Source organism: Lygodium microphyllum, chromosome 27 (assembly GCF_053477565.2).
Source record: "Lygodium microphyllum isolate KBCC chromosome 27, Lygodium_microphyllum_v1.1.10, whole genome shotgun sequence".
Taxonomy (NCBI): domain Eukaryota; kingdom Viridiplantae; phylum Streptophyta; class Polypodiopsida; order Schizaeales; family Lygodiaceae; genus Lygodium; species Lygodium microphyllum.
In genome coordinates, this window is record NC_141161.1 from 116206490 (window position 1) to 116350668 (window position 144179).

Sequence of the window (144179 nt, forward strand, 5' to 3'; positions counted from 1 at the left end):
TACATCGGTCCTGCTGCGACTATGATTCGTAGATATGCCGATGCCACTGCTTCTTCGTCCTGATCTGTAAGGTTGGTTATAGTAGCCATGTAGACGTTCATTGGGGGTTCTAGCATGGGTGGCTCATGTAATGGATGGGAAGGAGGATAGTACTTCTTTAAGCGGCTGCCGTTAAAAAAGCCTATTCCTTCACCTTCAAGTGTCTCCAACTCAACATTCCGTGTTCTACCAATCATGCATACTATGAAAGGCCCTAGCCCCCGAAACTTCATCTTCTGTTTATGTCCTTTTATAGAGTATAGCAGAACAAGGTCCCCTTGTTCAAGGTCTCGTTGTTTGACATGCTTGTCAAACCACATCTTTCGTCGAGCCTTCTCACAAATCAAAGAGTGAGTGGCGAGGATTCGGGTCTCCGTTAGGCGCTCTAGCTCCACTAAGCGATTGGTCCAAGCCTCTCTTTCCTCCCAACGCTCCTAGACTGTTAGCCTTAAGCTAGGGATGAAGAATTCTAAGGGTAAAATGGCTTCAGTTTTGTACGTCAGCCTAAAAGGCATCTGTCCTACAGTTGTTTTATAAGCAGTGCGATAGGCCCACAAGGCGGCCATTAGCTTGTTGTCCCAGTCACTTCTTGAAGTAGACACGACCTTTGTAAGCACGTTGACTAAGATTTTATTTGTGGATTCGGCTTGGCCATTAGCCTGAGGGTAATAGGGAGAGGACTTCCGATGAATTATTAGGAAGGTAGAGAGCAAGTGGGAAATCACCTCATTAATGAAGTGCGTGCCTTGGTCACTTACAAGTTCGATTGGACAGCCAAACCGTAAAATGACCTGCTCCCGCAAGAACTTTGCAGTGGTTCTAGCATTATTCTTCCTCATAGCTCGTGCCTCTGGCCACTTCGTTAGATAATCGATTGCCACTATGATGTAGTGAGCTTGGAAATATTGTGTCGTAGGACTGATAGGTCCAATAAAATCGATGCCCCATTTTTCAAAGGGTTGTCGGGCTATGATTGAGGTCAACTCCATCTTGTCTTTCCGCACTGACACTTTGGTCCTTTGGCACTCATCACAGTGCTTTACGAATTTAGTTGCATCACGGAAAAGGGTGGGCCACCATAGTTGGGATTGTAGCACCTTTCGGGCTGTTGTGTCCCTGCTAAAGTGTCCTCCAGCAATTCCGCCATGTACTTCTTTCAATGCATCGTGCATCTCGTGCTCACATACGCATCTGCGCAATAAACTGTCTTGTCCCAACCTGTAGAGTTGGCCGGCTATCAGTTGGTATGGCTAAAATTTCAAGATAAGTCTTCTCAGCTTGGCCTTCTCAATGGGTCGCTCAGGTAGTCCGTTTTCTAGCACTTGCACTATGTCATCGGCCCAATACAGCGTCAGATCAGCTTTAAACAATTCTCTGTCGCTAGATAGGTTAAAGAGATGAGCATTCGGTAAATCGTCTGGTATGCCTTATCCAACGGCTTCTCCTGTGGGTATGCGGGACACGTGGTCAGCCATGTAATGCTGCTTTCCTTTGCGTACAACCGCAGAGAAGTCAAACTCCAGCAGAAGGAGTAACCATCTAGCTATGTGTCCCGTAGCGCAAGTCTTCTTTACAAGATATAGCAAGGCTTGATGTTCAACAAAGAAGACAAAGGGAGTGGCCAATAGGTCATGCCTAAATTTCTTTATCGCAAATACCATGGCCAACCCCTCCCTTTCTGTCGTGGAATAGTTCATCTCGGTCTCTGTAAGCTGCCTGCTGGCAAAACTCACCGGGTAATCTAAGTTATGTTCACTAGGCTGGCATAGCACGGCTCCAATAGAGAACTTAGAGGCATCTATGTGTACATGAAACGTTATGTTCCAGTCTGGGGCTCGTAAGATTGGTGCAATTGTAAGAGCCTTTTTCAACTCCTCATATGCGCGCTGGCATTCCTCCGTCCACTCGAACACTATCAACAGCTTGTACAATGGTCTAGCAATTAGTGTGTAGTTTAGTACAAAGCATCGATAATATCTAGTGTGTCCTAAGAAGCACTGAACTCCCTTGTAGTTATCGAGTGGCGGCAAGTCAACCATGACTCTGACTTTGGAAAGGTCAGTGGCAATGCCGTTACTTGATACTACATGCCCTAAGATGCATCCGTGTTTCATCCAGAACTAGCACTTTAAGGGGTTCAACGAGAGGTGGTACAACCTACAGCTTTCAAAGACAGCTCTCAATTTCTCTAAGTGTTCGCTCCAACTAGAGTGTAAGCATAAGTCGTCTACAAACACTTCCAGTTTGCACCTAAGCATGTCCTTAAAGATAGTGCACATTAGGCGTTGAAAAGTTACAGGTGCATTCATTAGCCCAAAAGGCATGAGAATGTAGGTGAATACACCCCATTCTCTAGCAAAGGCAGTCTTGTGCTTGTCGTCGGGGTGCACTTGCACTTGATTATAGCCCGAGAAACCATCCAAAAAATTGTAGGCTTCTTACCCTCTCAAGCATGTGCTCGGTGTAAGGTAAAGGATAGTTATCTGTCTTCGTAACGACATTCAATTTCTTGTAGTTCACGCACACTCGGATTTTTCCATTTTTCTTCATGACAATCACAATAGGTGATACCCAGTCCGTGTGCTCGATCTCATATATGAATCTTGCCCTCATGAGTTTATCAATCTCCTCTTTTGGGTGTGTTTGGGATTCATGGGGTAAGGTCATTATTTCGTTGGCACTACATCAGGGACCATTGGGATATTATGAGTCACAACCCTAGGGTCGACTCCCTTAAGTTCGTCCAATGTCCAGGCAAACACGTCAATGTACTCTTGCAAGAGCGCAACGAGTTTGGTCTCCTCATCCTCCGTCAAGTCATCTCCAATGCACACCGGTCTTGGCTTTTCACCTTCCCCAGCCAAGTTAACTTCCTTGACTTTGGCAGGTCCCTCGATTGGTTCACTAGTTTGGCCTTGTCTTTTTGCACCTAGCATAATCACCACTCTGTCGCCCTTTTTAAATTTTGTAAATCGTTTGGGTAGATCCTGCGGTTTCTTTTGCCTTTCTGCTTCTGAGTCCCTTGCTTGCTTCCTGGCCTCCTCTTTTAGCCTCTTGCGCCTCAGGTGGATTGGCAAGTCTCCCTTGGTGCATTTGACCTTAGAAGGTTGCGGTATCTCAGGATCACTCTCAGTGCTCACTTCCGACTCTGAGTTAAACTCGCATCCCTCACTTGAGGAAGGTGTTTCCCCAGGGGGTCGTAGTTCAGCAGGTGTATCCGTCTTGAGCACTGGGATTACCCATGGTCGTGTCACTCCGACTTGCTCATAATCCATGGCTCCTATGCATTCTAGCTAGGATCTGTCGCACTCCATTCGCATGACTCCTTTTTCGTTTTGACTGGTCCTTCCTTTCCTAGGCCTTGTGTCTACCCTGATTTTTTCTATCGCTTTTCCTTCTGTGTCATACTCTATTGTATCTATCTCTTCTTCACTCTCCTCTCCAGTAGAGCAACAGTCCTTATACTCCTCATCATTAGAGTACTGTCCTTCTGAATGCTCATCATCACCCAAATTTTCATCTCCAGTCTCCGTGTCATCAGTAACTAAAGCCCAGTTATATAACAAATTTAGGTCGTGGACCTTGGTCCATTTCCATTCTGGCTTAGTTAATAGATCACGTAGAGGTTTTAAGTTAGCAGCCAGCTTGCCTTTTAGTTTATTGGTTAGATACTCTATGATTTCCTGAAGCTCTAGTTTGTTGCAAGGGATATGGAATGAGGCTGGTTTGCCCAGGTTGAGTGAGCTTCCTGCCATCATGCAAAGTGGCACCACTGGCTCCTCAATTGGCATGGTTGCGACTTTAGCAGCCTACCGATATAATTATTCCTCGTCTGAGAATGGTAGGTCAATGGTTGCCAAAACGTGTATCCAATCCCTCTCATCCTCAGGGCAAGGAATATATTTAGTGAGTGATCCATAGGGTTTGGCCGTTTGAGTACCGCCTTTCAGCATAGCTGAGATGGCATCTAGGTCAACAGAGGTCCTCTTCCAAGTGTCCATCTCTACCCTTACTGCACTAGTTCTGTTCCCTAGGAAAATCAAACCATTGCCCCAGTCCTCAATGACACGTGCATTCCTCATCCAAGGTCGGCCTAATTGTATGTCGTAATCCACTCCCTTCATGACAATGAAGTTTACCGAAAATTGCACATCGGCAATCTTTACTGTCCAATTCTTTAAGACCCCGAATGGTTTTACCTTCATTCCATTTGCTAACGTGAGGTTAAACCTGGTAGTCTCTACAGGAGGGTTTCCCCATGCCTCTAAGACTGCATGGTTTAGTACGCTCACACCTGCGCATGTGTATACAATTCCTTTTCGCATCATATCTCCTAAGGCTAGGATAGGCAAAACTGCGTGCATTTCAGTGCCTTCCCAAAAAGCATTGATGTGCAAAGACTTAGGATTTGAGTGTAGAGTTAGACTTGGGATCTGTGTAATTGCATCATGATCTTGCAGATAAGAACCCCCAAATCCTGTGTCTCCCTCCATCAAGTCTTTTAACTCCTGCCACAAGGAATGATTTTGCCTAAGCAGATCTTCCAAGCTTAGAGTTACTGGAGTAGACAACAAGGTTGTGAGGAGGTTACTGGGCTCTTGTCTTCCCCTGAGGCTAGCATTTCTAGGCCATGCGTTCTGTCTGCCTTGGCAAGTTTTCCCCTGGCCTTGCTATTGAGTTGCTCCCAATGATGCAGGTATGCTCGCAGCTCGTGGTTTTGAAGGTGAGACTAGTGTGCTCACGCTGGGAAAATTGTCAATAGGATCTTCTAATATGGGTTCAGTATCCTTGAGGTGCTTTTGAGCGTCCTTGACCCACTCCTTGACCTTAGCTATAGCCTCGAGCTGCCGTTTGAGGTGGGGATATTCCCCTACCTTGGCACTCCCTAGCTCAACTATCTTAGGAGCTGAGGTCTCCGCCTCTTCGTCTGTGACTTCTTTCATGTTACTAACGTAGTCGCTTCCTCGGTTTCAAGAGTTATCTTTGCCTCGGTTCTCTTTTTCCATCTCCTCTGGCTTTTCTTTCCTATTGAGGTTGCGTCAAGGTTACTTGGCCCTGGCAAGGAGATGCTTGCCTGCTTTGTTTGAGCTCGCATCATAGCATGTAGTGGGATGGGCGTATCCTCACTACCAAAGGTTTCCACTCCAAAGAGCCTTAAAGGCACCGATGGCATGTTGGTAGAGCTGGTTGATGGCTTCCGCCTAGGACAGTTATGAAACAGATGTGTGATTCCACACTCTGTGCATCGGAGATCCGCTTTGTCCTTGTTAGCTTGTTCTCGTTTTGGACAGCGTGATGAAATGTGGCCTGGGTGGCCACAAGTCCAACATGTGACTAGATCCTGGCTGGGCCCTCCAAAGCCTCTACCTCTTCCTCTTCCTAAATCCATCACTGGAACTGGCTGATAGTCCATTAGGACTAGGTTGCCCTCCTCGTCATAGGATATGTACGGGTTGACATATATTTCTTCCTCATTAGGCTCCTCCACAAAGTGAACAGGAGCATCGCTAGATGGGTGGGTTACAAAAGGCCCTAGTGGCCTTGGTATACCAGTTGGGTTCATTTCCAGCCTAGGCATGGCAGGTCTTGAGTCAGTCGGTGCTGGAAGAGCTAATTGGGCTCCCCTCCCAAAGAAATTAGGTGGCATATTACCTAAGTATAGAGGGTTGTACTGCTATGCATATGCGAATCTCCTCGGCATTTTGCAATGCACTACATCATGCTCGAATCTACTGCAATTTGAGCATGACCCAGATCTAGGATCTTGGCACTCGACTGGGAGGTGATTGCCGCCACAGTATATACATTGTACATGCGATCTCACAGGCTTCCTCACGAGATCTTGCAATCGTGCAATCTCCATTCTCATCTCTGCCATCCCTTGGTCGTGGTCTGGTAGCCCTCATGCTGCGTTCCCTGAGTTGATCATCTACGCGTATTGCCTCCTCGAAAACTCTAGCTAGCACGTCTCGTTGCAAGGTGGAGTTAATGGCCAATTTTGGCAGGGATTCTCTTGTAGAGGCTATGCACTTGAGTGACGTAAACCCTAACGTCTTCCTTCTCCCTTTGATTGATATTCATGAATCTAATGATGAGGTTATCCGAATACCCAGCCTCCGAAAACCTCTTGATGAATAGGCCCTTAAGGCGAGCAAAGTTCGTACGTTCTACGTCATCCTGACTAGAATACCAGGTCCTCCCCTTATCACCTAAGCACAAGCCGAAAGCTTGAGCTCGCTGTGCAAATTCAGTAAGACCATTTGCCTCACATACTTGCTCGAACTGCTCCATGAAGCTGTATGGGTCACTGTTATGTTCGTATCTAGCTAGTTGTTTTGCTACTATGGGGATTCTAGCCTGCCCCTTAGCCCCTTGTGTGACTCCCAATCCCGATAGTAGCTCGGTAGCTAGGGCAATAGCGCTCTGTTCAATGGACGTGTTGTCCAAGAGTCGCTTTGCTACCAATTTTCTCAATGTCATGTTAGCCTTTGCTACCTGTTCCCGCTCTACATTCGGTCTAGATTTGGTTGCTCTAGCTAGGTCTAGCACTCGTCTAGCCTCGTACATATCTACGTCTTACTGCAGCCATCTAGCCCTTTGCTCAGGGTTGTAGGCAATTATGCCTTCCAGCACTCTCTTGATAGCTCTTCTCTCTTCTTCCAAGTTAGCTACCACTTCCTCTACAAGTCTGCCCTGGATCACGGTCCTAGTGAGTAGATCGTAGTTGTGGACCAATTCCTGGACTGAGGTTTGAAATTCTCCTAAGTCTAATTGGTCCTCTCCTCGTTCGCCTCTTGATTCCGACATTGTTTCTGCTTCCAAATCCACGAGGTTGTCAATAAATCCAAGAAGCTCCAGCAGCGTTCAATCCTCTATCTTGTTGCTTTCCGTGTCTTCATGTCTTCTCCAGGTCCTAATAGTAGGGCACTCAGGCACTTGTCTAAGTCTTGGGGTCTTCTCCTACTAGTGGGTTCCTTAAGCGATTTATTTGAGTGAGTTCCTTTGATTATTGAATACAAGCCTCAATTTATGGTCACTCGGTGAGTATGTTGTTTCTTATGCACTTGTGCCCAATCAGGCTTTCAGCTTTCTTAAGTATACTTCAAGTGTAGAAATTCAATGTGAGTGCCGCAAGCAATTCCTTGGCGTCTTACTCACTCTCGCTCATTTTGGGCCTGATAGGCTTGTAGGTCCATTTTTTGGCCATTTAGTCAGGGTTTAGGGTTTCCTTGTACATTGCCTTGTCACTTTCAGTCGATCAGGTTTTACGGTTCAAGGGCTCGCGTCTGAGTCCTTGGGTCCCTCAACTGTCTATGCTACCCCCTAAGCGGCTATGTACTACAATTTCTCTTATCACATGTGCCAGAATCAAGTTCTGAGCGCCCAAAGGGTTTCGACAAGTTGCGCTAATGCATATTTGCCAGGTCGGGTCAAATTTTTGATAGATTTGACAAAAAGTTGCACTCGGACCAATTGGTCCGAATTGCAAGGTCCGATTGGGTCACTCGGACGGGCCGAGGCGCGGGGTCAAGGGCCGAATCTCCGGATTTGACTCGGACGGTTTTTATTCGGACAGGCCGAATGGAAGATTCAGACAGGGTAATTTGGACGGGCCGAACGACGCTTTGGCCGAGGTCCGAATCCTGGTGTGGCCTAGTTCCGAATTTAGGACTCAGATGGGTCACTCGGATGGGCCGAATGGCGGATGTGCCACGTGGCAAAGAGCTTTGACTCGGACGGCTGAGTGGGTTGACTCGGATAGTTGCCTTGGACGCAGTCCGAGGGCCGACTAGGGTTTCGATCCGAGTGGCCGAATAGTAAGGGGTGGAGGGCCGATTCTGGGACTCGGCCCACAAGTGACCGCTCGGACGGGCGGAACGTGGCACGACGGAAACAACGCAATGTCGATATCATTCGATTCTTGGGATTTACACAATCATACCAAGCACAATCCTCTAGATCCTATCTAGGGGGATAGAGGAAGGATTCATATACTTGAATGGGTCGGTAAGTGCATTGGTGATGCGATCGAATCACACGGGTTGAGGAGGTCCTTTGCTATAGGTTAGACGAGGAGTTCCTTGGGATAAGTTCAATGAGGAAACATCAACTCTTGGATCGTTCGATAAATCAAAGAGTGGAGCTTGTACACTTGTTCTTTATGTTGAACCAGTGTATCTTGGGGCCAATCCTCGAGATGTAGGAGAGCTGCAGTGAGGCTGTAGCGTTTCAACCAAGAGGTTGCCTCTTGTGTATGTGATGCGAGGTATTATACATGTATGTTATGGGATCTCCCTCTAAGGAGAAGGGACGGTAAATGTTGGACTATGTCCTATTACATATACAAAATCAATATTAGAGTTTGTGTAGTGTTAGCCTTAGACGCTCCTGGCCGTGAGGCCATGTGGGGTGTCTTGCGTGTCTTAGAGGTTCGGCTAGTGCTAGAGAGCCAGTGTTGGGCCATTTTAGGTCCTAAAAATACACCAAGTGTTTTGATAGACAAAATCTCAAACTCCTCATCTAAGCTTTTCTTGGAGCCATCTAAATAGCATCAACATGAGAGAAACCTGATGATACATTTGTCATAATAGGTGAGGCTCTAATTTTATCTTTACCTTTTGTTAACATCTGTGATGCACTTGGAGAGTAAGTTGTGACCTCAATTTTCCACTCCAAGGCCTATCAATAGAACCATGACTAGGAGACTCTTGTGATCCACTCAATGTCTATGATTGCTGACCTATTTTCTACATAGCCAAACTCTCATACTCATCAACCACCTGTAACGTGTCTGCTAGAATCATTCCAGACACGTCTTAGCAGTCCATCGGGAAGGATGTTTAGAAAGCTCCGCTCGGCACTCTCATGGAATGTTACGGGACTTGCGATCTAGGTCTTCCCGCGTCTGCCACGTAGCGGAAGTATCCTGGCCGTTCCCACTTAGGATCGACCTGAATTTGGGTTTTCCTGTTTGGTCATTAGCTAGCAACAACTAGCGTCAGACCCGAGCGAACTACTTTACGCAGAAGCGCCCGGTCCGAAGCGGATTCACGCTGCACTTGGTTCAAGGAGAATGGGAAACGAGAGGGATGCAAGGCTCGACCTCTCTACCATAAGGCATAGTCCCATTCCGTTCCCCTAAAACAGCGTAAATCGGGTAGGATGTAACTCTAGGTCATCGCCTTCGTTATTCTCTTTGATGCTGAAGATCAACCTGCTGTTCATCGAAGACTTTGAGAAAAGTTCCCGGCTAACCGGGACCACCCATCCGTAGGACGGACCCATGGTCCATCCTCCGCACTTTCCTCGGTTTGTTTTAGTTATGTAATTACCTACCACATTAGTTTGACATATAACAAACAGCTTCTTTGATTAACCCTGTTATGCACCGGTTCCTTCACGTAATCTTATCACAGGACATAAAGAAAACAATGCCTAACAACTTCTTTATTATCATTTTATCATTTTATCTTTGAAATACAAGGAGTTCCCGCCCGTAGGCGTATTCATAATCCGTCCGAAGGCTATCCAGTAATCCACCAGGGATCACTAATCCAAGTTTCCGCTCGTAGACTAGTATGCGGGCCTCGAGATCCAATCTCGAGTCACGTTAGTCTCTTGTGCAGGGCCCGGAAGGCGAGGGATTTACGGCCAGAGCCCCCCCCCTCGCACCCAAGCGTCCTCCTGCTCCAAGTAGAACTCAACGGAGAGACCTCTCGCGGCGGGTTCGGTCCACGTTCCCGGCGCGGCTAACAACCCCCTTGGTTAGGGTCAGGCAGGCAGTCGGGGGTAACTGAAGCTGCCTCTCCCTTCAGGCTTCAACCTGAAGCTTTAGATATATTTTCATCCTTTAGTTCATTGAGCAAACAATGCAAACAGTGCTTTCTAAACTGTTACAAGCACAATCAATTTCCAGTGGTCGTTTTATTTGGCCAACTGTTAAAAAAGTGAATCATTCTCTCCGAATGCATCCAGCATTTGACCTGGGATCAAATTGCGACTTTGGCAAGATCCCCAAGGGTTTGTTTGTTCACCCTTTTATCCTTGGGTTAGGGCCATACCCTGTTAACCCAACTTAATCAATACCTTAGGTAATAGTAAATCCTGGCGACCATGTCGCTTCAATTTATTGATTGGTCATTTGCTTTCAGCCAAATACCTAACTCTCCCTTTTCTTGGCAATTATTCCTCAAGAAAGGTGAAGTAACAGGATGATTACTCATCCTCCTGTAAGTTAAATTCTTTCAATAACTTGCCAACCTCATTTCGAGAAATGACAAAACTCTCTTGTGGACAAATCTCAAGTCTATACGATGTTGCAACCTTTTTCACATGTGTTGCATCTATTCCTCGGGATCATTTCACTCATTGAATGGCGTTTTCTGGTCACGGAATTACCTCCAGCCGAGTAGCAGGGTTTAGGGTGTCTTTTTACCCAACTCATTCCTAATTATATTAGGCCGACCACGTTCGGTCCTAGGAATTCCAACTCAATCGCGAGTTTCATCATATGAACGAGTGGTCCTTAGGGTAGAAACCTTAGATCGTTTTATGCATGAGTATCCCATTGACTCGACATTTAGTGAATGTGTGTAAGATCTTTGGGTTTGCGGGTTTTGACTTGGCAACAAGTGTGAAACTAGGTCGAATTCTTATCGCACTAAACCCTAGTTAGCACTTGGGATACTTATCATATCGACTGAACCATGCCCATATGAATCCCGTGTGGTTTATGTGATTTAGACAACACAATATACTTGTCCTGCGACAAGGATGAAACCTTTCCTAAAGGTAATAAACTAGATCTAAAGGAGAACAATAGATACAACTTCACCAATACGTGTAAACATGCGATTCACTGCTTCTACGCATCACATGGTTCACAATAACCCTGTCTTTCCTTGGCAAAGTAAAAATGCCTGATAATCTGAACACTAACTTTCCTAGGTCCTACTAGGACTTACATCAAATAATCATGCCACTTGCAAGTCCATAGATCATGTTTGTGCCCTTCTATTCCTCTTCGAATAACATCTTATGGGTGTTAACTTTCCCCCCCCATGAATCATTACAAGGAGGATTTATCTAAAAAGGTGACATGCCATTAATCTTTCCATGCCTAGTAAAAAGGTGTACCTCAATAATTTCAACCTTGTACTGAGGCAACAGTTGTCCTAGGCTTGTCACTTTTGAATACACAAAAGGAAACTTGCTAATAAGGTCCTACAAATGCATGGACACCTTATGCTCTTTTCATTCATTCCTTGAACGTACCAATGATCAATTTTCATATCTTGAGCTATTTCTAATAAATGTTCAAATAGCCAATTCATTTTTCCAATTGCATTTAACTTGACTAGTTGAATTCGAACATGCATGAGTGCTTCCTAATTCGTGAAGTTATCGTAATTAATTTCAATACTTTTGTGTGGAATCCAAATAGATAAAACCTGGACTTGCGGACTCCGGGAAATATCCACGTATGCTCGGGGTGAACCTCCCGCATCGCACCTTCTGATCTTTCTAGAGGCCATCGCGATTTCGATCTCCAGTTAGCCTTTGTGGATTTCAACTTTTTGCCTTGGCTTGCAGTTTTTATGACCTTGGCCCGTCTCCCTTGTATGCGCAATTTCCTTTGAGATATGGCTTCCTTGACCGAAGTTCCGACTTGCGGACTTTGACTTGGGAAGGCCTTAGGGTTCTTATGAGGTCCTTTGGACAATGGAGGTTTGAGAACTTTAATCCACCTTGAAATTCCGGGTTTAGGAAGGATTTTGTATGCCTTACGATGATGTTCGCGGAAAAGGGCTCTTGCGAATGGGCCTTGCAAGAATGGAGGCTTTAGAGTTCTTCTTCTCCTTCCCTAAAATCCAAGGACCGGCCTTGTAAGTGATTAGTGGGAGGGGCCTTTATGGGCTTCCTCTCTTATTCTTCAAAATCCCGGCCCATGGATGACTGGTGGGAAGGGGTTTTGTAGCCTCCTCTTCCTCAAAGTCCCGGGATGGACTTATTGGGTGATTGGTGAGAAGGCTCGTAGCTTCCTTCCCTTCAAAGTCTCGGGGGGGGGGGGGGGGGGGGGTATGAATGGACTAGTGGGAAGGGGGGCTTAAGAAGCCCCCTTAGAAGCTTCCTAGAGAAGCTTTTAGAAGCTTCTCTCAGCACGTGGCCACGTTGGGGGGGTCCCAATGATCATGGGAGGAAAAGGGCGTGGTCTAGGCGAGGACGGCGGCGGCCTGGTGGTTCCATGCGAGGTGGCAGCTCCCTGTCGGTGGCTCCCCAGCGGCCAGCGACCTTCTCGCATAGCGTCCTCTCCTCTACGGTGACCTCCCTCCACAAGGCGACCTTCCCTCCCCTTCACACAGCCCGTCCCCTCCTTCTCACAGCCCGACCACCTCCCTTCACGTCCGGTTCCTCCTTCACGTCCGGCCTCCTCTCTTCACCCCTTCCTTCACGGCATTCCTCCACACGACAGCCTTCTGCCGCAATCTTTCCTATTCCCCCCTCTCCAAAAGGGGGTGTTTATATAGGCATGGGGGAAAAAGAGGGCCTCCACACACGTGGAGGACTCCTCCTCATGCAATCTGACCTTCTCCTTTCTTGGCCATTCCTCCCCACACTCCCTCTCCTCCAGCCATGCATCGGCTGGGGGAAGGGATAATAATTTTAAAAAAAATTGCCTTGATTTATCCAAATTGCCCCTTCAAAAAGGGTGTTCCCTTGCGGCTTTTACGGTCTCCAATCTCGGCCTCTAATTCTCAACGTGGAGACCTCATTTTGAACGTGCATGGTGTGGATTAGGTTACAAATAATTACGAAGTAGGGAATACCCTTGCACAGGGTTTACACGGCGTGCGGGAAGGCAATATTTACGGTACGCAGTGTGCGGAAATATTACACCACCCCAATTGAATTTGTATACTATTGTATTAGCTACTCATTTCATAAAAAACAACATCCCTTCTAACACTTAGCTCATGCGTAACAGGATTATAATATCTATATCCCTTCTGCTCAAGAGAATATCCAACAAACACACATTGTTTTGCTTTGTGATCCAATTTATTATGCAACTCAATAGGAATGTGCACATAAGCAATACATCCAAATACTTTTAAATGGGAAAAATTTGGCTTTCTACCTATAAACTTCTCTTTAGGTGTCATATCATGTATATCAAGAGTGGATGTCTTGTTCATGATGTATACATTAGTAGCAACTACTTTAGCCCAATACTAATGAGGAAAGTTTCTTTGTCACATCAATGGATGAGCCACCTTCATAAATATGCTTGTTTTTTTAATTTAACAACTCCATTTTACTATGGCATATATCTACACTTATATTGCCTTTGTATGCCATTTTTTTGCAAAAAATTCGAAAACTCATTTGAGAGATATTCTCCCCCTCCATTTGACCTTAGGTAGTATTTAATATGTAACCATGTCTCCTTCTCAATCAAAGTCTTAAAGCTTTTAAAGTGAATGAGCACCTCACTTATCTCATGCATAAAGTAAACCCATAATTTGTAAGTGTAATCATCAATGAAGAAAACATAATACTTACAACTACTCAAAGTTGCACTCTTTGTAGAACCCCACACATCAGAATGTATCAATTCAAGTGGCTTCTTGTATACACTTTTTTCATGTGGAAATGCATGTCTTTCTTGCTTTCCAAATTGACATACTTCACATACTTTATGCATCCCATCAACTCTAAAATTAAACAAGCCATCCACAATTTGTTTTGATTGCATGTTTTTTAACTGCTGCACATTCACATGACCACTTCTCTTATGCCAAATTTCAATATTATCCACAACACTTGAACTGTGTGCAAACATGGGAGCATCCATTTCAAGAAACTCATATCAAGAGTAAACAAACAACTACCACATTTTCCTATTGCAATCATTTTTTAGATCTTCTATATAACAACCATTAGATGTGAACCAAACCTACAATCTCTGTTCTACCATCTGACGATAGAAACTAAATTTTTTATAATATTTGGTAAATGCAACACATCAACTAAGTACTTAGTTTTTTCATTCTTCTTATTCAAAGGTATATTTTCGACATGAGTAATGGGGTGAGTTATATCATCCCCTATCTCCACATAGCCTAGCTCTCTCTCTCTCTCTCTCACTGAAATGGCACAAATGAGCTCTCTTTTGGCCTCCTGGCACTTATATGCCTTCCCAAATGTGGCGTTGACGCCCCCAATCACTCTCTTGTTGATCTTAGACCTCATTAGCAAGCATTTTGTGCATTTTGCACGATTTTTTCGATGTTTTGCCGTGTTTTGAAACAGTAAACCCTACCCTTTTCCGGTTCGATTTCCTAACTCTAACCTACGCTAAATGCAACGAAAATCAAAGGCAAAAAACTGAAATAGATCCTCCATGCTTTCCAATCATCAACCAACCAAAATATCCTGAAATACTTACTTGTTTCGAAGATTAAAAACACCCAACTTCCTACCTATGTCAAGCTCCGTTTCGGGGATGAGTACCCTACTTCGATGCTCGATGTGAGGCGCGCAAGTGCTCAAGCTTCAATCCGTAGTCCCGGCAACGGAACCAAAATGTGGGAGCTTTCACTCGACCACCAAGACCCACGGACTGCTTATTGTTTCAAGCGTTCCAAGTGAGCTCTAATGGCTATCTCTTGCCTAGCTAACGCACCGTCGATCCTACGAGTGTAATGAGCTTACCTTGATGCTCGATCGAGTACCCTCCTCTCTCTTGCACTCCAGTAGCTCCACGATTCTTGATGCTAGCTCAAGCATCCTCAAACCTCCTCCATCTCCAAGCTCCATCCTCCATAGCCGCGTGCGCAAGAGAAGAGAAGAGAAGAAGAGAAGAGGAGATGGTGAAGAGCTTCACCCTCTTGATCCCTCACTCTCACACACACTCACTCCCTCTCACACTCCCTCTCTTAAGAGCACACACAAGCAAGAAGGAGAGGAGAAGAGAGGAAGAAGAAGACTCTTTTTTCCACACACCAAAAGAATGAGCTTCTCATTCACTTTTTAACTTTATATACAAAGCCCTAAATCCTTTTTGGGCAGTCATCCCCTTTTCCCTCTTTTACATGGCCGGCCGTAGCCTAGGCCATTTTTCCCATTTCCCACCATTCTAATTTATCCTATTCCCAACTAATGCATATACTTTGCACAGGAGCGAGCTTGACACTCTTTTACAAAGATTCGGGGGGCGCTTCCGCATTTTAATTCTTTTGTTGCCTCGGGCCAACACTGAAGCTTCCTACTGAAGCTTCCTGAGGGTCGTGCCCGAACATTTGAATTTTTCAGGGACTGGCTCTCGGTTAAGGCACCTTTTTTTGCTTTTATCTTGCACCTTTTTTGCTATTTCCATTTTTTCAATTTTCTACTCCTCTATGCTGCAAAAACACGGTAACAGAGTCAAGAAAGTTTTGATATTTTTGATGAGGGAAGGTGTGATGAAAATTCCGATAAGTCATGACAGTGTTGAAGAGAGTAAAGACAATTTAGAGAGTGAGCTTGTTGCCTTGGTGATAGTATAGATGGATCTGATTGCTTGAAAGATGAAGAGAGAATAGAGGATGAATTTTTTGAGTCTTTTGGAAAACTATGAGGGGGAGGGTTTAGAAATTGTAAGTTTTCAAGATGAAGTTAAGGGTTCGAATTTGTTGCCTAATGAGTTTGTGGATATTTGTTGTGTGTTTGGTTATGTGTTTGTTGATCAAGAGAGTATGGAGGTTTTAGATTATGACTCATGTTGTGATTTTGGTGTTGGTGTTGTTGACTCAGTTGAGTCTTGTGAGTTGGTTGGTCATGTTTTAAGTAGCCCTGGAGAGGCTTTTGTTTGTGGTGTTGATGATGTGGTTTTGAGTAGACCTAATCTCTTACTCCTTGATAGTTATGTAGATAATTGTTTGGTTGATTTAGGCAACAATGATGAAGAGAAAACTTCATTTGATAGTCTTTTAGTTTCTTTGAGTTCTCCTAAAGGTTTTGATGTTGTCTGTGATGATTTTGATTGGGGTTTTGAGGATCTTGAGAGTGACATTGATGAGGATGTGAGAGAGAATTTGAGTAAGGCTTTAAAAAGGATTGAGAATTTGAGGGAAGAGTGGTTTAAAATCAAGAAAATAGAGTTGGAAGAGGTTTGTGAGGAGATAGTTGGGGATTTGGTAGTTAACGAGTCCTTGGTTGAGGTTTTAGACCCAAAATTGCTGTATTATGAAGATGTTATTTGTGATGATGTAGAGGTGAAAGTTTCTTCAGTTTCTTGTGAGGTTTCTTGTAAAGATACTATGGAAGGTGTTTACCACTCTTTGTGTGTGAAAGACTCGATGGAGTCTTGTATTGTTGATTATGAAGTGACCTCATTTGTGGATGTTGATGGTTCTTGTGGTGTTATGAGTCCGAAGTTGACTCCTTTTGATGTTGTGTTTCGTTTGGATATTGAGTTAGGAGATCCTTACATAGTATCTTAGGAGAAGTTGTAGATGAATCAATGGATGAATTTGACTTTGGTAACATAAAAAGAGTTCAAACCTTGTTTCAAAACCCTAGCTTTGCCATGTTTTTCTTTTGGGAGGATGGGAAGGGTATGTGGATTGTCATTGTGGGTGATGAGATGTTTCTTGTAACATGTCCACTAGTATCATCCAGGACACGTCTTAGCAGTCCATTGGAAAGGATGTTTAGAAAGCTCCGCCCGACACTCCTGTGGAATGTTACGGGATTTGCGATCTAGATCTTCCCGCGTCTGCCACGCAGCGGAAGTATCCTGGCCGTTCCCACTTAGGATCAACCGAAATTAGGGTTTTCCTGATTGGTCATTACCTAGCAGCAACTAGCGTCGGACCCAAGCGAACTACTTTACGCAGAAACGCCAGGTCCGAAGTGGATTCACGCTGCACTTGGTTCAAGGAGAATGGGAAACGAGAGGGATACAAAGCTCAACCTCTCTACCATAAGGCATAGTCCCATTCCGTTCCCCTAAAACAATGTAAATCGGTTAAGACATAACTCTAGGTCATCGCTTTCGTTATTCGTTTCCTTTGATGATCATTCCGCTGTTCTTCAAGATTTTGAGAAAAGTTCTCGGCTAACCGGGACCACCCAACTGTAGGACGGACCCATGGCCCATCCTCCACACTTTCCTCGGTTTGTTTTAGTTTTGTAATTATCTAACACATTAATTTGACATGTAACAATCAGCTTCTTTAATTAATCCGTTAGGGCACTGGTTTCTTCACGTAATCTTATCACGTGACATAGAAAAACAATATCAAACAAGTTCTTTATTAACATATCATCATTTTTATCTTTGAAATACAAGGAGTTCCGCCCGTAGGCTTGTCCATAATCCGCCCAAAGGCTATCCAGTAATCCACAGGGATCACTATTCTAAGCTTCCACCCGTAAACTAGTATGCGGGCCTCGAGATCCAATCCCGAGTCACGTTAGCCTTTTGTGCAGGACCTGGAAGGCGAGGGATTTACGGCCAGAGCCCCCCTGGCACCCAAGCGTCCTCCTACTCCAAGTAGAGCTCAACAAAGAGACCTCACGCGGGGGTTCGGTCCACGTTTCCGGCGCGGTCAACAACCCCCTTGGTTAGGGTCAGGCAGGCAGTCGAGGGTAACTAAAACTGCCTCTCCCTTCAGGCCTTCAACCTGAAGTATATATATTCATTTAATTTGTAATTCATAAATCAAACAATGCTCTAAAATCTCTAGCAAGCATGAAAATTTCCATTAATTGACCTTGTTGTTTGGAAAACTGCTAAGGAATGATTCTTTCCTTTCGAATGCATCAGCACTCATTCCAAGGTGTCTTGCAACTTGGCAAGATCCCTTATATTCTGGGTTAGGGCGTACCTTATTAACCCAACTTGGTCAACCCTAAGGTTCATTGGATACTTTAGTTTCTGGTTTTTAACTTTTCTTATTTAGAAGGATATCAAAGAATACATCCTTTTGCAAGATAACTTGCGTAAGGATCCACCATCCTTGTTGAGGGTATTTAACCTTTCTTCTTGTGAATCAATCACAAGACTATATGACTTCGTACTTGCTGCGCAAGTCCTGCATCGTAATATATGATGAAATAATCCGTTTTAGTTTCTTTAAGTTGACGTTTGTCGGACTTAGGGTCTCTTTTTAAGAACCTCAGGGACAAACCCTAGTTCTTTTACATTTACGAATATATTGACCCTACAATCAGGGAAGATAGTCAAGTGTTTAATGTATAAACGTTTCTTGGTCTTTAAATCATTCCCAAGGTATATTTCGCAGCATAGGTATTTCTAAGTTTATATTAATTCGGTTATCTTTTAGAAGGTAATATTGAGATCACCTCGGCACGATTTGTTATCCTTGTGACAATGGGTTTTTCAGTCCTAAACTTTAATGCTTTGAGGTTAGGTAAATTCAATTAATCTTCCTTTTTCCTTGCAAATGAAACTCATGCCAAATAACAATCTTTTCCTTGCTAAGATATGCAATTAGCAATGATAACTTCCTAGAATTCAATCAACATAAGAAACCTTTCATGAATTCCATCTTCTATGATAATTCATTGCAAAAAGGAATAGGGGCTAATGGTGCAAGATACAGTTTTTAAACCTTCAAGATTTAATCAAAATATACTACTATAGTAGGTAGATCATCTTGCTCGTAATTCGTTTCAATGCATGATGCTATTCGAAGGAACTATGTTTTATACATTATCATGTTTGCATGTTCAATTAAACTACACTCTTTCATCATAAATAACTCGAAAAAAAAATATATCTTATTCCTAACAATTCAGCTTTGCGTGATTGACTTAAAACCGATATAAAACCAAGAAGGAAAAACCTGGTTTTGGGGTGAGATATCCACATGGATACCAGGGGATGACCTTCTCGTAGCTACTCCTTGGACTTTCTTAGGCGGCATTGTAGTTGTATTCCTTCGAACGTGAATGCAGCTTTTACTCTCCTTTTCGGATTTCCACCACTACTTCAATACTCTTCTTCTTTGTGGAACTTACGAGGGAATGGGTGCTTAAATCTCGGGTGGGAGTATAAACCCACTTAGAGGAGGCTTGTGGAAGCCCACAAGGAAGGATTAAGGGCTTGCAATATGAAAAGGGATTATAGGACCATAAGGTATTTCATGGGGGAAAAACCACGGAGAAGATTTTTAAATCCCGGGGAGGGTGGAAAAATAGGTTATAAAACCCTACAAGAGGAAGGCCTATTAAAACCACGGAGAGGCTTAATGGATTTTGAGGCCAAGGGGAGAGGACTTAAACACGAGTTGGGGTTTAGTGGCTCTACGGAAAGGGGGTTAAGGGTTCAAAAAAAACACGGGGAGGAAAAGGGTGAGGGAAAGAAAAAAGAAAGAATAATGGGGACACAAGGGTAAATAAAAAGGGGCTTAAGGGGTGTGATAAAAGGAGTATGGGGGGTGAAAGGGAAAAAGGATTATGAGGGGGGTGAAAGGGTAAAATGAATATGAGTATAGGAAGGGGGCTTGAGGGTTTTAAAAAACCAGAAGGGGGGGGGGGGGGGAGGGGGAATGAAAGAGTAGAAGGGATATGGGTATAGGAAGGGGGCTTACAGGAGCCCCCCTTAGAAGCTTCTTGAAGCTTTTGTGGGGGGGTTAGGAGCCACGTGCGGGGGGGGGGGGGGGATTTTGACGCGTCGACACGGGGGTAATTTGCAGGTGGTGATGATGGCGCACGACGGCAGCGGCACCTCGGCAGCAATTAGGCGGTGACCTCCTTCCACAGATATTTGTAGGGTGGCAGCAACATGAACGATGACTTCGTTCCCCCACCTCCTCTCTCGTGTAGCTCCCTTCTACCTGCGGCCCTCCCTCTTTATATAGGGGAGGGGAGGGAATCCTCCCCCCCTTGACGTGTCTGCCTGCATGGCAATGTAGCTGAGCAAGCTCCAGTGAGGAGCTTGTTGGCTCCCTACCCCCATCCCCCTTCCAGCACAACGCGCCACCGCGTGAGGAGGTGAAATTTTTTAAAAAATAAATATTTGATATATTACATTTCTCTTTGACAATGTGAGTTATTTTGAGAAATTTGGATTTGAAACTTTTGAGGATTTCAAAGAGAAATTTGTTGATGATTTTTGTGTGCCCGTTCAGAAGTGGTTTGAGAATGATGTGTCATGGATTTTTTTGATTTATGAATTTGAAGAACTCAGAGATAGATCATTGGATTTGATTTTTGATTGGCTCATAAATGTTGCATCGTTTTATGAAAACAACTGCTGCACATGAACGTTTGCAGAGTAGGGGGAGGGCTAAATATGTTAAGTGTTTTTTTGAAAACTAAAAAGCCCTAGTCAAACGAAGTTATGATCCAAAAAAGTTGCAAACATGCATAGGACAGAAAAAATGAAAATAGTGAAAAGCAGTAGAAAAGCAAAAGCCAAAAGCTGAAAGCAAAAAGCCTAATGTGTGTGAGTGTGGATAGAAAACTATATAAGGAAATGAGAATGGAGAGTTAAGGGCCTTCCCCCTTGATTACAATTGTATTTTGTGAGAGAGGAGAGTGGAGGGTCGCATGCTAGAGTAAGCTCTTGTCATGTCAATTTGGAGGTTGGAGCTTTTGGGTGTCAAAGCACTGAGCATCAGCTCAAGGTTGTTAAGGTACAGGAATATATTTCTCTTGGTTGTTTTTCGAATTATTGGTATTTCCATTGTGTGGCTGTGTCATGCTCTACCCGCACACGAGTTTTAATTTTTTTTGAGCTATAAGAGGCATTGTGGGTTATCTTGTTTTCGTGTATGGTTCGTGGTGTATTGTGGAATATTTGAATTTTTCAAGTTGTGTTGTGCATCTAACAAAGTCAATTATCCCAACCGGCACTCCTTAACATCTCATTATCGGGTTGTGAGTGAGGCTTGTTCTTGATCACTGCTCGCATAACATCGTAAAATAAACAAGGTCTCCCTTGAAACTAACTACAGAGCCAAAAATAAAGTTCCTCTTGACATTTGAAGAGATGATGGTAAGCAAAAATCCCCAACAAATAATTTTTTACTCCATAAGAGACACTCTAGACAGAAGGTAGACTCAAACAACCTTGTGAAATCATCTTCCATGAGTGGTTTATCCATGAAATACAAATAGATCCCACATAATGCATATTATGCATAGCATCGACAAATCCAATAAATAGAAAAAGATATAGAAGCTTGCAACACAATCTTACTAGTCTCAATGGATTCCTTCCTCTTCTCATTGTGGAATGTGTGATCTTCTCACATCTTATTCTTGATTTTTATAGGAACATCACCAACAACAACTATAGCTAAAACATAATCCATGTCCCTCCTCTCTTCATGCCTTTGTTGCTTGTTAATGCTTAATCAATGAGACTGAATGCACTTTAATGCATTCAATTCCAAGTCGACTAGTAACTTTTCATCCTATGTAAGAGTATTGTATGTTCGCTATGCTCTTGGAGAGGATCTTGCATATGAGTTGGAGAAACTCCACCATATCAGTGCTAGGTCCCACATAATTTGTAACATGTGGGATGGATTAGTGTACTACACTTTTAATAACTTTTGCAATGCACCATGCTAGTGTACTATAAATCCTATATATTTCTCTTGCATGGGGTTAGTCTAATATGCTTTTAATACCTTTTGCAATGCACCATGCTAGGGTATTGAATAAATCTCAAAACGATAAAACTTGAAAGAACTATCTATTGTATGTTCAACTAACTAGATATATAAGATTACCAATAATATGTTCATGGGGGTGGGAGAAAATCCACAAGGTAACGTAAGTGTAGAAGAGTTAAGAGTAGCATGGACTACTTTGGCTTTATGGATAAGAGTAGGTGTTGCATGAATATTACAAGTTGAAGGACAAGGAAATACTAAAAATATATGTTATCCATGTGGGAAATTGAAGATCAAGTTTAACTTTAGTGGACTAAATGAGATTAAGAATGCTTCGTTTGATCTGTGTACGAAATAGTCAAAATGAAAGGGTCATCCTAGTTTTAATACATAAAGTTGGAAACATTCAAAAATTTTAAAATGTCATTTAAAAATGCATGCAATAATAAGAGGACCTTGTTATTTTCTTTAAGTCTAAACTTCCATTCGGCACTACATGTATCTAGCTATAATGAGAGAATATATAAAATTGTTAGAGGTAGAAATATTGGCTAGAGGAAGTTGACCTTCTCTAACAGATTTTGAAACACAATGATATCAAATATCAAAATGATTGGACTTTTGACTAACATGGGTATTACAGGAGAGTTGAAAATGAGATGTAGTATTTAACCAAACAAGAAGTTGACGTGCCAAAGGAAATACCTAAAGTTGTTGGAGAAGCGTTGAAGAAAAATGATTTCTTTGGGCTACCAATGATCATGTCATGCATTAGGCTTCCATAAGAGATAAGGAAATTTTCCTCATGGATCAATTCTGCTAGCCAAAACATGTGTGGCTTGGAGTAAGCCTTATATTCTCCTAGCATAATTGTGTGTTTTTTACACTAAGTCTTATTTTCAATAGCACAATAAGTATATTGGTGCATAGGTGGGTTGGTTCAGTCCTTCGTCTTGGTAATGTAACTAAAATTTTGCTGTTAATTCTAAATAATTGGATATTGGATGAAACACTTACTCTTTCAAGATCTCAAACCTTTCATGGCTCATACTCTGGGTTCAAGCCAACTGAGTGCACCTATCTCTATTCTTGGAAAGAAAAGAATAGAAGAATGGCTTTGAAGTGTAGTGGACTCACCTACTTAACTTCCTAGATTGCAATTCAAAAGCATGAAGGCTTAAAGTTTGCCCCACATACATCGGATATGCTCATTGAGCTACCACCTCAACTTGTTCACATCCACTTTGAGAAAATCAAGTAGCAAGAGAACAAGATACAAAAAAGGAAGGATAAAAAGAAGGAGAAGAGCTTCTTCTCAACTGGTCTCTGACTCTCACTCACAATCAATCTCTCACACACAAGTCTTCACTCAAAGGGATAGAAATGAGTTTCAACGTCCCTAGTCCCTCATTGAAGCCTACTCTCACTCTCTCTTTACTCACTCTCAAGCTATGACAGTAGAAGATGACAAACAAGAAGCAAGAAGACTGGAATCTCAAAGATGGCATAGATAAGTATGATATGCCCCATTTATTTTTTTCCTTTTATACATTAAGATTATGATTTTCACATAAAAAATTGGCAACCTACCTAGATTTGTAGCTCGTGAGACAAATCCTCTTTCCATCCATGCAAACACCTTAGGTTAGTTAGATTTCCTAATTTACATCTCAACATACATAACATGTTACTATATACCCATATAATACATATCACTATGTAACATATGAATATAACCCTTAGTTTTATGATTAATTGCTACCAAAGTAGCTATGTCCCATATCACAATCTCTATAAATAAGTACACATACATATTGTAAGAAAAAACTCACACACATTATAATTTAGATATTCATAAATCACCCCTTACTGGGAAGTATTGCATTCAATCATATGGGGGAGACTCCTTAGAACAAACTCAAAAAAGAAGACCGAGTGATTCATCAAGTACAATTACTAGTATCTACTAGACGTCCTAGTCTAGAAAAAAGTGAATAGAGTTCATATTTGCAAGCCTCACATTTGTTCTAGATCATCTAATCTATCTCAAAGATATTAGATATAACATAGAGTGAGCTGAGCTCTTACAAAGTACTATAAAGAATTGAAATTTCTCATTCATAAGGAATAAATTACACTTACACAATTACAAAACATTATGGATGGAGAGTTAATAAGATACATTGAAGCCCTTTTCTTTTTTTTTTTTGAAAATGTGGGACACTTTGACTTGTCGGCCTTGACTTGGGCTTTGATTCCATTGCCTTTTAAGGTTAAGAACCCAATTTTGCTCTAACAAACTATCAACGTTGTGCATATGAAGTTTTCCAATCCTAAGCTTATGAGATTCATAGATCATTGCATTGGAAAAGAGATCCCAAAAATTCTATAGTACAAGAGGGTATTATTTAAACAAAGAGTAGTAAAAACTAGAGAGAGACATGACAAGACTTGAGTCTAGCACAAATGCAAAGTAGTACCCATCCTAAAGAGTCGAGAGAAGTGTTAAGAAAGGTGGAACATGGATCCTTCGCCCATAGTAGAGGGAGAACTGTCGAATCCAAATGAAGTGATATAGATCATCACATTTTTAATTAGGAGCTAATGAGGTATGTGAGACTAAGTTTGTAATAAGTATGTAAATCTCTTCTTAGGTTAATTTTTACTTGATGTTGTGATTGATTGATTCTAACACTCCTCATATTTTGATTTTATAGCTTAATATTGTGGGTTAGTATTCCACTAGCTATATAAAAAAACTTTTAAAAACCATCATATTAGATTTGATGCATGGATACACATATATTAGGAGAGCATAATTACAAAGTAGATGTGGTATCACATCATGGTAATTTGATTAAGTCCTCTGGTTCATCATACACACAGAAACTACTTTATTGTTTCTAAATTTCTTTCTCACATTTATAGGCATAGCAAGATGATGATTCATGCAAGAGAAGAAGGCAAAAGGGAGGCCAAAGATAAGATAAGAAGGTCATTGAAGTGAGGTGATGATGATGATACTTATGACTAAGGTATCTGGTATACAGTAGGTAGCTTATTCAACACTACTAGCCCCAATAGGAGGATTTGAGCTCATGTAAACATACTAGTTATACATTTCTTTTTATATAAAAAAAGCTAGAAATGACAGGTTATATTTTATATAGACAATCACGAATGTATTTTACATACATACATATATAACTAAGGAGCAACTAGTTGTAAAAATACATACTATTTTATAGGTAATTGTGTAACTACAAATTCTTTGTTTTTCTCAAATTGGGGTGTTTACTTTTATTAGCCTAGTTATATTGGTAAATCTACATATAGAACTAAATTTAAAACAACATTTCAGAACATGCTTCAAGTGTCAAAAGACCCAAGTCTAAAATGGCATTTATATTCTTGTGTGTAATAGAAACATGATTTTAAAGTGAATCATTTGATGCATATAAGCCACGGGGGATTCACTAGTAGTAATAAGGAGACGTCACTTGCGTGCAAGGAATATAGGAAAATACCCCTTATCTACCCCCTATTTATGGGACCTTGCCTTATAAAATGTACCTTCCTTCCCTTAAATAACCCCCCCCCCCCCCCCCCCTTACACTCACATGGTACCATATGGTAAACCCTAGTGGATCCCTCGGGATTTAAGCAAATCAATAGATGCACTCATAAGTTTTTTTTGTTGAAGTTTATAAATTACAATCTATAAGGTTGATCCTTTGTAGTGATACACCTTTTTTTTTCCAACTATGCCTAATAACCAAGGATAGGTGACCATCTAAACTCTCAAGTGAAGACTTTAGTCGGCTGGAGATGTAGATCAATGCTTGTATACTATCAAAAAAGGATTATGAAGCCAATTGAAGAAGATTAATAAAAATATAAGGCGATTATAGAGTAGTGTCAAACGCAAGAACTATCAAAGAAGATAAGGGACCCAATTTGACTTGTATGTCATGACTTGCATGTCATGATCTAGGTCTCCTCCATTCATGTTAGAAGCTAGATTATCAAATACTTAGTCCATTAGAGATTAGTTGTATTAATCTTTGAGCCATATTATACATTGGGTATTTTAGGGAGAACTTTGATACTACCACCATCATTTGAAATAGAAGATCATCCAAAAGATAAAGTTGGGATAATTATGGGTTCCATTATTTTGTGAGGTTGCTTATGATATACTACAACAAATTCGGTCTATACATGGCAACATTGACACATTTCTTGAGGTGTTAAAAAATTTTATGAGTGCATCTAAGATCATTCTTAACATCACATTACAAGACCAACATCTATGCTTGTGTAGATATTGTAAAGAATAATTGTGATCTTTAATGCATTTTTTAAATGAGCTATGGCTATAATCTTTCTAATAATTCTAAAAGTTTTAAAAACATGATCCATCTACAATTTTCATGCATTATAAACACAAATATAAGCATGCTTTGTGTAGATGAAAAAAAAGGCAATTATTGGTTAGAGAAGTATGGCTCTATCACTTATGATCTGCGCAGGATTTTGGCCCACAATATTAAACTCCAAAATTGAATACCATGATTATCAATAAGATTAATAAAAAATTTCAGCACAACAAATCTTGTGACAAAATATAGATACTTACAAACTCCATCTTAAATTTACAAATATCATGCTCCAAAATCTAACCATTCATATCACTCATCTCAATTTGCTACACCTTCCTTTGTTGTGGAATAAAAATCCCATGCTCTATCTTGTGTTTCTCTTGAGTCCACTTTCGACCATGTCCACTAATGGACATTGGTACATGATCCAAACTTGGCTCTGATGTCCTCTTTTTCCACTACTCTTACTTTCAGTAAGAATCTCTTGTTAGCAAACCACTTTGTATATCCTTTCTCATGTGTTTGGAGAGAGAGAAAGAGAGAGAGAGAGAGAGAGAGAGAGAGAGAGAGAGAGAATTAACGAACCTCGTACAAACAACACTTGACAAACAGGCTGATAATTGACAACATATGTAACCCCGATGATACGTTAGTACGGGAAAAAAAGATTTGTGAGAAGAGAAAGATGACCTCGTTTCACAAATTGTTTGAAATAACAATATCGAATGTCAATATGGTTGGAAGAGAGCCGAAGAGAGGCGCGAAAGAAAATACGTGAAGAGCCTCTGAGAGTGAGGCTGATGGCAAGCATAGAGCTTTAGAACTTAGCTAGCGCTGTACAAAACACCTTGAAAGAGCTATTACATCTCTTTAGGCTCCTAAGCACCACCAAAATTTCAGCATTAAACTTAGACCACGTGTCTTTGGGAACAAGTGGACGCTGAAGTTGTCCAAATAGCATGTCATTCCTCAACTTCCAATTTTCTTGCATAGAGACAGCTCTAAACACATTGGATAGACCCAAAGTTTGTACATCAAACTTACCCATGTTTCCAAATAAAACAAGCTTGCAATCGGTGGTCTCATTAAAACCTACCTTCCTCACCCACTGTTGGTGTTACTTCTCCAAAGCTTTCACCTCTTTGCATTCCCAAAACAAATGTCTCACTATTTCTATTTTTAAATGACTAGAATGGTCCCAAATCTCTTCCCAGAGGCACACAACTTTCTTCATTATGTTTTTGGCTAGCCTAAATTGCTTCAACCCAAGTATATCTCAAGGATTGAAAGCATGCTTTAAGAACGAGATGGCTTGCTTTAAAGATGAGTCTCCTCTTTTGTCCTATGAGCCTCTTCGTGAGGCATCTCCTAATATTGATTGCCATGCTTGGGAAAAATTTTTAGCAACTTGAGAATGCTGATCTTTCTCCTAGTGAGAAGAGTATTATACCAAACATAGCTAGGGAGGCCAAGATTCTTTTTGTCAAACTCCTCCAGCGACACCTTAAGAGTGAATGTCCAGGATTGAGAAGCATCAAACCTTTTAAGCACACCAAAGATAAGTGAAATAGCTTTAGTGCTAAGTTTAGGGACCCCCGCTCCACCTTCCTATTCATTGCTAGTAACATGATCGCAAGGAATAGACCTCCATCCTTTTGTTCCCTCTTTCTTATTTTTGAGAAAGCTAGAAAACAACCTCTCAAGTTGACACCATGTTCGTTGACTAAAGTTTAGTATCATTGCAAGAAAGGTGGTAGAAGAAGCCATCATGACCTTTATAATTGATATTTTACCAAGAAAGGAGTAGGCTTTTCCTCTATAAGCATCAACCTTGCTCTTAACCTTTGAGATCATCCACTTTGTGCTTTGCTTCTTCATAGTGATACCAATCCCCAAAGGGTAGCCCAAGTACCTAAATGGTTGTCCCTACTTGATTATCTTGAAGCCAAGATCTAATATCCACTTGGGAGGCTCATCAAAGCTCAAGGGCACTAATTCTATTTTGGCAGTGTTGATAATATACTTGGATAGTTCACAAAAATTATCATCTGCAAAGAGTTTAGTGATAAACTGATCCCTCCTATGGATAGGGAGGCCTTTAATAAGCCCTTGTTTAATCTTTAAGTTCAAATTTCTCAAGTCAAGATCAGTGTTAATTGAAAATAATAGGGGGCCAAGGGGCACCCCTTCTTGTTGATAGATCTCCTTATCCTCACAAAGTGATTTGAGCAAACCGCATTCACCCGTAGAACAATAGAAGCATTTGCAAATATACATCTCACCATCTTTCTAAATTCTAGACCAAATCCCATAGATTCCATTACCTCCACAATGAACTGTCATTGGATCCTATCATATGCTTTATCAAAGTCCATATTTATCAAGATGAGAACTCCGACTTGGATGATAGTGCAAAATTGATGGATAGCATCAAGCTTAGAACATCATCATGAATCTTGTGACCCTATGCAAAACTATGTTGTTGAGCATGCAACACTATGCTCTTGTTCATGCAACACTCTAGAAAGATTAAACTTCATCCTCTTAGCAAGACCCTTGGCATAAATATTATAAGCCACATTGAGCATAGTTAGGGATCTTGAGTTATCCAACGTGACCATGTAAGTAACTTAGAAACGAGCTTTACAAGTCCCTATTTGAGCTCTGTAGCATGAATTCACCGACCCTTCTAATATGATTGAAAAGATAGTATGTGCCATTTGCATATTCATTCCAGAGATCCTGAAAAACTTCAGCTTGTATTCCAAAAATCTCTAGTGACTTGGCTTTAGCCATTTTATTTATCGTAGACTTCAACTTCTCCACTGAAAATGGACTACTCATAAGAGTAGCTTCAGCAATGTTGATTAAATTATCACTTCCCTTCAAAAACTCTCTTATCTTTCTTTGATCATTCTTAGGCCACTAATGCTTTACACCAACAATCACAAGACTATATCTCGTGAATGATCATGCAATGTCCATGTCATTTCTTAGCCTTTGTCTTTTACCATCATCAATCGTAGTGGATCTCTCTTTCTATTTCTTGACACTCAAAGCCTTAGGAAACACACTAGTTTGTGCATCCCCAACAAGATATGAGGACCCTTATCTAAAGCTTGGCAGCCTACAAGTGATAGTAGAGGAGGCCTTCCAAGAAGACTTCAATAAATTTAAAAAGCTATTGTAGTATGGTTTGTCTTAAGGGGCCACTTTGAGTGCTTGTAGGATTTCATATTTAAATGCTTTTGAAGCATTAACATTACTCCTTCTTTCCTATGCTTGAGAGTGGTCAAAGACTTTTGCTATATCAACAATAGCATTCATGCAGTCAAGCCAACACCTAATTGGGTGAACTAATGCTTTGTTGCAACTTGAACATGCCTCCTTCAATATCTAACATAAGCTTTCTTTCCTAAAAAATGAGAAATTAAATCTGAACAAAGGAGAGCCATTGCCAATAGCCAAAACAACATTAGGCTTGAAAGACCGAAGGACATGAACATGGCTAGAGATGGATACTAAGAAAGACGAGTGATACACTACTGTGTACAATGCACTTGAAAACAAAAACAATGTATACTGAAATCATAAAACTGATACATGAAATAAATACATGATTGCATAAAAAGCGATTGGTACAATCATGAAAGGATATCACTAATACATAGAACATGTCTACATAGATCAGGCGACTCAAAAATAAAGGTGTGTGAGCTCTAGGGATCCAAGGGTGAGCTACGCATCCTCGTCCCCCGAAAGCTCATCCCGCCACAAAGGAGCATCAAATGGACTCTGCAGAAAAAGAAACAACACATCAGTCCACCATACAATAATGAATTCAAATATCTCACGGTAACTACGGAAAGAAATATGAGTGACTTATAGGGCCGCTTCGTCTATACAATCGGTCGATCAATGCAGTGAGACCGTGCCTCTCTACATATCGAGTCTCAAGGCCAGTCGGATCGTGATTTGTAATGGAGTGCTGCAAAGATAACAAAATGCTAACTGCTAGAAACATGATTGTCAGTACAAAGAATATTTCAAAAAAATAAACTAGCAAAACAAAAGAGAAACTTACAAAGTCCTCCAAATATGTCCTGACTGCCACTCCCAAGATGATGGACCACTTCAGCCTCGAGTCGTGCCCTTGCCGCCTCGCGCTGCTAACTCCAACGTCCTGGAGAATCTGTAGCCTCCTCCCTCAGTCGGCACCAGTCGTCTGCATCTAACCACTCGGGCTTTGCAGCCCCACTCTTGATTGCCTTACGTGCGTCAGATCGTCTATGTGACATGTATGCACGCATGCAATCCATCATCCAGCCTGTAGAGAATCTATCTACTTTGGCTGGCACCAGAAACTCCTCGTGCAAGGATGCTACTATGTAGTCCTTGCTCCCTTCTGGTATGTTCTTCCAATGATCCAAGACGTTGTGCCGAAAAACTTGTTGGCACAACTCTCTCATGCGAGCCATCACCCTCCTCCCCTCATCATTCATGATGATGGCTCCTGATCTACTATCGACTAGATATCCATAACCCCTAGAAGTCTGCCTAAGATGGGTCCTCTCCCATATGCGTCCACACTCCTAGGAATATCTACGAGACCCCTCTACATTCGGTGTACCGACGGGGGTAATCTCTCTCGAAGTGGCACCCACAAGGATGCCACTTGACGGCTGCGCAAAAGCCGGAGTGACTGGAGTAGACGTCTCCACAGGTGTGACAAATCCTGGAGATGATGCAGCTCTAGCTGAACGATGAGACGAAGACACCGCGTCCATGGCTCCACAGCATCCACCTGAGCCACGAGAGTGAGGAGTCGCACCTGTATCCCGTGTTGACCGTGGACTCACTGCCTCTGTATCTCTGCAGCATTCCCTTGATCCCGATGCACTCCCTCCCTCTGGCCCAAGTCGTGAGCGTCGAGATCTTCTGCTTGAAGCCGAAGCATCCGATCGCACTGAAGCAGATCTAGCAGAGCTCCCTGACAAAGAACGAGACAGCTCCTCGTCTGCCATCTCTCTGAATCTAGCAATCTAGTCTAGAGACATGCGTACAAAGATATCCTGTAACTCCTCATCGCTCATCCCTCAACTCATCGTGAAAATGTCACTTGCACAGACAAAAAATGATGTTAGAATAATCAATTTGAATCATATAAAACACAGTAATATAAATCATTTAAAAAAAATCTCACTTAAAATGCATATCTTATGTACCCTTATAAGCGATTGGTCAACGAATTGAGTAAGTGGATGCTCCAAGTATGAAGTATCCTATGGTCCCATGTTAATTTCCTAACACAACTCCGCATACACTGGAAGGTCGATAGGCATGTCACCACAAAAGAATGAGTCCGCCTCATTCTCAAAGAATTCTTGGACTCCTGTATTTCCATCATTGTTAGCCGATGCTGGCTCCAAGCGTTCAACGGCCTCCACCCCTTGCAATATCGACCCCCCTATTTGCATATTATCTTCATCTATGCTCGGAACATCGCTTTGAGCATATACTCTCGCACTTTGGGGAGTTGAAGGTATAACATACCACCATCGAGGTTGTCGGGGGTTTGGATAGAAGATTACTTGTTCACAAACACGTACAAGAGGATTCAAACCATTGTGACATAAACCATGTCGTAATACAATTAGCAAGCAAATGACTCCATGCACGTGTTCACAATGGGACGGCAACACAAAGGTGCCGCACAAATCCATCCATTTTTTTTTTGGAATCTATTTCGAGAAATCCAGATGGACCTCGTCGAACTATTGCTCCATCTCCTCCAAGTACCACTTTGAACCACTGCACATGGAATAGTATCATGGAGAAGCCATTAGGGCCAAAAACGCTTCAAAAATGGCACTTGTAAGAAAGTGATTAAGTTGCTAATTAGTTGAGATTTAGGAAGAATAAAACCTCTAAATTTGGTTGTCCAGATGTGATTAATGAGAGAATATTTGGTTCATTGAGGGGGTCGGCCATTAATTGCCCTCATCTTTTAATCCAGGTCAGGGGTCACCTTATCGACTGTTTATTGTCTTGGAACTCGAGAGATTTTGTATTTTTGAGATTTTCGTACGAACTTCACATTTGTTTGCTCCCGCGTTTTCTTTCTACACACTATTCTCTTTTACCATTCCTTTTGTTGCACTTGCTTCCTATCACTGTGAGATTCTTGCTCGGTTCATTTGCTAGAATGTCTAGCAATACTACTTCAAATAACACAGGCGCAAGCACACGTAAATATAAGCTATCTATTTAGCTAGATCCGACTTACACATCTTGGAGAAGTATACATCATCGAGTATTGATAGATGAGATTGAAGCCAACAGGTTGCGAACACAAGGAATGAAGCATATAGATTTGTGGGTGGATGGAAATATCTATCCCAGGGATCCTTCTACAGGTAAACCACCTCCTTTTTTGAATGTCCATGACTATATAAGATATGCTAGAGAAGGTTACAATGGAATGCTTGGCTACTATATGAGGTTATACTCTGCATTTTACACATATATAGCTCAAATGCACGAAATGAAAAAAGCACTAGAAGCTACACAAACAAATATTTTAGAGTTGACAAGTCAGATTGATATTTTGAAAAATGTTAACAAGTCATTGCAGGATAAGCTAACACGCTTGAGAGAAACTCCAGTAGGATTTAGAGAGAGGAAGAGACCATTAAAAAATATAACCAGCTTGTGTGAGAGAGGAAAGAAAAGGAGACTAAATCTTACAAAGAAATATGTCTCTAACATACTAGGCATAAATATCCGAGAGAATGAGGAAAGAATCAAACTTTTGAAGGAAACCATGAATAAGAAAGATATTTTGAGGATTCTTAAGTCACCAGAAAATGTGGATTTGAGAGGTCCAACTCTCAGAGAGTTAGTGAAGGATTTAAAAGGCACAGTGAAAGCAAATGAAATCGTAGAGACATGTGATACTGTGGGTATAAGTCGAAAAGGTTATCGTGCTATCTCTGGATTATGGTTTAAAAATCTTAAATGCAATAGGGTAACTATATTTGGATTGCCCCGAGCCCTTGCAGTTTCGACTGCAAGAATTTCCATGAATCGCAAGATTCCACATGTTTTTGGAGATTACATTCACATTGAAAGGTCTATTTCCTATGAAAAACAAAAAAAACAGGCAATTTTTTATTACAATGAGTTTAACAATATATGGGTTGATCTAAAAAAGGTGCAAATTGCAATGGTTCACATATATAAAATCACAGTAGAAGAAAGTTATGGTGTTCTAAAGTTTGCCTTGAAGTTGGATGAAGCACAAATTCAAAAGGGACAGAAGATGGAAAGAATTAGCATTTGCCTCATGAACATGGCATTGGACCATGGCAATGGTGAGGGCAAAGCTCCATTGCATAAGATCCAATCCGAGATGGAGATTTGGTGGATTGGTGCAGCCCAGGTACCAATTGAAAATCATCAAACGTTGAAATGGTTGTTCAACCATACAGGTATTCCAAATATCATTAAGTCTCAAAGTGAAGGCGAAATGTTGGTAGTTGATGGGGTTGGTAAATTTAATGTGGAATGGCATATGAGTGTTGATTTCAAAACTATCAAATATATGCTTAGAATATGTAATGGTGCAAATGCAAAATATCCTTGCATTTATTGCATGGAAAGTATTGGATCCAAAGATTGGAGTAGTTTGCGACCAATAAGAAGAGCCCCAAATAGAGACTCTATAGATTTGAGTAAATTTAAAAACATAGAAGATATCTGGGATCCCATTCTTTCCATCTCTCTTAAGAATGTTCATATTTGTACTTTGCATGCAGAGATTAGAATAATCGATAAGCTTCTCAGGTTGCATCTTGACTACGCATATTCCATTAAGCCATTATCTTTATCAGATGAGTGTATTGATAAATGCGAGGCATTGCTATCGAAAATGGGATTTCATGGGGGCCAAGTTCACTTGAGAAAGGATCCAATACTTTCAGGAAAAACAAGAGATATCTTGGCCCATGTCTCTATGGGAGGCTCAAAAGCTAGACGATTCTTAGGAAACCATTCAGGAAGGCAGGTGAATGCGGCTTGGGCGTGTTGGAGAGAGCTATGTGAGATCACAACAAATGTTGCAAGCACGCCGAGGCTTGTGTTTCTTAGAATGGAGGTCTGGATACACCTTGATGTTTTTCTGAAACTCCTCAGGCAACATAAGACAACATATACATATGCGGAAGAGTTCAAAAGATCAATCACAAAGCTTGTTTAGGCGATAAAAGAGACATGGGGAGAAAAAGATATCACTTTTTATCTGGTAAAGTAATAATTATTTAATATGGGCTTATTTTGATAGGTTTTTTAATTGGTATAAAATTAGTGTTACTTTGTATTGCAGCATATTCTTCATATTCATGGACCTTTCTTTGTGGAGGAGCATGGCCCCTTAGCAACTTATAGTAACCAAGGCATGGAAAAATCCCACTATCAAGCACACACAAGTTATTTTCGAAGCACAAGGCATGGGGAAGGAGTTACAAAAAGCAATGCTTTGGAGGAGCTATTCAACTGGTTTTTTTGACGACAACTTTAAAGAATGCAGATAAAAGATGAAAATGACACATGAGCAATCGCACTTTTATATATAAGAAAGAATATATACAAAACTAGTTTTCCAAAACTCTCACATTCTCTTCCTCCTCAGGAATCTTTCCTCTTTAACGTAGAAATTTTTTTCTTTTGTAGCCAGCTGTAGATTTTACATCAGTTCGGTCTGCAGCTAAGGCGTAGGATGAAAACGCCAAAAAGTATCCTGCTCTAGAAGCAGAGTAACCTGGACCGTAGCCAAAAATCCTAATTGCTGCAGTCTTTTCCAAAAACATTACTTTGTGGGCATTATATTGTAATCCTGAGAAACCTAGAAGCCTTGTAAGAGCTTTAATACAAAGTATGGGCCATGCTGCATCCTCTGAGAAACTACTATGAAGTGCAAAAAAGGAATCAGGGTCAATCCTAGCCAAGTAGTGGCCGAGTGCAATGTCTTTGAATGTGTTACTAGCAGCTCTTAATCCTTTGCCACGCCCCAAGAAGTTATCTATATCAGCAATCTCCAACTGCAAATAAAACCCATACTGAATGAGCATGAAATGTAAACCTACCAATGTGTAAAAGCAAATTCAAAATTATCTTACCACTTGATTTTCATCGTACTCCAACTTAAATGGATTCCATAAATTAATTGATGATGCTATCTCATTGGTGTTAGTCAATTCTTTAACATATTCAAACTCCTCTCTTCCAAAATTGGAAATCCCGAGTTCGCTTTGAATGCAATCGAAGTCCTCATCAGTAATACTCAACTCTTTATTAGCTTCTTTGGCCTTTTCAAAACAAAGAGAGAGGGCCTCACCAGCATCAATAAACTTATCGTCTAGAGTTTCTTTATCAAGTTTGAGAATCTCTTCCTTTGATTCATTTTCTGTGTCAATTATCCCATTTGCAGCATCAGAAGCCTCTGCAATAATTGCTAGACAATAATCTTCCCTGAGATTAAAAAGTTTTTGAATATCTGATAGTAAAATGTACTCCTTATCCTTGAAAGGTATAGATGGTAGGGAAGGAACAATATGGTGAGAACTCTCATCAGGTTGAGGGTTTGTATCTCCTTGGCTCTCCTCAATGATAGTCTCAGCTTTGAAGTGAGCAACATCCAAATTCTCAGCAATAGAAGCCTCAAAATCTGTATCTACAACCTCCTTTGTTTCCTTTTCATCTACCAGATCATCTAACATGCAAAAGCTGGCAGACTTTGCTCCTTCCAACTGTTGCTTCTCAGCTTTCACAGGGTATTTGACAAGGGTGAAAACAATAAAAGTAGCACATTTTCTCATCATCTTGCAGTTTTTGGAATGAGTGGAGCAAAATATGTCTCTTGAATAAAACCTCTCCAGAGAGTGGGCACCACACTTTTTAGTAAATACTGACTTTTCATTTCCTGTTGACCCAATGGGAACATGGACATATTCAATTGTGCCAACTTCAACAGAAGGACCTGCAAGATTTTCAAACTCCAAAAAGTTCTCCAAAATATATTTTTCACAAGATTTCAGAACTTTGTCAAGGTCCCAATCAGGATTAAATACATTTTTAACAACTCCATAGAATGAGAGATCCATTCCATTCTGAAGGATAAAATCAAGTAGCCTCTCTGATGGAGTGATATTAGTGAGCTCTGATACTCCTTGATCTCTCATTACTGACATTCGCTTCCCTGGAGATGAACTTGGCATTCTCACACTAGTGGCAGAGGATGGAAAAGAAAAAGAATGCACAGGCTCATCACATGTTGATGCCCTTGAGCCTTTTGAAAGCCTTCTTCTTTTACCAGTTCTTGGAGGAACCTTGGATCCTAGGAATTCTATGGGTTCAGACATGTTTACAACTTCTGTCGATACGGCGCGATAAGAGAGAAATGATTCAGACGGATGTGCCCCCTCGCGCCGTATCGATGATTCCAGCAAGAAACGAGAGAGCCACAATGGTGGTCACACGAGCTTGGGCACTATGAGCTTGGGAGGAAAGCTGAAAGAAGACTCTGCAGAACCTCCAAAACGACGCGAAGAGAGGAAAGCGAAGAAGGCAAATAGTCGCTCTCGCGCCGTATTAGGATAAGAAACAGAGCTCCCGAAAAAACCGAAAAAAGCCGTAGGGATTAGAAACACACCCTTATGTAGGCGCGGAATTATGCCACCTGGCACTATCCGTTGGTCTTTGACACGTGGCAGTAGCCATTGGCCCACATGTGGCCGATAACCACGGGCAAACACGTGGACCGGTCGTTAGTTGACACGTAGCATACGGACCATATATGCAGACACGTGGCACAATCAGCGTCGTACACGTATCCGACACGTGTCATGATTGACGTGGGTATATAAGGGGTTATTTTTCCTACGTGTACACTTTTGATTTCTCAAGCTCTCCCGCCTTGCTTGCCGATACGGTGCGATACTTGTCTTGCATCTTCTCCGTTTCTAATCTCTCGCGTTGTATCGGTGGTCTTTTGGCTGAGTCCTTGCTTCGCTGGTCAAACAAAGGTGTGCCGATACGGAGCGAATACCATCGTTCTAGTCTTTCGTAACCTCCCCCTTGCATCATATCGGCCAATACGGAGCGAGGGCGTCCATACGCTGCCATCGTTTCCTCCATATCACGTCGTATCAGCATTGTGGTCTCCCCCTTGTGTCATTGCCAATACGGAGCGAGGGTGTCCATACGCTGTCTTCGTTTCCTCCATATCGCGCCGTATCAGCATTGGGGTCTCCAATACGGAGCGAGAGAGTGGTTCCTCCGTCTACGCATTCCTCCTATCGCACCATTTCGGCATCTCCCCTCTTGTAATCTCAAATACGGAGCGAGGGCGCTGTTCCATTGTCATCGTTTTGTTCATATCGCGCCGTATCGGAATTGCTCATTTCATTCCTTTTCGCGCCAATTAGCCTGTTGGATTTACAGATTTTTGCTATTTCAGTTATTGTCCTTCTGGTTGTTATTTTTTCTTTTCTAGATGGCAAGGACAAAGCAAACTGCAAGAAGAGTGTATCTGGATGGGAAGGACAGTGGGGGTAGAAGAAAGTTAAAATTTGATGAATCTGAGAAGGAGCCCTCTTCCAAGTTTCCTGAAGCTGGGCCATCACAGGCCCCAGAGCATTTTACCACAGAAATCCCCCCTACACCAGGTGTTGGCCTAACATCTTCCATGAATGTTTCTTCTCCTGAAGTTGAGGAAGCAAAGGAAGAGGCTTGCCCTGTGAAAGATTCATCCCCTACAATTGCACCTGAGCCTACATCTGCTGAAGCCACTGAACCTCCCAAGCCACAAAAGAGAAAGAGAAAATCCAGGTTCTTCTATATGCAGAGATGTTTTAGTGAGATCAGGAAATCCCAGAGAGCTACACAGCATGTCATTCCAAAAGCTGCTTTTATAAGGGTCGTTAAAGAGATCTCTAATAGATTGTCTCAAGTGGCAACTATCTCTGGTCTAAATAAGAAGTGGCAACTCTCAGCCATTCTTGCCCTGTAAGAGGCCGCAGAAGATTTTGTTATTGATTTCATGAACGATGCTTACATTGCTGCCGCCCATGCTCATAGGATCACCCTTATGAATAAAGATTTCAGCATCATCAGGAGAGTCAGGTATAGGTTTGACAAAGTGCTGAGGCCCTTGCCTTCCAACGATCAAAAAGCCCTTGAAATCCTTAACATTCCCCCAAAATTGTCCAAGAAAGAGAAAAAGCTAAATGTTGAGGATGTTACTCACCTTTACTCTACAAGGGGTGCCACCCAGCAGGAGTCTTTCTTGAGTGAAAAAAATCAGGAGGTGTTTGAAACTGAAGACGATGTTTACAAGAGGAAAGCCGCATCACTTGCTCTCGTCAACAGCGAGAGGATGGGCAAAGTGTATGGGCAGATTCTTGTGAATGTTTCTACGGAACCTAAGGAGGAATATCTTAGTATATCTCCCGAGGACAAGCCCATGTTGGAAAAAAGGGATGTCCAACTATCTGACTCCGTGGTTTTTTATTGCATAAGGTAAGGCTTATATATATATATTTTTTGCGTAAGTTAAGTCTTATAGGTTCAAGTATATTTTGGATAAAATTTGTATTGAATAGCTTTTGCTATTGACTGCAGGGCATTGGTCTCCTCTCTTACTCTCAATATCCGAAGAACCATATATATTGTTGATCCACTTCTCTCTGTTGAACTATTTGCAAAATCTGGTTCTAATATTTCACCGTTTTTTCATAGCTTCGATAGTGTGACAAATTACCACATCTTTTTCCCTTATGTAGAAATGTATTTTTCTTTTTCTATAGAGGAAAATTTATATTCATTTGCTTTCACCCTTCTACTCACCTCTTTTATGAATTTACAGAGGGCATTGGAGTCTCATCTACATTAATTGTCTTTTAAGAGAAATTATCTTTATGAATTCTCTCAGCGGTGTTCATGGTCAGGCACGAATGTATGTTGAAAGAAAATTACTTACTTTGATTTTATTTATAAAAAATATTTTGAACTTACAAAGCTTCCTTTTGCAGTGCTGGTAGACTCGTTTCTACATTTTTGGATACGACATACGAGGATCTTGCTGATTCTCAAAGGCCTTATACTTTTCTTCTACAAGAAGTTCCATTGCAAAGCAATGCGCATTCTTGTGGATGGAGAGTTATCTCAAACATTTGCAGAACAGTGGATTCAAAGTTGTTACAAATAGAAGGAGTGAATGTAAGTTAATTTCATTTGATGTTTGTGTAACCCTTATCATGATTTCTTTTCACTAACTTATAACATTTATTCTTACAGTGTAGAGACTATCCTGAATCATATGTTTGGTGGATAAGGGAGAGATGCATTGAGCTGATTCTGGACAAGGCAATCACACCATATGATTATGACTCCCCTCTTCCTCCCAAAACTTCAATGGCCAAGGGCACAAGCAAGGGAAAGGGCAAGGGAATGGGTAAGGACAATGGCAATGGTAAAGGCAAGGGCAAGGGCAAAGGCAATGGGACCACTGCAGCAGAGTCTAAGAAAAAAGGAATGCCAATGCTCTCTCCTCTGAAATTTGATCCATCCCCTCTTAAGCCCCAAGAAAAGAGACTACCCGTAAATGTGAAATTTTTTCAACAATCAAAGAAAGGCCCTGTGAGAAAAAATATCTTTGAAGAAATCGATAAAGAATCAAAATAGCAAACATAAGCATACACGAGCCTTATTATTTTAGCTTTGTACATTTATATGAAATTTTTGTACCTCATTGTGTAATGAAAATTTTCACTTATAAATCGAATGTAATGTACATTTTATTTATACACATTCGAAAGGCAACTTGCTTCATGATAGCTTATGAGTTCCCATTTAAAAAAAATTTAAGAACAGTCTATTAAGATAAATTCCTACCAAGTTTCCATTCTCAAGGCTCACAATTGTGGGAGACAAACAACTCGTACAAAAGAAAGAGCGCTCGGCTCTTTTACCAATTGTTACACCATTCACTTTAAACTTATATCTAGGGGATGTATTGTCTAGCAATTCCAAGGTATCCCTCACATCTTTTAGACTCCAATTGGAAGTAACATTCACCTTCTTTACTTCTTCATGCGGCAAAACGTGCGCCGCAAGTTTATATGGTATGTAATCTGTATCGGAATCCAAGGGAACCCAAATACCCAATCTTAGTTTGTATCTCCTATAATTAAAGCCCAAAGCAAGAGTTTGGCGAGGGATACTGTAAGCTAAAGCCAAGGATTGAGGGCATGCACTGCACCTCAAGATATCACCCTTATGGTCGCACTCTCTAGATTTCCAATGCGTCCCTATAGTGTTGTCCAAATCCTCTTCTCAAAGGTTTCTAATTAGCCAGGATACCTTCGTTCTTTGTAAATTTGTTGTTTTGAAGCAAGCCACGAAGATATGGAGGGGTACAAACCACGTATTCTTCTTGAGATCCTTCCAGCTGTCATGGACTTTTTAATATCCTGAGATATTTTGAATTTGAAACTCTGCACCGTTACCTTGTCAGGAATCTCCCAGTTTAGAGATGAAAGACTTGGCAATGGCAAATCTTCGATATTCCCATATCTATCCACTTTAGAGGGAACCACATACTGTGCATAATATATAAAAACCTTGCATTCACTAAAAAAAGACACAGTTTGATCGGCATAAATAATGTCTGTCAATACCTTATGAATGGCATGGAAAGTCCCACTTAGGCTTTCCATAGGTTTCCATTCAATACTTGTTGACGGAAAGATATCTACAATGACGAACCGTTGTTAGAACTTGCATAAATGGAAAAAAATTATATACGTTATTCAACTTATAACTTACAATGTGTTTGTTGGGGAACACGTTCGTTTGGAGGCAAGTGCATATCCTTGGCCATGTAAACATGTTGCACCTTGACAAACCAGCCTTCGGGCATAATTTTGAAGGCAATGATACGCCCCTTCCAGTGATGTTTTATATCATCTCATTTTCTTCTTTTCACCTTATGAGAGCCCTTGCAAGATGGCAGTATGGTAACCCAATCGTTTACAGCAAAGGTTTTGGGCTCAAAATTTCCATCTACTCCCTGGCTATAGACTATGCAAGAGTGTATTAAACGAGAAGGGCGCCTGGAGGAAGCCATGAAAAGAATGAAAGCGCAGAGAAAGAAGCTCAAAGAGGGGTGAATGAACTAAAAAGTAGCGCCAAGAATCCAAATGAGTATGTATTGGGCACCAAAAACAATATTGAAAGATCTCTCGACTTTCAAAAAACTCATTATTAATTTCATCACATCTCTGTCACGTATTTTGTCAGATTTGTAAGTAAATAACGTCTTTAGGACTCCAAAACATGTCAGACTTTAGGGGTTTTGGCTAAAATAGAAGAGAGAATCACGAAATGGACTCCACTATCTCTAAAAAAGAGGAGACAATAATACCATATTCTTGCACACGTGGCGAACTCTCTTTGGCCCTTTCCTTAATCCCGTGATTAACAAAAGTGCATTTTTGGAAGCGTTTTTGGTCCTAATGCTACGGTAATCCACCATAATAATACTTTGCAAGTTCCCAAAATACTCCATCTCATCCACAACCGTATTTGGATCCGTTGCTCGTCACCGGCTCTCTTGCTCGAACCTTGCCATGACACCACAATCCATTGTGGAGCGCATTTTGTCAATACGCTCCACACGAAAATGTTGTCCGCGCGACCAGGTTGCACTATATATTTTGTACTGTACATTGAAACACTCAAATTAGATGTCACATATAAAATTTAGATACGACGGATTCTAAACCCCTCATCACCTTTGGACTACATCCCCTCAAGAATTCCCACTCCTCCATTGAGACCTCTGTCCCTTCGCGAGACGTTGCGGTCAAGGCTCCATGCAACCATCGCGTTGACATAAACCGCGGCATCTCCTCCATGCCTTCAAGATATCGAATTGGTCGATGACGCATACTACGTCGGAATTCAGCTCGTGCTTCCTCTCGATCTTGCCTAGCGATCTGGTACTTGGCGAGCCATGTCTCCATAGAGGCATGGTGCAACATACAAAAGCGATTCACCTTCTCTTCCATTGAGGCATCCATTCTTTTTTCTATCCCATTTCCAACCACCACATCTCCAGTCAATCTATCATCATCCTTCAGCGACCATATCATCTCATTGTCTAGTTCCCACCGTTGGTAGCCATTGTGAAATATGCACTAGCGCCTCAGACACCAACCAACCTTCGGGCATGCTACCTTCTGGCTGAGCTCGTTGTCGCACAAAGCCTTTCAGGGTTTTCATGAAGTACTCCAAGAAGAATATCCATCGTGTATGGACAGGTCCAGGAATCTTCACTTTATCCACAAGATGCACAAGAATGTGAATTTGTATCGTGAGCATGCTGGTAGGCAGGTATTTCTCAAAGAGACAAACTGTCTCCACTACTCCCCACCTCGTGGATTCAATAGAGGACGTCTTAATCTCCTTTTGTGAGATCCATTGCACCAAAGTCGAGAACTTGTAAATGGCCATGCGTATTTCTAGAGTAAGACATCCTACGATCGCGATCGGTAGTACAAACTGCCACAAATGAGAAAGCATTATGAATAATGGCCACATTCCAAATAGCAAAAATCCCATGCTAATTACAATCCATTTGCAGTACAAACCTGACATATCTTATGGCAGTCATGGGATTTTAGCCCTGATAATTGGCCGTCTTTAGAAAATGCGGACCTGAGAGACGTCGGAGTGCAGATAAACTTGATTACTTGCTTCACAATGTGCTCTTCTTTAGTGGACCCAAGGAGCGCGAGGAAGCTGCATGCGACCATCACCACTCGACTGCGGCCAAAGCGCCTTCATCTTACCTACCTCCTTCAAATCCATTTGTGCCCCTATAGTGTCTCTCTTTCCTGTGATGTGGTCCCATAATAAGCTGCCCACATTCTTGAAAATATGCATGGGATCCAACAAGTGGTAGACCTGTAAGTGGGTCCAATATGGCAACTTGTAGAAAACAGAGAACCGCCGCATTCCATTTGGATGTGATTCTGTGTGAACCATTTTTAGCTCGTACTAGCTTGCAGCATTTATACGTGTTGGAGGTCGTCCAAGGAAACCTTCTATGAGTTCATGATCCTCTGGTAAGAAAGCAGCGTGTCCTTGATATACCATCTTCTTCATGGTTCGTGACCTTCGAGAGTCTAATTGTGGCCCGCACAATGGACATGTACGATAACCTGAGGTAACCAAACCTGTTCCAACACCACGACCTAGTGAATACTTGATTGAAGGAGATAAAAATAGATATTACTAGCGAGAACGGAGGCATGCTCACCTGAGTACTCTCCCAATCCCGGAAAGTCATGCATCGTCCACATGAGAATGGCTCGAATATTGGTTGACCACTGACCATCGCGCCTACTCATATCTTGCACAGTGACCCCCTCCTCCCACAAAATCTTAAGCTCATCGACTATTGGACGAAGATACACACCCATATTTTTTACTTTGTAGCGGCCTGGGACGAGCAAGCTAAAGATGAGATGTCCTTTCTTCATAGAAAGCCATGGAGGGATGTTGTAGTTGACAAGGACTATAGGCCACACACTGTAAGAAGTTGAGCGCAGACCAAATGGGTTCACACCATCCATTGCGAGATCGAGCCAAAGATTCCTTGGCTCTTGGGCAAAGCCCGAGAAGGTAGAGTCAATGTGGCTCCATGCACGTGAATCTGCTGATATTTGTTGAACTCCATCCGTGGACCTATTCTGCACATGCCACGTTGTCAAACTCGCCATGCCGAACGTACGAAACATGTGGTTTATGCAGGGGATGAGCGGAAAGTGTTTGAGAACTTTTTGAGGGATGGTTTTTCCTTGCAAGTCCTATCGATACCTATGAGCACCACACTTTGGACATGTCTCCATAGTCTCATATTCTCCTCGAAACAGATAGCAATCGTTGATACATGCATGGATGTTATTGTAGTCCATGCCAAGCTTCCGTAAAACATGTCATGCATCATCATGAGACTCAGGCATGGTATTTGCAGGTGGTAATATATGATATTTCAATAACCTGAAGAAAATCATAAAACACCTTAAAAAAGCACAAATGTTTGTAATAATAGTGCCGAAAAAAAAAATCAATGAAGCATATGTACAAGGTAACTAAATAACTCGATCACACTCGTATCACTCCACCCGTATTTTGCTTGCACACTTAAGAGTGCAAGCAGTGTCTTTAGCCGAGATACTCGGCACCCATCATATAATGGTATGGATGCTTCCTCTCTAAGCAGATCAGAAGTCTCGACATCCATGGGAATCAATGCATCGATCATTGCCTCCATCTCAGGCTCCAAGATTGTAGGTAGGTCTCAAAGGTTGCCTGTCTCCGCTGGCATTGACGGTATAGATTGGCCTTGTGAGTGGTGGATTGGCTCCTGCACTCCATCCATCGCACGCCCACGTACTCTTTTAATTGGCCGCAAAGGGTGCACTCCCCCTTGGGACGAGATATCACCTCCTTGGATAGTAAATTTTCCAACAAGACCCAATCTTATTATATATGGTATTCAATTAGCTTACAAGTACAATGCATGATTGATATTAACTTCAAATTATGGTTTGCTGAAAATCCTCAACCGCCTCATCAATGATCTCAGATTGAAACTCGCCAAATCGTCGTACGTGTTCTATAGACAATCCGCGTTTTCGTCTAATTTCCAACTTGCATTGAGAGCAAGGACATGGGACATGCTGATTAAGATACGCCTCACAATCTTGAACAACAGGATCTTCTTCGTTTTCCATCTTATCTACATTACAACAAACAATTTAATGACTTGTAATGCAATTTGGGAAAACCCTTCACTCATTGTTTATTGAAGGTTCTAACATGCACTTGGATTGAGATTGAAGCTTAGTCTCATTGAGTTTGACTGTCACTTCTCACATCAAGCATTAATTTAAGACACTTCATGTCTCTTATCATTGGATGATACATGAGTCATTTGTTAGATATATTATAGTGAGACAATAGGACTAACTCTGAGATGTACATGCTCTCTTGATACTCATTGGATGCTCTACCCTTATCGTAGAATGGTTTGATGTTTTGTCTTGATGTTTTGTCTTGGATCTATTAGCACCTTCCCCATCAAGTAGAAAAAAATTCAATAGTGCATAAAGCTTCCATTGACATAGAATTCTTGCTTTAGATTACCTAAAAATTTTATGTCTTTCTTCTTGGTTCCTATCAAAGAAGAGGGCCTTACAAATAGTTTTGACATCAATACTCTTTTCCTTTACCTATGTGGCATATGACTATGCTTCGATTTCCCACCATCCTAAGTGACTTGGAATTTGAAGTGTTGAGGGAGGTCACCTCCTACCCTTTTTCCCTACATTCATCCATAAGGAGAGGACAAATGCAAAGATGGAGGAGTAGTCTTTCTTGTCAACACTCATCTTATGCCATTTTTTGTGGACAAACTCAAAAACTCATTTAGTGCCCTTGAAATTTTTAGTGACAAAGGTACTTGCCATTATATAAACATAATAATGGGTATACGTATATGATACAAACACACTAGATAATCTTCTAGTAGCACTTGTTGGGGCTACTTGTATTATTGTGAAGTTGTGAGTCTACATCTTGCTCATGCATTATCATGCATCTACTTCTCTTTGTTCATAAAAGAAGAACATACAATAATTTTTGTTTGGTACAAATGATGCATAGAGGATCAATAGTGAACCTTTGGAAGACAAAGATGATGGTGGTTAATAGTACATTCAAGTCATAAAAATAGATCTTGCTCAATTAGATGTCAAGACATGGATAGCACTGATATAGAAAGTAGAGACAAATATGGCCTTTTATTGAGAGCATCTCCTTCATACCACAAAGGTTTTGCCCACAATCTCTTCCATTTCCTCCCTCTCCCTCCCTCTCCCTCTCTATCTCTCTCATTTCCTCTCCCTCTAACAATATATCCTAACACTCTCCAAAAGCAAAAGGGAGAGGGAGAGAGAGAATGCACTCTGCCTCCCTCTGCCTCTCTCTCTCTTTCTCTTTCTCTCCCTCTCTCATTTCCTTCCCCTCCCTCTCCCTCTCCCTCTCTTTCTCTCTCATTTCCTCTCCCTCTCACAATATATCCTAACACTCTCCAAAAGCGAAAGGGAGACGGAGAGAGAGAATGCACTCTCCCTCCCTCTCCCTCTCCCTCTCCCTCTCCCTCTCTTTCTCTTTCTCTCCCTCTCTCATTTCCTCCCCCTCCCTCTCCCTCTCTTTCTCTTTCTCTTTCTCTTTCTCTCCCTCTCTCTTTCTCTTTCTCTCCCTCCCTCTCCCTCTCCCTCTGTTTCTCTCTCATTTCCTCTCCTAAACAAGCAAAAGAGAAAGTGATTTAAACCCTAAACAAGTAAAAGAATGAGAGAATAGACTCACCGATGCGATATGGCGAATGTGGGGCGGCTCCTCTTCGCGATGAAGGCTCCTCCTCTCCTTCACGAACAACAGTAGTGGTGGCGGCGACAAGCCTTCTTCCACTCCCTCTCTCACAACGGTTGCTCTCTCTCTCGCTCTCGCTCTCAAAACATAAGACGCAAAAACGCGAAATAAACATGCGCTCGATTTCGGCCTATTTTTTTCCCTGTGGAGCATCGTTATTTGCGTCCCTATTTGCGTCGCTATTTTTTGCGTCGCTATTTGCGTCGCAAATAGCGTTGTCGGTACCTGCATCACTACCCGCCGTCGTTGTAGGATTAAATCCTTGTAGTGAAATAAAGTTTGTATCTAGGAAAGAAGAAAATTTGACCTTGACCACTAGTTCTAGGCCATTAGGGTTGTCAACCTCCAAACACATCAAGGATTTTCTTCTGCTTGTCCCAAAGTATTGATGCATGCCTCTTGGCCTTCATAGCTCCATTACTAGATGCAACAGATGCAACATTAAGTGTTGTTGAGTGAGAAGTAATCAAAGAAAAGCCTCTTTCACAACCCAAAAATAAGACGTCAAGGAGTGCTAGTTAGGGAATTGACTTTGTTGAAAGATGACTCACAATGAAAAATTTCAACATTTCTGAAACACAACACAATTCATAGATGAACACAAACCAATAACTATGTCTCTTGTAACCTAAATAAAACTTAAGGTAACGCATTGACAAGATCAAAACATTTAAACTTGATTTTGAAATAACAATCACATTCATACATCTTTTAAATTTGTTACAACACCTTCTGCATCTGACTTTTCCACAAAGTTGATTCAAAACAAATAAGTCCCCAAAGATTTGTTTGCGACCCTCACTCACTTCTCTCACAAGACACAAAGTTGAGTAACAAGGAAAGAGCAAGGGCCCCTCCTTCGTCACTCTCATACAATTATATAGGATTGTTTTCAAGCACATTTAATTGTGCTTTAAACGTTTTTCTCTCTTATAAAGCTTGTGACACTTTTAACGCTGAGAAAAAACAAATAGCTCTATGGCTTCTTTAGGCTTAGAGATTTTCAAAAGCTTTTATTTAAGGTTTTCACATTTCGACATCGCCACCTTTCATCCTCATTTCCTTTCATGTTAATGACTCAGCATATCAATTCAAGGTTATCACGTCCCCCAACTCTCTTCTGAACTACGCACACAATTCTTGAATATAACACCCTCTCTCCACATAGATTGTCTTCACTTGAGCTACTTTCAACTCAATATACCTCTTCTTCACATTTGGAGGCACTTGCTATGTGTTGCTACCATTTGTGGCAAAAAGGTAGAGATATTGATTTGCACATATCGAAGATAAAGCTTACATATTGCTATAGAGTCATGGCAAGTTACAATTAGATTCACAATACTCTTGCACATACTCTCTTCAAAATAGGTCTTATTCCCTTTTTTATTGCATCTTTAAGCTCCCTATATTTAGCGCAAGCTCACTTAATCCGTTGAGAGACCTCTCTTTCATTATCCTCACCTTGTCTTCCCATCCATTTGGAAATAATATCTTATCTCACTAAAACAAACTTTAATCCGCTTCAATTGCATTTATTGAATCCTAGGAAGTGAATAGCAAGCTACCATATCTCCTCTTCGTCTCCTTTTAAATCTTTGCCACCATGATCCTTAATATGACCATGTGTTCACTTCTGATCCTTTGATTTCATCATTTTTCAAACCATCACAACAGTAAACATACTCAATTGGAATGTTCATCACTTTTTGCTCCATTTAATGCCTTCGACTTAGTATTGTAGAAAATGTAAACTATCATGGTTGCTTCTCATGCTCTCGTTCAAAAACTGCTCTCTCCTCTAGTGTCCATTGTTTGGAAAATTGAAATTTTTCCACTATAGCTTGGCTAATGCCATCCAAGCACACAGTAACGACAATGACATTGACCAGATCTAGTTGGCCACTCTGATCCTTATTGTGTTTTTGCTATTACTAAATCCTATTGGTCTCATCAGTGCTAAGTATGACGAAGCGATCTCCCTCATAGTTTCGAGAAAGGACTAAGGTAACTATATCTACAACATCATGAATTTGCTTGGTAACCACACTCTCTAGTGGCTGTGAAACATGTGGTCGTAGCTTATTTACCCCTTATCCAATAACATAGTAAACACTTTCGTGAAGATGCTGATCAAAACTCTCCAACATCCTCACAGCACCATTGTAATTGAATGATCCACCAAATTTTTTACTAACTAAAAGATTAAACTTTGCTTGGGTCTTAGCACTTGTATAAAGCTATTAAAACAACCTGGCAAGCTCCAACAATGCAACAACACCACTTGTATTGTTGTCACTACCATCTGAAAGCATCTAAAATTATGTGAACAGCATGGCCTTGTTGTTCATTTGCCAATGCTGATACTCTAGTCTTTTGTCCCTCAGCTGACTCACCATTTTTTTCTTGAAACTCTACAAAGGCTGGTTCTTTGCTAATTATTCTCATCACCATTGTCATTGCCTTTTTTGTCATCTTCATCATCATATTCTTCTTTCTCTTTCTTCGCATTATAATAATCATCCACCTCAAAAAGAGCTTTCCATAAATCACACAAAGTCAACTTCGAATATGGTAACTAATGTCACTAGCACTAGCCTTTACTTCACGATCAATAGCTATAGCTGATGGTAATTGCCTCCTTTTGAGTCTTCAAACACTGATATTTTCTTTATATGTACTTGATTTTGTTCATGCAACATGTCCTAAAGAACATGCTTTAGAAAACGTACCTCATACTCAATCAAACATGATTTGAAAATAGATGCAGCATTGGATCCATGCTATGCAATCAAACAAATGATGTTCCACACAAAAAGATGAATGCACTAGAGAAATAATGCCTAGCCTATGTACATGTGCTCGTGCATCATGCAAAATGCAAACAATGCTTGTTGATTTAAATTACAATCCTTAACCTCACCTCTCAATACTTGATAAGGAATTATTGAGTAGCCTCCCTCAATATCTCACAATCACTCGAAAAAATATGGTCCTTGATATGTTGACTAAGAAAACAACCCATCTCACAAGTGGTAGCATCCTACACGATCCTCAAACTCACCCAACCACCTTTCTCACTCAACCAGAGATTACTTACTCGGTGATGAACAATCCAACTCTCATGCATGCAAGAAACAGTGTGTACTCAATGAAGGTGCTCTCTCAAGTGCATGTGTATCTAAATTTTATTGCATATAGCTGGAGCGGGCCTCATGATGTGCTAGAGCTCAATGATGGTACAAAACATGCATCAATCCGACCCATGGCATGTAAGTATTTGATAAGATCAAGAGACTATCACTGAGTACAGTATAATCAACAAGTGCAACATGAATTATTTGTGAATCAACAATCCTTGTTGTGTGCAAGAGTCTAGGGAAGAAAATATACATGTTTTAATATGTTCCACAGCTATTAAATAAATTCTAACTCCAATATATCTACAAAACTCCAATCCCAACCAAGGCTATTAAGTTTTTACACTCAAAAAATCTTTTAAAAATAACAAAAAAATTTCTAAGCTAGACAAACTCAGAAAATCTAACTACAAAATGTCAAAAAAAACAACCACACAAACAATTAAGCTAACAAAAATCTAGCATATCTATAGTTTTTCTAGGGGTTTCTAGTTTTCATAAAAAGCGCTTGACAACTTCCTACCAAGCATACCCACCAGAGTAATAATCTCACCATCAAGCAATATTTGAAGGCCATGCTAACCCATACTAGGCACTCAGAGTGGAGAACCTCATCAAGGTTAAACTTTTCCTTCCATGGCATAAAATAAACAAGGTCTCCATTGAAACTCACTAGAGATCCAAAAATAATGTCCTTTTTGACATTTGAAGAGATGATGGTAAGTAGAAAACCCCAACAAACAATTATGTACTCCATAAGAGACACCCTAGACCGAAGATAGACTCAAACCACCTTGCAAACTCATCTTCCATGAGTAGCTTATTCATGAAATACAAATAGATCCCACATAATGCATATTATGCATATCATTGACAAATCTGATAAATAGAAAAATGTATACAAGCTTGCAACACATTCTTACAAGTCTCAATGGATTCCTTCCTCTTCTCATTGGGGAATGTGTGATCTTCTCACATCTCATTCTTGATTTTTGTAGCATCATCACCAACAGATATAGCTATGACATATCCATGTCCATCCTCTCATCATGCTTTTGCTGCTTGTTAAGGCTTACTCAATGAGGTTGAATGCACTTTAATGCATTTAATTCCAAGTTGACTAGTAACTTTTCATCCTGTATAAAAGTATTGTATGTTGGCTATGCTCTATCCCTTCAACATACTTGATGGTTGTTGACCTTGTGGTGTCATTCTAAGATGCCTAGTTGGGAAGTTCAAATGGGGATAGAGTTAGAGTTTGCCACCATATTGGTGGTAGGTCCCACATAATTTGTGACATGTGGGATGCATTAGTTTACTACACTTTTAATACCTTTTGCAATGCACCATGATAGTGTATTGCAGATCCAAAATATTTCTCTTGCATGGGGTTAGTCTAATACACTTTTAATACCTTTTGCAAAGCACCATCGTAGGGTATTGCATAATTCTCAAAAGAATGTGACTTGAAAGAACTATCTCTTGTATCTTCAACTAACTAGATATATAATATTACCAATAATATGTTCATATGGGGATGGGAGAAAATCCACAAGTTGACATAAGTGTAGAACAGTGAAGACTAACATGGACTACTTTGGCTTGATTGATAAGGATAGGTGTTGCATGAATATTACAAGTTGAAGGACAAGGCAATAATAAAAATATTTGTTATCCATGTTGGGAATTTAGGATCATGTTTAACTTTAGTGGACTAAATGAGATTAAGAATGCTTCGTTTGATCTGTGTACTAAATAGTCAAAATGAAAGAGTCATCTTAGTTTTAATACATAAATTTGGAAACATTCAAAAATTTGATAGAGTCATTTAAAAATGCAAGCAATAATAAGAGGACCTTGTTATATTTGCTTTAAGTCTAAACTTCCATTAGATAGTACATGCATCTAGTTATAATGAGAGAATATATAGGATTGTTAGAGGTAGAAATATTGGCTACACCAAGTCAACCTTATCTCACAGATTTTGAAACAAAATGATATCAAAATATCAAAATGATTGGACTTTTGACTAACATGGGTAGTAGAGGAGAGTTGAAAACAAGACATAGTATTTAACTAGACAAGAAATTGGCATGCCAAAGGAAATACCTAAAGTTGTTGGAGAAGCCTTGAAGGCAAATGATTTCTTTGGGATACCAATGATCATGTCATGCATTAGGCTTCTATACTTTCAATTTCATCTATTCAAAAAGTTTCAATGCTTGCTTACCATACCCATTGTGTACATCTTCTATATGAATATTCCATGAGACTAGACTCCAAACTATGCTTCTCAAATGCCTCTTACACTTTTGCAAGCAATCTACTTTTTGTATACATGTCTAACAATGCATTGCTAGCTAAGTTACATTTTTCTTGAAACCATTGTTTACCAATCTCAAAATGTGTTTATTGTCTCTCAACTATAGCTCATACACTATCATTATTTGGAAAGATGCCCTCATTTCACATTCTTTCATGACAATTTAGTACTTTCTTATCATGTTCATGTGGCACATATCTTGGTATTAGGGAGCTCCACAAAAAAACCTCTTGCACTAGAAGTTGGTCAAAAACTTATTGTGCCACTAAAAGAAAAGCACATTTCTCATATCTATCAACTAATGCAATGCCATCAAAAATATCATTTTCCTAGCACCACAAGATTTTAAGGCACAAGCAAAGGTGAATAAACCCTAAAGCTGCATCTATTCATAATACGTGTTTTACATGTCAATTCTCTGGTAATGAATTCGTAGCAAAAAGTGTTCTTCACTGAAATATTTCAGGAAGAAGATTTACAGAGTGTTGATTTACAGCACTAGGCAGACAAAGGATTTACAACTGAAGTGTTGGGTTGTTTATATGTAGTGTGAAAAAGATATGGATGATTTTTGTCAGTCAAAAGAGTTGGGTACTATTAATACACATCAAAATTTGTGTTTACCAAGGTATTGATCAACAAAAGCGGAAATTTGCAGATTGTAGCAAAGAAGCTAGAGTACAATGAAAATATAAAACAATTGACAAAAATGTTGAATTACCTTTAAACAGTGATAAGGATTTACCAATGTTTATGCCATTTATGGAGATTGATATGGATATAAACGTCAATGTGGACAAAGCACAAAAAAGACCTACTGCATGGAAGGAGGCAAGAGAGTTTGGAGTCTTAGGATTGTACGATGATCAATCAGTTAAACAAGATCTGGATGCGGTGATGATCTACGAAAACTTACCTTCTCTGATTCGTCCATATGATCCAAGAGGATGCTGTGATAACCTATGTCAACTTACTTACTTCTCATATTATCTAGATGATTTTCCATATGTTCCAAGTGGGAACAATGTTGCAAGTGGTAAACAAGTTGGCACATGCAAAAGGATGTGTAGGTTTGGAGGGGTGGATGTCGTGACAGTGTGCCTCCACCACTATGAATCTGAAGAGGAGTTTTCACGAAGAATTTGAACACATTAGTCGAATTCATTAGAAATTTATTTATGTTGTGTGTGTCTTTTTGCATGACACACGAGTACAAGTAGCTAGGCTAGGCACATTTTATTCAGTGAGTTCATAATTTTTTGTGTGGAAGCATCGTTTGAATGATTGTATCACATGGTCTTCATTTGCAAACTACATGAATGATTGGGCACAAAATTTTCTTTCAAAGCATATTTTTTGTTAGGGCATGATACATGGAAAGATAGGCTCATATGAAGGAATCCATTTTAAAGACTCAAGGACTCAAGGAAAAGGTCGTAATGTTGATCAGCTTCTAAACATCAACCGGACACTTCTCTGGTTCTGAATAAGAATGCTGAGAAACTAGATCACTCCTCCTAGTCACCCTCTTTGAACCTTCAGATTGATCATAATCTCTTCTCTGCTTCTCCTCAACAAGCACTTAGACTCCTTAAGATTTCACCATCCTAAAAGAATTTGCAAGGGTAGATGAAGATGGAACTGAAATCGGAGCTAGCTCTTGCTCCCTTCTAGTCATCTTGTTTTGTAGGTATTTTAAGTTCTTTGAAATTCCCTCCATCATATATTCGACGATCGGTATTACAGTTGGTCTAGCAATGGCAGTAGGAATAGGCATAAACATAGACTGAGCAATAAGAGAAGTAGCGGATGGTCCAATAGGAGAAAAAGTTCTTTGAAATCCCCTCCATCATATATTCGACGATCGGTATTACAGTTGGTCTAGCAATGGCAGTAGGAATAGGCATAAGCATAGGCATAAACATAGACTGAGCAATAAGAGAAGTAGCGGATGGTCCAATAGGAGAAAAAGGAGAAGTCATGGTAGGAGAAGACATTGTTGTTGAGAGTGGAAAAAGACTGAATTTTTGTTATTTTTAAGGTCTGAATGATTGATTTTTTATGGATTTAGAGTGATGTATGGTTGTTAATGGAAGTGTTTGAGAGTGTTTTGGATGATATTGATTATGTTTTGGAAGCTCATTATGATTTTTAGTGGATATCTGAAGCTCTATGATGTTCTGATAGGTTCTATTGAGGTTCTAATTGGTTCTGATACCTTCTATATAGCTTTTGTTTTGTTCTGATTTTCTTCTGTATGAAGCATGGATTGATGATTCATGAAGATTGAAATATTTTGGAAGCTTATTCATCAGTTTTTGATTGTTTGGAATGGTTTTATTATGAATTATGAGGATTTGATGTTCTCTGATGACCTTCTATAATCCTCTGTAAACCTTCTGTAGCGCCTCTGTATCTGTTTTGTATCTGCTCTGGTCCTATTCTGTACTGTTCTGTAGATCTTCTGTAAGTGTTCTATAGAATGTATGTGTGACTTTAGGAAATTTTTCTAACTTTTGGAAAGGATGAATCTAAGTTCAAAAGAGCTAAAACAAATTGAAGAAGCAGCTGCTGAAGACTGAAGAGAAGACTGGAGTGACAGTGACAGTAGTGAGCTGTGAAGAGACACTGTAGTGGCTCTAGTGCCTCTTCACATCAGACATACCTCTTGGGAGGTGCATCCACGATCTAAGAAGGATTATTGAGAGTCATTATGAGAGTATTGTAGTGAGGACATGATGTGCTATTGAGAGAGAGAGAGAGAGAGAGCCAAAGATAGCCAAATTCTATCAAAACAGTGTATCTTTCTATGAGAGATTAAGAGAGAGAACTATGAAGACATTGAAGATGAATACTATGTGATTGATTTTCATTCAAAAATGGTGTATTCTTTTATGTTATTTGTTCTATTGATGGATTCTATGAAGATGTTGAAGACTATGGTTGATTCTATCAAATCCGTGGGAGATATCTACTATGATGCTGCGTGAAGAATTGTTGTTTTCTTTGTTTTGGTCATCAAAAGAATGAAATAAAAGCTTGTTGATGTTACAAGATAGATTTTCTTGCAGTAGAATCCCCTTTTCCTTGGTGTTCCTCTTGCGGCTCCAATTGCTGGTGGTGACTACATGTCATTTTGCAAGCGAGCCTTCCATCTTTGCCTCTTTGTTAGTGTAGAGACCGCATTGATAGTATCCTGCCAATCCATCTTCCATCCCATAGTTTGCGTACGGTCTTCAAGAAACTCTCCCAACTCATCCTAAAGTGTAATATTAGCTGCATGGAAGAAAAATTCCACTTTCTCTAAGTTTAGAGATCTTTTCTCTAGAGCATCCAACTGGTTGTATCACTCTTCAAATTTCCACAACAACTCAGAAGCAAGAAGTTTTTTGTTGACTTGATAGACTCATTCTCTAAATGTATTTCCCCTTGCAATACCATAATCCTCCAGAAAATATTCATCTTTGAGTGCTTTCTTGAAAACATTCTAGTTAGAGACTTGCACAAAAAAATCTGTCACTCCAACCCACAAAGCAGGCATGACAAGCTGTAAGAAATGGTTGCTCTAGTTCATGGGAACTCCAAAGAAGTACATTTGGTTTTCAAAGAATTTAAGGTAGGCTAAAAAAATTTGGCCTCACTAACCACAACCTCAATTGCCTTGGTTGCACCATGCATATGCTCTTGTTCTTGATGAAATAGTCATTGTTCATCCAATTGTTGCTAATGCAACTATTGTTGTGCTGCATAGATAACTGCATCTGCTAATTCTGCATCATAATGGCTGAAGAAAGAGTTTATAATAAGATCTGCATATCAAGAGTCAAAAAATGAAGAAGTAGTCAATGAAGAAGATGGATTCATAAAAGATTGGCCAATCTCTATGATCAGTGATACTTCCACGTTGAGATCTCACCAATTGTCGCACAGTATTTGCACCAGTGATTCTAAAAGTTACTCGCCACAAGGATACTTTGAGATGGAAGAACTCAACATAAAAGAATTATCCAAAAGAGTTTAGATTAAAGTGGAATGAGAAAACAAATACTTCAATAAATATATAGGAAAGATGCATGTTCAAAAGACTTTCACATATGATCAAAAAAATTTTGAGAAAGAGGAGAAGAAGGTGGAACTCGAGAAAGGCGAGGAGCACTGAGCTCCAAACTCAAAAGCCACTTCATGGAACTCAATGACGATCTTCAAAAGTAGGCAAAAGAAGCTCAAAGCTCAACTCAAGCCAATCTACATAGCGACTCCAATGACGGAAACTTCGATGTAGACAAGGAGCTTTAAGCTCGACCTCAAACTTTCTCTCCAAAATTCAATGGCGGTCTTCAAAGAATGTGAGGGATACAAGCTCAACCTCTAGCCTTACACACTTGATTTTGATGGCCCTTCTCTTGAACTTGTTGGCAAAGATTCAAAGAGGCGAGGAGCATTAAGCTAGACTCAAGAGACTATCTTCATGGTCTTCTTGGAGAGATCAAGGAGTGTGTGTCCCAAAAACCCCTCATACTCATCCTCTTATATAGATTTTTCTTCCCCACATTGAGAGGCTTCTTCTTACTTTAGCTTGTTTCAAAGCAAGTGTTCTTAGCAGAAATGATGGGATTTTTAGCATAAAGATTTTAAGCTTTGAATGATTAAAGCTAGCTTTAATTGAATGGTTTTTGCCACGTTTACACATCTTCAATAGCTGCCAAATCTGCGTCATGTCGGAGGCGATGAGGCGGATCACAGTTGAGGCTCCTTTCGTAGCACCACATCTGCTCCCACCATCTTAATTTGAGTCTTGTTGATGATCATGCCAGAATTAGCAGCACGAGTGCTTGTCTCTCCACCATTCTCTATTTCCATCAGAACCAACCAACATATGGATATAAACGTCAATGTGGACAAAGCAAAAATAAGACTTGTTCCATTGAAGGGCACAAGAGAGTTTTGAGTCACGGGATTGTCTGATTATCAATAAGCCAAATAAGATCTAAATGCGTTGATGATTTACGAAATTTTACCTTCTTTGATTCAACCATATGATCCAGGAGGATGTTGTGATAACCTGTGTCAACTTACTTACTTATCACATTATCGATGATTTCCCGTATGAACCTGTGGGAAGAATGTTGCAAGTGGTAAAGAAGTTGGCACATGCCAGAGGATGTGCAGGTTTGATGGGGCGGATGTCGTGACGTTGCACATTAACCACAGTGAATCTGAAGGCAGAGTTTTTCGCAAAGAATTTGAACACATTAGTCAATGTCATTAGGAATTTATTTTTTGTTGTGTATGTCTTTATGCGTGACACATGAGTACAACTACTTAGGCTAGGCACATTTTCTTTAGTGCGTTCATAAATTTTTGTGTGGAAGCATCATTTGAATGATTGCATTACATGGTTTTCATTTGCAAACTACATGAATGATTGGGCACGAAATTCTCTTTCAAAGTAAATTTTTTGTTAGGGCATGATGCATAGAAAAATAGGTTCATATGAAGGAATCTGTTTTGAAGACTCAAGGACTAAAGGAAAAGGTCATAATGTTGATCCTTTGCTTAGGACTTTCCCCATGTGACTTGTAATTCGGATGTTGCTACTGCAGATGATATGTCTCTTTATATGCAAAATTGGTTCAACATTTAGCAGCCTACAAAAGCTAAAAGATTTGCGTTCATATCATGGACATTTAAGTGGATTATTGGTACATTCGACACTTGTATTCTTTGTGAAGATGGTGGAGTCTTGCTATGATGTGACCAGTGTCCCTCGACCTATTATACCTCTAGAGCAACAACATGAAGTCTTTGAGAGAAGTATGAACCTCATATCCTTACAACCCACAAGTGTGTGTATTGTTCAATGAAATAATATTCAGATGGAAAATACTGCAATTGATGCTCCTCTACTCAATATTTTACAAGCCAATCCATTCTTTGCACCATAAACCAGCCATTGCAATGAGCTTCATCAACTTTGAATAGTGGATATGATCCCTAGAACTACCTAGATGATGAAAGAGGGAGAGGGCACATACTCCAAGGAAATTCGATGGTGAATCATGCTAATTACAATGTAGGAGATGATCAAAGCCAATATAATGATGGACCATTTTGGATAAGGACGTCTGTGAGCATCGAGTACTTCAAGGAATGTGGCACCCACAAGAACAATTTGCTCAGATTCTTTGGGATCTGGGAGGAGGGCTATGCAAAAGATGTCTCGACAAAAGGCCAGAAGATGATCCTTCCTTAGTGAAGTTCCATGTCTTGCAAGTGCAAAGAGCAACATTCCAAAGTGTTTTCAAAACAAGCGACATATTAGATCACATTGACACGAGAGGCATTTTAACCTAGAAAATCGATGATAGTTGTATCTACTACCTTTGCAATCCCTCTATCAAAAAATCACAAAAGAGGGTGAAGCTATCTTGTCTTACCTATCCAAAGATGTTGAAGGAGCTACGCACGGATGAAGTCATTTGCTTGATTAAGTTCATGCTGATTGTAGTTCAATAAAGATGCATGCTCTATAAGTGAACTCTCTGAAGAGGACATTGATCACCTCATTCAAACTCTGGAAGAACAAGGATTCCACCCTCGAAACTTCCTCAAAAGATGGATTCTCAAGTTACAACTGAGATTAGATGGATATTTTTCTAACATGAGAGAGAGAGAGAGAGGGATGGTCGATGAGGATGTTGAGTGTATGAAGGCTCGCTATATAGTTGGTTGGTTATGATGGAGATTGAGAAAGGCGGAGAGGCAAAAACTGGTGCTGCTAATTCTGGGGGGATCATCAGCAAGACTCAAACTAAGATGGTGGGAGTAGATGTGGTGATGGGAGCAGCCTCAATCATCCTCACCCTCATTTGCCACCTCATCACCTCCGACATGATGCAGATTTGGCGATTGTTGAAGACTTATAAATGTGGCGAAAATCATTCGATTAAAGCTAGCTTTAATCATTCAAAGCTTAAAATCTTTATGCTAAAAATCCCATCATGTTTTCTAAGAACGCTTGCTTTAAAACAAGCTAAAGTAACTAAAAGCCTAAATAAGAAAAAGCCTCTCAACGTGGGGAAGAAAAATCTATATAAGAGGATGAGTATGGGGGGTTTTGGGGACACACACTCCTTGATCTCTCCAAGAAGACCATGAAGAGAGGCTCTTGAGTCAAGCTTGATGCTCCTCGCCTCTTCAAAGCTTTTCCAAGAAGTTTGAGAGAAGGGCCATCAAAATCAAGTGTGTAAGGCTAGAGGTTGAGCGTGTATCCCTTGCCTTCTTCGAAGATCACAATCAAATTTTGGAGAGAAGGTTTGAGGTCGAGAGCTTAAAGCTCCATGTCTACATCAAAGTTTTTGTCATCGCGAGTCGCTATGAAGATTGGCTTGACTTGAGCTTTAAGCTTCTTGCCTTTTTTTGAAGATCATCATCGAGTTCCATGAAATGGCTTTTGAGATTGAGCTTAGTGCTCCTCGCCTTCCTTGAGTTTCAACTTCTTCTCTTCTTTCTCAAATTAGTTTTGATCATATCCGAAACTCTTTTCAACATGTATCTTGCCTATATCCTTATTCAAGAATTTGTTTTCTCATTCCACTTGAATCTAAACTCTTCTAGATAATTATTTTATGTTTAGTTCTTCTATCTCAAAGTGTCCCAATAGTGAGTGAGCTTCAGAATCACTCATGTGAATCTTGTGTGACAATTGGTGAGAACCCGATGTGAAAGCGTCACTTGTGATAATCGAGATGGAAGAGTCTTCAATGAATCCGACTTCTTCATCGACTACTTCTTCCTTTTTGACTGTTGAGATGAACACCTTATTAGAAACTCTTTCTTCAGTCATTATGATGTAAAATCAGTTGATGTATTCATGTATGCAACAACAGCAATAGTTGCATCAGCAACAATTGGATGAATAATGACTATTGCATCAAGAACAAGAGCATACAAATGGTGCAACCAAGGCGATTGAGGTTGTGGTTAGTGAGCGCAAATTATTTGATGGACATAAATTTTTAGCCTACCTTAAAGCCTCTAAAAGCTAGATGCGCTTCTTCGAAGTTCCAATCAACTAGAGCAACTATTTCTTATGGCTTTTCATGCCTGCTTTGCAGTTTAGAGTGATAGCTTTTTTTGTGCAAGACTTTAACTGGAATGTTTTCAAGAAAGCACTTAAAGATGAATATTTTCTAGAGGATTATAGTATTGCTACATGAAAGACATTCAGAGAATGGGTCTATCAAGTCAACAAAAGATTTCTTACTTCTAAGTTGTTGCACGAGTTTAAAGACTGATACAACCAATTGGATGCACTAGACCAAAGAGCTCTAAACTCAGAGAAAGTGGAGTTATTCTTGCAAGTAGCTAATCCTACACTTTAGGACGAGTTGGGAGAGTTACTCAAAGACCGTATGGAGCCTATGGGATTGAAGATGGAATGGCAAGATAGTGTCAATGCAGTCTCTACACTGACAAAGAGGCGGAGATGGAAGGCTCCCTTGTAGAATGGCATGCACTCACCACCAGCGATGTCTTCTCCTACCATGACTTCTCCTACTTCTCCTATTGGACCATCTACTACTTCTCTTATTTCTCAGGACGTGTTTATGCTTATGCCTATGCTATTCCTACTGCCATTGTGAGACCAACTATAATACCGATTGTCGAATATATGATGGAGGGGATTTTAAAGAACTTAAAAGACTCACAAAACAGGATGAGTAGAAGTGAAAAACAACCAGCTCCATTTTCAGCCCCATCTTTATCTATCCCTACAAATTCTTTCAGGATGGTGAAATCTCAAGGAGTCGAAGTGCTTGTTGAGAAGAAGCGGAGAAGAGATTATGATTAAGTTGAAGGTTCCAAGAGGGTGACTAGGACGCGTTATCTATTTTCTTAGCCTTCTTATTCAGAACCAGAGTACAGTCCGATTGATGTTCAGAAGCCGAAAGTACAAGAATATCAAAAAACCCGGAAGGCAAAAGATCCAAGCCAAAAAAGCAATCTAGATTCAAGCTACTTCCCGACATTGAGATTACTACAGACTTGAAGAAGAATGAGAAGATTGATTCTGATGATGGAGGTTATTTGTGGTCTTTATGATGGGCTATTATACTGGGATACTATGTAGGATATTTCAGCATTATTGAAAACATAAAATGAGGAGTTGTCATATGTCTTACATGTCAATTCTCTGGCGATGAATTATGAAATTACTGATTTCATGCTACAAGAAAACTTGGGTGCTAAGAATTGTTAGCAAAAAGTGTTCTTCGCATAAATATTTTAAGAAAAAGATTTACAGAGTGTTGATTTACAGCAACAAACATAATTTACAACTGAAGTAAGTTGTGAGCCTCAATGTTGGGCTCTTTATATGCAGTTTGAAAAATATATGACTGATGTTTGTTAGTCAAAAGAGTTGGGTACTATTCATACACATTAAAATTTGTGTTTACCAGGGTATTTATAACAAAAGCGAAAATTTGCAGGTTGTAGCAAAGAAGCCAGAGTAAATATAAAATAGTTGACAAAACTGTTGAATTACCTTTGGACAGTGATAAGGATTTGGAAATGTTTATGCCATTTATGGAGATGGATATGGATATAATCGTCAATGTGAACGAAGCACACAAACAAGACTTCTTCCTTTAAAGGAGGCAAGAGAGTTTGGAGTCACGGGATTGCCTAATGATCAATCAACTAAAGAAGATTTGGATGCTGTGATGGTCTACGAAAACTTACATTCTTTGATTTGTCCATATGATCTAGGACGATGCTGTGATAACCTATGTGAACTTACATACTTATCATATTATCAAGATGATTTTCCATATGATCTTGGTGGGAACAATGTTGCAAGTGGTAAACAAGTTGGCACATGTCGAAGGATGTGTAGGTTTGGAGAGGCCTTCGTAACGTTGCGCATCCACCACTACGAATCTCAAGGCAGAGTTTTTCACCAAGAATTTTAACACATTAGTCAATGTCATTAGGAATTTATTTTCTATTGTGTGTGTCTTTTTGCATGACACACGAGTACAAATAGTTAGGCTAGGCACATTTTAGTCAGTGCATTTATAATTTTTTGTGTGGAAGCATGGTTTAAATGATTGCATTACATGGTTTTCATTTGCAAACTGCATGAATGATTGGGCATAAAATTCTCTTTCAAAGCATATTTTTTGTTAGGACACAATGCATGGAAATACAGGTTCATATGAAGAAATCCATTTTGAAGACTCAATGACTAAATGAAAAGTTTGTAATGTTGATCCTTTGCTTTGGAATTCCCCCATGTGACTTGTAATTCGGATGTTTTCAATGCAGAAGATATGTCACTTCATATGCTAAAATTGGTTCAACATTTACCAACCTACAAAAGCTAAAAGTTTTGCGCTCATATCATGGACATTTAAGTGGATTATTTCTCCATTTGACATTTTTATTCTTTGTGAAGATGGTGGAGACTTGCTATGCTCTAAGCATTGTCCCTCTACCTATTACACCTCCTAAGCAACAACACTCAAGTCTTCGAGAGAAGTATGAAGCTCCTATCATTACAACACACAAGTGTGTGTATCATTCAATGAAATAATATTTAGATGGAAGATATTGCAGTTGATGCTCCTCTGCTTGATATTTTACAAGCCAATCCATTTGTTGTGCCAGAAACCAGCTATTGCAATGAGATTTGTCAAATTTGAATAGTGGGTAGCATCCCTAGAACTCCCAGATGATGAAAGAGGGAGAGGGCACATAATCCAAGGGAATTCGATGGTGAATCATGCTAATTACAATGCAAGAGATGATCAAGGCTAATGTAATGATGAACCCTTTTGGATAAGGACATTTGTGAGCATCGAGTACTACAAGTAATGTGCCACCCATAAGAGCAAGTTGCTCAAATTCTTTGTTCAAGGGAGCTCTGACGAGAGCTATGCAAAAGATGTCTTGAAGAAAGGCCAAAATACGATCCTTTCTCAGAGAAGTCCCATGTCTTGCAAGTGCGGAGCAACATTTCAAAGTGTATTTAAAAAAAATGACATATCAGATTACATTGACACAAGAGGTATTTTCACCTACAAAATCGACAATAGCTGTATCTACTACCTTTGCAATCCCTTTGTCAAAAATCCATAAAAGAGGGTGAAGCTATCTTGCCTTACCTGTCCAAAGATATTGAAGAAGCCATGAACGGATGAAGTTATCTGCTTGATTAAGTGCAAGATGACTACAGTTTAACAAAGATGCATGCTTTATAAGCAAACTCTTTGAAGAGGCCATCGCTCACCTCATTCAAATTCTGGAAGAACAAGGATTGGACCCTCGAAACCTCCTCACAAAAGATGGATTCTCAAATTACAACTGAGATCAAAAGGATATTTTTTTGACATGAGAGAGAGAGAGAGAGAGAGGGGTGTTCGATGAGGATATCAAGTGTATGAAGGCTTGCTATCTAGTTTGTAGGTTGGTCAAGCCAACCTAACCATCTTCGCGGGCTATAAAAGCTAAACCCCTTCACAACTATTGATGATCTATCTTTTACACAATTAGAGTTGTTCTAGCTAGCCTTAAGCTCTTCACCTATCTTCTGTCTAGATTGCCATCTTAGCTTCAGAGTGGAAGCACATGGGTGGATAGAGCCATGTTTGTATCATTTGTTTGGAGCCAAAGGTTTTTTTAAAATTTCTCCTCTTATCTGTTGTGTACTCTCTATTTCTTTCTCAGATTCTGTTCACTGAGCCGTGTAATTTTTTTACATTGATGACATTCCATATGTTTAATATCTTTTCATCCAATACACCTTTGTCCCCAACCAATGCCATTTTCATCATAACCTCTACATTAAGGCCTACAATTTCAATCCACCTTATCACATTCTTTAAGAGATGACAAAGCCTACATTGCAAGGCAGCGCCAAAGAACATGGAGGATTGACTGCTAAGCTCGATGGCACATGACTCACCATGCATGGATTTTGATAAACTTATTGAGCCTCTCCTTCTTGCTTAGCTTTTTCATATACACCTTACATATAGAAGGGTGCTCAATTTGTTGATGGATTACTAGACCACACTTTTTTAGTGCATTTCTACCATATCTTCCAATGTTCCCTAGGGAAGATGGATCTCCACTCCAGTTACTGCTTGAGGAAGACATCATTCTTCCTTAATTTCAAATATTTCATGGATTTAACTTAAATCACATTTTTACCTCTAGTTCTGATGTCCCCTTGAATTCCTCTTTTGATGAGTTTAAAATTTCTAACCATCTTCTCAAACCTTTCTTCTCAATGGCTTTGGAATTCTCTATCATATTTTCTTGGGCCTACCCAATGCTCCTTATGACAATTTTTTCTTAGCAGTTAAAATAAGAAAAATAGAGAATAAGGTGTCTTAAATTTATTGTTTTGATCCGTTGTACCGCTTGACTAATTCCTTTTTTAGTCTTATAATGCTTGAATATATCTTCTTTGAGTCTTAATATCAAGGTGCTCCTAATTTCCCATCAAGCAGAGTACTTTATGGATGCATGAGGGATGGAAGCAAATGAAGATAGACATTAAAGAAGATGAAGCCTGACAAATTGGTACCATATAAGCTAATGTCAAATTACTACCATATAAACTAATGTCAAAATACACAAAATATTGTTTATCTCAATTAATGTCAAATTCCATAGTAAAACATTTAGGCATCATGATTTCCTAATGTAAATCATGATTTTTCAAACTTGCTATGTGTTCGAATGAAAGATGTACCATGTACCCTCTTAAATGTTCATGCAACATCACAATGGATCACCTATAGGGGTTTCAAGTTTAAATCTTGCATCGATGAATAGATAAAGGCTTTGGGAAATTTTCAAATGAAAAATTCCACAAGAGTATATCATCTTGGTAGGGGGCTTCAACAAAAACTTAAGGAAGTGATTTCAACTTCTAGAAGGTGAGCATAGAAAACATCACTACCCAAGCACTAGTGTTATTCTTTGAATGCGAATAAAGAAACCCTTTTGTAGGCTTGGATTTAGACACAAAATGGATTAAAATATTAAGAAATAAAGCTATTTAAAAATTACTAGGCCTATCTAAGGGCCTTTCCTAGTTTGCAAGACATCCATTGGAGAATTTGTTTGCTCATCATTTGTCATCCAAAGGAGTGGCTTGATGTAACCATTGAAGTGAAGATTAATATAAAAAATTTCCATATTTCCTAAACTATCAGCACCCAGTATCTTATTTTTTCTTCACGAGGAAGTACCACCTCTATCTCCTTCTCAAATCATGGCATATTAAGGAACGCATTGGCTCAAGAAAGCCATACAACATCTTTGTTATGACTTCTTTCTTATTGTGTTGCAACATGTGTATATGAGGTTGAAATCTAGCACACTATATGAGATTGAACTCTAGCATGTGAAGTGTTCTATCGTCCTGCTACTTTTGTAAGAACTCTAGCATTCATTATTTTCTCTCTCTAGATTGGAACATGCGAGGAGTGCATGCAACCATGGATATGGAAACGCTTCCAATAGGGGTTCCCCTCAAACATCTCTAGGCAGCTCCTATGCTGCCATAACAAATTGTAAGCAATCAAAGGCCTTAACCTTATGTGTAGATTGATTGACCCTTAGAGAGGGAGAGGGAGAGGGAGAGGGAGAGAGAGAGAGAGAGAGAGAATCTTGGTAGATTGCTCACCTTCACTAACATTGAAATAGCAAGAAACCTATGTGGTGATACCATATTAAAAGGGTAGTGCAAAGGTTGTTGCAAGCTATTTACTTTGGTTATAAAAGGGTTGAAATAAAGGATATTGCATTATATCCTACCAATAATCATGAATGCAAGCGACAACCAAATAGAAAGTGTAGATTAGATTGGAGAGCATTCTTAGGGGAGGATTTGAAGAAGGACATATGATAAATTCCATTTTGTTAATGTGTAACCTATGTAAGAAAATTGTGAAAGACTCCATACCATATCTATGTATGATAAGCATGCCAAGAATGTCAAAGAAATTGGTCAAACATGAATCAAGAAGATATGCCATTTTCATTTGAGTGATTCAGGCTATGCTTGATGAACCATCAATCCTTTTGTTGAATTTTCTCCTATAACTATTGGGACAAGAATGTGAAAAGGAGGAAACTTACAAAGCTAGATGCTCATCACACTCAAACAAACATGTACACAAAAAATCATAGGGAATGTGAGATTTGACATAGAAACTAGTGATTAAGGGGACCCAACAATTAGTGCCTTCTCATGAAATATTTCACATTCACCTTGAGGATTTTTTTTGATTGGTGCTTCTCAAGTGCATATTTTTTTCATTTAATTTCATAAAGTCAACTTCATGTTCTTCGTTGATTGGTGCTTCTCAAGTGTATATATATTGTGTTGGATTTCATGAAGTGAGTGCATGTTCTTGGGGATAATTTTCGAGTCTAGTTGTTGCTATTATCAGTAGCTTGAGGCTTGAATCTTCTTTGATATTATGCGGCCTTTTCAATGCTCAAATTATCAAACATTCCTCTTGGATCTTTGAGAAACTACTGGACATTAGTGAGCTACCACATGTAGGGAGTTTTTTTTCTTAATCCCGGCTTCATCATTGATGAGTCTTCTTTGTGTTGTCTTTGAGGCACATCTAGTATATGTGCAAGACTTTAGCATTCATGGTTCTAGCATCAATCACTTGTTACTATAGAGTTTATTAAGTATCAAGAGGGGGTGCTGGAAATATCCATGCCAATATATCAAGTGTATTGTGGTTTCTATCATGAGGGTCTTCATTTATATTATTTATAGTTGACATTGTGTTGATACCAAACAACTAAGTGCATGAACTTATGATATTGTAAGCACACACTATTTTCCTCGAGAGAAGAGCTTACTAACCAAGGAAGATAGTGGACTCGCTCTCTCTAAACCCAACCAAACATGATTAAAGTCCTTCCTAATAAATTCATATTTGACCCATCATGGAGCCTCCTTCTTAGAGGGTATTTGCCTATGACAAACATGGAAATCCATTATCATGGATTTGCATAAAGAAAGAAAGGAAAAAGGGCTTTGTTTCAAGTGTGGGGAGAGTACACAACTGATCAGGCCTCAACATGAGTCCCAAGCATTCTGTATATCATAACAAAAATGCCTCAAGTAATTTTCCAGCCACTTGTTAACCCTCTCTGTCTGGCCATTGGTCTGTGGATGGTAAGCAGTGGAAGGGGCTAACTGAGTGCTCATAGAGCTCAAAACTACTTGCCAAAAGTTGCTCATGAACTTAGCATTCGAGTCATGCACAATGATCTGTGGTAAGCCATGTAATCTAAAAACATGTTCCATGAATTGGTTGGCTACTTGAGAAGCATTATATTGAGTCTTTGTAGGAATGAAATGGGCTGCCTTGGTGAGTCTGTCTACAGCTACATAGATGTTGTTCAATCCCTTCTTGGTCACCAGTGGGCCGGTTATGGAGTCCATAGTAATGTGTGTCCATTTTCCTTCGGGCATAGGCAATGGCTGCAGTAAACTAGCTGGTTTTCAGGTGTTGTCCTTGTTTTTTTGACATGGCATGCATCTCAAGACAAATTCTTTTACATCCTTCCATAGGCCCTTCCAATGAAAGCTTTTAGTAATCTTGTCATAGGTTTTAAATATGCCCAAGTGACTATTTGTACGTGAGGAATGCATCTCTTGCATGATCTTTTGCTTGAATGGAGAAGTGTATGGGATGAAAATCCTTCCCTGGAACCATAAGAGACCGTTCTTAAGCTGATATGGAGATTTTTCTTCCACATGCCCTTACTATAATTTTTTGAAAATGTGGTTGAAATCAGCATCTAACAAATAGGCCTCTTGAAGCTCTTCTATCCAATCATTATGAAGTTCCATGATGGCCGAAACTTTACAAGCCCACATTCTAGATAATGAGAAACAACTACATTGTCTTTTCCCCGCATATGTGTAATGTCAAAGTCATAGTTCTGCAATGTAGCTACCCATCTGCATTGTTTGGGGGTAAGATTAGACTGAGAGAGGAAATACTTTAGGATCCTATAGTCGCTCTTAACCCTAAATTTTATGCCATATAAGTAGTGGTGCCATTTCTTAATGGCATGAAGGATAGCCAACATTTCTTGGTCATATACATTCATGGTCATCTCATTTTTAGCAAGTTTGCAGCTCTCAAACGCTATAACCCCATGCCCCTGTAACAATACAACCCTTATGCCTCTACTACTGGCATCACACTGAATGGTGAATTCTTTCGAAAAATCTGGGCAAGCCAAAATGGGTGCTAAGGTAAGCGATTCCTTGAGCTAATTAAAGCTCTTATCAGCTATGGCATCCCAGAAAAAGGCCTCTTTCTTAAGTCTATCCGTCAAGCGAGCTGCAATAGTGGCATAATGCCTAATGAATTATCAATAGAATGATGAGAGACCAAGAGATCCTCTAAGTGAAGTGGTATTTGCATGTGTGGGCCAGTCTTTTATACACTCCACTTTCGTAGGATCAGCCCTAATTCCATCTTCACTAATAATGTGCCCTAAGTATTCCACTTCCATCTGCATGAAATAACATTTTGTCTCCTTGGCAAACAGTCTATGCTGCCTCAATACATCAAACACCTGCCTCATATGCCAAAGATGATCCTTCAGTGATCTACTATAGATGAGGATGTCATCGAAGAAAACCAACACAAATCTGAAAAAGAAAGGGCTGAAGCATTTTGTTCATTAAGCTCTGAAATGTGGCCAATGCATTAGTTAACCCGAAAGGCATAACCAAGAAATGATTAAGCCCCCAATCAGTCCAAAATGTTGTTTTATCCTTCTTTTTGACCAACAACACAGGGGAAGCATATGGTAAAGAAATGGGCTCAATAAATCCCATGTCTAGTAATTCTTTGACTTGTTTGGCAACTTCTTCCCTTTCACACCTAGAAAATTTGTAAGGTGGCTTGTTCACAGGCTTTCACTGAGGCTCCAAATCTATGGGATGATGAACCGCCCTATTAGGGGGTAGTGTTGTAGGTACTTGGAAGAGGTCCTTGTACTCTTCTAAAAAATTCTCAATGTTGAATTCTTTACTATGTTAGTGGACTGATCTGAATTTTCTTTATTTAACTGCAATACAAAGATTTGGGACCGTTTCTTGAACTCTTTCTTGTGTGTTTGCTGGTAATGAGCTGAAATGCACTGTTATTTTGAATTCCCTACAAGTGAATGAGTTGTCCCACACTGACAAACTCCATATACGGCAATGAAAATTCCATAGTTATAGTGCCCAAAATTTTCAGCTAATCACAGCCCAAGACAACATCTATAGGCCCCATTTCCAAATGCAAATAAATCCAATTGCTGTCCAAAATTTTCAGCAAGCTGAATATGAAAAACAGGGCATAGTTGCGTGCTAATTTCTTCATCCCCATTGGCAACTTGCACCTTTAATGGCTATTGTAAATCAGTGGGAAAACACTTCCGCTTGTCCATGATTGCTCTATTAATGAAACTATGAGTGCTACCACTATCTACAAGTATAAACACATCCTTCCCATGAATTTGGCCCTTAATACGCAATGCATTAGGGCTTCTAGATCCTATCCAAGCATCTATAGATTTGGTATAAATAGTGGCAGCATGTATTTCAACATGTGGTTCATTCTTTCTACCCATATCTCGTGATACATAACCACTGGGGTCAAAACTAAAAGAGTCAGCAGGGTCAAAGAACTCTTCTTGACCAAACTCTTCATCAGCATCATTCGTTTCAATAGTCATTATAAAAGGCTTGTGTATTCTCAAGGTCCTCCTTTGAGTCCTCAAATACCAACATGTTGTAAACCCGTGCCTTAGCATTTCTAAAAGCACATTTGGCTGAGTTTGCCTATAATAACTCTACACACTCTAGCATTAGAGTTTCACCCTTTGAGGCATTATACGACTATAAGGTGTGCCTTTCCATGGTTATCTTTAATGATAAAATAAACCCACAAAGCAAGAAGGAATTGGATAGAATGCAGGCCTTGCTTCAGCTATGTAAAGTCAACTTGAAGAAAGCTCGGGATCAAATGAAGCTTTATGCTGATGAAAAAATAAGGGATATTGAGTTTCAAGAAGGGGATTTTGTGCTTTTGAAGGTGCCCAAGTCCAGATATGCCACCCTTAAGGATGGGTCCAGCAATAAGTTAGCTCACAAGTTCTATGGGCCATACTTGATTGTCAAAAGAGTGGGAGACTTGGCATATCGCCTAGCATTGCCCCCATCCACGACGATTCATAATGTCTTCCATGTGAGTCAATTGAAGTCCTTCATTGGATCATCAATGGATTATGTTGAGGAGTTACCACCAATAGATAAAGAAGGCATCATTCAATACATACCCGAGCAAGTCATGGGAAAAAGGGAAAAGAAGCTTTGCTCTCGCACCATCATGGAATACTTGATTAAGTAGGAAGGTTTACCACTTGAGGAAGCTTCTTGGAGGCCAGCTTCAGTTTTGGAAGAGTTTCAATACCTATTAGAAGTAGATTTGGCTTAAATCTAGCTAACTATGGCCCTGTTTTCTCTCAGATTGACTGCAAATAGCTCTCTGTTTCAAAGCAAATTTTATTCTACACTCTGATCAACAATGGACATCATACATGAGCTGAAAGTACTACTCGAGAGCTCCGTTTTGATGTAAGGCACACCCCGATCAGGTCTCCTACAGAAAGCTATGACAGATTTACTACAGTAGGGCCTTGTAGTAAATAGTTTGTTGTCCACTGTCTGCAGCTTGCATTTACTCAAGAGACTTGGGTCAAATTTCATTTTTTAAATTCCCCAATAAGGCCCATGTATCATACATACCCCAATGACCTATCATACGCGATAATAACTCTTCATTCATTTATATACCCCTGTAATAATGGAGCAGAGTAGTACTCTGATCTAGTCCTGCCTAGTTATCATAACTGCCCAAATTGTTTTTGAGGGCGAAAACCTTCGGGTGGGGATGGAATGTAAGAGAGGGGGATTTAATAATGGGAAAATACTAGCTACACTTGCTGGTATATAAGGTGTTACGAACTTGATTTTTGGGCATTAGATAATAATACAAGTCTCCTTTCATCTTCACTTCTCTCTCCAAGCTTTCATGGCTTCTTCCTCTCACTTTCTGTCTTTCTATCTCATTTTCTAGTCTTTCTCTCTTCTCGTCACTCTCTTTCTCTCTCTTCTTGCAGTCTTCCTCTCTCTTCTGCACTCTCTCTCTCTCTCTTTTGTCCTCTTCATGACATCCTCGACTCGACTACCCCCCTTGGGGGGCCCTTGGTCATGCGTATTTCTACGTGCCATGGTTTCTTCCTGTTTCTTTAGACATTGTTCACACACGAATTTTCTTGGACACGCAAGTGTTGCTTTAGCTATCATTCATGTGCAAGGATATGCATGGGGTCTCAACCCTACAAAGGTGTTGCGGTTGTTCACTCGCAATGTAGCGTATCCTGATACACGTATTTTTTGTAATTTTAAATTTCTCAAAAAAACTAAACAAAAACATAATTTTTTAAAATAAAAATTTTAGAAAATAAGAAAACAGTCCAAACATTCAATGGAATTTTTGTTGACTAATTTATTCTAAAAATTACAAATAAAAAAGAAAATAACTAAAAATGCTAATAAAACTCTAAAGAGTCCATTAAAAATCAATAAAATTTGATAAAAATAATTAAAAATTTCCTTAGAAATTTAAAGTTGGAATAAATCAATAAAATTTAAAAAATAAAAAATTTTCTCTAAATTTTGAAAGAAGAAGAAAAATAAATAAAATTACATGTCATATATTTGGTATTTTTCTCTCATGGTGTAAATTTTCAGCTTGGTGGGATTGTCCTTGGGATTGCTTCAAGACGATGGTTTTCTCTTTACTTGTTGATTTTCTTGTGCCAATTCAGACTAGGGTGCATTCACACACCCTACATGTATGAACATTTTGTTTTCTTTTTTATACACCACAACCACATTTTGTATTAACATTTAGCGCACGTGCTCCATGTGCTAAATACACACAATTATTAATTTATGTAATGAAGGGGACCTAAAAGAGAGAGAGAGAAGAAAGACGACTGCAGAAGAGAGAGAAGAAGAGAGCAGAGGAGAGAGAAAGACTAGGAGAAGAGATAGAAAGACAGGAAAAGAGAGAGAAAGAGGGAAGCCATGGGAGAAGAACGTGAAGGCAAGGAGACAGATTTGTAATTATCAAATGGTGCCCTAATTAGGTCCTTGTACACCTTAAATACCCCATCAATGTAACTAAGTATTTGCATGTGCTAATCTTGTGTAAGATCCTCTAATCCGCATTCTTTACATTCCATCCTAACCCGTAAGGTTTTTGCCCTCAAAAACAAAAAGAGGACGTAATGGTATGGCTGCGTGGGAAGGGGGGGATGAAATCTTGTGAAACGGTGGCCTACAAGCATGTATGCAGTGTGAGCATAAGGAAAGAAGGTAACTCAATACAAGGATAGGCACCAATTCCAAACAAGAAGGGCTGGACAACACTGGACAGCATGCTTGTCTTGAACAGACCTGTAGTGGAAAACTGATCATAACTTACCATGGGCAACTCCAAACGAGAGGTTCTTCATGTCCAAACAAAGCTCGTTGAGCGCACTTTCAGCCCAAGTAAGTCATGCATGGGTGCAATTAATGCAGGCCTAAAACTGTTCGAAAATAGATTATTGTCTACTACAAAAAAGGCCCAATCATGATGTCCCGAATAGGCTTGTAGTGGAAAACTGATCAAAACTTACCATGGGAAACTCCAAATGAGATGTTTCACATGTCAAAACGAAGCTTGTTGAGCGTACTTTCTGTCCAGGTAGGTCATGCATGGGTGCAATTAATGCATGCCCAAAATTCTTCAAAAGCATATGGTTGTCTATTACAAAACAGGCCCAAATTGAGTTGTCCTTCAGCCAAGGTTGCCGCGTCAAGGTGAGGGGACTCCACAGTGGGAGTGCTCATGTAGATAGAGCTTTTTTTAACCCTCGGGATCAAATGGATACACTGCATGGTAAGCATCACCAACATACAGGTCATCCATGCAAGCGTGGTTCTCTGCACTACCATCGGGGTCAAATGGAAAGTGGTTATCGTTTCCATGCATTGGGTTACCATCCACAAGTAAAGCTAGAATGGTCAGTACCACTAGCTATTGCATTGAGTCTGCCATAATCATCATATGATTAAGCTCGTTCTACGCTTGGATGCTGTCAATAACACATGGGGTTGCATAAACTGAAAAGTGTATTGCATCAACCCTTAAATGTGACATGTGTACAGACTGAAGGGTCTCCTAAAAGAACATGTTTTCTTGATCCGTAATATGAGCATGATCTTTAAGATCTACATGATCTTCTTTCTTGAATTAAAGTTTTTTTTGCTTTGGACCCACATCAAAATGGTCTTCAGCAAGATCTATCCTATCCTTAGCATAATGATATTCGAATACAAATAGGAGTTTTGCATTCTATGCTCTACATTTGACTTGATGATCACAAGATATTGGCTTAGCACATCGATAGCATAAGCCTGCAGGATACAGTTCCCCTATCGTATCACTAGTAAGGTGTCTAATGCGTTTAGCCTTAGATAGCAATCTACACACATGCTCATCATCATTGGTCAGCTCAATAATAGTTCTGACATGTTGCTCATAGTCATCTTGCTGCTTATGTAGAACAGATCGCTGCCCATGACCATGATGCTCATCCTGTCCATATGGAGGGTCATACCAATGTGGCTGCTACTCATAATGATACTCATGTTGTCCTTACTGCATATGGTGATAATAGCCCTACTGCTCATGTACATCTATTTGCTGCTGACTATTACCAAAAGTTTGGTCATATTTTTGCCCATAAACATATTGCCCAAGATTTCATGATGACTGTCCAACATAACTACAATGGGGTCCTTGCATCCTAGACTGACACCATAAATATGATGAATGGCAAGTCCATGAGCATAGGTATCGGCATGGTGCTGCTCATAATCAATGGCTTGCTGCTCCTACATTGCATAAGAATCCCTGTATGCATGCTGTTGAAAATATTCACAATCATCATATGCATGTTGACCATAAGTAGGCGTATGGAAATAGTCATGGTACTCATAATGTCCGTGAGAATGCCCATACATGCCTTGTTGACCAAAATGTCCATGGGTGCCATACTACCCATGCATTACATGTGGGCAAAATTGATTATTAGGGCCTTGCTGCCCAAAATTCCCATGCTACCCATGCAATACATGCATACCAAACTTAACATTGGGGCATTGTTTCCCAAAACTGCCATGTACATGCTGCCTATTACCATGTGCATGTTGCCCATGTGCACCTGTATTAGGGCCTTGCTGCCCAAAATTCGCATTTCTCTCTTGCATATAGCTTCCACTATGGGAGAGGTGTTGTCCCAAGGATGGGCTAGAAGGGTTTGCGTCAAGGGTGACGGGAGGATGAGCTCATCATGTCGCATAGAGGGATCACCTAGCTCATAGGTGCTATGGGTAAAACCATGGGTGCAACCGAAACCTTGCTGGCAACATGCCATCTCCAAGGGGGGAAGGCGGTTGGTCTCATGGGGAGGACCATGTGCCTTGGGCTGAGCTAAGGAGGGTGAGAGGGTGGAGATGAGGGTGCTCATGCGCTTTATGAGCAAGTCCATCTTAGCCATCATCTCACTATGACACTGATCTTGGCAGTTTTCCACCTCCCTATGGTGGTGTTCCAGCTCTCGATGTCGCTCATCATGATGGGTCTCATGTTGACATAGTGTGTCATTAAGCATAGCAAAATGGTTCGTCTTGCGGGCCCCTTCTTCAACCATGTCTTCACAATCCTCTTGGGTGGAGCTAGGATCATTCATAGAGGCATGGGAGTCCATTATTTCACACTTGAAGTCCTCTTGGGCCTTCGTTTTTCCCTTGTGGCCTTCAATCCAAAGTGCACTCCACTAGCCCCCCTGCTACAGAAATGGCAATACCTTGAGCTAGGAAGCTCCGATCGCCAAAATTTCTAATTCAAACTAAAGCTCTCAATCCCCTCTACGAGGCTATGTGAAAATATCTCTGGCACTAAATGATCAGGGCTTTGTTGTAATTGACTTTTGTAGGCTGAGTGTGTAGGGCTACTGCCTGTCCCAGAGTACCTCAGCACAAAATTGGGCGTATGTCCCAAAACATAGGGCAAAATGGGGATATTTTTGGCTCAGATTGAAGGGGATGATGTCCTCTTCGAATCAAGCTATGGGATCTGTGCTTAGTCACACAAGAAGTCTTTGTTGTAATTGACTTTTGTTAGGAGTTCCCTGAGTGTGCATCCTTGCAATACTTTGCAACTTCCATGCATCACTATGCATGGGAACCATTGCCAATATGAACCAAATCCTTGCTGATTAGGGATAATACATTGGCAAAAAGAGCATAACCTTACCAGACATGACATCTCAAGACCAATCATAAGCATCATTACCAATATTACCAATCAAAGGCATAGGCATACCCCATGAGTACCATTGCCACTTGCATAAACATCTTCATACCAACATAAGCATATAAGTGCCACTATCAAGAAAATCAAAGTGCCAAGCCTTAGCTTTACAACTAAATCACTACATTTTAGGCATACACCCCATGATTTCTCACACATCTAATGCATTCCATTACTTCAAAACCCCCTGAATCTATAGCTGGTAGCGCTTTTCCAATTTCATTTTCGTTGGGTAGATCAATAAGCTTATGTGAAGCTTTGGTTTTTAGAGAGACCCAGAGATTGTTGGGAATGCTTCTAAAGAATACAGATTGCTTTAGACAACAAAAGTTCTGTGATCTAGAATTGCCCACCTAACATAATTGTGATGATACCCTCAATACATGTCATTGAGGGCATATGCCAAAGAATATGATGATACCCTTAATAAACCAATCTTGATGCCATTGCCACAGACACAACTAGTGCAACAACAACCATCCACAAGGGCTGGATATGGAGAGAGTGACCCAGATCCACACCATAGTATCAAGAGTGAAGCATATGACATAGAACAATTAGCAGACAAGCTTGGGGAAAAGTTCTATGTTGTAGGCCAATCTATTAGAGGCTATGTTGCATGGGGATGTATCAAATACATTCCACACATGCTATCTGGAGTGGGAGTGTTAGTCCCAGTCACAAATTACTGGTGATCTGGTGTGAGTCCTGAAGAGTTCAAGCAGGCAATGTCCACACAAGTGCCTAGAGACCGCTGGTTCTTAATAGTGACCCACTTCTTGCCATGGCTTTCATATTGGTGGATGACACAGCGCCTCTTCCCAACATCCACTACTGTGCAACTACGAATTGATGTGTTTGGTGCATCAGATTGTGAAGCATTGCAATCTTACAAGAGCTTCATGACAGAGATTGGGAAGAAGGTAACTCAACAAGGCATTGCTGAGTGACTAGTCAGGGATGTGGTGATCATGTTTGGAAAGTGGGAGTTTTGATCCAGGTGATCTATAGGACCCAACTGACTTCTCTATGCATATTTGACAAGGGGATGAAGACTACCTGGTCTTGGTCCTCCTTCTGGCCCATTGGGACTTGTACCTATAGCTTCTATGATGGCTTCTCAAGGGCATGGTGCTCTTCCTGGAGGCATTGAGAATGTCCGTCTTAAGGTACAACAAGCGCCACCATAAGGCTTCGGGGGTCACAATCAGCAATATCAAAGAACATCTCTAAAAGTGCCACATCAGTCAGAGATGATACTTTTGTAGCTGGTAGTGGAAATTTGGCCAAATACACTGGCTTGCCGTCTATGTCATTGTGTTTCTGCCTCTCTTGGAAGATGCATTTCGTGCAACTCTGAACTCAGGAAGCAATCCTTTTGAAGTAATAACTGATGCTGTGGAGGCTCTTGAGGAGAATTTGCAGACATTCTAGCACCGAGAAGAGAAAAAGATGCCAAGTTTCCTCGATTGGTTTGGATGGTGCACATGGGATGCATTTTATAATGATGTCACCATAGTAGACAGTTTAACTACAGGTGGAGCACCACCACGCTTCCTGATAATTGATGATGGATGGTTGTCTGTGGTGGCCACTTATCAGCAGCAGCAACCTAAAATTACTTCAGTCACCACGGGATCGATCTTTGCAAGTCATCTAACACATATTAAGGAGAATTTTAAATTCGAGAAGGATGGAAGGGAGAGAGATGGGAGCACGGGAGGCTAAAGGAGTATTTCTTGGCTTTAGATGATCCATAGGAAGGTGTGCCTCACTTTCCTACTGCACATCTCCAACCCTGATTCTTCAATATGATTCGAGCCTTAATCTTGTTTTGAGTAAAGAAGGGGGCCTAGCTGATGTTTCCTTTGTGGAAAGGCTTGCCTACATGATGCAGCATGAATGGATCAATGATGGCATTAGGAAGCACTTGATGTGCGGCAACCATCTCCATCTTGCAAGCATTGGGTGCATTAGAACAAAGATCATGAAGAAGGCCTCCATGCAAATGATCGAGAAGTATTACTCCTGGATGACCCTTGGATTTCAAGACCAACAAGAAGATTGCCGTGGAATTGGCCATTATCCCATCCAAGCCCCTGCGAAACAAGATTGTGGGGTTCGCAACACACTTGATTCAACGAATTCAATGAGGCCCTGTCAGAGGCATCTCATTGAATCTTTAAGAGGAGGAGCCTGGAAGGTGCACATGGACTTTGTCCCTGAGTAATCTCCAATTAAGAATCTTCTCTTGCTCCTGCTTCATGCCATTCAGAGGATGCATGTAGATCTCATAGCTTTGAAGAGTTGTGCTGTGGGGAAATTTGTAAATCATATTAGGAGTCACAAGCATCAAGAGGTACAACAGAGGGCAAAGAAGGTTGTGGAGATGTGGAAGAAGAAGTGAGTCTCTGTCGAGATGAAAGAATCTTCTAATACTGCCATGGAACCTCACAACAGCTTGTGCCTACAAGGATCTTTGAAGAAGCAAGCATCAAGGAGCCCGTATTTGAAGATGGAAGCAAGAATGGAGGCCTGACATTTGGGGCAGCCATAGCCATAGATGAAGAACCTTGAAATTCTTCAAGTTCTCTTCAAGATCGGGTCCCGGGGCTTAAAGATTGGAGTATTTGCTATCAATGGAGCTTGCCTACCAATTTGAAAGCGGTTTGGAGCATGGGAAGGCATTATGGGGTTAAATTTTGGGAGATTCTTCTTCTACGGTCTTCAAGCATGCATGGAGCTACTAAAGTTCAACCCCTCCTTCTTCCATTGAATAATCATGCTTGAAGACTCAATTCTTGGCTGAAGCTTGTCATCATGAAGCTAATTGGAGCATTGGAGAACAACCTTGGGACATTGGCCACTGATTCTCAACCCTTCTTCATTATCAAAGAGGTAACTGACTCTTGAACTCTCTTTTAGTTCTATCATATTGCTGAGCCAAAAAAGCCTATTGTTGGGAGAGATTCAAGTAGTCAATCATGAATTTTATTGAAGATTTCAATGCTTATATGCTGCCAATTTAATTTCACTCGTCTCTTAGCCTTCCTTGCATTGATAAATGGTCCATTCTATGCTGAAAATTCTCACTACTGTTTAGTGATTGCCTCACCCTAATCTCTTGACTTGTGATGATTGTTTGAGCATAAACTAATCTCTAAAATCCATTGTAAATGAGGTAAAATGGTAGTGAGTCACTGCTTGGTAATCCCTCTCCCTATTCTCAAATCAATTCCATGCACTTCATGAAAAGAATTACTTCCAATCTCCCATGCATAGCATGCTGATTGTTTAATTAATAAATGTCTACCATGTATACTCCGGGTGAGGAAAAAACCTGATGCTAGGCGAGGTTGCAAGACAAAAGAGGGGTGACCCTCCCTTGCCATCAAAGACCTTGAAGGGGTGCACAACCGAGCTCTAAGGTCACTTTGCCTACCTCCCGATGATACGGAGCCCGAACTTGTTTGCAGGTGCAGGGATATTTTGGGGACAATGAGAATTCGCATGTCATGATGATGCCATTGATGTCTATGACATATTTATGTACTTGGGATTATGACAATGATGTATATGGCATATTGATGTACCACTGATGTACTTGCAATGATGTATGATTGAGAATCAATGCCACATGCAGTCATGTATGCAGTATGACAGTGAATGCAACAAACTGTGCATGTATGATGCTCATATGTGAGTGATACAGTCATGGGAATGCTCATTTTCATGCTTAAAAATGATATTATGGTGTAGACCAAGTGTATGCATGCTGAAGCAATGTATGGTGCTATGGGAGAAGTGGTTGCAGTCATATAATAGATGGGGGATCATATTTGAGCTCACTTGAATTCCTACAAGGTACTGTAGGCATTTTCAGTCATTTATAGAGGTAAAGAGTGAGTACCAGCAATGAAGAGTAGGCCCCAAAGAGTGTTTTCAGACCTCAGCAACCCCCCTAATCGGTTTGACACTTTAGCTGGGCACTACCCATCCCTTACAGGCCAAAACAGTCCCCTACTGCTCTCAAACCGGGTGCAAGACTGCATAATACAGCCACAGATTTGCTATTACAGAATATTATGTATTAAGCCTGTAGTAGTGTTCTTATGCTTACTTTGAAGAGGGCATCCTTGGCTCTGACTTGAACAAAAAATTAGGTCAATCGGAGCTTTCTAGCTCAACTTACGGGAAAAATAGTGACATGTAATCTAACGGGACTGCATCTAACCATGGCAGGGAATAAGGAAAAAACTAAGGCAAATGATGACCTCCAACAACAAATAAGAGATGTACAAAGCTTGAGGGCTGAAAATAACACTGAGGTGGAAGATGAAGATTACTCTCATGACATGGGGAGCCTCAGTGTGCTCAATAACACCCTCAGTTCACATGAGACAAGGCATGCTGAGAGGCATAGAGAATTGATGGAAGGCATTGGTTAAATGAAGACCACTATGGACACCCTTGCTGCCCAGCTCACTAAGTGGATGGAATTCCAAATGAAAGGGAAGGAACATGAGGATAGATTGGGTATGCATGTTAAACGAGTGACGGGCCCATGAGTGAATGCAGCAAATATGAACTCCAAGGGATTCTGGGGAGAGTGGGCATCCCTAAGAGCACTTTTGAACAAGGAGAGCCTTCACATAGACAAGAGGAGCCCATAAACAATGCAATGAGGGGCAATTCTAAGTCATCACAAGGGCCCATGCCATCTATGCAAGTTCAACCATCTTTTGGTAGAAATTGCTCTAACAATGGTTTATTTTTGGGCAGCCACATGGATCAGCCTCAGTTTGGATATATGGGACAGCCACCTAATCATGATAGAGAGCTGAGAGACAAGATTATTTTCTCAAAATTCAATGGTCAGTCGTCATCTCCAGCTGGATTCAAAGAGTGGCTCTCTAAGCGTGAGGATTATTTTGACATCTTGCCTCGTAGCGATGACCAAAAGATCCATTTTGCAACAATCCACTTGGAAGGATTTGCACATACATGGTGGAGGTACATGAAAAGATAAAATCAATGAGTGAACTCATGGGAAGCATTCAAGGCACTCATGGTGCAAGTACTTGTCTTGCCAGTGGAGAAAGAAAAGCTTGCCTGCCAATGGTATGGCCTTGAACAGGATGGTCTTGCTGTTATTAGAGAATACACAAATCAGTTCCTCAACCTTTCCATGTATGTTGAGTCGATTAATGATGATGCCAAGTTACAAAAGTATGTGTTCGGGACTGGATCCCCAACTCTCGGCTGATGTTTTAGCTCAAAATCCATTGGCCTTGTGCAAAGCTATTGAATTGGATGAGAGGTACTCTTGCAAGTATGGCCGGGATGCTTCATTTTAGCATGGACAGCAAAAAGGGGCATCTCAGCAAGTGTTTGGGCAACAAAGAGGACCTATGCATTCATATTTTGGATAGCAAAGAGGTGTTGTAAGGTCACGATAGTTTGGGGCAAGTTAAGGTGGTGGTAACATGCCATTTAGCAATCGAAAGATCCCCACATACCCCACTTTTAATGCCTCAAGACCACAAAGTAATTTAACGACAACAAACAGCCCAAGAATGGATAATAGGCAAGGGGACAACAAAAATAAAAATGCTTCGTCCACCCATGGATTTGCATAAAGAAAGAAAGGAAAAAGGGCTTTATTTCAAGTGCGGGGAGAGTACACAGCTGATCTGGCCTCAACATGAGTCCCAAGCATTCTGTACATCATAACAAAAATGCCTCAAGTAATTTTCCAGCCACTTGTTAACCCTCTCTGTCTGGCCATTGGTCTGTGGATGGTAAGCAGTGGAAGGGGCTAACTGAGTGCCCATAGAGCTCAAAACTACTTGCCAAAAGTTGCTCATGAACTTAGCATTCGAGTCATGCACGATGATCTGTAATAAGCCATGTAATCTGAAAACATGTTCCATGAATTGGTTGGCTACTTGAGAAGCATTATATTGAGTCTTTGTAGGAATGAAATGGGCTGCCTTGGTGAGTCTGCCTACAACTACATAGATGTTGTTCAATCCCTTCTTGGTCACCAGTGGGCCGGTTATGAAGTCCATAGTAATGTGTGTCCATTTTCCTTTGGGCATAGGCAATGGCTGCAGTAAACTAGCTGGTTTTAAGGTGTTGTCCTTGTTTTGTTGACATGACATGCAGCTCAAGACAAAATCTTTTACATCCTTCCATAGGCCCTTCCAATGAAAGCTTTTAGAAATCTTGTCATAGGTTTTAAATATGCCCAAGTGACTAGTTGTACATGAGGAATGTATCTCTTGCATGATCTTTTGCTTGAATGGAGAAGTGTATGGGATGGCAATCCTGCACTGGAACCATAAGAGACTGTTTTAAAGTTGATATGGAGATTTTTCTTCCACATGCCCTTGCTGTAACTTTTGGAAAATGTGGTTGAAATCAACATCTAAGAAATAGGCCTCTTGAAGCTCTTCTATCCAATCATTATGAACTTCCATGATGGCCGAAACTTTACAAGCCCATTTTCTAGATAATGAATCAACAACTACATTGTCTTTTCCCCGCGTATGTGTAATGTCAAAGTCATAGTTCTGCAATGTAGCTACCCATCTGCATTGTTTGGGGGTAAGATTAGACTGAGAGAGGAAATACTTTAGGACACTATGGTCGCTCTTAACCATAAATTTGATGCCATACAAGTAGTGGTGCCATTTCTTAATGGCATGAAGGATAGCCAGCATTTCTTGGTCATATACATTCATGGTCATCTCATTTTTAGCAAGTTTGCGGCTCTCAAACGCTATAACCTCATGCTCCTGTAACAATACAACCCCTATGCCTCTACCATTGGCATCACACTGAATGGTGAATTCTTTCGAAAAATCTGGGCAAGCCAAAATGGGTGCTGAGGTAAGCAATTCCTTAAGCTAATTAAAGCTCTTATCAGCTATGGCATCCCAGAAAAAGTCCTCTTTCTTAAGCCTATCCATCAAGGGAGCTGCAATAGTGGCATAATGCCTAATGAATATGCGATAGAATGATGAGAGACCAAGAGATCCTCTAAGTGAAGTGGTATTTGCACGTGTGCGCTAGTCTTCTATACACTCCACTTTCTTAGGATCAGCCCTAATTCCATCTTCACTAATAATGTGCCCCAAGTATTCCACTTCCATCTACATGAAAGAACATTTTGTCTCCTTGGCAAACAGTCTATGCTGCCTCAATACATCAAACACCTGCCTCATATGCCAAAGATGATCCTTCAGTGATCTACTATAGATGAGGATGTCATCGAAGAAAACCAACACAAATCTGAAAAGAAAGGGCTGAAGCATTTTGCTCATTAAGCTTTGAAATGTGGCGGGTGCATTAGTTAACCCGAAAGGCATAACCAAGAAATGATAAAGCCCCCAATCAGTCCGAAATATTGTTTTATCCTTCTTTTTTACCAATAACACAAGGGAAGCATATGGTGAAGAACTGGGCTCAATAAATCCCATGTCCAGTAATTCTTTGACTTGTTTGGCAACTTCTTCCCTTTCACACCTAGACAATCTGTAAGGTGGCTTGTTCATGGGCTTTGATTGAGGCTCCAGATCTATGGGATGATGAACCGCCCTATTAGGGGGTAGTGTTGTAGGTACTTGGAAGAGGTCCTTGTACTCTTCTAAAAAATTCTCAATGTTGAATTCTTTACTGTGTTAGTGGACTAATCTGAATTTTCTTTATTTAACTACAATACAAAGATTTGGGACCGTTTCTTGAACTCTTTCTTGTGTTGTTTACTGGTAATGAGCTGAAATGCACTGTTATTTTGAATTCCTGCAAGTGAATGAGTTGTCCCACACTAACAAACTCCATATACGGCAAGGAAAATTCCATAGTTATAGTGCCCAAAATTTTCAGCTAATCACAACCCAAGACAACATCTATAGGCCCCATTTCCAAATGCAAATAAATCCAATTGCTGTCCAAAATTTTCAGCAAGCTGAATATGAAAAACAGGGCATAGTTGCGTGCTAATTTCTTCATCCCCATTGGCAACTTGCACCTTTAATGGCTGTTGTAAATCAGTGGGAAAACACTTCCGCTTGTCCATGATTGCTCTATTAATGAAACTATGAGTGCTACCACTATCTACAAGTATAAACACATCCTTCCCATGAATTTGGCCCTTAATACGCAATGCATTAGGGCTTCTAGATCCTATCCAAGCATCTATAGATTTGGTATAAATAGTGGCAGCATGTATTTCAACATGTGGTTCATTCTTTCTACCCATATCTCGTGATACATAACCACTGGGGTCAAAACTAAAAGAGTCAGCAGGGTCAAAGAACTCTTCTTGACCAAACTCTTCATCAGCATCATCCGTTTCAATAGTCATTATAAAAGGCTTGTGTATTCTCAAGGTCCTCCTTTGAGTCCTCAAATACCAACATGTTGTAAACCCGTGCCTTAGCATTTCTAAAAGCACATTTGGCTGAGTTTGCCTATAATAACTCTACACACTCTAGCATTGGAGTTTCACCCTTTGAGGCATTGTACGGCTATAAGGTGCACCTTCCCATGGTTATCTTCAATGATAAAATAAACCCACAAAGCAAGGAGGAATTCGATAGCATGCAGGCCTTACTTTAGCTGTGTAAAGGCAACTTGAAGAAAACTCAGGATCAAATGATGCTTTATGCTGATGACAAAATAAGGGATATTGAGTTTCAAGAAGGGGATTTTGTGCTTTTGAAGGTGCCCAAGTCTAGATATGCCACCCTTAAGGATGGGTCCAACAATAAGTTAGCTTACAAGTTCTATGGGCCATGCCTGATTGTCAAAAGAGTGGGAGACTTGGCATATCTCCTAGCATTGCCCCCATTACTTAAGGTGGATTAGCAAGAACCTCATGCAACTATTGATTATATCAACGAAGCTAAATAGAAATATACTATTGGCAATCTAGTCAAGGATCCACATCAATAGTCCCCCTTAACAGCTGTTAATTCAAATTCTAATAAGTATATACATAGAACTTCCAATGCTACAAACACATCTACCCACACCTCCTATAAGATAAAGACTTTTACACCTCGATAAAATCAAGTGCAAAACCTAATTTAGAAAGCACAACCAACATTTCTAATCTGAAACCTCATGATATGTACTTTTCTTGACCGTCACCACAACCAAGTCTAAAACCTAATTTGATCAAGAGATCACTTGTGGAAACAAAAAAATAAATTGGAAGGAAAGCCAAATTTTGACCAAATGCCTAACACGTCGAGACTCCACCGCGGCCATTTCATTGCTTGATAGCTTGCCCATTGTAAGCACTATCTATTAGACTGAACTGAACAAAATTCTAGAAAGTGTAAGTAAGTTGTACGCACTGACGTTGATGATCGAGTAAAGCAGATAGTCCGTACCCAAGACGTACTCAGGAAGCTTTCCCATTTCTTACTAAATTTTCAAAGAAACAATAGCATCAATAAAACAATAGCATCGTGTGCCGGACAGAACAATGTCTCATTGTTGCTTCAGAGTATGATCAGTCGGAACTGCACCACTCGCCCAGGAGCAACAAATTATCAAACTGGGTGTGGATTATTCCGTATCAAATCAAGATCTATTTAAGTATCAGTACCAGTATTCAGCACGGTGGGCCGAGCAATCAATTCGGTAAGTGCACATACCAATCGATCAGTCACTTGTGGAAGGGGCTCTGGAGCATGGAGACGGTGGAGTAGGAGATCTGGAAGGCCTGCTCGAGAATGGAGGAGGGAATGCCGGAGCCGAAGAGGATGCCGGGGAGGGAGTTGGTGACAGGGTTAGCAGAACTGAAGGAAGCCAGGGCATGGGCGGAGGGGCCGTAGCTGGCAGGGTTCATCTGGAAGTGGACGAGGCCTTTGGGGAACACGAACAGGTCGCCCTTCTGCAAAGTCTGGTTGTACATCTTGTTGGAGGTGTCCACCAGGCCCACCAGCAGAGTGCCGTCTAGCACGAACAGGAGCTCCGTGGCGCGTGGGTGCGTATGCGGCGGGTTTAGGGAGCCTGCCGGGAACTCCAGGAAGGCGGCGGAGATGCCCAGCCCCGTCACTGCCGGGAACTGGTCCTGGAAGGCCTTCACCGGCTTAAACATGCCCGCCGACGCGTTGGCACCACCTCGGAAGCCTTTGAACGTGAACAAGCTGCCATCTATGTCGGGTTGGCTGGTGCCAGCTGGCAACACGAAGTCCGTCGTGGCCTCTGGATCGGAGCCTACCGCCAACCCCACCCATGTTGTCGATACGCAGATCGTGAGCATCAGCAAACTGATTCTACAGCTGGCCATAACATACAGCGATAACAGCCGCGGAGCAGCAGTCTAGTCTAGCTTTGTTATATTAATTGTGTGATGATCGATGCTGATGGCGTGCAGGACGCGCGGCCAATTGTTACTGCTTGCTGAAAATGTCTTTCAGCAGCTGCAGGTCCTGCCACAGAGGGATAGGAACTATCTTCTTTCATCGACAATATATACTACGCGAAGGGCACCTCCCCTGCCGTGATGCCCTGAACCTCTCAGCGCGCCGGACGAATAGGTTAACCGGACTAAGGAGTTAACGGGATGCCACTTGGCAGCCTGATAGGAACCACGCGTTTTTCCGGACCTAATCGTAATAATATTTATATGATCAGCCTACCTTTGTACTATTTTTCCTAGAAAATTGCATACGAATGATGGTCTAATCATCTGGCTACCATCGATTATAGTCAGTTTTATTGTCAATCAAAGCTGATATCGATTAGAGTTAGTGTTCGTTAGATTAGTTTGATTGTCAATTAGAGCTAGTATGGATTAGAGTTAGTGTTCGTTAGATTATTTATAGTGATTTATTGATAACTAGTATATAGTCAATATAGTTTATAGTTAGTTATCGAGTATTAGTTTAGTTAGTTAGTTACATTATCAATTATCCTGAAGTATTGATTTATATTTAGTTAGGTTCATATTGAGTTGGATTATAGATTATAGTTAGTTAGTTATCGATTATTAGTTCAATCAGTTACTTCAAGTAGATCTGTCGATTATAGCAGTTAGTTCAACTAATTGTAGTTAGTTTAATTGCAGTTGAATTAATTCATATGATGAGTGATTATTCATATAATGCTTGAATTAATTTGATTAGTCGATTACTCAAGTATAGTAAGTACTTAATTATTTAAATTAGTATTAATTTGATTGTTTAGTAATCTAGTAGTTAGCTAATTCCATTAGGAGTTGATTAGTTAGTTAATATTGATTCAATTAATTAATGATAGGCGTTAGTATATTAATTTGATTAGTATTATTTAGCCAAATTTTGATTAATACGGATTAGAATTTCAGGGAAGTATATTTATCAAGGCATTTTACTAAAACTTACTATGGAAATAAGTTGATGTTATTTATTATGGACTTTTCTTATTTCTTGCTTGATTTGCATTATGCCTAGCAAATAGACATGAGGATACTAATGTGTTTTGTATTGTGGTGAGCAGATAATGAGGTCGAGTTAGACACAATTATTATTTTAAAATGCACAATTAAATACATGAAATTTATGTACTTCGTAGCATGGAAAAATATTATAGAAAGTGGTTAATAAATTGTTGTTGCATGGTGAAGGCCCTCAACATTTGTATCAAAGCAAGGTTGGTGGATATGTCAATATCAAAGTGAAGGCATACGTTGTTACGCAAGCGGTGATCGAGAGCAAGCCTCACTCACAACCCGATAACGAGACGTTAAGGAGTGCCGGTTGGGGTAATCGACTTTGTCGAATGCACAACACAACTTGAAAATTTCAAATATTCGATAATACACCACAAGCCACATATAAAAACAAGACAAAACACAATGCCTCTTGAAGCTCAAAACAACTAAAAACCCGAATGTGGGTAGAGCATCACACAATCACAACACAACGAAAATACCCGAATGTGAGTGAGATATATTGTCATACCTTAACAACCTTGAGCCGATGCTCGGCACTTTGACACCCAAAAGCTCCAACTTCCAAATTGGCATAACAAGAGCTCACTCTAGCATGCGACCCTCCACTCTCCTCTCTCACAAAATACAATTATAATCAAGGGGGAAGGCCCTTAACTCTCCTCTCTCATATCCTTATATAGTTTTCTATCTACACTCACACACATTAGGCTTTATGCTTTCAGCTTTTGGCTTTTGCTTTTCTACTGCTTTTCACTATTTTTGTTTTTTCTACCCTATGCCTGTTTGCAACTTGTTTGGATCATAACTTCGTCATTTGAACTCTGAATATAGTTGTTCTGATGCCAAGAGGCATATTTCACGGTGGATTCCGTGAGATTTTACGGTAGATTCTGTAAGATTTTATTACCGAGGCTCATACACAAAGTGGATTCTTTGTGCGAGAAGTCGATGGGGACGCCTATCCTTTTCAAGCGTTTTGTTAATTTTATGTGTACATAGATGATTCCATAGCGGGTGATTCCACAAAATACATATTTAATTAATAAAATTTTATGAGTTTAGAGTGCGCACTCGTGATAAATTAAGGTTATGAATGATTTCTAACCAATTTATTTATGTAGTTGAAGACTGCTACATATTCACTTTTGTCGGTTTAATTGTATTATTTTACTAACGATTGTGAATGCTTCAGTTGATGTGTAGAGATAGCAGAGGTGGCAGTGGAAAGCATTGGAAGATAGCGTGTATTCAAATTTATCGTCAATATTTTGATGGGCGCATACCTTAGGCATGGCGCCTATATTTTGTCGCGCTTGTTTATCAAGGCGCTTGATATTTATTTATTATTTTTCCATGTGCATGGGCGCACGATTTAGATATTTGTATTTGGACATTGTATTTGGGTACGCCTGACTTCTTGCCATTAGCTTTAATTCTCTATTTGGCACAAAAGCAAACTCAAAAGCTAAAGCATGATATTTTGTAATTTGGGCTATTATTTGAGCTTGAAGATGATTAATATATGAAATGCATACTTTGTGGAGCGCTGACATAAGGCATGATATGGTCAGAAGCCTGTTATGCCGACTGAGACTTGTGCTTTGACTTGGTCAGTTTTACCTTGGCAGGAGGATTTGACGAGAGAGGAGCTCTTAGCTCTTCGGATTCGATAGTTGGAGAGAAGACCTGAGGATATTCAGCTAGCTATTGACAGGTTGAAGGTTGCTAGACTAAGGAATAAGGACATGCTTGACAGCAGGCATCACTTGCGGCCTAGAGCAATAGAAGAGGGAGATTGGGTATTGGTCTTTGATAGCAGCCTTGAAAATCAGCATATTGCACTTCGGAAGATGGTGAAAAGATGGTTTGGGCCATACATAGTCAGACATGTCTTTGATAATGCAACATATGAGCTGACAGAATTGGATGGGACAGTGCTTAGAGTGCCTATTGCTAGAAAAAGAATCAAGATTTTCAAGAAAAGAGATGATGAAGATTATGCATTGGAAGAATTTGCAAGAGAACAACGAGAAGAAACTCCAATGGAAGAGACAGATGATATGATAGATAATCTTGTTGATATACCAGAAATGCATAATGAAGAGATTGATCTGTTGTGGAACTTGATGATAATGATCATGGGTAGTTGGCCCATCCGGAGGATGCGCAGGATTAGAGGGGGTGGATGTCGTATTGCTACGCATTCGAGGTGTGAAAACCACCCAAAAGTTGTGTGTGTGATTTGTTACTTTGTACATACTTAGACGTTGTGCTTTGCTTTGCTTGAACATTTTGCTTTCAGTTGGTTCATGTTCAATTTCACAGAAGAGACTAGCGGTGTTTGGGATTGAATCTGATATTTGTTATAAACAATTTAGAAGGAGAATGGGTTCTAGATCTGCAATGAGTATGGTTTTCCTGAGCTTCCCAAGTTGTTTGCTTATGCTGAAGATACAAATGGTATGGACAAGGGAGTTTAAGAAGACCAGTGAATTTTCAGTAAAGTTTCTAATTTGGAACCTCAAGCCTGCTTTTCTTACAAATGCCAACTTTGGATCCATTACTTGCTGTTGGAATGCGGTGTTGCAAGTTTTGGAGGACTCATGTTTGAGAAGGATGTGCTGACCATGTCCTTTGCTCTGAAGGATGAACATGAGGCTCAAGTGCAGCTTGCCCTTGAGCATGGAATCCCTGCCATTTCTGCAGTGATGGGAAGGCTTGTGTTTCCTAGTAATGTGTATGATGTCGTCCATTGCACGTGGTATAGAGTACCTTGGAATATTGAAGGTGGTAAGCTACTTTTGGAGCTCAACTGGGTCTTGAGGTCAGAAGGGAGTATATGGCAAAGCAGCACCAGCTTATTTTCAGGCTGATTACAAGCATTGGCAGCGTGTTATCTAGAAGTCTTACATTACAGGATTGGGAATTGATTGGAAGAAAATCAAGAATGTGATGGACAAAGGGGGCGTGAAAAAGCAAAAGCAAAAGAGAACTATTTTTGAAAGAGCCTTTTTTGGGGGAAAGAAAAAGAACACTATTTTTGAATGGGGAAGGATTAAGAACAGGGGACGCGGAAGAAAATGGGGGAAAGAAGGAACGAAAGGATGCTGGGGAAAGCGCTGAGAAAAAGGAGAAGGATGCGAATTAGACAGAGATAGATGGGGAATTTTTATTCTGAGTCAAGGGGAGGGAATCTCGGCATCTATGGAAGGACGAGAGCTTTGAAGCTGAAGATGGAAAAACAAAAGCTAATAATAATTAGATAGGGTGGAAAACAGAAGGATCGACTGTTGTCAAGCGACAGAGGGGAATCGACTGGGGAAACGATGAAGAACCATCAAGAGAGTGCATCGGAGAGCTCGATGAAGATAACCCTGCTGCAACTTCTAAGGATATTGGGATGTAATTGATGCTGGAACGGCCATAGCGGAAGAGTGAGGGTGCAGTGGCGCAGGTGGTAGAAAGATGACCTGAGGAGCTTCAATGGGGTAGTGTTCAGGAAAATCAATTTGTAGCTGAAATAATTCATCGGCATAGAGTGTACCTGCCGCCCCTTTGAATTCAATAACCCACAAATAAACAGGACTTGATTCACTTGAAAATTGTCGATGACGACAGATTGAATCTGGTAGTTTGACTTAGTACTTTCCATGACATTAAATGGCATCGATTTAATGGGACCATTTGGCTTACTTTTGAAGATCATCCATGACAACGGGATTGAACTCGGATGGAGGATTGTCTGGATTCTGTTGATCGCCATTTTGCTCAGGCCCTGTTGAGCCGATGATGTGCTCATGGCGGACTCTGAGATGCAAAACAACTTGCAGAATGCCGATCTCGACAACAATGCCCTGGAGCTAAACCCATGCTGCGATTTTGTCAGAAATGTTTGATTTTCCTCTGAAGAGAAGCTGCTTCAAAGCTCGCCTCAAGATACAGTGGCTTGCGCTGAAAAATCTATCAAACAACATTGCTTTACCTTCCGCCAGCGCTCCTTAATCTCATCAACCACAAAGCTACGGTTTTTGTCAGGAAAGTTTGATCAATCCGCTTCTCTGAGCACTATCACATCATCAGAAATTGAGATAGAGTAATGCTTACATTGACCTTCTAGGACCAAGCACATTATAACCGAGTTTCTAACAAGGCAACTGGCGTGCAACACGGTGTACTCTCTCAGGTTGTTTGGGAATTACTGATGAAGTGGAGAATTTGCGGAAGTTTGTTCTGATCTTGCTTGGCATAACTGGGCAGGTGTGCTAACAGACTAGCAGCCCAGATTATTTGTTTTCTTATGGCATATTGTTTGTTACCACAAACATATGGTTCATCTCGATTGGGTGGGCAGGATCACCATACTGTGCAAGCATCAAATCTAGTATCATACTTTGGTTGATTGGGTGTGATCCCTTTTGCTCGCATTGAAGCTGTATTTGCTAGAGTAGATGATATATTGACTATCATAAACAAGCATTTCATTCAAAATGCAAAAAAACAACTTTATTACTGCTGCAACTATTCTGAGGGCTGAGACATACAGAATTGTTGTCTTAGATTTGGTTCAGAATTCTCAGAAACTACGTGAAGTTGTGGATTTAAACATAGATAATAATTACTTGTCTGGATCAAAAGATCATCAGTCATAACAGAGTTCAGCTCTTCTGATGTAAAAGAGGGAGTTATTAAGCTTAAAAAAATACTTGTCTCATCAGTCTTTTGAAGAGTTGTTGGAGCGTAAACATGAACGTTGTGGAGGTTGCCACTGTAAGCTAAATTGGCTTTCTATTCGTCTTCAGTTATTGACAGAAATAAAAATAGAGACTTGACATCAATTTCTCATCTTGCTTATATGTATGATTGATCTTCTATCCTGAAATCAGTCAAGGTCCTCTGTGGTTGCAACATTGCTTTCACAAACCCTTCGACAACGTCTACCCAAGAACGCATCATCATCAAACAACATCAAGGAGTATTAGAGCAAGATTATTGGTGGACATGTCAACATCAAAGTGATGGCATATGCATCTATTAAAGAAGGCATCATCATCGACAACACCAAGCAGTATCTCCTTGTCTGTTAGACAATTTCCATATCCACTAGTTCAAAAATATAAAGTTCTCTCTCTTTTCTTTAAGTGCCTTGCCAAATCACCTTCATCAATATCAAGAAATTATGTCCTCCTTATTTCTCACTTTTCTAGTAGAAATGAAAGAACTCTCTCTCTCTCTCTTGTGATGCTTATCCTACCCTTACCCATTAAGGCTTAAAGGTTAAGACTTACAAAGACCTACCTTGAAATTCTTCAAGGCTAATGAGGCACGCTCTTAAACATCAACTACTCCCTCAGTAACATCCATGATGTCGCAATGCTCTCTTCCATCATCTCCGCCCTCATAGTCAACATATGACTAGCATAGAGCATTGATTTATCTTTTAATAAGAAAGCCATTTTTACTAAAGTCGGGGCACCCGGGGGGGGGGGGGGGGGCAGGGACTCCTTAATAATCACCTCTTCCATCACACATGTGTGCCTATTTCAGGCCACCGAAACTTTGCTTGAACTCACCAACCATGATGTGACAAAGCTCTAAATGATGTAGCATCAAACAAACAATGGCACTAGAGGCTTGTCACTCAAAACCAACTTCAATTGGCATTGGAATTCCATTCTACCACATCTTTATAATCAATGATGTGAGAAAGGAATCATTTGGTGTCATGATAGCATGAGAGTTGCTACGCCCATTTCTTAATCTAATCACATGCTTATAACTTTAAGCTCTAAATGGTAAGCTTTAAAGGTTTATTAGAAAGCTTTGATTGCCACTAGCATTGGTTCTCATTATCGACTCTAGAGCTTGGAACACTACCACATCCACCCCCCAAACTAACCACATCAATAGACTTCATTAATCGATTTCTACAAAACCATAGCAACGATGCACCGTGCTAATCCATCACTAAAGCTTATCATTTTTAAACCCTTAAAAAAGAAAGAGCCTCAGTTCACCACACATCACCCTTGTTTTTATTCTCCAAATGATTCTGTAAAAAGATTAAGGCTAATATATTGATTATAGCGGCCTATTGAACCTACTAAGACTATACTTTGCAAACTTTAACCCATGTTAACATGGCGTGTTTTTCCTAATGTGTTACGAGCACTATTAATATCCAGTTAATAGCATGCAAGCCTCTAGAGATAGTAGGACAATGGGTTGACAAATCCTAAGAATGTAATGGCTCTACAGAAGCACATGGAAAAACTTAGCATTTGCAATAACATTCCAAGATTTCAATAGCTCTTCTAGGCAATGACCTCGACAAGATCATCCATGCTTGCTATAGCTATATCCATGGATATAAAATAATACTTTTAGACTTTTGACTAGAAATTATAGAGCTATCCCAAACACGAACAAACACATGAAAACATGTGGAACTCTAGATGTGGCATTCCAAGTTCAAATTCAGCTTTTATGTATTGCTAGAATCCATTAGCCTAAGATAAGGAACCATGAAAAGTTTTTTTGATTGACCTTTATGAGCAACTCTCATTTTTGCATTTAATAAGTTTGAATTTCATAACAATTACTACAAACTTGTATTGAGCATTGTGATTGCGACTAAGTGATTATTACACTCTCAATGTGTATTTTTGGTTTTGTTTGTCTACCTTAGCCAACGTTTTGATGAATAGTGCATGTTTATGAATATGAGTATTTGTTACTAAAACTTTATAATCTAACATCTAGCAATTTATACAAGAAAACAAGGTTTGTGTTTGTTTGACTGATTGACCTTTTATGTTGGGATTATTTACTATAGTTCACTTATAGAAGTACTATAATGAAGATAGTTACATTATGATTCTATTGAAAAGAGAAGATTACAAAAATTTAAGAGGCATCCAAAGTTCAATTTAGATTCAAAATTTACTCATAAATTCACAATTCTTTTCACATTAATTTGTCAGAACCATACAAAGGTACACCTCTAGTTGCTTCTATAGTCGATGATTCTCCTCGAGGTCAATACTAAAATTTTAGCTTCTTAAGTAATCCTTGACTGTGAGTAGACCCCTACTAAAACAAGAAATTGGTTTCTATTTTGCACCAATACATGCCAAATTTGTGTCTTCTAATAGATTTGTCATTGAAAGCATTTGAAATAATTGCCATTATGTCTATGAAGAAAAGCAAGTATGGACTATAATAATAGTAAATTAGTTCCAAAATAGAGCAAAAATGATACTTTTGGTACGCAGATCGGATGCTGTATGCTCGCGTAGTAAATGCTGGAAGGTCCCTAAGAACAAAAGAACTCTACTTTTTGCACAAAACTCAAGGTAGAAAGTGTGCACGACATGAACAAGAGACCAATTGGGTGCAATCTTCCCCCATGCCTTGTGTGTGTACTCCACAAAGCATGTATTTTATGTATTAATCATCTTCAAGCTCAAATAATAGCCCAAATTACAAAATAGCATGCTTTTAGCTTTTGAGTTTGCTTTAACACAAAATAGAAATAAAGCTAATGGGCGGACGCCCAAAGAGTCAGGCATACCCAATACAATGTCCAAATATAAATATCATAATCGTGCACCCATGCGCATACAAAATAATAAATAAATATCCAATGCCTCAATAAATACGCGCGACAAAATATAAGTGCCATGCCTAAGTTATGTGCCCATCAAAATATAAGTGATAATTCGAATGCACGCTATCCTCCAATGCTTTCCTCTGCCACTACTTCTATCTCTACACATCAATTGAAGCATTCACAATCGTTAGTAAAATAATACAATTAAACTGACAAAAGTGAATACCTAGCAGTCTTCAGCTACATAAATAAATCAACTGGTTAGAAATCAATCCTAACCTTAATTTATCACCAGTGCGCACTCTAAACTCATAAACGTTTATTAATTTAATACGTATTTTGCGGAATCACCCGCTATGGAATCACCCATGTACACACTAAATTAATGAAACGCCCGAAAAAGATAGGTGTCTCCATCAACTTCTCGCACAAAGAATCCACTTTGTGTATGAGCCCCGGTCAACAAAGTTTACGGAATCCACCGTAAAACCTCACGAAATCCACTGTGGCACGGAATCCACCGTAAAATATGCCTCCTGGCATCATACCCCCGGGGTGGGATAGCAATTGTCCTCAATTGCTATTAGTTCAATGTGGAGCTAACAGAGTGGGGAAAGCATTTAAGTCTCTAGTGTGCATCCATTGGGCTTCCTCAACAGGATGGTTTTTAAACTTGACCAAATATCTAGAATATCTACAACGAGTTCTAGTGGTCATGAAATCAATATCTATAATAGCTTCGGGTTCAAGTATATCAGTCTCTTCTTCTAACAAAGGTGGGTTTTCATAAATAGGATGTACAGGTAATTGGCCTCTAAAGGGTCATAATAAACTAATGTGAAATGTGTTGTGAATTTTCCAGTGAGGTGGTAGTTCTAACTTGAATGCAATGTCATTGATTTTGTGAATGATCTTAAATGGTCCATAGAATCTAGGTGCTAATTTCACAACTGGGTGTTTATCTATACTGTAATCTACGTTTTTCTATTCTCAACCAAACATAGTCATCAACTTTGAAATTCATGGCCTGTCTTTTTTTATTGGCTTGTTTTGTATACGATTGCTGGGCTTTGGCAATCATGTCTTTAACCTCATAAAAAATAGTAGCGTACATAGTAGCAATATCATCAGCACTTTGAATTCTATTTGAAAAAGATGCAACAGGTGTAGACAATCTATAACCATAAATCACTTCAAACGGTGCTTTCTTTGTAGAGGTGTGTGGTGTATTATTATATGCAAACTGCAATAAATGCAAATGTGTGTCCCATGTCTGTGGTTTAGAAATAGTGTAAGCACGTAAAAGATCTAAAATAGTACTGTTAGTGGCTTCTGTTTGTCCATTAGTTTCAGGATGAAATGCAGATGAGAAATCAATCTTTGTTCCTAGGTTAGCAAACAAAGTAACCCAAAAGTTGTTACAAAATCTGGAATCACAGTCAGAAATAATAACTTTTGGTAATCCATGATGAGTGAAAACAGTTTTCAAAAACAATTGTGCTACCTGAGATGCTATTAAAGTTTTCTTACATGGAATGAAATATGCTTGTTTACTAAACCTGTCTACTACAGTCCAAATCATGTCATGGTTAGCTTTAGTGTTAGGTAAACCAGTAATAAAATCCATAGAAATATGTTCCCATGGTTTTGATGGAATAGATAAAGGCATAAGTAATCCATATTGTTTACCATGATGTCTCTTAATTCTTTGACAAACCAAACATTCAGAAACAAAGTTAGATACATCAGTGTCTATATGTGGCCCATAAAAATCTTCAATCAATGTACGTAAAGTAGATATGATACCTCTATGACCTTGATATGGAGGACAATGAATCTCATTCAAAACAAAAGATCTAAATGGGACTGTAACAGATAATCTCTTTTTATAAAACATGAATCCATCATTGTAAGACAGTGAATCAATAGGAATCCAGTTATTTCCAACTAATTTATTCCAATCAGCATGAAAAGTAATGTCTTGATGATAAGTATCTTTCATAGGGATTAGAGAATCAAATGATGTAACAGAGATATTATGAATAGTCGGTCTTCTACTTAATGCATCGGCCACTACATTTTCTTTACCTCGTTGATATTGGATAAGGGGATGAAAACTCTGAATAAAAGATGCCCATTTGATATGTCGGTCATATATTTGGGGTTGACTAAGTAAATGTCTGATACTTTGTTGATCAGTCTTAATCATAAACTCAGAACCCATTAAATAATGTTTCCATTGTCTTAAAGCTTGTACAACAGCTAACAACTCTTTATCATATGTGGAATATTTAAGTTCGGAAGGTTTCATTTTACAACTAGAATAGGCTATGGGATGATTATCTTGCATAAGTACGGCTCCTATTCCAGATCCGCTAGCATCAGTAACTACTAAAAAGAACGGTCTATTAAAATCAGGTAGTTGTAATACAGGAGCATGGGTTAACACATGTTTCAATAAATCAAAAGATTTCTGTTGATTATCAGACCAATGATAAACAATACCTTTCTTTAAAAGTTTAGTCAAAGGCAAAGCAAGTAATGAAAAATTTCGTACAAATTTCCTATAAAAACTAGCAAGACCTAGAAAAGAACGTAACTCATGCACATTTTTAAGCATTGGCTAGTTTAATATTGCTTCTATCTTCTTAGGGTCAACTTTAATACCTTCTAATGACACAATATGACCTAAATATTCAATTTCTGTTTGAAAGAACTCACTCTTTTTCGGATTAGCATACAATTGATAACACAATGCTAATATTTCAAAAATATGTGATTCATCATTCTACTAAATGTAGCAGGTGAGTTAGTTAATCCAAAAGGCATCACTAAAAATTCATAATGACCAAATTGTGTTCTAAATGCAGTCTTGAATATGTCAGATTTATCTAATCTCACCTGATGATAACCAGATTTAAGATCTATTTTACTAAATATGGCAGAACCTTGTAGTTTATCCATAAGATCATCTACCCTAGGAATTGGATATCTATTCTTTACAGTAATCTTATTTAGGGTATGATAATCAATGCACATACGATATGTATTATTATTCTTCTTTACCAACAAAGCAGGTGCGCCAAATGGAGAACTACTAGGTCTAATCAATCCTCTATTTAATAATTCCTCAACTTGATTTTGAATTTCTTTTTGCTCTATCAGGTTATGCCTATATGGTGCTTTACAATGTGGTTGTGTACCAAGAATTAAATCTATTCTGTGGTCTTCAGGACGTGAAGGAGGTAATCCAGGTGGTAGATCTTCAGCAAAACAATCTTTAAATTGTGCAAGGAATTCTTTATGCCTAGGGTGCATATGATTTTCTTTAGCTTGCAGTTCATTCACCCAAATTAGATAAGATTTACTACTTTTACGTAATGCACGTTTAGCTTGAGTATGAGTAAGTAGTGGAAAAGTATTAGATGCATGCATACCATACAATGTAATGTGTTTTCCTTGAAAATGAATATTAATTGAATGCGTGGAATAATCTATATCAAGGTTATGCTGATGACACCAAGGCATACCTAAAATAATATCATTGGATTGTAATGGTACAACTAGGAAATTCCTTCTTTTAGTATATTCACCAATTTGAATTTCTAAATCATGCACCTCTTGCGTTCCATGATACCTTGTGCCTAAGAATGCTGTTTTAATGCGATAGTGTGTAGGAATAGTTTGTAATTTCAATTCTTTCACTAACTTTGCAGAAATAAAATCATGTATACTACCATCATCATGCAAAATAATCTTTTCTTTTCCATGCACTAAACATTTAATTGTCAACAAAGAATGTGGAGTTGGCATACCTGGTAAAGTATCCGAAGGAGTAGTAATGTCATCCTCATCTTCCGTAAAGTCACGCATTTCCTCATGTTCTTCATCTTCCATTGCTCCAAGATAGTTGATATGGACAGGTGGCTTTTTCGATTGGCAATTGGTTGCTAGATGTCCAGGTTGATGGAATTTGTAACACACTATAGGTTTGGCTTTAGATACATTGTTTGCAATGGTAGAAAGTCTAGGAATATTAGGATTTGGCTGTGAAGATGGCTTAGGGTTTTGATTGGTATTTGATGGCAAAGAAGGTGGTTTTGTCCAAGACTTACGGAAAGATGATGAAGGAAATCAACTTTGGTTGAATCTTCTAAAATTGGAATTGAATTGCTTAGATCCATAGTTACCATTTGCTTGAAATTATTGTGGACGCTTGTCTCTTCCTCGAAGCTTGTCTTTAATGTCATGAGCTAAAGAAATTGCATCTTCAAGAGTTGCATGCTTCAAAATATTGACTTCATCGTAGTAATGCCCAAGTAATCCAGACATATACTTGCGCTTGTGAGTCGCTTCAGGTACGTCTTCAAGCATGCATAGTTGGAGTACGGCATTCCAAAAGCATTTGGTGTACTGAGAAATAGGCTCACGATCTCTTTGCTAAAGAAGGTCCCATCGCTTTATTGCTTTTTCATGGAATTGTGGAGAAGGAAATTCTGCATAAATTTCTTCTTGAAATTCTCTCAGGTAGTGGGACAATCTATGCTCTTACGAAGCACGGTCCACCAAAGAGATGCTCTATCCACTAAATGATTAGTGACACACTTGATTTTATCTTTTTCAGTGTATGTCTCTTCATGAAAGTAATCATCAAACTGACTGATGAATGCAAGAACAGTCTTTCCATCTCGAGTGCCATTGAAAGTATGAAATTTGAAATTTCTTTTACTTATCTTTGTTTCTTTGCGGATGGATTGAGCTTCAAGAATCGCATCGATGGTTCGTCGGATAAGATCTTCAGGTTGTGGTTTCTCTTTGTCGGTAGTCAATCTTTGTAAATTAGCTAATTCAACTTGCAAGGCTTGTTGGGCTCTTCGTTCTTCATCCAACTGCATCATAATTAAATCCAAATTTTGTTACACCATAGGTTCAGGAAGATCGCCTTTCAGCCATTAAATCATCCATATTTTGTTCCGTCATCCTGCAAAACTTCAAAAGACCTCACACTCTCAAAATCCAATTAGCGGGATGAGCGTAGCTCAAGATAGAGTGTACAAGGCTTATATATTTTTGTTTGGCTTTCACGTCTTCGTCTTTGGCAATTGCGAGATTTGAAACCTTTGTAAAATCTGAGTTTTGACCTTTTGTGTGTGCTGAAACTTGTTCAGCAAGTCTGCGTATGCGAACAGAGTCTTCCAGGGAACAACTTTGCAGTTTGGTGCTTCTGCGCAGGAATAGTCCTTATGAGAGTTTTGGGCACAAGTCAGTTCTGACTTCTGGTGACTTGATTGACTTGCAGTTTTGCAAACTTATGAAACTTGATCAACTTGAAGGATTTGTGTGACTGATGACTTGGGTAACTTAGCTTATGGCTAGTCTAGCAGCAAACGACGATTTTTAGGGGGGGTGTTTTATCACGCCAAAAATCACAGAGAAGGGCCGCTGATGCTGCCGAATTAAAAAATTTGATGGGCTAAGCTTTTAAAAAGCTTAGCCCTGAAGATTTTAAGCTTTATAGAAGTTATGAAACTTATCTCTGAACTTCTGAGAAGACTACTTGGAGAAGAAGATGTTGGAGTGGTCCTCCACCGTTATAGGCCGGTCCTTCGCGATCAGAGGCTGTAAACAGAGGTTCTTGACCGCCAGGAATCCACCCGTATTGACCGTTCACGATGAGATTGACCGTAGAGCTCGATCGTTCCAGGTGCTCCGCCTTCGCACAAGATGGGTAGCGATTGGAAGCTCTCGATCTTAGCTTTGCTCTGATACTAGTGGTACACAGATCGGATGTTGTATGCTCGCGTAGTGAATGCCGGAAGGTCCCCAAGAACAAAAGAACTCTACTTTTTGCACCAAACTCAAGGTAGAAAGCATGCACGATATGAACAAGAGACCAATTGGGTGCAATCTCCCCCCATGCCTTGTGTGTGCGCTCCACAAAGCATGTATTTTATGTATTAATCATCTTCAAGCTCAAATAATAGCCCAAATTACAAAATAGCACGCTTTTGGCTTTTGAGTTTGCTTTAGCACAAAATAGAAATAAAGCTAATGGGCGGGCGCCCAAAGAGTCAGGCATACCCAATACAATGTCCAAATACAAATATCATAATCATGCGTCTATGCGTATACAAAATAATAAATAAATATCCAACTCCTCAATAAATAGGCGTGACAAAATATAGGCGCCATGCCTAAGGTAAAATATAAGTGATAACTTGAATACACGCTATCCTCCAATGCTTTCCTCCGCCACTACTGCTATCTCTACACATCAACTGAAGCATTCACAATCATTAGTAAAATAATACAATTAAACCGAAGAAAGTGAATACCTAGTAGTCTTTAGCTACATAAATAAATCAACTGGTTAGAAATCAATCCTAACCTTAATTTATCACTAGTGCGCACTCTAAACTCATAAACATTTATTAATTTAATATGTATTTTGCGGAATCACCCGCTATGGAATCACCCATGTACACACTAAATTAATGAAACGCCCGAAAAAGATAGCCGTCCCCATCAAATTCTCGCACAAAGAATCCACTTTTTGTATGAGTCTCGGTCAACAAAGTTTATGGAATCCACCGTAAAACCTCACGGAATCCACCGTGGCATGGAATCCACAGTGAAATATTCCTCCTGGCATCAACATTAGAAGAAACACTAAGCCAATAGGCTAGTATCCACGAGTTACTCAAAGAAGCTACTCAAAAATGAATTTTAGGATGGATGTCTATAAAGCTATAGTAAAAGAGTATATAACTATAGACAGAAGATCAAAATGCAAAGCTTCCACTACTAGGGATATCTGGGTAGCAACCGGGATATATATTGCAACTAGTAGTTAGCCAATTATAGAAATAAATTTTGTGAAAGAATCACAATAGACTCAAAAATCAATGCTAACTTGACATATGATAATCTAAATGATGCTTACACTCAGAATCACATAAATTAGCCAAGGAGCATAGATTCATTGCAAGAGGTAGTATTTCATGTAAAATCTATGGAACTTTACAATGTAGAGGCCGTAGAAGGTAACACTAGTTTAAATTTTATAGAGTAAATTTACTGGAGGAGGTAGCATTAATATATGATGCAAATTCCCCACAAGAGGCAACATTTGCATATGGTTGTACACCCTTCCATGTTTCATTGTGTTATCAATTGGAGATAATTATTTTTCGACCCGTAGGAAATGTTATGTAATTATATTTATAATTATATTTTATCAAAATTTACTATGAAAATAAGTTGATATTATTTAATATTGTAGGTTTTTAAAATTTCCAATAATTTGTTACTTATTATATGAGTGTATAGATGTGATAGTAGTCACATAATGCATGGTAGATAGACGAAAGGATACTAACGTTTTGTGCTGTGGTGAGCAAATAATTAGAGGAAGTTATGTGGAATTATTATTTTGAAATGCACATTTTAATCCATAGAATTTATTTGATTCATAGTGTGGAAAAAATAAATTAAAAATTTAACATTTTTTATGCATTTATAACCATAAGAAGTTTACATGAGCACATACATAATGCATTTATTTTTTATATATTTTTTAGAAGAGATAAATTATTATTATTAGTCATAAACCTATTTAGAATAGGTTGTATTTGATTCATTTGCACAAAAGCAAGTACTGGAAGGAGAGCAAAAGTAAAGACTAAAAAATGATGGTTTTAATATATTTTGAGTACAAAAGCTTAATTAAATGTTCTAAACACATGCATGAGGGAGGTTTCCATCCATACATGGAGATAGATTATACCCAATCTTGTCTCACACATGCTTTCTCAATCATGTCTCCAAAGACGGGGGAATGGCACCTTCCCCCATCATTATAAAATAATGAAGAGACATATGGCAGCTCTTCTACATAGTTCTTGTATAGCATATTTATGTGTTCATCTTTGTTATTACTAACACGTTTTTTTCAAAAGATAAAAACAACTAGATCTCAAACTTTGATCAAGCAAAATTTTTGTCTCCCATTAATTTATATATTGCAAGGTACTCTTCATCAATACAAGGTTTCAAGTTGTACGACAAGTTTCCAACCAAATTAGGTTAACTTTTCAAACTTGCAATTATTGTTCATGTAACATCTAGTTTAAAAGAGATGATGTTTCATTTTGATTAGATATGGTTGAAAATATTTTGTAGTTTTTTCAAGCATGTGGGTAAATGTGTCAACTTAATTAAATATGTGGTTTGGTATTTTGTTTGTGCTAAAGTGTTTTGTAGTTAATGTTGAAGACACCGTAAATATTTATTATTTATTACATCATTTTAATTCGTAAGATATTTTGTAAGATTTTATGAGTATAGCTATTGACTTTGAATTTTGAGAAAACATTAAAGTAATTGTCTTAAAAGGATTAGAGAATCTTTCCATCATGGACATAATTAGAACAAAATGAACTAGAGCATAGCCCTATTTAAGCAACACCAATTCTTGGTCACAACACCTTTTCTGATAAATCACATATATTATTGGAATTCCTTTTTGAAGAACGATGAATTTTTGGACCTCAATATGTTATATTTGGCCCTATTTGTCCATTATATTTCACACAATGCATCTGTAATGTACAATTGGAAGTTACTTCTTAAGGATAAGATGAGTAAGACTAAGAATAAGATGATGATAATGATGAGCATTTCATTGATCAATTTCTTACTCTTACTCATAATAAGCTATTGAAAGTATCTAACTTATGTCGAATGTCCTGTTGTTGAGTATTGAGTCCATTTTTTTATTGCATTGTTGGGCTCTTTTTGCCAACTTGAAAAATGCCCTTATAAATGATGCAGATGGTTTTTCACTAGTTTTACCTAAAAAAACTAGTTAGCAAGCACACAAATAGCATCGCTATGATCTATAAAAAAAAATTGTAATATTTGGTGTTGGTATTTGTCTTGTAACTATCGTGCTATAGCTCTTAATGTCATGAAAGCCCCATGCAATGATGATGCTAACTATTTGGTCCCTTCTTGGGAAGTTGACATATGAAGGATTCCAAGGAACTCAAATAAGTTGTTGGAAAGTGTGTAAAAGGTAGTTCATGACAAAAAAGTTCAAGAATTCATAAGGATATTGACATTACTACACAAAAATTGTTGTAGCATGAGGATGGGAGTTAAGTCTCAATACGTTTATCACTGGACCACAACTTTTTTGAGGCTTCAAAAGTGCTTAGTCCTTGTACATGAGGATGGGAGTTAAGTTTCCAAAAAAAACTATTAAATAATTTTTTATAATGGCTATTTGTAGGAAATTTAGTCAACTAGTGATCTGAATGATTGTGCTGACATCTTCATGCATCCTAGCATCCTAAAATGACATCTTTGAGAGTCAATTTGAGTTGGATATTAGTTAGGCATGGATTGTAGTTGTAGACAAGTTGGAGTTTGAGACACACATTTTGATGCCAGGAGGCATATTCCACGGTGGATTCCGTGAGGTTTTACGGTGGATTCCGTAAACTTTGATGACCGGGGCTCATACACAAAGTGGATTCTTTGTGTGAGAAGTTGATGGGGACGCATGTCCTTTTCGGGCGTTTCATTAATTTGGTGTGTACATGGGTGATTCCATAGCGGGTGATTCCGCAAAATACATATTAAATTAATAAACGTTTATGAGTTTAGAGTGCGCACTCGTAATAAATTAAGGTTAGGATTTATTTCTAACCAGTTGATTTATTTATGTAGTTGAAGACTGCTAGGTATTCACTTTTGTCGGTTTAATTGTATTATTTTACTAATGATTGTGAATGCTTCAGTTGATGTGTAGAGATAGCAGTAGTGGCGGAGGAAAGCATTGGAGTTTAGCGAGTATTCGACATATGGATTATATTTTGATAGGCGCCACGCCTATATTTTGTCATGTCTATTGAGGCATCGATTATTTATTATTATTTTGTATGCGCCTATGCGCATGGATATGTTATTTCTATTTGGACATTGTGTTGGGCGTGCCAGGCTTTATGGGCACCGTCCATTAGCTTTATTTCCTATTTTTGTAAAAGGCAAACTCAAAAGCTAAAAGCTTGTCATATTTTTGTAAATTGGGCTATTATTGAGCATGAAGATGGAAATATACATAAAATACATGCTTTGTGAAGCGCTCACACAAGGCATGGGGGGAGATTGAACCCAATTGGTCTCTTGCTCTTGTCGTTCATGCTTTTTACATTGTTTTTTGTGCAAAAAGGTAGAGTTCATTGTTCTTGGGGACCTTCCGGGATTCACTACGTGAGCATACAATGACCGATCTGCGCATCAGTGGTATCAGAGCGGAGCTGAGATCAAGAGCTTCCAATCGCTACCCATCTCATGCGAAGGCGGAGCTCCTGGAACGATCGAGCTCTACGGTTAATCTCGTCGCGAACCGTCGATACAGGCAGACTTTTGGCGATCAAGAACCCCTGTTTCTACTCTCAGATCGCGAAGGACCAGGTTGTACAGGCGGAGGACCACGCATTCATCTCCTTCATCAAGTCGTCAAAAACCAGAGCTAAGTTTCATCATTACAAGCCTAAAAGCTTAAAAAAAATCAAAAGTATTAAATCTTAGTTAAGCTTTAATAAGCTTAATCTCGAAAATTCATCTCGAGCGGCGTCAGTATAATCTCGTCGAGTTCAACCACGTCGTCAACATGCCGCGATACCAAAAAATCACGTTTGGCTTAGTAAGCCATAAGTTCCATAACTAAGCTAAGTCATTCAAAGCTCTTAACTCCAGCAAGTCAACAAACTTCAGGTCCTGCGCACCAGAAATCAAGTCCTACAAGTTGATTGTGATCAAGTTCTGCAAGTTCACTAAGTCGGCCTAAGTTCTGCAAGTCCGCAACTCTGCAAGTCGGCTAAGTCTGTAACTCTGCAAGTCAGCCTAGTCAACTGGAGTCAGAACTGATTAGTGCTCAAAACTCCTAGAAGGGTTGTTCCTGCGCAGAAACTCCAAACTGCAAAGTTGTTCGTGGCAAGGTATTCTACCCATACGCAGGTCCGCTGAAGTATTTTCAGCATACAAAGAAGGAAATATCGCAGATTTTCTGAAAATTGAGAAAGAAATACCCAAAAACACATAGCCTTGTAACCCCGAATTTGAGCTACGCTCATCCCGCTAACCTGATTTTCAGTGAGAAAGATCTTTTGAGTTTTATAGGATGACAGAACCACATATGAATGATCCTATGGGTGAAGACGACCTACCTGAGCCTACCATGGAACAAAAGCTGGATCTAATCATGATGCAATTGGAAGAAGAACGAAGGGCTAGGCAAGCATTGCAAGCGCAATTGACAAAATTACAAAGAGCGTCTACCGACAAAGAAGAACCTCAAGCTGAAGATTTGATTCGACGTACCATCGATGCCACTCTTGAAGCTCAAACCATTCGCAAGGAATCAAAGATAAGTAAACGAAGTTTCAAATTTCGCACTTTCAATGGCATACGAGAAGGAAAGACTATTTGATCATTCATTAGCCAGTTTGATGACTATTTCCATGAGGAAACCTATCAAGTGTGTTACTAATCATTTGGTAGACAGAGCATCACTTTGATGGACTGTAGTACGCAAGAGCATAGAATGTCCTGCTACTTGGGAAGATTTCAAGAAGAAGTTCATGCAGAATTTCCTTACACCGCAATTTCATTAGAAGGCTATCAAGCAATGGGATTTACTTCAACAACGGGATCGTGAGCCTATACCACAGTATACAGAGCGTTTTTGGAATGCACTCCTACAGCTACGCATGCTTGAAGACATACCAGAGACGACACATAAGCGAAAGTATATGTCTGGACTTCTTGGACATTACTACGCTGAAGTGAACATGTTCAAGCCTGCTACCCTTGAAGACGCCATCTCACTAGCTCATGACACTGAAGATAAGTTATGCGGTAGAGACAAACGACCACAGCAATTCCAAGCCAATGGTAATTATGGATCTAAACAATTCAATTCCAATTTTAGAAGATTTAATCCAGGTCGTTTCTCTTCATCATCTTTTCGCAAGAATTGGGCTAAACCACCTGCATTACCATCCAATGTCAATCCAAATCCTAAGCCTATTCCACAAGCAAATCCAAATGTACCCAGACTTCCAGCCATTGCAAATAATGTAACCAAAGCCAAGCCAATAGTATGCTATAAATGCCACCAGCCTGGGCATCTCGCAGCAAATTGTCATTCAAAGAAGCCACCAGCTCATATCAACTATGTTGGAGCCATGGACGAAGACAAACATGAAGATATGCCTGATTTCACTGAAGATGAGGATGACACTACTACTACTTCCGACACTTTACCAGGTATGCCTACTCCACATTCATTATTGACTATGAAATGTTTGGTGCATGGAAAGGAAAAGACTATCTTGCATGATGACGGTAGTACTCATGACTTTATTTCAGCAAAATTGGTAAAGGAATTGAAATTACAGACTGTACCTACGCATTATCGCATAAAAGCTACATTTTTAGGTACTAGGTATAATGGTACACAAGAAGTACAAGATTTAGAGATTCAAATTGGTTCATACACTGAAAGAAGAAATTTCTTAGTTGTTCCACTACAGTCGAATGACATTATTTTAGGAATGCGTTGGCGACACCAGCATAACCCAGATATAGATTATTCCACACACACAATGAATATTAATTTTCAAGGAAAATCTATTACATTATATGGTATGCATGCATCTAATGTTTTTCCATTGCTTTCGCATACTCAAGCAAAACGTGCATTACGTAAGAGTAGTAAATCATATCTCATTTGGGTGAATGAATTGCAAGCAAAGGAAAATCATATGCACCCTAGGCATAAGGAATTTCTGGCATATTTTAAGGACTGTTTTGCAGAAGACCTACCACCAGGTTTACCACCTTCACGTCCAGAAGACCATAAGATTGATTTAATCCCTGGCACACAACCACCTTGCAAAGCACCATATAGGCACAATCAGATAGAGCAAAAAGAAATCCAGAGTCAAGTTGAAGAATTACTAAATAGAGGTTTGATTCGACCTAGTAGTTCTCCATTCGGTGCACCTGTACTTTTAGTCAAGAAAAAGAATAATACCTATCGTATGTGTATTGACTACCGAGCTTTAAATAAGATCACTGTAAAGAATAGGTATCCTATTCCTAGAGTTGATGACCTTATGGACAAACTGCAAGGTTATTCTATATTTAGTAAAATTGACCTTCAGTCTGGATATCATTAGGTGAGGCTAGATAAATCTGACATATTTAAGACTGCATTCAGAACACATTTTGGCCATTACGAATTCTTAGTCATGCCATTCGGATTGACTAATGCACCTGCTACTTTTAGTAGAATGATGAACCGTATCTTTCTGAAATATCAGTACTGTGTGATTGTTTTCTTTGATGATATTTTGGTGTTTAGTCAAAATGAGAAAGAGCATTATAAGCATTTGTCATTAGTTTTTCAATTATTGAAAGAAAATCAATTGTTTGCAAACCCTGAAAAGAGTGAATTCTTTAAGACACAAATTGAGTATTTAGGTCATATTGTATCATCTGAAGGAATTAAAGTTGATCCTAAGAAAATTGATGCAATATTGAATTGGCCTGTTCCTAAAAACGTGCATGAGTTACGCTCATTCCTTGGTCTTGCTAGTTTCTATAGGAAGTTTGCACGCAATTTTTCATTACTTGCTTTACCATTAACAAAACCTCTCAAGAAAGGAATTGTTTATCAATGGACCGAAAATCAACAGAAATCCTTTGACTTAGTGAAACGTGCATTAACCAATGCCCCTATTCTACAGTTGCTTGACTTTAATAGACCATTCTTTCTAGTTGTGACTGATGCTAGCGGATCAGGAATAGGAGCAGTACTAATGCAAGACAATCATCCAATAGCATATTCTAGTTGTAAGTTGAAACCCTCTGAGTTGAAATATTCAACATATGACAAAGAACTATTAGCAGTTGTACAAGCATTAAGACAATGGAAACACTACTTAATGGGTTCAGAATTCATGATAAAGACCGACCAACAAAGCATTAGACATTTACTTAGCCAACCCCAAATCTCTGACCATCATATCAAATGGGCTTCCTTCATTCAAAGTTTTCATCCTATCATTCAATACCAACCTGGAAAAGAAAATGTAGTTGCTGATGCATTGAGTAGAAGACCTGCAATTCATAATATTTCTGTCATATCTTTTGATTCTTTGATTGCTATGAAAGATACATATCACCAGGATATTACTTTTCATTCTGATTGGCATAACTTAGTTCAAAATAATTTCATTCCTGTTGATTCATTGTCATATAATGATGGATTTATGTTTTATGAAAAGAGACTGTGTGTTACTATTCCATTCCGATCTTTTGTTTTGAATGAAATTCATTGTCCCCCATATCAAGGTCATAGAGGTATCATATCTACATTACGTATGTTAACTGAAGATTTTTATTGGCCGCATATGGATGCAAATGTATCTAATTTCGTTTCTGAATGTTTGATTTTTCAAAGAGTAAAGAGACATCATGGGAAACAGTATGGATTACTAATGCCTTTGTCTATTCCATCTAAACCTTGGGAACAAATTTCTATGGATTTCATTACTGGTTTACCAAATACTAAATCTAACCATGATATGATTTGGACAGTTGTAGATAGATTTAGTAAGCAAGCATATTTCATTCCATGTAAGAAAACTTTAACAGCATCACAAGCAGCACAGTTATTTTTAAAACTGTTTTTACTAACCATGGATTGCCAAAAGTGATAATTTCAGATCGTGATTCTAGATTTTATAACAATTTTTGGATTACCCTGTTTGCTAATCTAGGCACAAAGATTGATTTCTCATCTGCATTTCATCCAGAAACTAATGGACAAACAGAAGCCACAAACAACACCATTCTAGATCTTTTACATGCATATACTATCTCTAAACCTCAGACATGGGACACTCATTTGCATTTATTACAGTTTGCATATAACAATACACCGCACACATCTACAAAGAAAGCACCGTTTGAAGTCATTTATGGATATAGATTATCTACATCTATTGCATCTTTGTCTAATAGAATTCAGAGTGCTGATGATATTGCTAGTATGCATAACAGTATTTTTTATGAGGTTAAGGATATGATTGCTAAAGCCCAGCAATCATATACCAAACAAGCCAACAAGAAAAGACAAGCCATGAATTTCAAAGTCGATGATTATGTTTGGTTGAGAATAGAAAAACGTAGACTGCAAAGTGTAGATAGACATCCAGTTGTTAAATTAGCTCCTAGATTCTATGGACCATTTAGAATCATTCATAAAATTAATGATAATGCATTCAAGTTAGAATTATAATCTCATTGGAAAATTCACAATACATTTCACATTAGTTTATTGAGACCATTTAGAGGCCAATTACCTATCCACCCTGTTTATGAAAACCCACCTTTATTAGAAGAAGAGACTAAAATACTTGAACTAGAAGCTATCATAGACACTGATTATATGACCACTAGAACTGGCCGAAGGTATTCTAGATATCTAGTTAGATTTAAGAACCATCCTGTAGAGGAAGCACAATGGATGCACACTAGAGACTTAAATGCTTTCCCCACTCTGTTAGCTCCACATTGAGCTAATAGCAATTGAGGTCAATTTCTATCCCACCCCGGGGGTATGATGCCAGGAGACATATTCCACGGTGGATTCCGTGAGGATTTACGGTGGATTCCGTAAACTTTGATGACCGGGGCTCATACACAAAGTGGATTCTCTGTGCAAGAAGTTGATGGGGACGCCTGTCCTTTTCGGGCGTTTCATTAATTTGGTGTGTACATGGGTGATTCCATAGCGGGTGATTCCGCAAAATACATATTAAATTAATAAACGTTTATGAGTTTAGAGTGCGCACTCGTAATAAATTAAGGTTAGGATTTATTTCTAACTAGTTGATTTATTTATGTAGCTGAAGACTGCTAGGTATTCACTTTTGTCGGTTTAATTATATTATTTTACTAACGATTGTGAATGCTTCAGTTGATGTGTAGAGATAGCAGTAGTGGCGGAGGAAAGCATTGGAGTTTAGCGGGTATTCGACATATGGATTATATTTTGATAGGCGACACGCCTATATTTTGTCATGTCTATTGAGGCATCGATTATTTATTATTATTTTGTATGCGCCTATGCGCATGGATATGTTATTTCTATTTGGACATTGTGTTTGGCGTGCCAGACTTAATGGGCACCGTCCATTAGCTTTATTTCCTATTTTTGTAAAAGGCAAACTCAAAAGCTAAAAGCTTGTCATATTTTTGTAAATTGGGCTATTATTGAGCATGAAGATGGAAATATACATAAAATACATGCTTTGTGAAGCGCTCACACAAGGCATGGGGGGAGATTGAACCCAATTGGTCTCTTGCTCTTGTCGTTCATGCTTTTTACATTGTTTTTTGTGCAAAAAGGTAGAGTTCATTGTTCTTGGGGACCTTCTGGGATTCACTACGTGAGCATACAGCGACCGATCTGCGCACCACATTTCTAAACAGATTAATTGAGAGAAAGACCCCCATGAACACCATAATCCATTTATGAGCACTTTCAAAGAAGGTGGATAGTATTTAGTTGGAGAGAGTGTTGATATGAGGATACTCCTCTTAAAGTAATGTACTATAAGAGAGATTTTCATTGAGTAGATCTTGCATGTAAGTAAATTAAAGTTGAGTCCTTCGAGTCCTTAACATGTCAACTAAAGCATCTTGCTTTTATAGTAATTCATTGTGCTTGTCATGAGGTCTTGTCTTAAGAAATGTTGTAAAATATACTAATAACCTATAAATTTGACCATTTCTCTTCAACATTGATTTTGGTCTATCCATGTTGAGGGGTTTCACATTCAAATTGTATATGAAACAAACTCATTGTATAAGCACTTTGTAGTCTTAAAAACCTTGCAATTGCTTTTCCATTTTGTGATCCCTATTATCATACAAAGACAAATCATTGATGTAATACTTTATTACAAAGGGATGAATGGATTCTAGCATTTCGTATCAATATAGTACGTTCTTGTGAGTTTTCTAACTAATAAATGCAAGAGAATGACTCTTTATTTGATTGGGTCTTTTCTCCTATTCTCTCTAGTGTGATACTTTATGGGTGCCCATGTATTGAAGTCATTTCATGGAAATCCTTTCACTAATGGAATCTATTTTTATAATCATCATCTTATATCAGAAACCTCATCCTACTTGAATATTTACTCAAGGATATCTATCGCATTTCCATACTCCATGATGAGGATTTTTATTTGTAAAGATCCAGTCATCTATATCTCCCCTACTTGTAAAATAGCCTTGTAAATGAAATCTCAAGAGCCACCTATGATGACATGCTTGGAACTATAGAAGATTGAATCTCTGAAAAGATAACTATTTGTTGCTACTTGCTATATGCTTTGGATCATATTTTGAGCTCAAGGATGATCGCAAAGAAGTGGCCCAAGGGAAAAATGGGTTGGATTCCAATGGAGGTTTCTGGAAGTGAGAGATAAAGAAGGATAGGTTGGATATTGGGTAGAAGCTTGGAAGGAGAGAAATGTAGACATATATCAAGAATAAGTATCCATGTGGTAGAGCAAAGAGATGATAACATCCACAAAAGCAAAGCATTAAAAGGAATGGTCCAAATATGATAACTGTAGAGGAAATCGTGGAAGTAATTCATGGATGTGATCAATCTCACCATGTTACTTGATGTCTACATGGGTTTTTGAGAGCTCATCATCTCCTTGAGGATAAGAAATCTTACTAATGAGATATCAAAGTTGCTTCAGATTTTCTATAGGGTAGCCTTCTTCTATAATAGTAAGGTTGCAATCAATGCTAGACTAGCTTTTGCCAATGTAATAAGCCTCTTTCTTGATAAATGCACAATACTAGAGGATGAGACAAGGTCATTGATTAAACATGATGTCCCACATGTTGTTGAGGTGCTAAATCTTTGTGTATGACAAAGAGTAAGAACAGATTAGGAATCCATTGACCCTAAGGTTCCACCTATAAGAAATCATCTATATAATGTGTGTTCAAATGATACTAAGAAATACCATTTCTTTATATGCTACAAGACCTTTAAATGATCCCTCTTACTTTACTAAACTTACAATTTTTTCAAATTTTAATTTAAAAACCTCTTTTGTAAATATATTCCTGTAAACTTTACTAAATGATCCCTTTTACTTTACTAAACTTATGGTTTCTTTCAAATTTTAATTTAAAAACCCCTTTTGTAAATATATTCCTATAAACTTTACTAACTATAATACCCTTTCTTTTGAACTCATGTGGTATCTTATCTTAGAACCAAGAAGAGAATAGTGTGAGGTGATGAATGAAATCTACCTCATAGATATCAAAGTTATGGGCCACCATATAAGGAGTCAACATGAGTATATTACTAATTATGAAGGAATTGTTTGAGCCACCAAGTTGATGGATGTGGGAAAAGAGAGTTGAGGAATATATCCCCGATTTCCTCTCATAGTAATCATTCGAATATTAAAAAAAACTCCATGTGAGAGTTTGAACTTTCTATGGGTATGAATAGAAGAAATCAGCCTCATGTAGTGATGAGATGATATTTTCATATGGAGTGTGGAAAGATGGGATCCGCGCATAGAGAGAGAGAGAGAGAGAGAGAGAGAGAGAGAGCTTGAGCTCTTATAAGTCAGAAAAAATGCAAAGAATGCACATAAGATAGGAAGCTAAAAACCCTAGTCTTTCTTCTACTTCTTTTTTTCCATTATATCAATATATGAAGAGTAATGAGACAAAAACATACATAATATACAAGTCGTCCATAGAGTGAACAACCTAACTTAAAATATGACTAGATAAATATCCCATAACTCGATGGGTGGAATAAGTGAAGTCCAACTATAACATCGTCACACATTTTTGTGAAAGCTTGATTTTCCCTAAATAAGTCAAAAAGGTTTCCTAGGTTAAGTAAAGCTAGCGCAAATAAGTATGCAAAAGGTGCATAAAGGATCCTTTATTCAATGTTGTCCTCGATAAATAGATAGTGGATGTTGACAATTTGCATTGGCATGGCTAAAAGTTTAGCAGCTAAGAGATTTCTTTTAGAATTTATTGGACACTACTTTAGAATACATTGTATATCGAATATTATGTAAATTTTCACTAGGATTTTATCTCGGCTGCATGCTCCAAGGTATTGAAGATTAATGGGTGGCACCAATGCATACAAATGCCTTTAAAGGCATGTATCAATAGTTTTCTTGAGATGGAAAGAAAAAAGCTAGCTATCCATTGTGAAAGGGAAAAAATCTTAGCTTTCTAAAAGCTAGCGCTAGTAGAAGGTTACTAACATGGAGGAGGGTTGTCTTTTGGGGGACAAAACTTGTGTTTTTGACAAGGATTGTATTTTGGGGGTCCAAACTTGTATTTTTGAGAAGAATCTCGCCCTAGACTATATTTTGGGCTTGGAAATTAAAGCATCCATGGCCACCTAGTGCAATCCTTATAGTTGTAATCTAAAGAAATTAACAAGATTGATGCCAAAAACATTTAGTGTGCTTTGCGACAAATGTCTAATGGATAGTCAAAGTGACTATTAGTATAATGTCCTTTCAATTAGATCAAAAGATGGTAATACTCTATCAATGGAGCATATTTGATAATGAATATTTCAATAGGATTGATTTGAAGTTAGCCTTATTGGATCATGCCATTGTTGATTTCAACAACCTTGGTGCAGTTGTGTCTCACAGTCCGTATTGGACCCATATTGCAACTGAAAGGCAAGGTTGTGCACTAGAGTGGTGCTTTTGTACTTGTAAAGACTAGCTAACTTCAAGGAAGTTGAGGATAGTACTATATATGTGATGTGAGAAGTTAATTTTTATTCATCTTTACATAGTAGTAAATTATCATGAAGGTGACAACTTTTAAATTTGAAGGCATACTATAAAGTATGCATCCAAGAGAGAAAATTATCGATTATTGTATAGTCGACTTGTATTGTGTGCTATCAATTTGCCAAAGACTTTATAAAAGAAGCACTAACACAAGAAATTTGAAGTATAAGAGTGATAAGCTCAATCAATACAACTTGACTTATCACTAGTCTAGCTTCATCACAAGAGTAGTGGTATCCCTTCAGGACTCTTGTTTATAGACAATTTGTAACCTGATACCTTCGGAGTAATAAGCAAGGGAAATTTTCACAATCCTCTACATTCAATGTAGTTTCTACAATTTGTGTTTTGGGTATAAGCATGGTTAGGTGGTATCCAAGATAGTGTCATTGACAACACTTTTGTTAGAAAATGTATTCATGAAATAGGCTATTTGACTCAATGTTATAATTAAACTAAAGTACTTTCAATGATATCAATTTATAAGTAGTTTTGACACTTCTAGACATATACTTTAAAGATTACACTGTCCTAAGAATATTTTAAAGTGTAAGTTTGATTCAAATTGCTAAAATAGTGAAAAAACAATACCACCTAACTATGCTTTTATCCTTTTTTCAATGATTCCATGAGCTACATGCCCACTACTATGACCTTTATGGATCTAGCATTTGGGTTAGATAGAGTAGTTATGTTGGTAGAAACTTGAGGCACAATGTGTCAAGTTGCAAGATACATAAGTTGTAGAAAATATTTCCACAAATATTCATTGTTGAACTAGGGAAGGTTCATAATATGGTTGAACAAGCCAACTAGACTACCTTCCGGAGCTATAAAAATAAGACCCCTCCAAAGCCATCGTCAATCCATGCTTTACCTTGTCAAAGTGCTTCCAACAACTAGCCTTAGGCTCTTTGCCTATGATCTATCCTCGATCTATCTAAATCGCCATCTAAGCTTCATGGTGGAAGCCCACGAGTGGAAAAATCTATCTTTATATTAGTTTCTTTGAAATTAAAGCAGGTTCATTTGTTCTCATATTTATTGTTTATTTTCTATCACTTGCTCAGATTCTATTACATCATTTAATCTCTATAAATTTCAATGCATGATTACATATGATATTGAAATGCATAGCAAATATTCTAGGTTGTGGACAGTGAAGCAGCAAAGCTAGATTTTGCTTTAGAGGGATTACATGCCTATGCATGGAAAGTTATAAGCTATGTGCTAGATGATATTATTAAAAGTTGGGAAAGATTATTGTAGTTTTTACAAAGTTTCTCCTCTATTCCCCCTATAGGTTCTGATATGAGTGATTAGTCATATAGGAGATTTCAAGGTTTGTACCAAGTTTTTCTCAATGAGATCAAGGAGATGGGATGCTATTATGAGGATTACAAAGATGTTTTGTATTCGATGTGGTGGAAAGTACAAGACCTTGCATATGGGATATATGAAAGTAGTTGTGTTGAGTCAATGTAAAACTATGTATACTTGTATGTAGACAAGAGGGGAAGAATGGACATCATTGGATGCTTCTTCTGCTATGGATAAAGCTTATCTTAATGTAGGTACTATTGTTATTTGTAGTGATATAGAAGAGAAGGTAGCTTCCAAAATTCCCTTCATGTTGTGATGGTATAGGAATTATAGTTGCTTTGTATAATGATGATGATCTTTGTTTTGTGAAGTGGGTCTTGATGTTTCTTGTGTTTTGATGTGGGGTGTGATCAACATCCATTACTTAGTGGCAATGAGATCAAAGAAAGAAGTAGTGCTCATTGGTTTATACATGCCTATTGGGATACAAAATTACATTGAGAACTTATTGGCTTTCTTCCTTGGATGCATACAAGTTCATGTAAAGTTGGCAGGTTATAAAAACGATCCGAGGGAGCTTGGAGACAAGTATTAGAGTTAGCAAGATGATGAAGTAGTTTATGTAGGCTTGATATTTGTGAAGCATAGTTATTGAAAGGGAAACTTGCATTCTTCATATGCATATGATTTAGATGGTTCTACGATAGTTTCTTTGGGCTTAGAAAAGTACTTTACATGGGATGATGGTGATATAATCTATATATTCTATGGAGGTACTCAAGAAGTATCCATTACTAATCAACATGATGAGATTGGAATTGTCTTTGTATTTTATTCAAGTAGATCAGTGGATATAATGCTTGTAGACTCAAGGGAGGGCTTAATACGTCATGCATTTTGTGAAAGCTTGATTTTTCCTATATAAGTTGAAAACTTTCCCCAGGTGAAGTGAAGTTGGCACAAATAGGTATGCAAATAGTACATAAGGAACCCTTTATTCTATTTTATCATGTATAAGCACATAGTGGATATTAACAATTTGCATTCACACGCCTAAGAGTTTACCAACAGCTATGGGATTGATTTTAACCTAGAAGGCATTGGATATTGGATGTGAGGTAGATTTTGACTAGGAGTTTATCTTCAGTGGATGCTCCACTATTGAAGATAAATGGGCACCAATACGTATCAAGGCCTAATTCATGTAATAAAAGTTTTTTTTAATGAGAAGGAAAAATAAGGCTATACAATGTGAAAGGAAAAAAATCTTAGCTTTCTAAAACTTAATGCTAATAGGAGGCTATTAATTTGGAGGAGGGTCATCTTTCAAGGGCCCAAACTAGTGTGGATGGGAGTCATAGAGCTTGATAAAAAGACTTTGTGTAGAAAGTTGTGCCCTGCCTATGTGGAATGTGTCTATGTGCACTTTGTCTATGCAGAAAGTTAAGTCTTACAAAGACCTACCTTGAAATTCTTCAAGGCTAATGAGGCACGCTCTTAAACATCAACTCCACCCTCAATCACATCCATGATGTCGATATGATCTCTTCCATCATCTCCGCCCTCATAGTCAACATATGACTAGCATAGAGCATTGATTTATCGTTTGTTAGGAAAGCCATTTTTACTAAAGTCGGGGGGGGGGACTCCTTAATAATCACCTCTTCCATCATACATGTGTGCCTATTTTGGGCCACTGAAACTTTGTGCGAACTCACCAACAATGATGTGACAAAGCTCTAATTGCTGTAGCACCAAACAAACAATGGCACTAGAGGCTTGTCATTCAAAACCACCTGCAATTGGCATTGGAATTCCATTCTCCCACATCTTTATAATCAATGATGTGAGAAAGAAATCGTTTGGTGTCATGATAGATTGAGATTTGCTACACCCATTTCTTAATTTAATCACATGCTTATAGCATTAAGCTCTAAATGGTAAGTTCTAAAGGTTTATTAGAAAGCTTTGATTGCGACTAGCATCAGCTCTCCTTATCGACTGTAGAGCTTGGAACACTACCATGTCCACGCCCAACTAACCACATCAATAGACTTCTTTAATCAATTTCTAAAAAACCATAGTGGCGATCCACCATGCTAATCCATCGCTAAAGCTTAGCATTTTTAAACCCTTAAAAGAAAGAGCCTCAATTCATCACACATCCCCCTTGTTTTTATTCTCCAAATGGTTCGTAAAAACAAGCAAGGCTAATATATTGATTATTGTGGCCTATTAAACGTACTAAGGCTATACTTTGCAAACTTTAACCCATGTTTACATGGCATGTTTTTCCTAATGTGCTACGAGCACTATTAATATCCAGTTAATAGCATGTAGGCCTCTAGAGATAATAGGACAATGGGTTGACAAATCCCAAAAATGTAATGGCTCTACAAAAAGTGCATTGAAAAACTTAGCATTTGCAATAACATTCCAAGATATCAATGGCTCTTGTAGCCAATGACCTCAACAAGAACATCCATGCTCACTATATATCCATGTATATGGTATAATACTTTTAGACTTTTGACTAGAAAATATAGAGCAATCCCAAACACGAACAAACACATGAAAACATGTGGAACTCTAGATGTGGCATTCCAAGTTGAAATTCAACTTTTAGGTATTGCTAGAATCCATTAGCCTAAGATAAGGAACCTTCAAAAGTTTTTTTTATTGACCTTTATAACCAACTCTCATTTTTGCATTTGATAAGTTTGAATTTCATAACAACTACTACAAACTTGTATTGAGCATTGTAATTGCGACTAAGTGGTCATTACACTCTCAATGTGTATTTTTGGTTTTGTTTGTCTACTTTAGCCAACATCTTGATGAATAGTGCTTTTTTATGAATATGAGTATTTGTTACTAAAACTTTATAATCGAACATCTAGCAATTTATACAAGAGTACATGGTTTGTGTCTGTTTGAATGTTTGACCTTTTATGTTGTGATTATTTACTATAGTCCACTTATAGAAGTAGTATAATGAAGATAGTTGCATTATGATTCTATTGAAAAGAGAATATTACAAAAAATTAAGAGGCATCCAAAGTTCAATTTAGATTCAAAATTTACTCATAAATTCACAATTATTTTCACATTAATTTTTCAGAACCATACAAAGGTACACCTCTAGTTGCTTCTATAGTTGATGATTCTCCTCGAGATCAATACTAAAATTTTAGCTCCTTAACTAATCCTTGACCATGAGTAGACCCCTATTAGAACAAGAAATCAAGTTCTATTTTGCACCAATACGTGCGAAATTTGTGTCTTCTAGTAGCTTTGTCATTGAAAGCATTTGAAATACTTGCCATTATGTCTATGAAGAAAAGCAAGTATGGATTGTAATAATAGTAAATTAGTTCCAAAATTGAGAAAAAATGACACATTAGAAGAAACAGTGAGCCAATAGGCTAGTATCCATGAGCTACTCAAAGAAGCTACTCAAAAATGAATTTTAGGATGGATGTCTATAAAGCTATAGTAAAAGAGTATATAAAGCTTTATAGACATCCATTTTAGGATGGATGTCTATAAAGCTATAGTAAAAGAGTATATAAAGCTTTATAGACATCCATTTTAGGATGGATGTCTATAAAGCTATTCAAAAATGAATTTTAGGATGGATGTCTATAAAGCTACTCAAAGAAGCTACTCAAAAATGAATTTTAGGATGGATGTCTATAAAGCTTTATAGACATCCGGTGTCTATAAAGCTATAGTAAAAGAGTATATAACTATAGACAGAAGATCAAAATGCAAAGCTTCCACTACTAGGGATATCTGGGTAGCAACCCGGATATATATTGCAACTAGTAGCTAGCCAATTATAGAAATAATTCTGTGAAAGAATCACAATAGACTCAAAAATCAATGCTAACTTTGACATATGATAATCTAAATGATGCTTACCACTTAGAATCACATAAATTAGCCAAGGAGCATAGATTCATTGCAAGAGGTAGTATTTCATGTAAAATCTATGGAACTTTACAGTGTAGAGGCCGTAGAAGGTAACACTAGTTTAAATTTTTATAGAGTAGATTTACCGATGGAGGAAGCATTAATATATGATGCAAATTTTGCACATGAGGCAATGTTTGCATATGATTGGCAACCCTTGCATGTTTCATTGTGTTATCAATTGGAGATAATTATTTTTCGACCCCTAGGAAATGTTAAGTAATTATATTTGTAATGATATTTTATCAAAATTTAATATGAAAAAAGTAGATATTATTTATTGTAGTTTTTTTTATTTTCCAATGATTTGTGACTTATTATATGAGTGCATAGATGTGGTACTAGTCACATTATGCATGGTAGATAGACGAAAGGATACTAATGTATTGTGTTATGGTAAGCAAATAATTAGAGGATGTTAGGTGGAATTATTATTTTGAAATGCACATTTTAATCCATAGAATTATTCATACTGTGAAAAAATAATATAAAAAATGGTATATTTTGTATGCATCTATAACCATAATAACTTTACATGTGTACATACATACTCCATTTATTTTTTTTATATTTTTAAGAAGAAATAAATTATTACTATTAGTCATAAACCTATTTAGAATAGGTTGTGTTTGATTCATTTGCAGAAAAGCAAGTACTAGAAAGAGAGAAAAATTAAAAACTCAAAAATGATGGTTTCAATATATTTTGAGTACAAAAGCTTAATTAAATGTTATGAATACGTGCACGAGGGAGGTTTCCACCCATACATGGAGATAGATTATACCCAATCTTGTGGCACACATGCTTTCTCAATCATGTTCTCCAAAGACGAGGGAATGGTACCTTCCCCCATCATTATAAAATAATAAAGAGACATGTGGTAGCTCTTCTACATAGTTCTTATATAGCATGTTTATGTGTTCATCTTTGTTATTACTTTATATTTACAAAGCTATAAGCTCAATCTTAGGAAAGAAATGTCTTTTTTCAAAAGAAAAAAAAAAAGATCTCAAACTTTGATGAAGCAAATTTTTCGTTGTCGCACAGAATTCGCACGGTGGTTTGTGAAGTCACTAGTCAGAGGGACACTTTGCGAGATGGAAGTGAAAGATTATGAATTTTAAACCAACTCTCAACACATCTATATGTCATGGATAAGCATAAACATGCTTCGATATAAGGAGTTCAAGATAGAGGCATGTAAAGGGCTACAAGATAATAGAGCTCAATACATATCAATTATCAGAAAAGGATAGAAATAGAACATAAGTAATTATAGCCCTTGATACATTGGCTTGCAGCTTCTTGACAATAATTTCTAATGCCAATTGGTGTTCTTCTGGGTGGACTGAGTTTGCGGCAAATAGAGCTCGAGGTGATGAGGCAACTGAAGAAGGTTTCTACCTTCGTCTTCTTTCTTCAAGTTCTGAGACAGAAAAATAGAGCGTTGAGGAGGAGCTTTTCCACTATCACCCTTATATGCACTTCTACCTCCATCTTTACACGATTCCTCTTGATGAGAGGCTCGAAGGTTGTGTCAGCTGGTCACTTTAGTTATAATTATATCCTCTTCGTTGAGCACGCTGTTGTTTTTGGAAGGCTTGATCTACTTAAGAGTGACGTCGTGAAGAAGAATTGACGACCACACACTCTGCTATGCATTCGTCCTCCAGCGTTGATCTATGCTGATAATGCTGTCATCGTGGTGTAGTACAGCAGTCGCCATCCTCCTTTGTGATTGCTCTTGCACTCAACTGACTTAGTGCCGGTAGAGGAGAACGAAGAATTGGCACAGGAAGGGCTTTGTGCATTCTGGACAGATTAGCCTTCGCATCTTATGCTGCGCTATTGAAGGAGGTGATGGAGACCTTCACTCGCTTTCATCCCTTTTCTGCAAAGCCATTATAATCATCATTCAACACAAATCTTCAAGATCATTCCACCATCATTTTTCTCGGAGTTGGCGTAGAATCGTGCGTTTCAAAGCCTCTCTGAAAAGTAGGTATTGCTTCCTTGTCAAGCTTGCATGAACGAAGAGAATTTCGTTGTCAAAAGGGAGACTGGTTTTTTGACGTTGTTGCAGTTTTCTACGTTGACTTGCTCACGTCCTTCTTCACCTCCATCGTTTGCTTTCTTCAGCAAACTTTCATCTTTGTCATCAGCTCACACAGATCCCGTCCGTCACATCTTCTTCTGCTTCGACCATCCATTTCTCCTTCGACTCTCTGGCTTCCGCATCTCAGCAACTTCCTCCTTTCTCTCTTTTTTTTTGTCTGTGTCTTCCGTTTGATGTGCTTGCTCCTCCTTTGTTCGCCGTTTCCTTCGGCTTTATCTTGGTCGTCATTATTGTAGCACTCCTTCCTTGTCTTCAGCTTTGTCTTCTTTTATCGCCTGTCGTAGCCCCTTGCGGTATTCCTCCAGAGAGCATAATCATCGATGCATCCACGATCAGATGACGGTGCCTATCTTCATCTCTGTCGCACCAGTAGTCGTTTTCTGCTTCCTCCAAGCTTTCCTCTACCTTGACCGCTTCTTTAACTACATCGCGGCCTCATCCTGGACTTCTGCGTTTCCTTCATCTTCTTTCGTCTTCTTCTCTTTTGCCGCATTTTTCCCCAGTCCGCCATCTTCTTGTCCTTCGTCCTTCTTCATTCTCGCCCCTTCTTCCTTTCATGGTATCCTTATACGGTTGTCGTCCATGCTGGTTATGCATACAAAAGCTTTATGCTTTTTCTCTCTCTTGAAGCTTTTTCTGTCAACAGCTTTGTCGCCACACTTCCTCTTTGTCATACGCCTTCCTTCCTGAAATAAAACTTTGGAAAAGCATCGTTAAACGTCAATGATGACGTTTTTCTGAATTGAACGTCTTCAGCATCTTCGAATGACTTTAAAGTTTTCAGCATTGAGCCGCCAATCTTCATTATGTTTAGGCATATGTTTACAGAACTCTTGAGAGGACCAAGGAATGGTGGAAGTGGATGGCAACTTTAGTATACGTAAATTACGAATATGATAGTAATTTTTATCTTAACATTTGAGCTCTTTTTATGTTAGTTAGGGACTTTAAGGATTCCATTGCCATTGCCATTGCATCTTGTCTACACTTGGCAACATTCCATTTATAAGATACATGAAAAATGTCCAAGTGAAGGATCAATGTTGCATTCTTTTTCTTAATCCTTGAGTCTTCAAAACAAAAATCTCCATGTGAATCCATTTTTCATGTAATGTGCCCTATTAAGAACATACTTTGGGAAATAACTTCGTGCCCGATCACTTGTGCAGCAATGCATTCAATCGAGCGATGCTTCACAATAAATTATGAATGCATTGAGGAACTTGTGCCTAGCCCAACTATATGTGCTCGACGTGCATCGTGTAGATGCAAACACAAAAGAAACACACAACGGAAAATAAACTCATAATGACGCTCACTTAAGAGTTCAAAATCTTGGCAAAAAAATTTGCCCTCAAGTTTGCAGTGGTAGATGCACAGCATCACCACATCCACCCCCTTCAAACCTGCACATCCTCCGGATGGGCCACAGCTACCCATCCTCATCACCGCCAAGCTCGACGATCAATGTAATCTCACCATCTTCTACAAAAGCGTCATCAATATCCACATCTTCATCTTCATCATCTCTTGGCTCAAGCCCATCATAAATTGCATCATCCATCTCCTTGAATGCATAGGATGCATCATCTCTTCTCTTGAATAATTTGATTCTCTTCCCTGCAATCGGAATTCGCAAGGCCATACCATCACTTTCTGCTAAAGAATATGTAGCATTGTCATGGACATGCTGCACTAAATAGGGCCCAAACCATCGTCTGGAAACCTTGCAGATAGCACTATATTGGTTGTCTAGACTACTGTCATAGATCAACACCGATTCTCCCTCTTTTATCTCTTTAGGCCTCAATCTGTGTCTGCTATCAAAGTGGTTTTTGTTGAGAGTTCTGGCCTCTAAGCTTTTGAATTGCTTTCTCAATATCTTAAGATCTTCTTTCCAATTGACGAATACGAAGAGCCAAAAGATCTTCCCTAATCATCTCTTCTTGTTGCCATGGTATCCAATCTCATGTGGAAAGAAAGCAAAAGCTTTTTCATGTCTGCATAGCATCTCTTCAAAACATCTTACCTCTTCAGGAACTAGAAAACCTTCGGTCTCAATCTTCATCTCTTTCAATGTCTAAGCTAAAAACTTATGTCCAATACCTGCAGGATCTCGCAAAGGAGATCGCATAGCAGCTCTTCTAATCATCTCATCACTGTCCAAAGGTGGCGGTCCTGCAACTAGACAAACCTTCTTGTCAATTGTCTTATATTTTGTCTGAACTCTGGCTTCATTGCTATAACCTTCAAATTTCACCTCATGATGAGAAAACCCTGGTAAGCACAAATTTTGCTGTGTATAAATAGCAACACCCAAATCTTTTTGCTGAAATATGTCAGCAATGAATTCTTTTTGCTGAGAATCCTCTGTACCCAATTTCTGTTGAAGCATGAAATCAACAATCTCTCAATACATTGCCAAAGAATGAACTTGTAAGACATATGACATCTCTTGATTGTTAGCATTAAGTAAAACCAAAAGTTCTTCCATGGTATCTGAGCATGAACGGCCATCATAGCGACCATCTATCCGGTCTTCTTCATGCAAAACACCTGCAATCATTATTTCTTTTTCTTTTCTTTTTACATACTGCCTGTCAGCTCTAGGCATATCAGAAATATGCTGAAAACACAAAGTACTTTCAGTGGATGGTAAAATGCCACTGCCAAGAGGCGAGAGCTTTCCCTGACTCGTATCACCATCGTCTCATAAGAGAGTGGTACCTTGCAAAAATTCGGCTCTCGTGCTAGAAGAGGGAAATCCCTCAAGGAATCTTTATTCCGCTGATGATTAATACAAACAGTCATGAACTGAACAGCTCTCTTCCCATCCTTGCTTTGCATCCGTGCATAAGCATATCCGTCATCCAAAACTTTAGTTTCCATCCGAGACTCAGCAATAAATGGCTGCCCCAAAATAATAGGATAAGAACAAGAGTTTTGTACAAAGAAATGATAGGACTCACCCACATCTCCAATGGAAATTTTCAAATTTGGGCAAGCATCATATAAATCCCTTGCAATGTTATTGGCCGCACACATGCGCCAACCATGAGCAACATCAACATGCCATCTACTAGTATCATATAATCCTCGCACAATTACATTAATCTCGAAACCATGATCCAACATTTCAACGTAAGGAGTTTAAGTCTCACCACGCTTGAGGACAGTTTTCGTAGTTGCACGAGCCCAATGACTTCAAGAAAAATGGCTACGAGGCACCAATCTAGGCGCATCGTTGCTTTCATCATACTGCACAGGCTGAAGTAAAGGTTGAAGAGACTTCTTAAATTGCATACATAGAGATTGTTCTCTAGATTCCTCGTTGATCTCTTCTTCAAAATCAACCTCCTCAATCTGTAATCCATAGAGAATATCCTCTACAGCAGCTAAAACCTCTCGATGGATCATATCTTGCGATGGTTCTTCAATAATTTGACACTTTCTTTTTATGATGTCTATAATAACATCATGGAACTCTCTCATACACTACAACAAAAAGGCCTCATTGACGCACATTTAGACGCGATTTTTGAATATAGAGAAATTCTTACAGGTGCGTCTATCTGCCCGTCTATTTGCGCGTCTACCATTTCGCGTCTATAATTGCATGTATCAACGAATTTACACGCACCAATAGACGGCAATAGATGCACATATACATGCGTATATAGACACACTGGTAGACGCGCTTTTACAAGCACTGATAGACGCGAACGAAAAACATAAAATGTCTTTTTTCTTAAAAATATATTTATTTTTTTTTTAAAATTTGAATTATGAAGCGCATGTAGTCTGCATTATAGACGCGCGTATAAATGCGAATTATCTGCAATTTAGATGCACTGATAGACGTGCAAAACAGAACTGGAAAAAAAAAACAGAGAGCATGTGCTCTTTGGTTTTTTTTTCCTCCTCCCATACATCAGATTGTGTATTTGGAAAAAAGACAATGTATCTTATGGGCACGAGAATTGAAAATAAAAGTCCATGTATTCATTATATATCAAAAGCATTTACAAGGGAAGTTTAAGTGCTTGCGACCTAAAGCGTGGTCGCAAGCAGTAGGCTCAAGGAGATATCATACATATACAAGAAAAGAAGGCCTCATGAGGAGGTATGGTGCTCCTCTACGAATCTGAAGAGGAAACATCTTCGCTAGTACCACCATGGTTACTAGCGTCGCTATCCCCCTCCTCGCTATGCTCCACATCCGGGTTTGCCTACACACACAAAAGATCAGGGTTGCTTACATAGACAAGGTGGAGAAAAAGTTATAATTAGCTATACTTTTAATAGGAAGTAAGAAAAACATACCTCCTCTGGCTGTCGAATCCTCATGGCACGGTTGTATTGGTCCTCAGTGATGAGACCCTCCTCATAAAAGTGAAGCCATGTCGCTGCGCGGTTATGGCCTCAATGGTAACCTACCTCTCTAGGAGTAGGTGTCCTACCAATGATGGTAGTCTGCAAAACATTTAGAGATATACAAACAATTATGAGTCACAATATATTAGACTAAAATATATAAAGAATTGAAATAAATATAAATTAAAAAAAACTAGAAATCAAAATATACTTACAAACTCTGTCTCCCACGACTCTCTGTCGCCCGATCCGTAATGCGACGATCCCATGGTTTCCATTTGGATCCGTCGCGCCTCTGCGTGCTGGCAACTCTTCACTTTCTCAGTTGCTTTCTTCTTGGCTTTCTTCAACTCTATGCGGTGCCACATAGGTGGTTGGCTATAGGCTCCACGCCCCTCCTCTAGCCTCCACAGTGAGTCCCTGGTCCGTGTTATGAGGTGGGATCTTTTATTGTGAAGCATATCCCTCACTTTTGTACGTCCCCAATCATCTGAGAATCGCTGACCCTCAGGATTTGGGTACCTCCTATGGAGTGCCTTCAACACCTCCTGCCACAAGCCGCTTTTCTGATTTTTGAAGGCAATGAAACAATCTTTATATGTCGCATGCATGACGCTCCTCATGTACACCATTACATCCCTTCCCTCATCATCATGCACTACAATAAAAGGGCTCCATAGACACACTCGTAGATGCAATATTTGAATTGTGAAAAAAAAATGTCGGGTGCGTTTATTAACACGTCTATTTGCGCATCTACAAAATCGCGTCTAAAGCGCTCTTATGATCAGAAATACAAGCACATTTAGACGCGTCTTTAGAGGCGCGTATAAACACGCTACGTAAATATATAATCATATTTTTAAAAAAGTGGATATATTAATATTGTGCATCTATACAAGTGTGTATCTACGCGTCTAAAACCGTGTTTACTTTGAAAGTTTTTGATGAAAATAGACGCACATTTATCCTGCAATTTAGACGCGCTGATAGACGCACAAAACAGAGGTATGAAAAAAAAACCAGAGCTCTTATCAAATTGTATGCTTAGGGATAACAGAGAAAGATTATTTCGAAGATTGGATACTGAAAATAAAACAATGTATGTAGCATATGAAATTTCATATATATAGATGAAACGTTTTTACATTATGAGTTCTAGTGCTTGTGACATCATGGTCGCAAGCACTAGCTAAAAGTAATACATATCAAAAATGAAAATTACAAGCCAAGGGGAGACATGCATGCATAGGGCTCCTCTATATCTCCTCAAAAGAGTCATCATCATCGCTACCACCACTGTTGTCTGTGCCGCTACTGTTGCCGCCACCACTACTGCTAGTCCCCCCTTCGCTATCCTCAACTGCATCAGGGTTCGCCTACACAAAGGATTAAGGTATATAAATACCATTACAAACAATAAATTAGAGTTATCTATACTTTTCATGTAAAAAATAAAACATACCTCTTTTGGTGGTGGAATCCTCATGGCGCGATTATATTGCTCCTCCATGATGAGTCCCTCCTCGTAGAGATGCTGCCAACAAAGTGGACGCCCGGTTATGACCTCGATGGTAGCCTACCTCTCTAGGAATAGGCATCCTACCAACGATATGATACTACAAAACAATTTGAACATACAACGTATTAAAACACACTACATAATGAAGTGAAACAAATTACAATATTTATTTTTTTTAAAAAATCAAATAATACTTACAAACTCAGCCTCCCATGACTCCCTTCCACCCGATCCATAATGCGACGATCCCATGGTTGCCATCTGGATACGTCGCGCCTCTGCATGCTGGCGACGTCATTTTCTCCGCTGCTCTCTTCTTGGCCTCTTTCCACTCCTTGTGGTGGCAATTGGGTGGTTGGCCATATCAAGGGCGCCCCTACTCTTGTCTCCGCAATGACTCCTTGGCGCACGTCATAAGGTGAGACCTCTTGTTATGAAGCGTGTCTCTCACCTTTGACCGTCCCTAATCATCTGAGAATCGTGAATTCTTGGGATTAGGGTACCTTTTATGTACTACCCGCAGCACATCTTGCCACAAATAATTTTTCTGGTGCTTGAAGGGAATCATGCAATCTTTGTATGTGGCATGCACGACACTCCTCAACTAGGCTATCACTTCCCTCCCCTCAAAGTCATGCAAGATACCACCAACATCAGTGATAGAGTAGTACATTTGTGGAGGCTCACCTCTCTTATTTTCCGGTGAGGGTGATCGAGAGCCACCAACTAGGCAACCCCCACAAAGCCCTCGACCTCCTCATCCTCCCGCACCACTCTCCCTCCTCCCTCGAAGTGCACTACCCTCTACCTCACTCGATACACGTGCTTCGGCCGATCCATGTACCTCAATTGATCCCTGTGTAGGCAAAGATGTGATAGGTGTCCCAAACATCACATTGAAAACCTCATCTGTAGTGGGAGGGTGACCAAGATAATTGGTCATCTCCCCCATGAATTGCTCCTTGTTGAATGGGGTACTGGAAGATCCAGGATTCCACATCTACACAAGAAAAATCATATTACCCTGTGCAGATAAAACATATTACATACAGCGTCTATACCTGCGTCTCTGTGTGCGTCTATACTTGCGTCTCTGTCTGCGTCTGTCAGGGCGTCTCTATGGGCATCTGTCAGCGCGTCTATTTCCACGTCTACAGCCACGTCTACACTATCATTTGGATGCGCTGAGAGACACGCACAGTTGCACCATTTCTTCTTAAACTTGCGTAAAAAACAAAGCTAAAAAACCGCCATAGATGACAAGATCCAGCATGTGAAGAGAGAGAAGAGAGAGACAAACAAATAGAGAAACCAAACAAGATTGAGAGAGAGAAGAAGAACTCACCTTCTTTGCTTGTTCCAACGGGTGGGGGCGGCTAGGTTGCAAGCTCCTTGTCCTCCTTCTCCCTCCCCTTGGTAAGTTGCTTCAATCTTGTTCTCTTCCTTGCCGTTTGGCTCTTCTTCTTTACTCTTTGGCTCTTCTTTCCTCCTATCCTCTTTTTACTCTTATTTCCTTGCCTCATTTTCTTCATGAAGTGATAGATAGACAAGAGTAGTAATGTCGAGCTCGAACTGCAGAAAACGCGCAAAAAACGCAGGAAAGCACAGGTTTGAAAAGAAAGCCCCAACTTTTTTTAAATTTTTCTATACTTGCGTGGCACGTCTGTCAGCGCATGTAATGGCACGTGTATATGCGTAGATAATTCCTATTACACGCGCTTACAGACGCACAGGAATAATTTAAGGAATCAATGCATGCATAATTAGGGAATCAATTGACTTATGTGGTGACATATTGCAAATGCACAAGTCAACCTTTGATTTATATATACATCCAATCATCAAGCCCTATCCAATCACATTTGTATAGGGCATGCCCTATCCAATCAATGCATGCATTTAGGGAATCAATTGACCTATGTGGTGACATATATAATAAAGCTTGAGGATAAGAGATAACACATTGGCAAGTCAATTGGCACATATATATGTAGTGACTTACTAGACCATCCCACTTACAATTGCATATTATCCCACTTATGTATCAATAGGTGGATAAAGCACGAATGGTTTTTAGCAAGAGAAAGATAATGCAATGAAGGTGTACACGAAAGAGATCGAGAAAGGCATATTATCCATCAATCAATCAAAGATATGTGAGCTATAAGTGCACCTTGACATGATTGGAATAGCTTGCATATGAACAAGCCAAGTGATTTACATCAATATGAATTGGCATCCACAATCTTTCCCACTGCATCCACAATCTCCGCCAACTTATCATCAGTAAGATCTCTAACATCATCCTCCATTTGAAATCGACTTGTGGGGAAGGTTTTGTTCCACTAGCTAGCTATTATGTTTTTACATTTATCATTGATCTCCACAATAACAACAGCCTTCAAAATTATACCCAATTTGTGCATTGCCACTTCTTTCCCACCAAGGCTCGAGAATAAGGACAGAACTGTTAAACCTTGTGGATATAATTCTTTCAGTGGTGAAAGACTGTACACAATAGTATTGACCTGAAATGAGTTGCCTAATGCATCATACCGATCTGAAAGGGTAGAGCAGCCTCAAGTGTGGTCACGATCATATCCAAGCACCAGCTCAATCTCATGGGGTTCAAGTGGGGCACCTTGGCCTGGGCTGACCGAAACCAAGTTCCATATTTTGCATGCCAGGACAATCTCATGTTGAAGATAAGAAGGTATCTTGCTAGCTTTCTTTGTGGGAAGAAATTTTTTTCTAATCAATCCACATATAGTGCTAGGGGCACCCTGTGTGTTTATGCAATTCAGCTTCTCTCTTGGATCCCATGGGGGCCAATACTTATTTGTTTTCTGAAGCACCTCAAATATTGTCATGGGAGCAGGGGGAAGGATCAACCTTCTTCCATCTACTCGAAGGTTATAAACATAACCACCTCAGCCTAAAGCATGCTAAAAAATATCTAGAGTCTGTGAACTCTGGATCTATGCCATTAAAATGCCGTTTGATGGTCTCCCACTCTAAATTGGAAACGTTCTCAACATTTTCAAAATAGAAAAAGGGAGGGCCTTCCATCAAACTATTCAATGGTTTTGGCTTGCCTTTAAAAAAGCCACGAATTCCAAACCCCATGCCCTTTTTGAGCTTGAAGGGTGGGATAGAACCTAGATGTGGACGTGATGTTTTTCCATTCATAGATTGAGTCTCGAGCCATAAAACACTCGAGTCTTCACTGGCACTTTTATCCAAGTCTAGAGTAGGAGTAATTCTGATCTTTGTTTTAAGGCCCAAGTAAGTGTACCATAGCTTAAGGGCTCTTTCATCTACCTAGTATATTTTGCTACAGACACATCTTGAGGGTCCATCATGTCTAGTTATTTGAACACCTCGTGAGGATCCAGCATGTCTAGTTTGATCTTTTATCTTTTACGACTAGTGCACATTATTCAATGCACTTTGGTGTGAGGGTAAACATCTTCGAACTCAACGTAAAGATGAAAATATAAATACCCAAGATTGTGGTGTCCTTGCTCACTTCGAGGATGCCAATGGTACTTTGAGTAATCATTAACTCTATTTTTTAATTCAATGATTCAATGTGTATATTTCTTAATTCTATGGTTTTTATCATGCGCACACATGCATGCTCAAGAATCAATTTTAGGTGGTTAAATAATTATTAAATTTGGTTTTTTAATTATGTGAATTGCAATTTTAGGTGGTTAAATAATTGTGCGTTTGCTGGCGCATCTATATTAGCGTCTATTTGTGTGGATATATAGATGCACAATCTGCGTCTATTTACACGCACGTTTACATGCAGTGATAGATGCTATGATAGACGCACCCGACTTTGCGCGTCTAACATGCGCGCCTATGCCTCGTTTCTGTTGTAGTGATGAAAGATGCCACCAGCATCTGTAACTCTATAGTACTGGCGTACAACCTCCTCTACATGATCTACTGGTGAGGGTGATTGCTCGCCACCTCTTAGGCAACCTCCACACAAGCCTCGTCCTCCCCCTCGACTCTCCCTCGTCCCTCTCTGTCGACTACCCTCTACCTCGCTAGACGCACGAGCTTCTGCAGATGCACATGCTTCTATAGATGCTTGTACTTTAGCCGATGCACGTGGAGCACATGGAGTACCTGTATATGGAGTACCTGCATGTGGAGTACTTGCATGTGGAGTCTGGGAAGTAGTGCTAGGCAAAGACGCCAGAGGTGTCCCAGACATGACACTGAACACCTCGTCCGCTGTGGGAGAGCGGCTAAGGTGTCTGGTCATCTCTCCCATGAAGTCTTTCCTACTAGGAAAACCTCCAAAAAAGGCATTGACCCCCCTACCAAAGGAGGCCAATGTATCATTCATGTGATCCACATCCAGGTCATTGCTAGATGAACCAAGATATGACATCTGCAAAAAAAACACAAGAAAAAGACAAATTTATTTGCATACAAAAAATCATATATTACCTACATTTTCAAAGAGCTTTCTTTAGACATTGATCATAACACTTAAGTGCTAATGCTTCTCTTAAACAAGAAAACTGATAAACACAAACATGGGATTGGTCATATTCATCATTGCAAAAATATATTGTTTACTGTCAGAACTGGGAGACCTGGCGCGTGTATCCCCGCGTCTAAATTACAGGTTAGAAGCGCCCTCAGATATGCCCCAAAGTGAACCTTCTGTCCAGCGTGTCTATCTGCGCATCTAAGATGCAGCACAGACGCATTGTCAGACGCACATTCTAGGTCAATGCGCGTGTATAATCGCGTGTAGACTGCAGGTCAACCTTTTGTGCAGCGCATGTATCATCGCGTGTACACTAGAGAGCACATGCACCAGCACACGTGCATGAAACGCGCATGAAAACACTCTGAGAGGAAACATTTTTCGCATCTATGTCTGCATCTACACTGAGATGTAGAAGCGCTATCAGACGTGCTCGGTCGGCCGATTTTAGGCTGACGACCGCCATTGATGATTTACAAAATGCAATACATAATGGAATCACAAATCCTACATACATAGACAGAGCAAAGAGAGGAAGAGAGAAACAAAGAGAGAGAGAGAGAGAGAGAGAGAGAGAGAGAGAGAGAGAGAGAGAGAGAGATGCTCATCTTGGGTGTTTGGTGTGGCGGGTCGTGGCACTTCTTCCTTCTCCTTCTTTCTCTCCTTAGTAAGTTACCCTCCCTTGATGCTTGCTTGCTTCTTCTTCTTGTTCTCCTCTTTCTTGTTCTCTCTTTCTTCCTCTCCTTGGATTTCCTTTTTCCCTTCTTGTGTGTTTGAAATGAAAGAAGAGGTGAGTCATGAGAAGGTGAGGAAAGCTTCAGAACCGCAAAAAACGCAGGAAAGGAAAGGCGCAGTTTGAAAAGAAATGATTTAAGTATGGTTTGAATTTTAATGTGTGTGTCTATTTTCACGTGTATATGTGTGTCTATTGTTCAGATAGACGCGAGTATAGACGCGAATATAGACGCAAAAATAGCCAATATAGACGCGCAGTTAAACGCGAATATAGACGCGCATTTGGGCTTTATCATAATTTTTTGTTTTTAAGATAAGTTTTGATAGTGAATTCTTATCATAAGTTTTAATGTATTTATGATGATTTTTGTCTATTTAAAATTGAGATCTTATGTAAACATATGAATGACAAATATTTTGATGTTGTCATGAATTAGGTTTAATCATGTCGACGTCATCATCACCTAGTGCAGTGCAAGCTGATGAGTCAATGAGCACATCCTCAAGTGAGGATAAAACATTGCGTCTTCATAATCCAGATGCATGGCTACGACGAAAAATTAAATGCATGTGTGATCGTTGTCGATGGTATATTTTTTGAGCACGTCGAATTGCAATGTCACACCTCAGCTTGTATGGAGAATGGGACCGAGAAAAATCATCGGTATTCATTGTTTTTTTTTACCACTAAGATTGCATGTCTCTGTTACGGGAATTATATATCAACGTACATGAAACTCCCTTTTGTGGTTGAGTAGGATGCGGTGCCACATCCTCAGATGCTCCCTCTCGGGCGTTGAGAGGCTCCAAAACGTCGACGCGAGGAGGCAGAGTCTTCAAGAAGAGTAGAGACTAACGACCATGATAGTAGCCCTCATGAAATGCCCCATCAAGTCATAGAGGATGAGATTTTGGACAATATGGTACGCCATCTATTTTCGCAACTAGTTCAGGGAGAAGGTCACTCTACAAAGCAGATGATCCACTATATGTAGCATCATCTACTCCGTTGTATGAAGGTTGTACATACTTCGTTCTTCGTGTGTCCCTCGAGATACTTAACTTGCAAACAATTTATGGATGGAGTAATGTTAGTTTGGATGCGTTATTGAAGTAGGTATCAATTCAGTTTGGCTTATGAATCATAATATTAATTGTTCTATTTTGAAATTAGATAGAAATATATGTTGGTGGTTTTTTAACTCACTTTTAAAAATATATGTAGGTTATTATCACAAATGCTTTCAAAAAGAAACAAATTGCCAACTAAGAGAGAGCAAGCAAGACATTACTTGACATCTCTGGGAGGCCTCGATTATGTCAAGATCCATGCATGTGTCAATGATTGTGTCTTATTTCATGGGATTCATGAGCTCGCACGAGAGTGTCCTGTTTGTGACGAATCAAGATACGAAGTGGAGATGAAGTCAATGGATGTGCCTCGTAAGGTTTTGCGACATTTTCCAATTGTTCCACGTATAAAACTTATGTTCAAGTGTAAGTCTATTGGAAAGCTCATGTCATGGCATGCTAGTTATCATTCAAGTGATGAAAAATGGAGGATCCCTGCAGACACACCGACATGGCAACATATAGATAATTTGTGGCCCATTTTCAAAGAAGAGCCAAGAAATTTGAGATTTGGTTTAGGTATGGATGGAATCAATCCATTTGGCATCAAAAGTACATCATACAGTATATGGCCAGTGGTATTGGTGAACTACAATATTCCTCCATCCATGGCAATTAAAAAGGGACAGTGATGTTGTCCCTTCTGATTCCTGAAAAGCACAAGGTAAAAAACATGGACATTTACTTAGAGCCTTTGATTGAAGAGTTAGAAATGTTATGGGAAAGGTATTAAGGTGCAAGATACAAGTGCATCTACATCCTCTAGAGATTTAACATTGAAGGCCATGTTGTTGTGGACCATGCACGACTTTCCAGGATACGGAGAGTGTTCAGGTACATGTATATAACTCTATATTTGAAATTCAAGACTTGAATCAATTGCATTTTATTAATTCACTTGTTTTTTCAGGTTTAACCACGTCAGGATATCATGCATGTCCTATTTGCAGTCCCTCTCTAGTTTCCTCTAGGCCGGCACATTTAAAGAAGGTTATCTACGACAATCATCAACGATTTCTTCCTATTGACCATCCCAAATATGTTCTCCCTACTAATGGAATGACTCCACAATCTCTAACCATTCGAGATTGGAAGGAGAGATGGATTAATGCTAACAGCTACCCTCCACTCGGCATGAGTCCGTAAGAAGTGCATTTCTCTCGATTGACTTTAAAGTATTTAGCATGATGAATTGTTTACATAATATATTGTTTGTTTGTTAGGTTCTCTATATTTTTTCGTCTTCCGTACTGGACTGAACTCAAGATCAATCACCAGTTGGACCCCATGCACATATTCAAAAATGTTGTATCTACATTATGGGATCACTTGATAGGGGCTCATGATTCAGTTAATGTAAGGAAGGATTTACGTAACATTGGTCGCATGAGACGAGCCTGGCTACGCATTGGACCCAGAGGAAAGATTGAGCTACCCCATGCACCTTGGATGTTGTCAAAGAACGAGGAAAAAATAGTGAAGGAACAAATATATAGCTTTTGAACACCCACAGGATGTATGAGATGTCTCAAGGGAGTCTTCATAAAGAAAAAGAAAAGAGGTGTGGAGCAACTATTTGGTTTGAAGTCCCACGATTGGCACAAAATGATTCAAGTAAGGGCATCTCTAACCATGAATATAGTAATTAGTGGAGTAACTATGTGTAAACTTTGGGGTATGATGACTTTTTCCTCAACTAATCATTTGATCTATGTATATTATTTACATTCAGTTCATACTTCCTACTAGCATATCCCATTGTGTATCCAAAGATGTACGTGATATCATTTACAAGATGGAAGAGATTGTGAGGTGTGTATACATTGTATTTTTTCATTATATATCTTTGAATTTCTACACAAAAATAAAAAATTCTCAAATACATCTTGACCGATACGTGAGCTCGAAGGAAATTGATCCAAACACATTGCAAGATGCTTGAGTATTATCTGTTGAGGTGGTTTGTTTGGTGAAGGAAAATTTTCCTCGATCCATTTTGACTACTATTACATTTACTCGTACATTTGATTGATGAGATCGCACTTTGTGGGGCAGTTCATGTAAGGTGGATGTTTTTTCTTGAGCGCTTCATGAAAACCTTGAAAATTTTTATGAGGCAAAAAGCACGGCCTGAGGGAAGCATGGCTGAGGTTTGGTTAGTGCAATCATTCCTTGTTTATATCTCTGAATATCTTGCTGAAGTGGATCCCTCTCAACCACGACTATGGAAAGATGATGAAGACTTGAGGATGACCTCTAAAGTACCTCAAGGAAAAGGAATGAGTAAAGTGCTAACAAAAGAAGAACTTGGTAAGTTAAATAGTTTTTGTGTGCTCAATAGTGATGTAATGAGAAAATGGGTGACACTATATAATGAAGCAAGGGCAAGAAGAAAAAGCGAAAGACAAGAATTTCGCACTAGATATGGACGTAATGTCTCGTTTTCAGATCATCTAAATGCACTCCCACGTCATATTGATATAGATTGGTTACATAAGGAAATGGAGATAATGGAAAAAGAGGAGGAAATTAATTTATCTCAAGAAGAGTGGGAATACACAAAGGACAAAGGTCACAAGAAACTCTAAACCACTTACTATATAGAAAGTTCACATTATAACTAGGAATATTAGTAACCAAACTAGGAAGAATGTATAATTTTCTGGTTATAACTAGATAATTTTGCCATCACTAGTCTCTTCTAACTAGGAACATCCTTTTCCTAGATAGTATCTAGAAAATTGAAGCCCTATCTAGCAACATTATCTAGCAAGTTATTGTATAACTAGTAATAATATCAACCTAATTAGAAAATTTTACTTTTTACTAGTCATAACTAGCAAGTACTATCCTCTAACTAGGGAATTATAGATATTCTATCAAGTTAACTTGGAACTCATGATTTTTCTAGGTATAATTAGTAAATAAATACACATTGATTAGACATTTATATTTGTATAATACTTACTCACAGCTAAGCTTTTCACATTGACACAAAAGCAAGACCACAATTGTTGAAAGGTAATCACAATAACAAAAAATAAAATTAAAAGAAAGATGTTTAGTATACATTAATAACACAAATTGTGTGGCCCCAACAACAGAGTCATTGCATTTAGCAACAATAACACTTACAATGTTGAGCAAAGTACATGGCCACATTGACCAAGCATATATCATGGCCATGACATCCATCTTATTGCAAAGCTCATGATTATATTAGTGAGAAAAAAGCATATTGCACCAATGGATTAAATAGAAACTCCACACACTAACATCATATTCCCTACTGTCCAAATGAGCAACAAGAGAAAACATTCAAAGTGCATGGCAAGAAAACCACACAATTATATATACCCCATCATGAAAATTAGATAGCCATATTAAAAAGGAAAGCACATTACCAAGTGCATGACCATATTGGTCATGGAAGTGCACATGGAAAAAAAGAACCACCAAGGCAAAGCGCGTAGCCATATTGAGAAAAATCTAAATTGCATTGCCCAAAACATGTGGCTATAGAAAATAAAGCAAACTACATTGCTAGTTGTATGATGAACTATTATCACCTTTCAAACTAGCACTAAACTTATAAACTTCATGTCTTAACAAAAAAATATAAGTACCAAGGATTCTAGTGATTGCCAACTATTGTAGCTAGCTCTATGTGGAAGCTTGCAACATGATAGATAGGAAGCTACTTTAAGGTTCACTATGAGGTGACTTGAATAACAAGAAGGCTACACCTAAATAGCCTTACAAGGGTGGAAGTATATTACCTTTACAAAGAACTAGTGCTCTAAAACAAAGAAATCCTCATTGGATATTCTCATTTTATTAGGGTTTGAAATTGAGAAATTCCATAGAAAAGTATTGATGGGAGCATATCAAATTCTCACCAATCTCATAGGTAGGTGAAATAATTCAAACAATGTATAAACTCTTGCAAATTCTCAATGGAACATTGAAAGTGCATCATAATAAAAGGAAAACACAAGAGGAAAAGAAGAACAAATTAAGATTGGAAAAATTTTGAATTTATCTTTTGAGAAAAAATAAGAGAGCTAAAAGAAAGTCATGCTTTTTGTGCTAAGAACATGTTCAACAAGGCCAATATTAAAATAGAGTATTATAAAAAGCAAGGAGGGGAGGAAAGCATGTTGGGCTATTCTCTCCTATACATCTTAAAACTTTCATGTTGGGTAAAAAACCATAGGTTTGAATCTCTACAAGAGAGGCTGAACCCCTAGAGGATCTTAATGTACTCTCCGTGAGGATTTCAATCATGCTATGCATTTGGCAATTCAAAAATTATGATGTGTGCAATCTTGTGTAGCAACTTCTCCTATAGGCACCTATTTGGCTAGTATCATCTTGTGGTCATAACAAACATCAAGTGTAACATCCATGACAATTCTATTTATGCTACCCTCTAATCCCTCCTAACTTCCTCCAGCCCTTATTCCTATAAGTCAAGCCTTAGAGGTAATTCAAAGCTCCCAAAAATCTTGGAACAACTCAAGAAAATTCATGAGCACTATCATATCCCTTCTCTACCCTTAGAAATAATAGACACATGAATTTTTAGCAAGATCATTCATATATACTTGTGAAGATCATATCCCAACGACTATATTTATGGCCCCAAAAAACATTATTACGAATATTTTAAAATTACTCTATGAAATTATCATTTTGCCTAATTATAACAAATATTTTGAAATTATTCTCTAAAATTATTATTTTTCATGGAACAATCTGACAAAATTTTTATCATTGTAGTTCAAGCCATTGGCATTTCCATCCCAATATGCCTTAGCATCCTATAAGATGCCAAAATACTCACTAGTGGGTTGGGATCCCATGATCTTTTAGGAGATAGGTGTTTTTGATTACATGAGTGCTTGAGAAGGCAAAAGGCCAAGTGACCCTATTATATAGGATACCTTTAATGCTGAGGGAAGCTTATCATGGCTCTAAGTTGATAAGTTCCCTATTGTGTGTTGTTGACAGAAGTAGTGTAATCACATACAACCCAATCTTATGGGGTTGGAAGCTCACATCCTAGGCTAGAAAAATGTTTTCTTTGTAGGGAGATGGATTTTATACTACTTCATGGAATAGTGTTTTTTTATATTATCTTTTGTGCAATAGAATGTTGTTTTCCAAAGTGTTTGTCATGTGCTAGATGTTGTGTTAATGGACCCTATGTAACATGATAATAAAAGGAAGCTACTTTTTTATGTTGTAATAGTATGGTACCTTTGCTAATTAGATAAGTAAAATAAATCCCATCAAGGAACGTGAGAATACCTCAATCCTGATGACCAATCATCTATGGCTAGATGGACCTAATAATTTGGGTAGCTTTTCTAAACATTAGATGGAGTTATTAATACATGATTCTCCAAATTCAGTAGGACATATATGAGGCTCAACTTCATTTTTGGGGGGCTAATGTGAGATGATGCCTTATCCGCAAGGGGATCAACATTTTATTCTCTTCCACTCAAATCCCCCCCCCCCTCAATCCCCCCTTGAAGTGTATACCTAGCATCCATACAAGCACAAATGGTTATCAAAAGTTATTTGAGCCCCTTACAAACTAGATGAGTTTAGTAGGAGAAAGAAATGGAAGGCCCTCTCTTTCAACAGCTCCTTTCTAGATTTAAGGGAAGGATTCAACCTATAGCTAAAGGATGCTTGGAAACAAACCAACAATCCAATGGCTAATCCAATGTAGAACTAGATGAGATCCATAGATACCATCATTGAGATTATCAATATGTATGGCAAAAATCAGGATTGACTTTAAACAGGGTTGCATGTTAGTAGTTAGCAATGTAGGGAGCATATTATTACGACTCTTACTAAGTGGTCTAGTAATGGGATGTTTTATCAACTTCTCAAAGAAGTGGAGCATTACATGGAGGATTTGCAAAAACATAAAGGTGAAGTTGCCAAAATTTGGTCTAAGGGAAATGGTATCTTATAGGATTGGTGCTTCAACCAATTAATTTTATAAATTGAAGAAGTAAAAGAAGCAACAAGAGTTCATCACTATGATAGATGATCAAGGAGGAATCGTGGAATTTCTATGCGAAAGGGTGTCTCATTGCCCCATTACTCTTTGCCACCGTAATCACCAACCCTTTACTTAAGAATTTGGATTTGAAGGTGCAATATGGAGTAAGCAAGGGGCTTCCTATACCATTAAGAAAACACTTGGTCTCCCAATTCTTTGCCAATAATAACTAACCAATATTGTGCAAGTAGAGAAGCAACTAGTAGATGTAGTTGATGAAAGTGTATGAAAGTTTTCTAGAGCTATCTAGGGTTGTAACTAATGTGAGCAAAAGCAGGATTATTTACCTAGGATTGAATGAGTTAGCAAAGTTGCTAAGGGAGCCAGGCTTCCAAGTAGCATAATTGAAGCTCTAATTGCTTGATTCTAAATAATTTGGGTGATTTCAAGATTTCTAGCATCAGACCTTAATTACTGAGCATATGATGGAGGAATTTATTTGATTATCTTGTACATTATGTATGCTATGATTCAAGTAACATGCAATAGTGACTAGAAATACATGCACATGAAAGTCCTAATTTTGGCATTATGAATCCAGTGAGATTAATGAAGGTTGAAGATCCATAGCCTAGCTATCTAGTACACTCCTCAGCCTATCCTCTTGAGAAGCTTGGTACAAGTAGGTTGTGTGGTAATCCTCTTGAGTAGCTTGGTACAAGTAAGTTGTTTTGGGTTTCAATAGGCATCCATCTTAAGTAGCAGCTATGCCCTAGAATCTCATGTCAAGAAGCATATTAGACTCAACTTGGGAGTGTATTGTGGTGGTGGTCATGTACCTAAATACCAACCAATTATTTGAAGTCATTTCAATGCATATATTCTATCTTACAAATTTGAGCAACACTCTGATTGGCAATGTTCCAAAGTGGCTGGGTGTTTTGCATAAACTCTAGGGTCTAAACATATCTTTCAATAGGATTGAAGGTGAAAAAACAAACTACTGAAATATATTAAAGCAAGAGAAATACTTAATGACATTGATCAACCTAGCTATAACATACTAGATGCTTGCCTAGGTGTCATCGCAGTTCAAAGCAAGCAACTTGCCTAGTGTTTTTAGAGTACGTAGCTTGAAATTGATTTGGGCTCTTATCTTGCAATAGTGGTGCTTACTACAGAGGTGCTTGCCAAACTACTACTTATCAAAGGCAACTAGTGCAGCTACACATGACTTCCCTTGATTTTCATCTTCAGGTTCATTGCTTTTCATTGAAAATTCTTTACAACATAAAAAATTCTGAACAAAAATGATGACCATAATCTTGGTCATGCAAGGATATAATCCTGGTCATACATGATAGCTTCCTTGCATAAGATGACCATTATCAAGCCATGTGGTTTTGTGATGTTACCATCGTTATCCCTGTTATGCATGAGAGCCTTCCCTACATAAGACAATCAAGATCAAGCTAGGTGGTACATACAATGTCTTGATTGTTCCAAGAAGGAGACTAGGCTCAAATAGAGATACTACAATAACCCCTGAAATTCACCCTATGACAAGTTCATGGAAGCTTAGGCAAGTCAAATGGGCCTCATGCTATAGAGAATGGCACCTAGAATAGATATGGCAGAAATGCACAGCTAGAATAGATATCATCGACAACCATGGAGGTATGCACAGCTGCTATCCCTATGACAGCTTGCCCCATTTGCTTGTAAATTTTTCAAATTCCCTATGACCGGTTTGCATAAGGAGGTTGAAGAGTGAAGGCATTGGGTCCTCCACAATTGAATATAGACATCGAACTTGACCTCGTCCGGCGTCCCCCAGGTAGGGCATCTCACTGATTTCTCCACTGTTGCCATCTTGTTGAAGTGCTTTCGAAGTCGGTCGTGGACCTCTGGCATATACTTCTCCGGCAGCCTAAAGCTGCGCACGATCAGATCCACCAGTACACCCAGCTCATTCATGTCTTTGCTAGGTTTGCTCTGTCCATCAGCGCAAACATTGCACACACATTGAAATCTGTGACGATGGAGATGGAATGTTGTACATACTACCAACATTCTCCCCATTCATGGCCATGCATTGACATGAGATAACCTTTTATGAGAGATTAAAGAAGGAAGGTTGTTTGATGCATACTTAGATATCAAGGTGATGCCAATGTTGATGCTCTTGAAAGGGAGTTTGAGGTGCTAAATCAAATGGGAGTTTCAAAAAAAAATTGTTAGATTAGTAGAAATCACTCTCTATCGTCCCTTATCTCTGCAAAGCATATGTCGAGGCCTTGCGCTTGCAGCCGAGCCTGCATGGGCTTGAGTATGGAGTGGTTGTGTTGCATGTTCACAAAGGTGATCGTGAACCCCTCCGAAGCTAGCTTGACGGAGAGGTGCATCATGGGGCCGATGTGGCCCTGCGCAGGGAAGGGTATCACCATGGCATGAGGCCGTGCAGGTGACTTATTACATTGAGCCTTGCAGATGAGATCAGCCTCAGGAGAGAATAGAGTTGTCGACCTTGGATGGTGGGCACCCTTGTGCGAGGCAGCAGGTAGCCCTGGGACACGAAATTGCTGTGCGCCTTCTTACTCTGGCAATCATCATCATTACCTGCTCTCTCTCCTGATGATTTCACGGCATCAATGGAGGTGTAAGGGCTCAAGGCCTTTGACTCTTCCATGATTGTCCCCAACCCTTCTGCGAGGATGCTGTCTATCCTCTGGATTGAATGAGTCTTGACGTTTTGGGTGTGGAGGCAGGGCAGGGACAGGAGGCCTGCTGTCTTCTTGATGATCACCATGGCTTCTTGATGGAGAACCCAAAACAGAAAAAACCAAAAATATGAGGCGATTCAGACGCAATTCATCGAATATCACATGTACCCAGAAGGCGGGTCTTTCTGCAAATGACAAGGAAACCCTCTTTATTTTGAAATTTGTTATTAATAGATTCATAGCGAATCCCGCCCTTATCTGTGCAGTGTGCGCTTGATTAACAAAGGCCAAGACAACCCAAAGTGATATTTTGGCATTTACTTCTCTCGAATTACCTGTTTTCTTGAATTACCTTTGTTTGAGACATCAAATGCTATTCTTGCAGGCCTTTTGAGGAGATCGACATCTCAAAGGTTCATCATTCATGGGTATGCTGTTCCTCTTCACCTGTATCAGAGAGTTCATCACTAGATCATGATTATTCCATGTCATCTGGGAACTCTAGTCATCTTCCTGGAGAAGATGGTCCTACATTGCAAGCATTGTCATCTGGTGCTCATCACCATTCGGAAGGTAGTGCTGCTTATTTCCTATGGCCTCCTGCATATAGGCCTCATGTTAGAGCAGAAGAAAGGAAAAGAAGCTTTTTTGGTCTACAAAAGGATCTAAACTCAAACATAAGTGAAAGGGTGCCCAATGGCAGGCAAGCTTCGACACTTCTGGATGTCATGACTATCCGAGCATATCATAGCAAGCGCCTACGCAGAGTCAGCCTTGGAACTGTAGTGGGATTCTGCAGAAGGCAGGGCCATTTAACAAGTACTCCTGCAATCATTGTGTTTGTAGCTCGGAAGGTTCATAAAGCATGGCTTCAAGAGTGCCTGAGGCTTCCAACTTATCTTGAGGTGAAGGAAGTTGTCTCTAAAACCCATGGCATGTGGTTTTATGGCCTCTAATTCTATGATCAAGTTTAAGCAATAACTGCCTAGATTGCATGTACATGAGAAGCGTTATGATGTCAACTAAAGATCCACAGGTAATACTAGTTTCAATGTAGTGGACTTCTTGCTTAACTTCATGGTCC

General features: G+C 39.3%; 1 protein-coding gene across 1 annotated transcript; it reads right to left on the reverse strand.

The window, feature by feature from the left end:
* Positions 1–85309: 85309 nt before the first annotated feature.
* Positions 85310–85936, reverse strand: LOC148012740 (putative germin-like protein 9-2). Its single transcript, XM_087669212.1, has one exon. It carries the CDS (start codon positions 85934–85936, stop codon positions 85310–85312), a length of 627 nt encoding a protein of 208 aa, XP_087525338.1.
* Positions 85937–144179: the final 58243 nt, after the last annotated feature.

What these genes read in the sequence shown, in the direction of transcription:
- LOC148012740 (XM_087669212.1), bottom strand. Translation starts at nt 85,936, where the DNA reads ATGGCCAGCTGTAGAATCAGTTTGCTGATGCTCACGATCTGCGTATCG.